General features: G+C 35.1%; 1 protein-coding gene and 1 long non-coding RNA gene across 4 annotated transcripts; one reads left to right on the top strand and one right to left on the bottom strand.

Moving 5' to 3' along the window:
- Window positions 1–13,639: 13,639 nt before the first annotated feature.
- Window positions 13,640–80,858, bottom strand: Ccdc50 (coiled-coil domain containing 50). 3 transcript variants are annotated; one of them, XM_046457811.2, is made up of 12 exons: window positions 80,507–80,858; window positions 51,197–51,259; window positions 50,259–50,385; window positions 49,319–49,409; window positions 41,347–41,464; window positions 36,086–36,613; window positions 29,806–29,924; window positions 29,000–29,044; window positions 28,797–28,901; window positions 26,798–26,880; window positions 22,510–22,616; window positions 13,640–14,006 (listed from the first exon to the last, which is right to left on the bottom strand). In XM_046457811.2, the coding sequence occupies exons 1-12, from the start codon at window positions 80,553–80,555 to the stop codon at window positions 13,648–13,650; spliced, it is 1,794 nt and encodes a 597-aa protein (XP_046313767.1). In that variant the 5' UTR covers window positions 80,556–80,858; the 3' UTR covers window positions 13,640–13,647. The 3 variants fall into 3 exon arrangements, with proteins under 3 accessions (XP_046313767.1, XP_046313769.1, XP_046313768.1); XM_046457812.2 differs by lacking the exon at window positions 13,640–14,006 and adding an exon at window positions 18,588–20,952 and having other exon boundaries at window positions 80,507–80,854; XM_046457813.2 differs by lacking the exon at window positions 36,086–36,613 and having other exon boundaries at window positions 80,507–80,849.
- Window positions 80,859–80,906: 48 nt separating this feature from the next.
- LOC124101703 (uncharacterized) lies at window positions 80,907–107,414 on the top strand. The gene is made up of 3 exons (XR_006854694.1): window positions 80,907–81,074; window positions 83,835–83,954; window positions 107,107–107,414. It is a non-coding gene; the product is annotated as an uncharacterized LOC124101703 (long non-coding RNA).
- Window positions 107,415–126,009: the final 18,595 nt, after the last annotated feature.

Genomic DNA, 126,009 nt, shown 5'->3' on the forward strand with positions numbered 1-126,009 from the left:
GAGAAAAAACTAAAGATATTATAGCTCATTGCTTGCAAAATTTTGCCACTGTGGGCGTTCCAAAACAGTTAAAAACAGATAATGGTCCTGCTTATACTTCTACCTCTTTTAAACAATTTTGCTCATCATTTGGCATTACTCATATAACAGGAATCCCATACAATCCACAGGGACAAGGCATAGTTGAAAGAGCTCATCAAACTATTAAAATGTACTTATTAAAGCAAAAAGAGGGAATTGGAAAGGGGTATATATCCCCCAAAGATAAACTTAAAATAACACTTTTTACTCTAACCTTTTTAAATTTGGATTCATCACGGCTTAGTGCTGCGGAAAGGCATATGTGTCCAAAAAAATGTACATAAGCCTAAGGTGCTTTGGAAGGATATTCTAACAGGACAATGGAAAGGTCCTGACCCAGTGATTGTCTGGAGTCGGGGGTCTGTTTGTGTGTTTCCACAGGGAGAACAACAGCCGATTTGGATTCCAGAGAGACGAGCCAAAGCGATTTCTAAAGACCAAAAATAAGATGATTTGGCTCAAATCCATAACAGCTGATATCCAGAGCTCCATCTTGGCTATTCTTACATCTGCGACAGTGATTAACCAGGATGCTTTTGTCAATATCTATTTTATTATTGCCTTTTCCCACATCATAAGTTCTATTTTATTTCTTAAGCTCATACAGACCTAGGTTAATGTTTTTCTGATCAGTTTTATTTTTTGACTGTGGAGTTTTAAACATTGCAATGGAGATTTCACCTGTGTAAAGCTACAAGGCCTTTACTATTGTCTTATGTGTTGTATGTTATGTGTGCACACTTCTGTTGTGTTGTATATCTGTATGTGCGTATGTCCATATATCATATATGAGGAGCGCTCATGAAAAAATGGATCCGAATTTTTTTTATCACGTGATTTTAATGGTTTAATTTAAATTGGGTAAACAGCTGTTGAGGATTGTTTTAATATGTGAACAAATAAGGAGGTTAACAGATCTGTTTACTTTTACCTTTCCTTTTCATTATATTTAATAATTCTGTTCAGGATAATGTAAATTGTTCAGAAAATTGTTTTCTTAGTACCTGTTGGAATGTTACATAATTTTTTTTAGCATCATTGCCAGAATTCCTATCTTCATCCCAGTGCCGGTGAAGACAAAGATAAAACCAAACTACAGCTTCTTTGATAGTTATCATAACAAACTGTATAAACTGATGCATCAATAATAATAACTCAATAAGTGATGCTCAATCAAGAAGTCAATTTACTATGGGAGGAAATGGACATATTGATGGATTCCTCTGCTTTGAACTGCTTGCAGAACTTGCCTGGACTATGTATCACTTGTATGCATTGTGAACTATCTGTTGATGCAGCGAATTGTGGTAATGCTGGAGTATCTTTGCTGATGGTGTCACCGGTGGTACAATTTTTCAAAGGAGCCCTAATTGGCTTAGTGTCGTGGCATTTTGCATCCTCCTCCCTTCTACTAGTGATGGTCTAAAATTTGGGGGCCAACAGAGGTGAGGCAAAGAACCTCACCCCCCCACACACTGGTGCAAAGGCCTATCCACAAGTATGGCTGTATGCTGGACCGGTAGTCAGTGACGGGTATGATCCAATTGCAGTGGTACCAACCTAAGACAGGAGGCTGACGCCTAGAGGTCAGTTCATCCGATGACGGGTAAGGACCATATGTTGAATTGGACAACCTAACAGGCACGGTCCCTAAGCCACATTGCTTGTTGTTTAATTAAACAGAAGAGAGCCACGGCTGAGTCTGTATGGCCCCTGGCATTTTGCCAACAGTATTGGTTGACAGGCGAGGCATTACTATCCGTCTGGGCCGCTACTTTGGAGTTCTCGTGGGGATTCCCGGGGATTCCCTGAGAGTTCCCATTGGTTGGGGAAGTGCAGGAGGAGGGATTTCCCGAGGAGATATTTCCGGTGGCTGGTTCCTGGACAAGCCGTGTGGCGTTCGGGAGGAGTTGCTGGTGGAGTTCAAAAATAAAGTTTGTTCCTGCTTCAGTGGCTCGTGATTTGTGCCCAGCCAGACTGTGGCAGCCAGATGTGTGGTTTAAGAGGGCCATCTAGGGGAGTGACAGGATGATAGTGGATGGAAACTGAAGGTGGACTGAAGGGAGTGCATATGATTCTGAGAATCCAAGATGAATGATCCCCGGTGATGGGGAGGAGGCAGGAAGAAAGCAGCAGACATGCCAGGTGACACTCATATCCTTAATAAAACTGCCTTCTATTTTTTTTTTTTCCTCATAGTTTTAGGTAAGGGACTATGAGGGAAAAAAATAAACATGAGATATGTGGCATTCATTTGAAATGCTCACTGTGTGAACATCATCTATAAATAGCTAATGGGTTAAAAGCACTAAGCATTTCCAGATGGCTTCCTCCCATCCTTTTGTGACTCCCTTGACACTTCTTATTTATTCATTCCTTCCTCCCATCTTGACTAAGACCTTGCTCAGTAAACGGGGATTCCAAGAATGTTAAACCCGGAGAAACCTTTAGAAGTCCTTTTTTCCTTTTCATCCATACATTTATGCAACACAGAATGAAGCTCCCACTATGTCAGGCACAATGCTAGGCCGAATGGAGTCCAACCAAGGGTGCCCTCAATGATAATCATTATCTCCCACTGCGTCCTACTCTGAGAAAATCCTCATATTTGAAGGATTTTGTTTATAGCCACACACAGAATTATAAAAAAGGCTGTGTGTTTGGAGTCAGTTCAGAGTGGCCGGATCATAGTATGGTGGGGAGTCTGTTAATTCCCGAGCAGCCCGAGCCAGATGGCTTTGACTGTAAGAAAAGTTTGCGTGTCCACTCTGTCAAAATCTTGAAGTTTTTGCCTTTACAAAATGTTCTTTTTCTTCTCTAGTAATATTTTTAAATTTAACATTGCCTTTTCTGATATTTATAAACAGCCATGTTTTGGTTTGTTTCCATGGATTATCTTTTCTTCATCCTTGACTTTTTTAAAATTTATTTTTAGTTGTACACAATACCTTTATTTTGTTTATTTATTTTTATGTGGTGCTGAGGATCAAACCCAGGGCCTCCCATGTGCTAGGCGAGCGCTCTACTGCTGAGCCACAACCCCAGCCCATTCCTTGACTTTTAATATTTCTGTACCACATACTCCAAGTATTTCTTATGAAGAAACAGTCTGACAATCTTGTGTCTTTCAATTGGAGCATGCAGACCATACGTATTTAAAATAATACTTAAACATTTGGGTTTGAATCTACCAACTAAATACTGGCTTTCTGTTTGTTACGTTTCTGTCTCCTTTTGGATTGATTATATGTTATCATCCCATCTTCCAAGCTACTAACTAAGTACAAGACAGTTCGCCAGATGAACTTTGACTGACTCAGTTCTCTTCATGTTCTCACCTGTAGTTCTCAAGAATTACTGTAGACATTGCTGACAATGTAACAACCTGAGACAGGTAGGGACTGGATGAAAAGCCAGGCCTCTGTTCCTGTCTTCCCTTCAAAACATCATCATCAACACTTTAGCACAGTGAACCACAATTCCGTGAGGTAAAAAAAGTTGTATGGGCTGCTTTCAAGGGTCCCTTAGCTGCAATGCAACAGGGGCATGTGCAAGTGAGACTTGTCTACCTTGGAAAATTTCCTGAGCCTTGGGAGACCACTTATAAATGAACCCTAGGTTTCTATTGTCCCTTGATGCCTATCTATAAGTTGTGAATTTGCTTTGTATACTTTGTGGATGGGTGTTCTGTCTCACTGGAAGAAGCTGGCAACCAGTACACAGTGAATCTGCTTTAGCACAGGTAGCTTTACTTCTCATAGTTGTGATGATGACTATAGTAATCATGACTTTCAGAGCCTAATAGTATTTTTCTTATTCCCAGTCAGTGAAGAAACTTTCCCTTTCTACTCAAAATGTGTTCTTAGATAGGCAGCATAAAAATCACCTGAAAGTTTGATAGTAATGTAAAATCTCCAGCCCCACCCCAAGCCTTCTAATCAGAATCTACAACTTGCCAAGATGACTCATGTATGAAAAAAGTTGAGAAATACTACCTTAGTACACTTTAATTTACTTTTTTATAATTTATAAGCCATTTCATGTATTTTATTTACATTTTAAATTCACAAGGTTATCACTTTAAAAAGTCAATATTTATTTTCATGTAGCAACATATATATTTTCATTCATATTTATTACTTTGTGAATTTCTGACATTTTATCCAAAAATTTTCCTTTTGCCTGAGCATATGTGGACATTTACTTTTTTTTGTTTGTTTTTTAAAGAGAGAGTGAGAGGGAGAGAATTTTAATATTTATTTATTTATTTTTTTTAGTTTTTCGGCGGACACATCTTTGTTTGTATGTGGTGCTGAGGATCGAACCCGGGCCGCATGCATGCCAGGCGAGCGCACTACCGCTTGAGCCACATCCCCAGCCCCTGGACATTTACTTTAATGTGGTTTCCTCATTGAGTTTTTGTTCAAAGATTTATTTCCCTGTCATTTAAAAACTTTAGGAAGCTGATTCATAGTGGGGTAGGGAGGGGGAACATGGGACGAATAGACAAACTCTAGATAGGGTAGAGGGGTGGGAGGGGAAGGGAGGGGCCAGGGGATTAGCAATGATGGTGGAATGTGATGGACATCACTATCTAAAGTATATATATGAAGACATGAGTTGGTGTGAATATACTTTGTATACAACCAGAGACAGGAAAAATTTGTGCTATGTGTAATATGAATTGTAATGCATTCCACTGTCATATAAATTTTAAAAATTAATAAAAAACATAAAAAATTTATTATGAATATTTTCAAATCTATGATAAAAGAAAATAGTACAAGAAACCTGATTACCCATCCTTCATGATTCATATATGGCCAGGTTTTTCTATATCTCCTTCACTTCATACTAACATACCTGCTCATCTATAAATATTTCAGAGGCTATCTCTGAAATGCAAGAAGTCTTTTGTCCTTAGATTATAACCTTACTCCAGTATCATTATTGCACCTGAAAGATTAACCTCAAATTCTTATTTTTAAAATAAGAAAAAAAAAAATATATATATATATATATATATATATATATATTTAGTTGTAGATGGAAACAATACCTTTATTTTTTTATGGTGATGAGGATTGAACCCAGTGCCTTACACATTCCAGGCAAGTGCTCTACCACTGAGCCACACCGTAGACCCAACATCAAATTCTTAATATCCTCATATATTAAATGTCCACAATTCCAGAATAATCTTATATATTTTTGTTTTCCATTTGTTTACAATTAAAGCAGCACTTGTATCTCTCCCTCTGCTTTTCCTTATGAACACACATTGTTTTGAAACATTTTTGTCTTTAAAGTTTCCCAGTCTGAATTTTGCAGATTACAACCTTTGTTCCTTCATCTTCTGTACTTCCTATGAATCAGCAGATAAATCTTGAAACTTGGGGAATCTATTGTTAGTATTGTTACTCCTATTTGGAGGTACAGAATATCTAACTCTCCTTCTTTTTATTAAAAAAAAATCTTGTAAAAATGATCCTAATCTTCTATTGCTTTTTATTTAACAATTAAATACTTCTAGCAAGGAAAATTAGCACTCACCAACTATTCATTACTCTGAAATATATTGTTTTGAAGAAAAAAAGCAGGATAAATGTTTGATGTTTCCACTCATTTATCTGTTTTCAAAATAGTATCTGTTATAGGTGATCATACTTTTGAGGGGATAAAGATCATTATAAATTCATGGATTTAAACAGATTTCTATGTAGTTATTTTCTCTAAGCCTGCACAAAATGTCTCCTCTTTGGCTGGGGACAGTTTGACATGACCCTAGTTGTGTTTGACATTTTTTTTGCTAATGGCAGTACAAGATTATCCAGGTTCATCTTGTACATTTAAATCCCAGACCTAAAATGAGCCATTTCTCTATGAAGGTCTGTTGTCTTCTGGTAAGAAATATTATTTTAAGAGCACAGTATGTATACCCAAGTGGGATGTTCATTGCAACTGTGTTACTCATTGTTTCTGGACTTTTTCAATGGATAAAAATGGCTGAAAAAAATTAAATTTTTTTTTAATATGCAAAGAAAATGAGGAGAGAAAGACATAGTTACACAGATAGAGTCATTCATTCAAAAACAGGTCCATTCTATATGATTGAGTCCTAATTGGATTCAGTTATTTCATTTACTTTGACTTAAAATTTGCCATGTAGTTATAAAAATTTTATGTCATAATTATGTAGAATAATACCCAATTCTAATATAAAATCTACAAAATAAGAAATATTCTATACCTAGCTTCTCCATTTTCTATGCACATGTATTTCCTCCCTTTCTATAGCTAATTGAAAATTTCAGTATTCTATTTTTCTTATTGTTCATCTATAAAATCAAATTCTTTGTTTTTAAGTCACCAAGAATGGCATCAGCAAAAAGGCCAAGTAGGCAGCCCAAGCTTCTCTTCTCACAAAAAAATACCCCTAACCAAAAAGAAACTATCAGAACTAACATTGTCATAACTCTGGAAAACCATCAAAGGCTTCTATCTACCTGGTACACACAGAATCAAGGAAAGGTAAATTTTAAAATAAAATAGTAATGGAGAACTTTCTGGCATTTACTTGACCTTGCACACCCCCTCCCTGGCTTGGAAGTAGTCTTAAAGATAGTGGTCCATTTCCCAGGATGGAAATTCTTGTCCATGAAGAAGCATGTATATCTTATTTGCAATATTTTTTGCATGTCTGTTGTAAGCTGGGGGCTATCTGAAGGAATAATGCAAGGTGTTCCTCTTTTTTCTAATTTGAAACTCACTGAAGTCAGAAAAGTGGTAGGCATTAAGTGAAAGTACTGCAAGGTAGATAGAAGATACACAGACATCCAGGGCAAAAGATTATAATTGAGACATACAACACACAATCGAAGGCCTAGGAGAGATAACTGAAAATTTAGAGCAATCAAAAGCACCCCTATTAATGGGAGAATTTAGAAGCCCATGCACATGTCCAGAAAAAGAACTAACCTCAGAAAAGACCTCAGAGGAACCCAAGCTTTCACTTGGGTGGATCTCTGGGCTCAGCAAAATCTGGCTAAGTGATAGAGAAGAAGGTCCCATTACTGAGCTGAAACAATCTGTGAAGACTCAAAGAGGCCCCCAATCTCTGTTATTGAAGGAAATCGTTATCAAACCCAAGAAGAACAAAAGCTAAGAAAAAGACTTTCATGAACCCACATGACAAGGCATGTATTGTCTGTGAAAAATAGTTTGTAAAAGACATTACCAAAATCTTCAGTAATCAAAAATAAAGGAAGTAAAGGAGAAGAAATGATAAAAATGAAAAGGCAAACCCTGTGATTTCCAGGTTACTATATGATAATATGCGAATGTACAGTTTTCAAACATAAAAATAAGTCACAAGATACACAGAGAGACAGGAAATGTGGTCCATTCAAAGGAACAAAATGAATAAACCAACACCGTTCTTGAGGAAATCCAGATGTGGAATTTACTAGACAAAACTCCAAAATATCTGTCTTAACCATAATGGATGATGTGAATCTACACATCTAAAGAGCTCAATAAACTCTAGAGTAGGATAATCCACACTGAGGAACATAATAATCAATTTGTTAAAAATCAAATAATATTGAAGAAGCAAGAGAAAAGCAACTTATCATTTACAAAGGACCTTCAATAAGATTAACAACAAATATCTTATAAGAAACCATGAAAACCAGAAAGATGTAGGAAGACACCTTTAAAGTGCTGCAAGAAAAAAGACAATCAAGATTTATATACAGACGAAAAATCAGAAAAAATTAAGACAGTCCCAAATAAGCACAAGCTGACCTACCCTATCAGAAACACTTCAAGGTTGAAATGAAAGGACATCAAGCAGTAACTCAAAGTTATATGAAGAAATAAAGGGCTATGACACTTGTCACTAAATGAACAATATAAAAGCTAGGATTATTATATTCTTGATTTATGACTTTATTAAAGCCTACATAATGTAAAAGTCAAAATATATAAAATAACTGTGAACCTATGTTATTGGGCATAAAATATATTAAAATGTAATATATAATAATGCAAAAAGAACAAAGTTTATATGCTATGAAAATGGTACCAATTCAAATAAGATTGTTATAATTTTAAGATTATAAATGTAATACATATGGTAGCCATAAAGAAAATACAAAAAGTATGAAAAAAAAAGAAATGAGAATGGAACCAAAATACCTTAAAGAATTAGAGAAAATAGAAAATAAAGCTGAAAACTAGCAGAAATCATAAAATAATAAAGATTAGACTTCATAAAAATAAGGAACAGAAAAACAGAAGCTACAAAATCAAATTTTTTCCTCAAAAAGATTGACAAAACTGACAAATCTTTGATTGATGAAGAAACAAACAAACAAAAAATACCAAAATCAGAAATAAGGTAGGAACATTATACCATCCTTACAGAAATAAAAAGAACAATAAGAGAATACTATAAGGAACCATACATTAATAAATTATATAACCTAAAATAAAAGTGTTACTTCCTGAAACAGACAATTCATCTAAATCAACTCAACAAGAAATATGCAATCTAAAGAGATTTGTAATGAGAGATTGAATCAGTAATTGAAAGACTTTCAACAACAACAGAAAATAAAAATCACAAGTCCAAATGGTTTTACTTGCGAATTCTATAAAATATTTAAAGAATGAATAATAATCCCCTTCAAACTCTTCCAAAAACTAAAAGTAACATTCCTGACTCATTCTATGAGGCAATCATTGCCCTGATAACAAACCTAGATGAAGTTATGACAAAAACAAAATTATAGATCAATATCAATGTGCATACAGATGTAAAAATATTCAACAATATCAGCAAACTGAATCCAACAGCCTGTAAAGATGATTATAACACCATGATCAAGTGCCTATCCAAGTGCCTATCAACTGAAAACTAGAAAACCAGAGTAATAAAACATGATAAAATGTTCAGACATAAAAAGCAACCAATTGCCGATTCATGCTAAATGTATGAACCTTAAAAACCAATATTCTATGTGAAACAAGCCATGCATAAAAGGAAAAATAGTCTTGTTACATTTATATGAAATATCTAAAAGACAGAAGGTAGATTTGAAGTTGCTAGGAGCTGTAGGGAGAGAAGCAATGGAGAGTTATCACTTAACAGGTGAGGAGTTTCTATTTGGAGAGAGAAAAAAGTTTTGGAAATATGATAACTTCCTAATATTATAAAGGGAATTAATTGTAGCAAATTATCCACTTAAAAATAGGAAAATTTTTATCAGTAAGTGTAGAAGAAAAAAAAATAGAAAAGAAGAAAAATATCTTAAGCCCCAAATCTAAGTCCCCACCTCAGGAGTCTAGAAAGGCACAAAATAAACCGAAAGAAAAGTAGTAGGAAATAATAAAAAAAAGCAGGGATCAAGAAAAATAAACAAAAAGCTGCTTCCTTGAAAAGGTTAACAAAATTGAGACATGATCAGGAAGTGAGAGAGAAAATAACAGTAACCACTATCAAGACTGAAACAGTAGATATCACTACAGATCCTGCAAACATTAAGATGAAGGAATACAACAAACACCCCTATGTGAATAAATTCAATACCTTGGCTGAAATGGTCCAACTCTTTGAGAAACACTGACAATATAAAATATATTATTTGAATAATACTGTAACAATTCAAGATATTGAATTTGTAATTTAAAAACTCCCCAAAAAAGAAAATCTCCAGGCACAGATGGCTTCAATGGAAAATTCTGCCAAAACTTTATAAATACCAATTCTATTCAATCTTATCCAAAAAAAGAACAAAAAGAATAATTTTCTATTTTATGACCAATACCAAATCTAATCAAAGATAATTACAAAAAAGAGAAAGAAAACCTAGAGACTAATACCCCTCACAAAAATAAATCCAAAATTATTAACACTAGCAAATAGATTTCAATAATATATAAGAATTATACATCTTCACAAAGTGAGGTTTATGCCAGGGATGCAAAGCTGGTTCCATAAAAATCAAAGTAATTCACTATATTAATAGGCTAAAGAAAAATCATGATCACATCAATCAGAAAACAAATCATTTGATAAAATCCAACACACATTTATGATTAAAAACTCTCAGAAAACAAGAGACAAAGCATCAAAAAATTATTGTTATATTTAATGGCAAAAAGAAATGCTTGCCCCTTGAGAGTGGGAACAAGTTAAGCACTTATTTATTCAGCATAGTGCTAGATGTTGTAGCCAGTGCAAAAAGAAGGTATACAGTTAGGAAAGGAAGAAAAAAAATCGTCCATATCTGATTGTTCTTAGAAAACTAAAGTAAATGTGTTCAGAAAAGTCACATAATAAAAGAGCTCAGAAAAGTCAGAGATGCAAGGTAAATATACAAAAAATCAGTTTTTTAGCAATGAGTTTGTGGACACAATACCATCTACAATCACAAAAAAAAAAAAATGAAAGGAAATAGATCTAATAGAACAAATTCAGCAAATACATGCCAAGAACTGTAAAATGCTTACTTAAGAAATCAGTGAAACTGTAAATAAATGGAGACACATAGCATGATCATGGATTGGAAGGTGTAACAGTAAAGATGTCAGTTTCCCTCAAGTTGATGTAGAGTTTTAAAGCAATTCCTTTCAATTTCCCAGACAGATATTTTATAAATGTATACAAAATTATTCTAAAATTGATGAGCTAAGGCAAAGGAACTAGAATATCTAAAATAATTTTGAAAAATAATAAATTGCAAGGGAGTGAGTTTTTTCAGTTTCAAGACTTCCTAGAGGTTGATTATTCCTTATCTGAAATGCTTGGAATCAAAAGTATTTCTGCTTGCATTTTTTTCAGATTTTGGAATTTATATATGCATAATGAGATATCTTAGGGATAGGACCCAAATCTAAATCTGAAACGTTTATGTTTCATATGTACTTTAAAATACATAAAGGTAATTTTATATAATATTTCAAATAGTTTTGAGCATAAAAAAAGTTTCACAGTGTACAATTTCCCACTTATGGTGCCATGTTGGTGCTCAAAAGCTTTTGTATTTTAGAACATTTCAAATGACAGATTTTTGGTTTAAAGATGCTCAACCTGTAGATAGCTTTAATCATCATGACTAAGTGATATTGGAAGAGGGATAGAAATAGATCAATAGAACAGAATACTCAGAAAATACCACACAAAACACACAACTGATTTCTAATAAAGGTGCAAAGGCAGGCAATTCAATGGAGGAAAGCCTGTTCAAAATATAGAGCAGGAACAACAAATCCTACTATTATGCACAACTAATGCACTAATAACAATTGTAGAGAAAAAAGATATATAAGGCAGGAGTGAATGAATATCCAGGTGAAACAATAAGCTTTACCTAACTCTCAAAAATTAACTGAAAAACATACTAAGGACTTAAATACAAAACTACAAAACTTTCTGAAAAAAAAAAAAATCTTCAGGTTTTAGGCCTCTATAGAGAGTTCCTACATTCAACATCAAAGCATGATCCATAAAAGGAAAAACTAATAAGCACTGCTGTCTTTCTAGGCCAGGAAAGTCAAGTGTCACTTGTATATACCATAAAGCCTTAAGGTCAGTGACAGATTTACCTGCAGATACATACATATCCCAGTTCTGTGTCTGAGGGTCCCTCTGGCCTAGTCAGGGGTTTGAGAGCATAAAGCTGGCAGGTGAGCAGAAAGGCTTCAATCAGGCACTGACAGCACTGGTAGCGATACAAAGATCAGGTAAGTACTGACACTAAGTAATTAAGAATGTATAATTAAGGGCATGCCATGATTGACACAACTGAACTAAAGCTGCATGATTAGTCTAAGGAACTGCTAGGAAAACTAAGTGTGTTTTGAGAAAACAGCAAGAAAAGTCCAGAGTTTCATGAACACTGAAAGACCGTCTGATAAAGAAGGCTCAAATCTGATGCTGAGAGATAAAATAGAAAGATTTTGCCTAAAGGAATACATACAAGTTAATGAAAATCTGCTGGGTCTGAAGCTGGAAGTATAACAGTGCAGTTGAGAACACAAGACCAGGAATGAGGCTTTCCAGGGAAATGCCTAGGAAGTCTCTGCAGCATTCCATCCCATAGAGGGCAAAAGCAGAATGAAGCTGCTCTCTTCCTGGCAACCTTTTAAAGAAAACCAGCCTATCTCTACAACAGGAATCCTAGGACTTATCTGAAGGAGTGCTTATGTAAGTACTGAAAAACAGGAGACAGGATCAATGATATCCCCATTCTTAAAGCACGTTCATGGCAAAACATGGACTAGGACCAGATATCTTTACTTCTTTTCCGTAATAGACTTGTTTTCTCTTTTTGTACTTTATTTTGTGTCTGCTCCTTATAGCATGATACCCAGATACAATGGGGTGGGGAAAAGTGAAATTTCTACCCTTTAAAATGGAAGGAAAATTATCTTGAAATCCCAACCCCAAGGATTTTCAGTAGTACAGGGTCTTCTCTAAAATTTCTCCAAATTTCTAAGGTGTGGGAAGTGGATACTGTTCTGGTGGCTTTTGATTAAAGGAAGGGCTTTCTGGTACCCCACCTCTCCACACATGGTGATAGCCTGACACTCAAACTCAGTCATAATCCGCAAAACCAGCTTATCACACCGAGTACTTCCTACCACGATTAAAGAGGCTGCCTTACTTAACCTACTTTTTTTTTTTTAGAGAGAAATTTTTTAATATTCATTTTTTTTTTTTTTTTTTAGTTTTCGGTGGACACAACATCTTTATTTTTTTAATGTGGTGCTGAGGATCGAACCCAGCGCCCCACGCATGCCAGGTGAGTGCGCTACCGCTTGAGCCACATCCCCAGCCCATAACTTACTTTTTAGTTGGCTTTATTGTGTCCCCTTTCACTAGCAGTTTCATCTAGTAATTGTTTTAGAGAGCAATGTTTCAAGTCAAAAGAACAACATTGTTCAACTACATAAAAATTGCATATCACTGGAGCACCTTAGGATCTGGTAGTGACTACAGAAATCATTTAGGTTCCTCAGCATGTTTGTCAGAGAATAAACTAAAGCCAAGAGGATATGCTCCAGGCAACTTAGTCAATAATAAGTGAAAATAGTATCTAAGATTCCTGCCAAATTTCTGAAGAATCAGTTTCTTCCTTTATGACTATCCTATATAAATAAATAAGATAAAGGAATAGCCTTAATAAAAGCAAACTACTAATATGTAGAAGCTGTTAATGTTCATTTTCTCAAAAGTCCACTTGAGTGTCAACAACGCATCAGAGTGCAGAGTGGTTGTAGTCTTGGGGACTTAGGAGTCATTAGGATTATTGTGTGAAACTCCACTTACCTGCTTTTTCTGGTTTTTTTCTGATACTTAGGAATATCTGTTGAGAATTTCAATGCACTGTGCATCATTATAATGTTATATATGTTCTAAGAGTAGACGGAAGTGGAATAAAAGAAAATTTATTAGTATTAAAATAATATTAGGATTATTTTGTAAAGAAGAAGAAAACAAATTCCATAGCTTCCAGTGCTTGCTTGCAGTAAAGAAAACATGAGACAGAGATTATTGATTTAACAAATGGATGACTTTATTAAGAGAAGGACAAGATTGTTGTTTATCTCAGTCAAACCATCCAGGAAAACAAAGCACACATACTTATACAATACTTTGGTTTGAAAATTAGTCATAACATCAATGTTAAACCTGATGTTGGAAGAAACAAATGGGACATAAGGTGTAAAATACAAATCATGAAAACACAAGCTTGCATAGATGAAGTAATGTAGATATACAAGTGGTATCCCAGGAAGGCCTGAGCACTGGAGTGCCTTGATGATGTTGACCACCTCAACCTTCCAAGACACAGGAAAGGAACCAGCACCATGTTTCTCAACTTCCTCAGTGAGGTTATGAGCAGGAACAATTTGTGCTGTATGAAAGTGAATTGAAATAGACTGTTTCCATCAGCCTAGTTCAGGGGGGCACATACATACCCACCAGTACCCACCACAGGTCACCTTAAGGCATCCACAAAGTGTCCTTCACAGTTTCTCTAGATAGGCATGTGTTTTGAGTTGGTCTTTGTTTTCTGTCCTTAGACAGGTAACTCTATTTTACCAAGGCTCTGTTCAGCTTTGTTAACAGCTATTTCAAACCTGCTTTTGTCTCAGGCTTGCCTATCAACTGATGAGCACTTGAGATAACATTGAATTTGTTTCATAAATATACCCACACTCTGAATATCAAAAGGGCTCTGAAAAAAATCTTAAGTGCCTCATGCTATGTAGTCTCTCTCAAGAAATGACCTTTCCAAATTATAAGACAAATGACAGTATCTCCTCAAATTTCCTGAGCAACCTGATTTATGAGCAGTCTCTTGTTCTTTTTAGTTCAGTACCTTTTCAAAATATATATTGGGCCAGGATGAATTCTTAGGAGAAACCCCATATTACAGAGAATTCTCATTTTGGAACATTATTTTTATATGTTATTTCCCCACCGAACCATCTTATTATTTACAGTGTTTCATGATATGAATACTGGTTGTCTAGATGAGGCAGATGAGAAATATAGCTACTTCTGAGAAAGGGCATTTGGTTTTCAGTTTACTGCAAAGGCTAAAGTTAAAGCCTATGGGAATTTCAGAAACCAATTCAATCAGAAGTACAAAACTTCTGATAACTAAAACTCTCTAACCAAATTTAAGAGTTAGAAAATATTTTAGCAATTATGGTCTGAAATTAACTGCAACAAAAATGTGGCCTATCATAGCATAGTCTCTCAACTATCTTCTCATCACTGTTCTCAATCCCCACCTGCTCTTTTTTTTTTTTTAAAGAAATATTACTCAAACCCTGTCTTTCAATTCTTTTATTCTTTATATTTGAACCTCAGCATGGAATAACAGGCACTTGGTGAAGGTGTTCCACCTCCCACTGTCTTCACAAGGTCACAGTGAGGAGGTCAAGTGTTTGGCAAGGCCACACTTGTGGGAAACCAAAACCATGAGACCCTTTTTTATGTAATTGGGACTGTTTATTTTATATTCAACCTAACAGAAGACATGAGTATACTTTAAATTCTAGATGGTCAAGAATATAGCAGGTGGTTCATGACTTAAAGGTTGTTTTACTATCTCTCAGGACATTGAGGACAAAACAAAAAAATATCAACAATCATTCTGGGAAATGTTACAGGAACTCTAGGCACCACAATTGATTATATCAACTAAGAATCCAAGTTCATGTCTTCCGTCTCTCAAGTCTAAGCAGATAGTTATCATGCCTATCGCACGAAGCCCACCATATGTAGCCTATTTAATTAAAGATAGGTTATAGTATTCATTCAGGGGAGAAAAGGTTAGTAAAAATATATTTTCCTTCTAATAGACCCTCCTTTACTTTACATAAGGATTTATGATAAGCATACAGAGCCTGCCCTTTAGTTAAAGATTAGTAAGGAACTGCTGTACTTTGACTAAGGAAAAAGGAAACTCTCTGAGAAAGCAGCTCAACCAGTTTTATGAGAATAAATGTAGACATTTTTAGATGCTTTTAGAATATATTATAAGATTTTTATAAAGGGACTTTTAGATGGGATCTTATGTACAGGTGTGTTTTAAACTTAAAGATTACTGATTGATTAGGAGACAGAGTCTGGTTACATAGTTTGGCTTCTGTTAAATAAGGAAATGTCAAATCCTGGAAATTGTAAATTGATGATACATTTTATTAATAATTCTGTACCCATAATGATAAGAAAAAAATAGAATAAAAGGAGACAGAGAGAAAGCAGCTGACAGCTCTCTCTCTGGAGATTGCTCCAATGAAACGACTCCTTGTCTCATCCCTTGTGCAGACGCCACTCATCCTTCAGGACCCCCTGGACCCCGCTGGGGCAGGACCCTGGCAGGCACTAAGTTGTACAATTAATCCTGCTCTGATCTGAAAGCTGAAATCACTATGCTATGAAAAGTTATTTAAAGAGAGAAAAATTATTTTCTACTTTGCTGAGAATACACAAAAGCATATTAATCCTATCAGGAATATGTTAGTAGGAAGTATTCATATGGGAAAGAGAATGGCTTTTAGGCTAGAAATTTCCACAAGTTAACATGATTACTTACATGATTGTGTTAGTTTATGGTATCAAGTAGAAACTGTAGAAACCACTCCATTGTCAATTCTCATAATTCTTATCATAGTGAAAGGTCTCCTGGTTAATTTTCTTCAGATCAGAAAATCTCCATTTCTAGTAAATGTCTACTCTGTTTTTTATTTGTTTTTTTGTTTGTTTGTTTGTTTTTTGTTTTGGTTGGTGTTTATGGTAAGCATTTCAGTACACAAAAGTAATGGTAAAATTCTTACAAACAACCTGAATGTTTTCATAGCACAACAGAACTTTTGGAAGTATCTTCTACACAGTTACCACAAAATAGGAGGACAGTAAACTCTCAATTATTCAGAAAGTGATTATCAGGTTTGAAGGATCTGGTCAGGAATCTCTCTCCCTCCTTTTATGTTTTTGGTCATGTCTCTGCTATTTTAGTGGACTGAATTCAGTGTCACATCAGCCACAGCACAGTGGGAAAGAAGGTCCAAAGTCTCAATGACAAGGATGCTTAGAGATCAACTATGAATTTTGTATCTCAATGAACAGTTGACCACTAATCACATACAGAAGTACACTGAGCTCAGTCAGAGTCAAACTAATTTAAGGCAATACTGCTCCTCATAGACATTGCTGACATGAAGTGCAGGATACATCAGAAAAGCAACTCTGTAGTATAAAATTTTACCAATTTACTCCTACCTTCTTAACTTTTCTAGAATAAATTTTAGCCATTTCTGATGACACTTGTTATATGCTAAGAGCAACAACAGCCTCTGGGTTCATCCCTTTAATAGTGTTACATATCATCATGGATAAAAAAAGATTCTTCCACCAAGAATTTGGATGACATTGTACGCCATGCAGCATTAATAGGATAGTCTATAGTTTCCTTCTCTGCCCATATTACCTACCATGGGCTAAGAAGGAAAATGTACTCTATCAACAGTAAGAAAAGCAAGTATGGCTTTAAGACGCACAGGCACCAACAGATATGAGAGAAAATGGAACTGTTTTAGAGTCACTTCTCTGACTATGAGCAGTAAGTAAGGGACGTAGTATGTACTTTAAAAATCTTTTCATTTTTTTCTGAAAGATTTGATTTTTTATGAATACTTCTAAAAATCCTATGCTATCAGAATATGGCACACTATATACAGTGAAATCTATATGAACAGTGTACTCTTTCAATATTAATACTCCTTACACAAATGGTATCCCCCTCAAAAGGGAAAAAGCCTTTGACTTCACTTTATTCTGTTCTCAGTCCTAGCTATTTATAAGAGGAGTCTCACTCCTTTATTAGGCTCTAAATCTTAACCAATAATCATAATTATGTTCTAAAACAATCATCACTGAGTAATCAATCTTCTTGATATTTCCCAAAGTAACTATTATATTAAAGGCAACAAATTAAACAAAAATCAAGGCCCTAAAATGTTAACCACTCATGTGGTAAACTGAATGCACCATATAATAGTAGGTATTCCTGATTTGGCACAAGACAAATTTAGAAAATATTTGATAAAGAAAAATAATTATCAGTTTAAAGATACTTATTTTTATACTAACACATTCTGACTGAGAGAAAGGGATGGAGAGCTGTCAACAAATTTTAATTAATGCATTACCTAGTTCTTTCTCCAGCCACATCAAACAAGAGGGAAACAGGTTGGGTTCAGAATTTTCTAGAATGGTTCAATAGAACATAAGGCCAAGGTCATGAATTTTAGCATATGTTCAACTAGAACCAAGGAGCTCATACCATTCATACCATTCTGAAAAGATTTTACTCCTGAAAGCATTTATACATATCTTTCTTTTCTAATTTAGATGTTTGTCTATAATATATATATATAGCTGTGGGGAGTTGCAGTTCAATTAGTATGCCACCAGGTATTGTGAAGTTATTTAAGAAATAGTAATTCAGCAGTATGTAAAAATCACTTTCTAAAAATTTCAATGTTCTTTTACAGCAGGTAAAACAACTATCTAGCCTCCCAACAAAATAATTATGTCTAACAGTGGCTTGGACACTGGAGTCAATTTTTTTTTTTTTTTTTAAGTCAGAGCATTTAATGTGACCATTATCTAACTCCTCTACCAGGTAACAATTTGCAAAAAGGTAGGGAATGACAGTGAAATATAAGGCTCCATAACATATTGTATTCATTCAGCAATATTGGGGTTAATGGGATCTGGCTTCCAGAGAACAGAAATCTAGAAACAAAGGTTTTCCCAAGATCGGAAGTATTCATTTACATCACAACATTAAATCATAATACATTGGGGCCTAAAAATTAAATTGCATGTGTTCCAGTGGCAAGAACATAAAAAAAAAAAGTGTAAAATGCTTACATATTTATATAAAAATGACAACGTAAAAAGAGAACACAATGAGTAATGTCTGGCAGTTCATTAACAGACAGTTGTTAATTGCCTCTATAATCTCAAAGATAATCATTACATTATTTGAATGAGAAAGAATGAGGATATAATTGGGAGAATTAGATTTCTATCTCCTTATTCACTGGTAAATAATTACAGAAACTCTTAAAAATTGTTTGCTTTACAAAAAAATAAAATAAAGACAAAATATTTCAAAGACTAATCTTTAAAAAACCTAAAAAACAAAGTAACAAATTTTCAATACTGATGAATTGGCTGTCACAAAGGCTATATCGCATTTGCTCACTAAGATAGCTAAAACAAACAGCATTTTGGTTAAGTGTTAAATGGTCTGACATTTTTTTGACTAAAGTACGTTCAGTTAACATTTTACAATAATAAATATGAATGAATGACATACATGAGAAACAGAAGAAATGTAGAATTTTTAAAGCGAAATTGATCATTATATGAGATAGAAAAATAAACATTTATAAAATTAAAATATGGCAAATGATGTTGCCCATTTGCCTAAGTTGATATCAAATAAAAATACAATTGCTGTTTTTCTTTAAAGTTACCATTAAAATATTTTAAACACGAAGCAAAACCACAGGGCAGAAAAAGAAAAAATATAGCATTATTTTAAGTCAACAAGGCTAATCTGGATATTGAAACCACTATGGAATTTGACTTAAGGCTAGACTTCCATTTTCTCTCCCCTTCTCTACATGAAGATTTTTCTATATTCACTTTACTTCACCATATTCAAAATCCTGTTATCTTCCCTTTCCTCCATTTCTCTAAAATGACTACATCCCTTAAGGTTTTTTTTTTCTTCTTTCCAGGTTACCATTTGCCTAAAACTTAAATTTCAGGTATGTTATACTCAAGTTCCTATAATATGAAAACTTTATGAAAGTAATTATCTTTCTCAAAATGAGATATTCAAATGTACTGAGAATCTGCTCTAAATAGCTTCCTGATACTGCCCAACTTTAAAGACCATCTGAAAAGATAAGGCAAAAAGAAGGTAGTTCCCACTAGGGTGATTAACAACTTCTTCTTTAGTCACCTATATATTTCATTCCTAAAGAAACACTATTGAAATGCAAAAATGTCAGATTACATACAATAAAAAAGAAAAGCAAGTCAAGTAATGGAAATTATTGTATATAAATATATAGATTGATTGCCACGTATGTTAACTAAGTATTATGGGCAAATAAACATATTTTATGAATCAGCTACTAGACAAAGACACTGAATATCTTGAAGAGGGGCCTAAAGATCTTCTACAAAGTAATACAAGGCCCACTAATGCTCATTTATAAATATGAAGAGTCAAACTCTTGGATTTAAAAAAACACTATCAAATTCAACATCATGTTGAATTAATGTAATTATTGACAGGTGCACAAAACGTTACTGAGACATTGCCAACAAATACTGCTGTCTTTTAAACAAGAAAGAGAACCTTCGATCTACAGCCAGAGATATTGACATCACTTATGCAATCAACTTCCAATTTAATTTCCCTTGGCTCTACAAGTGAATGTAAAACAAGGACAGGATATAAAGGTTTTCACTTTCAGCTGACTACACAACCCAAGTTAAAGTTTCAGAGAATTAAGTTTTTGTAAATAAAGGGTCCACTGCCCAGGGGCTTCAGAAAGCCTTGCTACTAAGAAAACATCCGCACAGTGTTAAAAAATGGTGTCTAGGCCAGTTTTCCCAAGAGGGCCTAAAAGGGTACAAAAAACCTCTCTGTATGGTCCATGTATTCAGAATAACATTTTTCAAATTCTCCAGATGTCTCTCTTTTAAATACTTTGTAATTATAACTTTTTTATTTTCCCAAAGAAAATAAAAAGCAAAGGCCCTGTCCTTCAAAAACATCACACACTAATGCACCAAAAAGCTGCTTCTTATACTCTTATTTTGCCTTGCATCCAAATGTCACTTTTCACTCTGATTATTTATCTCCATATAATTCTAACTGCTAACTAAAGCTTCATCCCTAGATAACCAATACTCCATACATACCAAACAAAATGGCATCTAATAATTCCCTTAAATACTATATCTCAGGAAGTATATCCAGCACAAAGGTGGCTAATATTCAGAAGCTGCATTTTCTTATACTGCCCAAGTGATGGAAAATAACCAAAACATTTGAAATGAATTGAAATCATTTATAGTCCAAAAAACACTTGAGAAAAAAATCCCAGGAATGCAAACAGGCAGAAAATAATAAATGTGGGATGAATTCTGTATTATCCAGTAATATTTGCTACAGTGAGTCCATTTTCAAGGCAAATTCCTAGGTGTTTTTTTTTTATTTTTTTTTTATTTTTTTTACTGCTTGTAATGGAAACCTGGGGAGGGAAAAAGAAACAAAATTAAGGGAAAAAATCTCTGAAACTCATTTTTTTCTCCTTGCCCAAGCAAGATAATTTATCTTTATTTCAAGAGGATCCTCTTTGCTTTGCTCTTGATTATAAAATATTCATATCCAGAGAGTTATTGTGTTATTTTAACATTATGCACAAAATATATGTCAAAGACAATGAGGCACCCCCCAAGTGATGCATGCATAATTTGAAAAAGAGAAATATGAACAACTTTCAGTTAAATCAAGGATGATAAAAATGCCACCAATTGATGAAAACTGTGATGAGGGTGTTGTTTTGATAAAGACATTTATAATATCCAATATCTTTTAAATGTATTTTGTCTTACTCTCAAAATTGGATGAATATCAGAATGGGGGAAAGGAAGCTTTTAAAAATGCAAATGTCTAGCACTCTTTACCAGGACATTCTGATTTAATTAGTTCAGAAAAAACAAGAAACAAAGTCATCTGTAAAGAGATATTTTTCTTTAATGACAGTTGAAACAGTAACTTAAAAGAAATGTGGGAAGACTACAATTAACTTTGGAAAATGATAACAAAAAATATCATCTAAGAAATCTTAAAAAATTGCAATGACAAATTAATTCTGTCAATTGATAAGATTCAATGTTTAAAAAGTCCACTGAATCTGCAAACTTCTTGCATGTATTTTATTTTATATGACAACTTTGACAACTCTGAATCAAATATTTAGATTGCCTCTATTCTGCAGATAAGGAAGTTAATATATAACAAACTACCTTTTTATTATTTGAAATTACAACTACCAAAAAATTCATGTAAGTGAATGCATACCCTTAAAAGATACAATCAATTACTAAATACAACCATTTTAATGGTTTACTCCAATTTAGATGCTCTTATTTTTCTGCATTTTCTTTACCCCACCTTTTTTTGCATAAAATTTTATATGGTACATATCTATGCTTATTTAAAACCTAATTAAAACAGTCATGGGCAGAAGAGAAATAACAGTCAATACAAGTTGAGCATCTCTTATCAAAAATGCTTGGGACCAGATCTGTTTCAGATTTTAGAGGTTTTCAGATTTTGGAATACCTGTATAGACTTTATTAGCTAAGAAAATCTAGTCTAAAAATATGAAATCTAAAATGCTCCAAAAATTCAAAACTTTTTGAATACCATATCAACACTCAAAAAGTTTCACATTTTAGATTCTGGGATTACAAATGCTCTATCTATGTAGAGAAAGCAGTCCAACAAATCTTAATGTGGTCATGATAACCCTTTAGAAATCTGCTGAATGGATGAGCTTTGGAGGAAAATGCAGAGACACAGAAACATTTACACTCAATTTAAGGTGCTTGTTTTTTATGTTTTGCGTGTGTGTGTGTGTGTGTGTGTGTGTTGTAATAAAGAACAATACAATGATCTACTACAGAAAGAATTTACTTTCCACTCTAGTCATCAGAAGATATAATTTGATTTTCCAATTTAACAAAAGGTTTATTAAAAAAAAAAAAAAAAGATTCAAAACCTGACCATATACACTTCTTACCTTTATGAGAGGAATCCGATTTTGAGAAATGGCGTGTGGAATTATGCTGGTTTGTAAAATGAGTATGATCCAGACCCTCGGCCTCTGTGTTTGTAGGTGGTGGTGGTCTGAAGGAAGCCAAAATTTAAAGACATATCAAAGTAATGGTTACTACAATTCTACCTCTCATTGGATTACATGGCAAACCTTTTTCTGTAGAAATGAAAAGCCAAAATGCTTTAGAAATCTCACTTTAGTTCCTGGATAGTTGCATGGCCTTATTTGACCCTACTTTGTTTTGATGCACACAATGCAGTCAAAACAAATATTTTCTCAACACCTCACCTGATATTTGTGGGGCACTGTGCTAGAAAAACAAAGATAAAAGAGAGATAACTGCTGGTATTAATAAGTGTACTTTGTCTCAATAGATTTTACCAATATAGAGTAAAAAATGAAAAAACAATGGATGATTAGAAAGTAATAAAGTTAAACAAAAAAGAAAAGAAAAGAAGGAGAGGGGAAAGGTGACAGGCAGGTTAAAAAGGGATGGAGGGAAGGAGGGAGGGAGGCAGGAAACTTCAATAAAAGTTAAAATTTCATGAGTAAAGTTCCTTTATCCACTAGGTGGAAAAGCAGATCTTAGTACATTTGCAACTTTCTATGTAATACATTTGCAAATTCTTATATAAAAGAAAACAAAAATACTAAAAAATAATTTTTTGTCATTCTAAACTTTTATTATTTTAATTACTTAATATAGATTTTTGTAAAAACTGGCATTGATGAAGATAGTGAAACAAAACCTTTCATTCATTATTTTTTTGTTTCCCAAAATTATACTCAAATTTTGTGTCAAAACATGGAACCTGATGCAGTTAAGGGTGAAAGGTTGTATTTTGTGTAATTATAAGGCGTAAGTATCCTGAGTTTGTCAAGTTGTAGTCAGTTTAGTACAGTGGGCTCTGTAATATAAAAATAAACACAAATGTGTTCAAATTCCTTACCCTATCCTTAGCATTAAAGTTCTCCCTGGGTATTTAGCATCTGGAATAAGTCAGAAATGGATGTAAACTTGTATATATACAGTTAGGACTGTGCTGTAGGTTCTATATGATTATCTCAACAAACTTTCAGGACAAATCTGCAGAGTAGGAAGCCTGCACATATTTTAGATTTAGATTAGGTTGGATGAGGTAATGATCCAAGTTCACATAGCTGTTAACAATAGCAAAGCCAGGACCTGATCAAATGGACTCTAAATCAATGCTCTGAACAGAAGTACATAGGTGTTTGCTTTTACCAACAGAGCACACAAGAGAGATCCATATCTATACACACATATGCATGTGTGAAAACGTATTTTCATAAGATGTGAATGTTTTATATTTTCATTCATGTCTATGCTTTTTTATCTATGGAGCTTAACATTATAATAACAGTTATTGAAATAACTGTTTAGACAATAAACTTCATAACAGCAAGAAACAATTCATTCTTTTGGACTACTGCTTACCCCTGTTCTGAACAATTATTAAGGTGTCCAATAAATATTTAATAAATGATTAAATGGAGATAAATATAATTCACATACATAAGAATGTACAAGGAACTAAACGAGATTTATAAAATCTTTAGAACTTTCTAAGGTAAACCTGCAAGCAAAATATCAAATAGTATTTCCAGTATAGAGTTATACAGGTAAAACAATTTGGAATTTGGGTTATAACTTTTTCCAATTACAAAGAGTTAGAAGTAATCCAGTCTACTGACTAGTTTTCTTATTTCCTTACAAAGAGAAAAACAACTTATAATGACAAAAGAAACTGGGATTTCAACCATGAATATTATAAGTACTACGTGAGAATTTGTTTCTCCTCTCTTCTATTTCTACTACTAACCCACTGAAGTAATAAACATCTTAACCTAGGAAGCTCCATGTTTTTCAAAACTTGAAATCATTGCTGTCCATATAGATAGCTAAATAAACTTTTCTACCATGACCAAAACAGGAAACTAGACTCTAACCAGAGAGCATATATATATACAAACATACACACACACATCTAAGGTATATAAACTTTCATTTTTAACTACGAAAATAAATGTTTCACAAAACTCTTGTTCATTTTTGTTTTGCCATATATATAATCTTTCAGTAAATGATATTTGAAGGCAGTGTTTCCTCTTAGGTCAAAAAAGATTTAAGTTCTACTAGCAGCCATAAGTCAGTTTTCACTAATAGCCCTTTTTAAAAATTTATTGATTCTTTTTTTAGTTATAAAGACAGTAGAATCCATTTTGATATATTTATACAAGCATGAAATATTCTCTTTCTATTTAGGACCCCATTCTTTTTAATTTTATATTTTTTGAAATTTTTTTTAGTAGTAGATGGACACAATACCTTCATTTTGTTTATTTCTTTATTTTTTTTACATGTGGTGCTAAGGATGAAACCCAGTTCTCGACACATGTGAGGCAAGCGCTCCACCACTGAGCCACAACCCCAGCACTAGGACCCCATTCTTGTGGATGTACATGATAGTGGGATACACTGTGATGCTTTCATATATGTAAACAGAAAAATTATGTCAGATTCATTCTATAATATAGGATCATTTGATTACTCTTTCAATAAGCCTAATATTTTTAGAATATCTATTTATATTTATATTCCAAAAACTTAATTTCAACAGGAGGAAGCTTTTGAAATAGCTGTCCAAGACTATTCTATCAAATCAACTATAAAGGTAGTAGTGTTCTAAAGAGGCCAAGGACTTATTATGAAATCACTCTAAAATTGATTTGAATTCATTTGACTAAAATTGTCATCATCAGCATCGGTATCATTATCATCATCCAGACATATTTACCCATAGCTGCCTTTTATATTATCTAGATATTGTGGAGTGTACTAAACTATATAATTCTAAATTGTGGTTTAAAAGATATTTGGCATGTTTTTAACCAAAAATTATGAGAGCAACAGATTCTATATAATTAAACAGACTATATTACTATTATCCTCAGAGTAATACAAACACAATATTATTTTGTTAAGGGTATTTATCTTTTGAAAACACATGAGTTTAAAAACAGAGGATGGATTTTTAAGGACACTAAATATATTCATTTGAAGAAAGCAAGTCCAGCAACTTAAGTATTGGTAATAAGTGGCAACAACTGTATATATTTTTCAACACAATAAAACTTACATTTATAATTTTAATAAATATTAATAAGCAGGACCAAAATTCAAGGTATTAATGATTCAGAATTAAATATTAGGTTTAGTGTTACTTTTTTCTTTTTTCATTTTAAGAATATTTTAACTGATAAATAAAAAATATAAAATTTGTATATATTAACAGGATGACATATTTATACATGTATATATTGTATAATGTTTAAATCAGATTAAACATATCTGTCTCCTCATTTATCATTATTTTATGGTGACAGCTTTTAATATACTTTTTTCTACCTTTTAAAAGTGTACAGTTCATTACAGTTATTTATATTCATCTTCCTGTACAATAATAGCCCACCAGAACTTCTTGCTCCTGTAACTTAGTTTTCATTGATCACCCTTTTCTCATTCCTCCCTCCCTGCTCCTTTCCCCAGTATCTTTTCATATTTAATGTTTTGTCTTCATATTCTAATTGAAATGTTGTCAAAGAAAGACAACAAAAAACAATAGAGAAAATAAGAGGTTACTTCCTCAGAGAATTAAATATTGATAACTAAAGGTGGAAAGAGTTGTATTTTTCCTATAAGTAGGACTCAAGACTGCTTGAGAGAAGTCAGTCAGGAAGTACATATGCCACAGCCAAAGCTATTTGCTCTGGAGGGATTTAGAGTTTGCAATGACTCAAGTATTTGCCTAAGATATTGAGATTCAATGCAGGAATGAGTTTCAGCATCTTTAAATGTCGTGCATACAGTAGTGTGGATGAAGACATCTAGTAAAAATTTAACACCTGAGATTTTATTTAGGAAAATGGTTAATCTCATCTCTCCATAGCTGAGGGTATAAATTCAGTGAAGACACAGATGGAATTGGTCCTTAAAAAAAGCACACCTTTCCCTATATACCCCAGTTTCTGTAAAATATCACTTATTTGACTTATGCAACCCAATTTAAGACTAGAAATTTTAAAAGTTTGAGAAGAACCCTAAAAGATTTGACAGCACCTCAAACCTGCAGTTTTCGATATCTTCTCCAAAGAATAGTCTTTTCAGGCAACTGACATCTCCTTACTCAAAATTCAATTTCCTCTCTCCCCTCTTCAGGTGTCATCTTACCTTGAAGGCCTGTCATTTTTAGACCGGTGGTGAGCTTCATCATGCTCCTTTGACTTTGGGTGTGTTGATTTAGCTGGTTTTGACTATGAACAGAAAAAGAAACAAACAAAATGTACATACACACACACACACACACAAAAAAAAAAAAAAAAAAGATCAAGCAAAGAAAGAGGTTTAAAAAACATTTAAGTTCTCCTTTAGTAATTTCAGGTTACTTACATTTAGTTGAGCAACACGAACTTATTTTATATACAGTCACTCTGAGGTTTTAAAAAATACATATACATATATATATATAAAATACATATATATGTATTATAATACATACATAACATATATACATATATAAAAATACATATATATGTATTTATATGTATGTATGTCTATGCTCACAGATATATACACACATACACACACAAAGGCAGGTCGAAGATGGTTAATGCAGCTATATAAGTGGGCAATATACAAATAAACAAACAAGGTCACCCACACAGGCATGCTTGGCTATATATTGTTAATTTAACAGCTGAATAACTATTGATATGAACTAAAGATACCCAGAGTCAACAGAATCTACATTTGGGCTCTCAAACTTCCTTCTATATACCTGGCTGATGATTTTCTAGCTAGGCAAGTAAAGCACATGCAAGTTAAGTTGCCCAAAAGAAGAACTATTACAGCACCAGATATAAATCTAGAAATCACAGAAGTCATGGTACTTGCTAGACATATGGCCATTACCCTCTGACTTTCCCAGTTTATAATCTATAATACACCTAACCTTTTCTAGTTAACAAAGAATTTGAATAACTGTGGCTTATATTATATAGCAGAAGCATTTGGGTATTCTTGATTAAAAATAAAATGTTAAAAAAAGTTTGAATTACTAAAAGGATAAGGCGGGGAGTTAACTATACATAATTAATATGGAAATAATCCTTTCATTTGATTTAAGTCTGACTCTTGGATAAGCTAGGAAGAGAAAATGATAGAGCAATATTATCAGTCTTAGTTTCTATGTCTTCTTCTGCCTCACAATCATTACCAAAAATGTGAGGCGAAACCAGAGCTCAAGAGAAAATCTGTTTGAAAGAGAATGGTGCTAAAGATCGACTGTATCATGAACACACATCCTAAGTTGCATGCTTCCAGGACTGGTGCAAACTCCCTCCCTAAAAAGTCTTTATTGTGTGTATTCTTGTACTGCTGCTCTGCTTTTATTCCATCCTACTGGGTCATGTATTTGTTAGCTATCTAATCTTTGTTTTCCTCTTTGCATTACATAAGATCATTCAGGAAAGATCTTCTTTATCTCCATGTGGGTCCAGTGTGGTGCTTTGCAAACAGTCACTGATGAGTAAAGTCTGTAAAACTGAACTTGTAACCACCACATACAATAATCAGATTACAGCAGAAAGAACTGCAGTCACTGCTTGTTTTGTCAACTATTTCCAATTAATGAAGAGAAAGAAAACAGTCCAAGCTAGTGCTAAAGAGTTCTTCCACTGTGACATATGCAATAATTTGCTAGTGATAAGTATGTATCTGTCAGTCTTCCATAGAAGTTGTGTCAATGAAAAGAGAAACAAGTACATGGTAGGGATAAAGAATAACACAAGTATAAAAGGAGAGTAGACAGAGCAGATTACCATGAAAATTCTGAAAGCATGTGAAAATACTCTATTCTCCTATATTGTAAGTATATGCAAACAAAGATCATTCGTAACCAGAAACACATGCATCTTAGGTCTTAAAATGAATAGACTAAGCTTTTTCAATCTTTGCAGTTATCTTTTTACATAATTATTTTCAAGAACTCAATGACCTTTCACAGTGAAACAACTTTTACACATTAGATTCACATATGGTAATATCCTAAATATATTTGCAGAGCCTATTCTAAAAGCGGAGTTCCCTTCCCATTTCTTATCTTATTTCTAATAAAAAAATTAAAACACACACACATACACACACACAACCACACACAACCACACCATACCTTCCACTCAGAGTCATGCTTTCTTTTGTCCAAAGACGACTTCTCCCGCTCTTTGGCTTTCTTATAAGCTTTCTTTTCTTCTGCCATTAGAAGTCGAGCAATTTCCTAAACAAGATCCAGTCAATATCATAAACTACAAAGTTGCAGGTAGATTACTGGGATATTTCCAAAAAATATTGTTAAATTCATTAACACAAGCATACCTCATCCTGGGCTACTTGAGCTGCTCGCAGGTCCACCTGGGTAGCCTTTGATGTAAAAGAAACACGAAAAAAAAAATTAAGACATTCATGTTGCCCACTTAAAAAATCTTATACAAAATACACTGGTATTTGAAACTGGTTGTGATTAACACCTCTGAAGTTGATCAGCAGTTGGTGTGCTTTCACTAGTCAGGCAGCAATTCTTTTGATCAAATCCTCCAGCAGGTTCTTAAGAGAATTGCTAGAAACTTCATAATGCCGAGATAGGGACTTGGAGATCTGTTGTCAATACTTAGTAAATGAACCTGGATGTAACACGCCCCCCTATCCACTTGGGATATGTTCCAAAACCCTCAGTAGATGCTTGAAACAGCAAATAGCACCAAACCCCATATATAGTTGTTGTTTTTTTTTTTCCTGTTCATACATACCTATGATTAAATTTAATTTAAATTTAGTCACAATAAGAAATTAACAATCATGAATATAATTATTATAATAATAATATACTGTGTATATTAAAATATACCAAAGTTGTGAATTGTTTATTTCTGAAATTTTCCATTTAACATTTTGGACTACATTTAACTATATGGGTAACTGAAATTACAGAAAGAGAACTGCAGATAAGGGGAGATATTGTACTCCCATCTTTGTTTTCCACATATCAAAAAGATTTTAAAAAAACAGATTTCAGTTTCTTAACTGATGGAAGACTATAATGCCCATTATATAATAATAATGTTTATTCAATTCACAAAAAAACCTACTGATTCACCTGAACTTTTGCCTTAAAATATGCTCACCAAAAGTTCTTCTTCTTGCAGTTTTCTGGCAATTTCAGCATCATACCATTCCTGATTCCTGTGGGGGACTCGTGGTGCAGGAGGGCAGACAGCATCTTTCACTACCCGTGGCTTTGTTCCTGGAAAAAACTCATTGCAATAAGGCAACTGTGGTTGTTTCCTGAAAAGTTGTGAAATTTAAGAAAAAGAAGTTTTTCTTGATGTATCTAGCATTGAAAATATTGCCTCCATGCCCAAATTCAGTGTGGGGTGCATCTGAAATATATTTTTCCCTAGGTATGCAAGGACAGTGCTGCTGATCATCCATTTTAATAGTTACCCGCCCCCAAACCTGACAAATAAAAACCCCCTTTCACACGGTCCCATTAACAGCAGAATATTGCACAAGAAATTACAAGTGAGGCCTTCACAAAATAGAAAGTAGAAAAAGAAAAAGTTAAGGAAAATCAAAAGAATTTCTTTTAAAAAGGACGTTACAGCATCATTAAAGAGACTAAGCTGACAAGACTAGAGGAGGTGAGAGAGACTCCTAGTTACCTCAGATGGCATATCTTACAGCAATGGGAACAGAAATAGCATCACCTGCAAATTATGTGAAAATACCTGTTAGCCAATCAATGGCCCTGCCATGGCTTCTGCTCTGATGATAAACAAACCCATTCTTCAGATCTTTACCACAGCTTTCATCCATCCTTTAATGTCATTATTAAATTTTAGGAAGACATAAGAGAAAGAACACAGAGCAGTGACCTCAGAGTTCTATTCCTCTGGGGAGAAAGCAACATAGGGGACTGGTGAGGTTTTTTTTGTTTTGTTTTGTTTTTTAACTTTTAAATGTTATCTAAGACAAGTTTTGAGAGCTATTTCAAAATTGTGACTATTTCTCTTCATACCCATTTATAACTGCAATTACTCAACAGTGTAAACTGTAGTATATTCAGAAATAATATAAATTTTGAATGCAGTGAATAAAATCAGTCACTTGGAACAACAACTTTTAGTAACTGAGGCACAGAAGGGGAAAGAAAGTTTACTCCTAATTGCCTCTCTTATACCAGCATTTGGAAACTATGGCTACATATTATAATCTCTTGGGTAGGGGTGATTTAAAGAAAATTTTTAAGGAATATTTGCCCCACTTTAGTGTAGTGTGGCCTTGGATAGGTTTAAGTCTTTCCAAATAATTCATATTTACAACTAACATTGCAACCACTAGTTTAATATATTATCAAAATGCCTTATCACACTAGATTTACTTGCTGAAAATATGGAAAGGAAGGGAGAATTTAATGAAGAGAATTTAGGTTATATTGTGAAGCCCATCTTTGTAGAGTTTTCAGCCTAGTCTTGTGATAAATTGAAAAGCTACAGACCCATATGCTTCTATTTTTACCACAGAGAAAGCAGAGTAAACCTAGTATTTTAGCTCCAGACTTACACAGACCATTTGAAATCATCCCTAGAGCTACTAAATCTTACAGGGGGCTGGAGTAGAGAGGGCTGTTCTGAACCTAAATTTCTGATTGGTTTAGGACAGCAAGAAAACAGTGGCATGCTCCCAAGAAGATAAGTAGAATGTAAACCTCCCTAAATTTAACCCTCCCTGAATTATGGTTAGCTTAGTCATATCTAGAAAAGGAGATTTCAAGTGAAATAAATTAGACAGGGAACTTCGTATTGGGTGAGGTCAGCAGAAAAGATAGGCTGCTATACCACACTCCAGGTCTCTAGAAAAATGATAGTTTAATAATCAGTCCAAAGCCTAATTGAAGGTGATACAATACAAATAGTTTCTCCAGTTTTGCTATATAGTGAAGTGATAAGTGGGATATACTGAGATTTCAAGACAGCAAACTTTCTCCACTATTATGCCTTCTACTCTACACAACAGAATTAGCTGAGAAAATGTAGTCAAATGAAAAGTCTTAATTGGTCTGACAGAATGATAACATTAGTGCTTACAGTTAAAAAGAGAATGATAACTTTAATTATTCATAAGAGTTAGAATTTGAGGTAATAACTCTCAGTCTCAAATATTTAGAGGGGAAACAGTTCATTTAAACTTTTGCCGTACCACTCGTATTTACAAGTCTCATTAGATAGAAAATCCCAGTCTAGTACACTAGATTTCTAGACTGGCAGGACTGCCTAGTCATCATAGGATTTTCTGTTCCTGATGCGATGTGATGTGAGTTTTTCTAAGTACAAGAAGAAATACCAGATACTTTAGTGGAAGGCTGTCATTACAGAAAACAGTAATGCTTAAAAAATTTTTTAAATGTAGTTAATTAAAGGAGATTAAAGGAAGAGTTGCCTTTATTTTAACAGCTTAAATAGAATCAGAAAAACTATTTTCAACTAGGTGAGCCAGATTTCCAACAGTTCCACATATTAATGTAATTGTTCCTTGTATTTCTGTTTATCATTTCTCCAGTTTGAGAACACAAGAACTTCCCAAAATGAAATACATGAAGCATCCTCTTAAATAAATTCTGATAAAATAACATTGCTTAAATTAGCACTGCTATTCAAAATACGTTTATTTCAAGCTTGAGATAAAATTAAATGATGACTGGAAGAGTCTGTGATATCATGCAAGAATATTTTATAAATAAGCCATATGACACCTGGGAAATGCCATAGTATATTTAATTAATAATTTGTAAAAGAAAGTGCAAAATATTCCATGGCCCAGAGAATTTAAAAACTAACTTCAAGGCGAAAAAAAATCAAAGCAATGATAAGCTGAAACAGATACACAGTGCAATAAAGAGGCTACTCTGAAAGGTTAGGTACGGTCATTGTCCTACAAAAAGTAAACTAGTCATATATTTAATTTAGCAATTTTATTTTGCATTCCTTTTTCAACCAAATCTATAAGTGTTGTTTTGAAAATGCTCTTAGAACTAGCTTTGTCATCTTGCTAGTTTCTTCATTATTAAATTAAATAAAACTTTTGCTTATAGTAACAACTTTAAAAATTGAGTTTTCTTCAACAGCCAGTGTAGCCAACAGTACTTAGATATTACATTTTAAAGTAATCCTCTGGCCTACTCCAGGAAGGTTGTAAAAGCAAATGCTGACAGGGCCTGCGAAGGTAAAATTTATAAGGCAAAGTAAATATCAAAGGATAGACACTAAGCAGTTTACATTGTAATCATAACACATACCTCAACACATCATTTTTTTTAAATCCTACACTAGCAATATAAAACCAAACCTTTGCCTCCACAACTGTAATACTGGAGATTGTAATTCAGCGTTTAGTTTCATGCTTTTTAAACCTATTTACAACACCCTAGAACAAAACTTGAAGCCACAAAAGCTAACCATCCCTCAGAGCACATTTATAAGGTCAGATTCATAGAATCAGAAATGAAGAAGGTAATCACCATTCATCCCCCTCACGCACCCACCTTTAGAACTCTTTCTAAATTTCGAGAAATATAACTTCTTTATAAACCTACTCCAAATAGATCCTACTCTCTTCTCTATGCCCCCATAGCTCTTTGTTCATGTTTCCCTGTTATATAATTTGGGAGTGTGTTTATATATCCATATTTTTGGCTTGACTAATAACCTTCCAAGGCTCAGATCCAAGCACAAAGGCCAAGGCAAGAATATTTTTGGTAGATTTTCAGTATGGCTTGCTAAAGTAAATTTTAATTTTTCTTATAACCAAGTCCTTTAATTAGAGACAATATAATAGGAAAAAATCAACTGAATCACCCTGAATCTGTAACCTAGAAACCAGTTCCCCAACCAAGAAGAGTGTGACTGGACAACAGGTTCTTTCTTGGTACCTCTTGCCCAGCAATCCTTCTGTCTCTGTAAAATTTCAATAAGAGCTAAAAGAAACAAAGATGATGAATATGATCAATTAAAATACAAGAGAGTAGAGTGCTATAATAGTCCTGAAGGCACATGGAAAACATCAGAGAGTCATTACTATGTCAATAATGGACTGCAGAGTTAAGCCTGAAGTGTTCTAAAACATTGACACTTACCTCTAACATTAACCTAATTTCTATACAGGCACCAAGAACTTGTGATGGCGCTTTAGAACACCAAGTGAAGAGTTAGAATTGGAGAAAGAGCACAAAATGTAGCTCAACACAATAATTTTTAAACTCTAAATTCATGAGAATTACCTTCAGGTGTAAAACATGCCCAAACTGACTCAGAAATTTGCATTTTTAGGAAACAGTCTAGCTGAATCTGACAATTTGAAAACCCTATATTAAAAGACTGCCAATTTTATATTTGATAAAGGGGCTAAAAGCATGCAATGGAGGAAGGATAGCATCTTCAACAAATGCTGCTGGGAAAACTGGAAATCCATATGCAACAAAATGAAACTGAATCCCCATGCACAAAAGTTAACTCAAAATGGATCAAGGAGCTTGATATCAAATCAAAGACTCTGCACCTGATAGAAGAAAAAGTTGGCTCCGATCTACATATTGTGGGGTCGGGCTCCAAATTTCTTAATAGGACACCCATAGCACAAGAGTTAATAACAAGAATCAACAAATGGGACTTACTTAAACTAAAAAGTTTTTTCTCAGCAAAAGAAACAATAAGAGAGGTAAATAGGGAGCCTACATCCTGGGAACAAATTTTTACTCCTCACACTTCAGATAGAGCCCTAATATCCAGAGTATACAAAGAACTCAAAAAATTAAACAATAAGATAACAAATAACCCAATCAACAAATGGGCCAAGGACCTGAACAGACACTTCTCAGAGGAGGACATACAATCAATCAACAAATACATGAAAAAAACGCTCACCATCTCTAGCAATCAGAAAAATGCAAATCAAAACCACCCTAAGATATCATCTCACTCCAGTAAAATTGGCAGCCATTATGAAGTCAAACAACAACAAGTGCTGGCGAGGATGTGGGGAAAAGGGTACACTTGTACATTGCTGGTGGGACTGCAAATTGGTGCAGCCAATTTGGAAAGCAATATGGAGATTCCTTGGAAAGCTGGGAATGGAACCACCATTTGACCCAGCTATTCCCCTTCTCGGTCTATTCCCTAAAGACCTAAAAAGAGCGTACTATAGGGACACTGCTACAACAATGTTCATAACAGCACAATTCACAATAGCTAGACTGTGGAACCAACCTAGATGCCCTTCAATAGATGAATGGATAAAAAAAAATGTGGCATTTATACACAATGGAGTATTACTCTGCACTAAAAAATGACAAAATCATGGAATTTGCAGGGAAATGGATGGCACTAGAGCAGATTATGCTAAGTGAAGCTAGCCAATTCCTTAAAAATAAATGCCAAATGTCTTCTTTGATATAAGGAGAGCAACTAAGAACAGAATAGAGAGGAAGAGCATGAGAAGAAGATCACCACTAAACAGGGACGAGAGGCAGGAGGGAAAGAGAGAGAGAAGGGAAATTGCATGGTAAACGAAGTAGACCCTCATTGTTATACAAAATTACATATAAGAGGAAGTGAGGGGAAAGGGGAAAAAAAACAAGAGAAAGAAATGTATTACAGTAGATGTGGTAGGGAGAAAAGATGGGAAGGGAGGGGAGGGGAGGGAAGGGGAGCGGAGTGGGGATAGTGGAGGATAGGAAAGGCAGCAAAATATAACATACACTAGTACGGCAGTAGGTAAAAAAGTGGATGTGTAACCGATGTGATTCTGCAATATGTGTATAGAGTAAAAATGGGAGTTCATAATCTGCTTGAATCAAATGTATGAAATATGATATGTCAAGAACTTTGTAATGTTTTGAACAATTAATAATAAAAATAAAATAAAAAATAAAAATACTGCCTACACAACTCTTCATTTTACAGATGAGAAAGGTGAGGTCTAGAAAATAAAGTATTTACAGTCCTATTGGCAGGTAATATTATTAAGGAAATATCACCAGATCTTCTGGGTTCACTAAAGTAAACGAGAAGTTCAGGAGTTTTCACTGAGTATTGAAATTTCTGTTGTATGGTCTTGGTAAATGAAGAAGTACATTTGGGATGGGTACCTCCAATTGTAACCTAGATCTGGAAAAATCTTCCAAGGAATCAGTATATTCTCATAGAAGGGGAAAAGTAACAGATATTTTCCTTCTTCCTACAGACCTAAGATTGAGTAAATACCTTTATGGACATTTGGATCCAGGATTCTTTTTAAGGACATGAGTACGAAGCAGAAAGGAATGAGATTTGCTTAACACGCTTACTAAAGACATTGGTTTGTATGTATATACATGATACCAGGACTTCCAATGGGGTGGTCCTTTATTACCTGGGTCATGGTGATGGTGCTGCTCCTCACTCTCTGAGAAGGGAGGAGTCCTGTGCCTGTGTCTCCTTTCTCTTTGCTCACCTTGCCCATGGTCCCTCCCATATACAGCTTCCTTGCAGTGAAGCCCTGCTTTCTGTGAGGACTTTGGTGAAAGTCGATCTTGGTGTTGGGACTGTTTTCCCCAATTATGAGTTCCATGGCTACCATTAGCCTTCCAGTCATCACAATGAGTGCTCAGAAACACATCACCATTGATCTTAGGAAGTGGAGGTCTTCGGAGCTTCTCCTGACTAGGCTTTTTTCTTTCATGCTGCTCCCTGGTAATTTGGGCATCATCTCTCACTTTGCCCCAGCTGGAGGAAGACAGGGATCTCTCTGGTGAACAATGTTTTTCCAACTCTTTTAAGTTCTCCAGTGGATGTCTTGGTTTCTCTTTCTTCTGCTTCACAGTCTTTCCATCATTCTGTAGTCTACAAGACCTTGAGTATCCAGAACCCAATTCCCTGGCCCTCCTTGACCTTGGCTGGTCTGAGTGGAGGTATAGGGATATGAAAAATAAAAATGCAAATTAACTTAATGAGAGTATGAACTAACTACATAGAGGAATTCAGGGCCCAAGTTTAATATTTTCAAAATGGAGAAAACTGCTTAACAAACTGAGAAGAGAGAATGAGTATTTACTAAAATGTTCCATGTATACAAAAAGGATTCTGGGTATATAATCAGAAAGGTGAAAAACTAAAATTAAGTGAAATCTGAAAGAAGAATTTGATCTTGATTAGGCAGAATTTATGGAGTACTTTCATATTTGCCAATAACAAAAAATATAGCTGTTGAACATTAAAGTGTATTGTATAAAACTGTTTTGGTACTAGTATGGGGAGAAAAGTAGGGACTCAAAAGTCTTATAAAATAGAAAAAAAATTAAGATTTGTGATTTCAGTCATAGGCTTTCAACTATTCTTAGGGGAAATGGCAATAAAATTATATCAGAATGTTGCTAGTTTCTGCTTAGTTTTGAGAAAGATCTTGATATTCCTATACCCACTTCCCTTTTGTGGCCAAAGCAAACATTCCCAGATACTTCAAAAAACAGCCCTTTATCACAGTTCAGTGTGGAAAAGGTTAAGAGGAGAATTTCAGGTGAATAAATAACCATATTTTATCTTTTAATAATTCTGTTCTCAATTTTAGTGAATCTTGGCAGAGAAAAAAAATCTTAAAAGGGGATGCCAAAATGGAATACATAAAAGTGGGTCACTTCCTAAATATATTTCCAAAAATTTTTATACAATTTATAAATAAATATATAAATCTCAAAATTTAATACAAACTTCAGAAGAGCACATGATGGGTGCTTTTGTCTCATTCAAGCACACTGAAAAAAAAAAGCAAATTAATATGCACTTTCCAAGGAATGTACTGATTTTAGTGTTTTTAAAATTTTAAATTCATTTGGGGAATAAAATAAAGAAATCCTAATTCCAAAGAAAATTGCTAATTTAGTTAAGATACATTCCCTTTTGGAATTAATCATTTGCTGAACTGCATGTAACAAAGCTATCACCATTTGATGGGGTGTAGAGAAAATAAAGAACTATGTTTTCTTAGTTTTTAGTGTGTTTTTACTGTTCGGTTGCTTTGATACTGTTAATCTGATAAAGGAATAGTGTAAAGGGGTGTCACAGCTTCCACCCAAAAATCTCAGTTTCATCTTAACATTTTCCAGAAGAAAAGGAAATCTTAAAGATAAATCTGTATTAAAACCTATAATCAAAACAATCTATACAAGTATTTAACTCTATAATTTACAGTTAAATTTATATGACATAAAAATAAAAAGTGAAATTAAATAACTACTCTATGATAAATAAAAATTCTATTCCTTTAATCAAAATATTATTTTAAGTCTATTTTATAACTGAGCAAGAATCATTTGGCTTGTGCAATAATGTGATATAACCAGCTATTAAATGACAACCACATTCAAGAAACAATGGTTTATAGTGTTGATACCAATATGCACACAAGTAACATGAATGAGTCTACTTTTAAGACCAAAGGAAACAGAAAAGGTTTGGTTTTGATATGAATTTGTGAGGCTGTGTTTTTTAAAAATTCCTGTTGAACAGTAAACCCAATAGCAGATTTATTCTAAGAACATGTGTTGAAATAATTATTACTGAGTCGTCACTATATTTTCAGAAATGACTGGAAAAAAATTTCTCTAGTTTACCTATTGTGATATCTATAAATTTGAGGGGAAAAGAGACAGAGGTGGAATATCTGTGTCAGTCCTTCAAAACCCCCCCCAGCTGAGGACTGAGAATTAGACACTTTTTGAGACTAGGTTATTTGGCAAATATAAATAACCTCCTTATTGCATACACACGCACACCCACACTTCCATGTTTATCATTCAAAATAAAATATTTTAGGTAAATGCTATATTATATACACATAACAACATATACACATAACAACATTCATGAATGTATAGAAATAGTACTTTAGAGTTCACAAGTTCTTCACCAAAATTACATTACTTGATTTTTTCAATATGCATGTGAAGGACATGTTTTTAAAATCTTATTTTACAGATCAGAAAACAAGGCTTAAAGATATTGCTGTAGAGATCTTTTTTTAAAATTACAGTTGCTCTAAAGAAGGGACAAGACTTGAATCATAGTCTTATGACTTTAAAAATAATCATACATATGAGTGTAATACAGGGTATGTAGCTTTGAAAGAAAAACATGGACTCACAAGTGAATAAAATAAACCATTTCACAAGTGACATAATTTGAAAACATTTTGGATAATTTCAAAATTTTTAGAAAATCTATATATAATCATTTTTAAAAGATTAAATTGTTAAATTTTATGTAAAACAAAAGCTGAAAGGACAACCATTTCTGTAATGTTATACTGTGATTATGCAAGTAAGGCAAAACTCAAACTAAAATCAAAAGAAGTACAATTAAGGACTATCCCAGATGTGTTGGGAAAGGATCACACTGCAAACAACAAAAAACTGCTTTATAAATATAAGCCAAATTATAATATGGTCTCTGTGGAATTCAACTTGGCCTAACTAAAGGCATATAAATGAGGATCACATGTTTACCAACATGTAATCTCTCATCACCACCACAGCTGAGGCAAGAGAAATTCTAGTATCTACACACACTTGCTCAGGTCACCACTTCCTATTCTTCAATACACACTCAACTCCCTCAAAACAGCATATATTGTGCTCCATATGTGTACAATGAGTCAAAATATATTTTGCTATCATGTATAACTAACTAGAACAAATTTTTAAAAAACAAGCAAATATGCCAATCTCTACAAATTTACAAAAATAATTAAATATATAGATTGTTTTTATAAGGTGTATTTCACGTGTCTGAGAAACCATTCAATTCTTAACACAGTCTCCTACCTAGAGAGGAATCAGAATAAGAGTAGTCTAGCCAAAACAAATAGGTCTGAATTTCAACTCAAGTTAGCATAGATGTTAAAATTACTACTTTAGACCAGTCGGGCATGTTGGCACATGCCTGTAATTCCAGCTACCTGGGAAGTGGATCCTGAGTTCCAAGCTATCCTGGGCAACATAAGTACCCTTCTCAAAAACAAAACAAACAAAAATATTTTAGTATTCTTAATTATTTGCCATCCTAATGTGTTTGGATTTAAATTTTAAAATAGTTTTATTTATAGTGAGCATGCCTCCAGAGCAGAATTAAAAATTAAAAACAAAAAAAAATACAAGATAATATTTCTGAGATTTGAATTACAGCTGAAGAATAACTTTACCTTCTGGTCTCCAGTATAGCAAATGTAGTAATAACTTTTCTTTCTTTTTAAATGATGTAATATATCATTTCATCAGAAAAAAAACTAGCATAAAAAAGATGGTTATCAAAAAAAGATCTGAGCATTTCACTTATGAAAAAGAATCAAGCAACAAACAGAATCAACCTGCTTATAAAAATAGGCCACAGAGCTGATCCTACTGATCATAGTAAACTGAGTACAAAACATGTGACTGCTTGCCCGGTGTGCAAACCTGTAATCCCAGCAGCCGGAGAGGCCGAGAAAGGAGGATCAAGAGTTCAAAACCAGCCTCAGCAATGGAAAGACACTAAACAACTCAATATATCCTTTCTCTAAATAAAATACAAAATAGGGCTAGAGATATGGCCCAGTGGTTAAGTGCCCCTGAGTTTAATCCTTGTTACCCGCACCCCCCCAAAAAAATGACTGCTCAAGATTATACTCAAACTATAATAATCATATCATCTACATATATGTTGCTTCCATTCTACTCATCAAAGACAAACACATCAAAGTTGATAACTGGTTTTGCAAGGTCCTTTTGGATCACTGACCTTAAAATTTTTACTATCTAGAAGTTGTCTTTAGGTTTTTTTTACTCATGACCCAAGGTATGGTCTTCAAGCTTATGTTCAATAGTGACTCTTGAAACCATGTGAGATGTCATTCCTTAGACAAATCTTTGAAAAGGGCTGAACTTACTTGCAAATACTCATTTCCCAACACATATTTAAGATAAAGAGTCACCACCACCACAACTACCACCACCACACCATCACCACCACCACACTGCAAAGCAAACACCAGAGAAGCAAGACTGTAATAGAACTCTATTCCCTTATACATATATTGTAATTAAAGAGCAAAGAAAGCAAAAAATATATAAATAAAAATAAACAATGCATCTCAAAATTTAGTATTGTCTGTCATCAGCAGGATAAATCACTGGCCTAGGTTTAAAAGGCGAGAAAGCATGGAGAAAAAAAAGTTTTGTTTCCCAGAAACTGATGCATGGTGTGCCTTCTTTATTCACACCATTTTGCAAATTAAAACAGCAATGTCCAGACTTCTTTGAGAAAATTTAAGTGCAAAGACTCATCCATCATTTTCAAACTCTATTTTATGTACTTAGAAGATAATACATCACTCCAAGAGACTGCAGCACGGGAGAATACATGCCAAATCTTACAAAGCCATATTCAAGTTTTAAAAGTCATAAAATGGCTCTGATTATCCAACTATGGAACAGATGAATTCATTACCTTATAAATAGAATCCCACCACAAATCTAAATGTACTCAATATCTGGGATAAGAGAAATATCCCCAGGTCCCTAAGGTCACTTTATATATAGAATCCAAAGAGTGTCTTGCAGTTATGTCTAAGAATAGAGTAGGTCATAATACAGGGATGGTTACCTCCATCTTCATAAAAGTAACTATCTCCATAAGCACTGGCTCCAGAAAACTCTGGAATGTGTTTCTTTCGCTTTTTCTCCTCTTGCAACTCCTTTTCTTGCAAAAGGCGAGCTATATCCTGCAAAGACAAGAGGGAATGAAAATAAACACTACCAGGGAATGAACTATCTCTATATAATGAAGTTCAATATCCTGCTACCAAGCTTTTATGGTCTTTGTCCATGGCTCCCACACTTCCTGGCATTAGTCTCATGCTAGCCAAATACCATAGACGATTGGATTGCTCAATGGCAGTGGCATATAATACAGATGAGTAAAACAGGATTTTATTTTCTAATTGAAAGTTAAGTCTAACCTAATTTCAAGATATTCAAACAGTACTACCTACAGCTGGTTGTACAACAGAATTTTAAAAATACACATTTGTGGGCCCTTCATCTAAGCTGACAATTCATTAAGTCTGTATGGGGAAGGTCACAGTAATCTATAAAACTTTATAAATTATAAAGGCACTGTGAGAAAGAGAGTGATGAGTAACATTCCAACTCTGCTTCTCAAAACATTACCACCCCTACATGAAAACAAAAGAACATGCAAATAACTTTAATAAAATTATAAACTATAAATGCCTCAAAAAAGTTAAATATCTATGGGAATACAAAAGATGGAATATTATTTAGAAATTAGTACAAAACTCTGCATTGTGTTAGGCTTTGAATGAAGATCTGAATTTCAACATAGAAAGGAGAGACAGAGCGAGAACATCAGCAAAGTTGTAAATGTTAAAATGGGCATCAATCTAGAAGATGACCAGCAGTCTAATCAGAACACAGGCCATGAGATATTGAAGAAAAAAGGTGAGAAAGATAGTCAAAGGCTGAATCACAAGCACTCCTCACAGAGAATTATAGGAAGTCTGAAGCCCAAAATATAGGAGATAAAGGGCTAAAGGTTGTGGGGTGGAGAATGACAATGTTCTAAATCTGATGGCTATTTCTATGAAAGTCCTATAAAATAGCATATAAATTTTTATGCTCACATACACTTTCCTCATTAGACACATAAAGGTTCACAACAAATATGGCAGCAATATTCAAGCATGCAAATGGTAATAACCAGAGATAATTCTCTATATTTATAATAAATAAGGAACACAAGAACTGCTTAGATGTCAGTGATGAAAACTGGAAGCAAAAATTACTATTCTTTTGAAATCTTCTGAATCTGTCCAGAGGAATACACTAAGACTATAAAGCAATTTAAAAAAACATCCATATGCGTGAACTAGACTTTTTTTACATCTCTGCCAAAATGCTGGATGCTAAGGCTAGGTAAAATAAAACTGATTTGGGGCTGGGGTTGTGGCTCAGTGATCCTCAGCACCACATAAACCTAAATAAAGATATTGGGAACACCTACAACTAACAGAAATTTTTTTAAAAAGGGGGGGTGTATGTGAAGGATCCATTTCTATTTATAAATAAATAAATAAACAAAGATGTTCACTATACCTTCAGCTTTTTTTTTCTTTACTATTTATCAAACTAGCCTTACAAATTGACTTTATGTTAAGTAAATGCCTAAATGCAAACTTAAAATATATTAACACATTGCTCTTAAGTGAAAAAATATACATGTATGTATATGTATACATATATATGTATAGATGTGTGCATGTATTTTTGGGGGGGTAAATAATCTATTTTTAAAAGTCTATACTACACAGTGTCAGACACTTGAGTGGGCATTCATAAAATATTCCAACTCAGAATGAGAGATAAAGGATACAATCCTACTTAACACAAGTATACTTCTCATGCCTAAAACTTGAATTTCTAACGCTTTAACGGAAAAAGTATGCTGTAAGTCTGAAAGTTAAGATGCTTTTCTTTCCCTTCTAATTCAAGCAGAGATGCTTTAACAAGATATTGGGTGAGAAATAATAACTACTAATATAAATTTCTTTGAAGCTTCTACTATTTATGTGTGTAATGAAGACTGAATTATTCAATTCACATGCGTTTGACTACTTAATGCATCATTTTAATACATCTGTGCATGTTTACCAGGCACCAATGCCTAAGTCAGTTTCGTTACTTTGATGTCTAAGAAAGTAATATATCAATCAGTTAGGAAGGGAAAGAGGGGTGGGAGAAACAGTTTGCTTCTCCAAACTATAATCTGTTAAATTAGATGTTCTCACATTCTTACACAGTTGACCAAGGGCAAAAAAAAATACAAACACCTCCCTGAGTTGTCAATTTTACTAAGCATCCAACAATTTTCTCTAAGTGATGTGTTCTATACAAAACCAAAATTTCCTGTTATAACTGAGGGAAAAAAATACAAATAAAAATTATCAGGCCTAACTGCCAGCAGAAATTAATAAACTACACTTCAGGGACCTTATAATTGCTTTCCTGATATTGAATTTAGTACTAATGAATACACAATAATGAACACTCTCCCAGTGTGAAGAACTAGGACAAGAATCATGTCCCTTCTTTACAATGTATTATTAGCTAGTCAAGGGCATGGTTTTGATCAAGTAGAAAAACAATAATAATATGCACTTATTACCTAAGCTTTTTTGTCTATAGCTTTTTTGAGTAAGTTTCTCCTGGGTGTGAAGAAATGGTTTGCTAGACTTGAAGAAGGGAAAAGATTCAATGGAAAATTGCCACTATATTATAGGTGAGGCTTAGCATAAGTACCCCACTTCCCTGCTTTCCAACATTACTGTGCAATGAATTCTGCTGGGAGATTTCATAATGAAGTAATTTCCTTTGAAACAAGCTAAAGATGACAATTATTAGTCACCATGCATCAATGTAGCTAACCAGTTTAGTCACCTTTGATACAATCTACGTAATCCTTAGCTTCCTTCCTGTTAAAGGATAGTGTAGTCTAGAATATCATTCCCTAAACTATTCTGAAGAACACAGAACTCAAAAGTCTAATAAAAAAAAGCATTCAAATGAGAGCATATACCATATCTCTTCAAAATGCCTATTAATATGCTTCAATCTTTGATTAAAGAAACTATTATGTTTCCTTAACCTAGAATTTTCCAAACTCATTTTATGAGAGAGCCCCTTATTATATATTGAGTGATATATATTTATTAATATGAACCTTGTGGAATTTATGTTCTACACAACATAACTTGGGGAAACACATCTACAGAAATGTTTAAACCATTTCAAAGTCATTTTTAATTTTTTTTAACTTATTAGGTAAACTTATTTGGGGCCAATAAGTGGAAATATCCCTGTTCTACAGAAAACTCTCCAGGAAGTACACTAACTAGAATGGGAACTTACATCTCACCTCTCCCTTTTCTGTTATCTAAGCTTACTCAACTCTGAAAATTTGAATATATAATCATAAGAAAGGGCACAATTAAGAATCTCTAGAATGATACTAGAGAGTCATTTTAATGAAAACATAGATTTACTGATATTCTTCAAGGAAACAAACATGATGCTGTGGACCAGTAGGGAATCAGAATATAGAGTTAATATCCCTAAAGTTTTCATCTATTTATGAAGGGTCAAAAGCAAATCTATTAGTATAACATAAGACATGCAAGGTAGAGCCCAGGGGAGTTGGGTACATCTTTCCCAAGTAGATAACAGATTATCAAATCATGGTGTTGAGTTTCTTAGAGTATTATCATGGTTTATATGATTTATATCAGGGTTACTTCTACCTTAAAGTTTTCTTCTCTATCCACAATTGTAGTGAGTTTCAAAAGGAGGAGATATATTTTAAAACAATCAAAAGGAGATCCAAAAATGTGATTATCAATTGACTGAAAGGAAAAAAAAAAACCTATTAACTGGCAATTAACATATTATCATCCAACTCAGTATAGATCTCAAAACAGATATAATAATATATGATAAAGCAGATAACTCAAGGAGTTATCTAGGAAAACAGAATACTGTCAATTCTATGGGTGTAAAAACATCAACATAACTAGGATAAGAAGAAAGAACTTTCTCAACTAAAAGCTACTCTCTCATCTCCCTTTCTGCTCATGTAAATATAAATTCATCTTTAAGATTTCAAAATAAAGAAGTTTTTTTAATAACTAAAATGTGTTGCTATTTGAGCTCGTTTCTAAATATTACTAACTTATATAAATATTCTTTCAGATTCTTTTGAAATTTCTAGTCACTTAAGAGTGTTATGAATAAGTACCAGGACTACCACTAGATTAATTTTTTATATATGTACATTGGTTACTAAGTTTATCCCTGAACAGTTCACATTATAAATGGTTTCAAACTCTTGAACCAGTGCCACAATGTTTCATGACATGTTTGGCCATGCTAATGTTTACTTAAGCCAAAAAAAAAAGCTGTTCCTAAAATAGTTGCACATTCACGTATATTTGGAGTAAAGTCCAAATCTCACACACACATAAGAGCTTTATTTAAGAATACATTTAAGAATAGCTAAGTCAAATCAACCAAAAATGCATTCCTTGGCTTTACTAAAAACTGGCAAATGCTTATGGTGTAACTGAAGAGAGATCTCAGTGGCAGTAATCTATTTTTATTAATCACAAACTCATAGTACTGCACATCCAAAGGCTGCAAGTCCCTTCAACAGGGCACCTAGAGAGAAATTTAACTACCATATTTAAGGCATAACATTAAAAAAGATTAAAAAAAAAAGAAAGAAGAAAGAAAAAGAAGAGAAAGAGAGAGAGAAGAGGAAGAGGGGGAAAAAAGGAAAGGAAAGTATCCATAAAGTATAAAGACAGAAAAAAAAAGTCCCAACTTTTCTACATCTGTCTCCTTGAATGGAAATGCTACTTTCTTTAAATCTGTGCTGAGTTAACAAATGCAATTAAATTATATCATAACAAAGTTGGAAATGCTAATTTACCCACACAAAGCCAGAAAACTCCATTACATCTCATGACCAATGCTGTTCAGAAATAAATCTCTGCCCTACACAGAAAGGGGCTTGGGTTTTTACATCTATTTATTTTGGGGAGTTATAAACTAGCTAAGAGAGTTAACCTCAAAAATCTCTAACAGATTTAGGCAAAAATCCAGAGAGGAATTTTCCATAGCCCTACTGCTGATTCAGTTATTAATTAAATAGACTCTACCAGGAAGCAATATATATATATGTGTGTGTGTGTGTGTGTGTGTGTGTGTGTGTGTGTGTGTATAAAAATAATATTTAGGACTGCTCATAAGTAGCAGGCAATACTTTCCCAAAAACTGGCCAGAAGAATTAGCACTACTGTTTTAATCTCCTCTGCCTTTGAGGCATCCTATTTCCAATGGATTAAAATAAAAAGCACTATTATATATCCTTCAATGACAAACTTCATTAATGTACATTTTGATCATTTAATATTGATAATGTACTAGTCAACTAAGACAAAAGGACATTCTGACAGTAGCCATCTTCTAAAGCATGAGGTGAAAGGTCAAAAAGTGAATGCAGTTTCTTAGGGGCTAATCTCTTCCAGCTACTAAATCTCAACAACTGTATTCCTCATTTAACTTTTCCACTCTACTGGGGAAGGGGGAACATTTCAGTAGGTCAAACTAGTGATGGAAGGAAAGCTAGTGGGAGGTCTATAAAGGCAAGTAAATGCTTGAAGACCCCATAAACCACACCATATTGGGACACACTAAAACCTGTTTAATTTTCCTCTACTTTTGCACATATATCTCTGTATGAGAAATCCAGATAGTCATAAGGGGCAGAATTATGAAGAATTACCTCGCAGGAAAGCAAAGAGGAAAGAACAATTATTAACTTCATATGTACCAGAGGCATGATATACATAATCTCACTGAAACCTCATAATAGCCCTTTAAGATGCAACTAAAAACTCTTACTCATTTTAGAACCTGAGGTTCTCCACAGTTAGATGCTGCAAGTCACCCAGCTAAAGTTAAGAATTAAAATTCACATCCAAGTCAGCCTAAATTCCAAAGTCCACAGACTTTCTGTTGTAACACAGTATACCCAAGTCAGAAGCAGTCAGTCAGGAAACCTTAATCATAGAAACAGTTCTCTGGCATCTTATTATAACCTGGGATTAGAAACTTCTTTAAGACTTAATTTCTTAATCTGAAAAATAGAGTAAAATCACTACATTTGTTTATTTTACATAATATTTCATGAGACCACTTAATTTGCTTACTATTTAAATTCTACATGCCTAAAATAAACTGTTTTAGTTTCTCTTTTTATCTTGTTTTTCTCTGAAAGGAGAGAGAAAAACTCACAGACACCAGTAGCATTTATTAGAAGTCAATTAGTTCCTCTGTTATTTTTTAAATAGAAGCTTTACTGTCTATAAAATATAATCACTCATTTCATTCCCCAGTTTCATTCTCAAAGCAGTCTTTACTATAGAGAAGAACACATGCTGTAGTAAAAAAGAGCCTCCTGTGTTGATAACAAGGACCCCAAATAAGCTCTCTTACTTTAGTTTTTATTATCACATAATCATAGTTTGTTTCTAGAACAACTAAATATATTCAAACCAAGTATATCATAGTAATCTAATCTTGAATAAGAGGGGGTAGAGGAACAAGAGTGGCTCAGTGAAAATAGCAGTACATATAGGCTAGTTTACTGAAGACCATGATCATATTTATTTAATAGGGTAAAATGTGCCAGTTTGCCCATAGTCCAAGGGTATGTTATTTATTAATAGCACCCCCTAAACCCTCAAAGTTATTTCTGGCTACATAACAAATCATACCTACTATTAAAAATGATAAATCAAGACAGTAGCCAAGAACAGCATAATAGATGTAAAAAAAGGGAGACACAGAATTGATTTAATTGAAGTGCATTGTTTGTATGTAGTGGTGCAAGTATATAACACCAGAGCAAATAACAGTTAACTAAAAGTTCAAGTCTTTTCACAAACCAAGCACTATTGCTCATTTCAGTCATTTGAAGACTTTTTTAAAATGCAACTAAAAACATACATAAAATCAAACAGATTAGTTATTTAAGTCAACAAATCAAAGGAAAGTAAAAACATCAAGAAAAGAAAAAGAGTGAAAATAACTGATAGTTCCTGGCCTCTTACAAAAACTAATAAACCCTGACTCTATTTCAGGCTCCAAAATCTGCTTTTTCTAAACCTGCATGAATAACCCAGGCAGAGAAACCTTTAGTGAGCTGAAGAGTATTCCCAATACTTTCTCTCTACCCAGAACTTCCGAATGCAGCCATAATTAGAAACAGGGTGTTTGTGGACATAAATTAGTTAAGCTGAGGTTATACCAGGTTGGTCCTCAATCCATAAGAAGAGAGGACAAGATGGGTGCAGTGGCACACACCTGTAAACCCAGAAGCTTGGAAGGCTGAGACAAGAGGATCACAAGTTCAAAGGCAGCCTTAGCAATAGCGAGGTTGCAAGCAACTCAGTGAGACCCTGTCTCTAAATGAAATACAAAATAGGGGATGTGGCTCAGTGCTCGAGTGCCCCTGAGTTCAATCACCGGTACCAAAAATAAAAGAAAAAAGAGAAAGAGAAGGCAGCATGCCATATGATAATGAAGGCAGAGGCTGATGAAATGATGCAGCTATAAGCCAAAAACAGGAGTCAACAGGAGCTGGGAATAGACAAGGAATGATCCTTCTCAAAAGGAAACATAACCCTGCCAACATCTTGATTTTAGATTTCTAACCAAAACTATGAAGGAATAAACTTCTGTTGTGTTAAGTCATTAATGTTGGGGTACTTTGTTTCAGTACTTCCAGGATATTAATTTACACCTTAGGACAAATTATCCATTAACATGTCTAAAAACTATATAAAATAAATAAATAAATAAGGTTAGAGCATAGCTGCTCAGTAGTAGGGCACCCCTGGATTCAATCCCCACTATTAAAAATAAGAATATAAAAACATTTGCTCCTGATCTGAGCACTCCTTCCTGCATGGGATGGAAGGGTATTAACAAAGTTATACCTCATCCTTCTTCTCCTGAATGCGCCGTCTCTCTGCCTCAATAGCCAGCTTCTCCTGAATTTCCTGAGCAATTTCACAGTCTTGTTGTTCACTAAAAAAAAAAAAAGGTGAAAATAATATGAATACAAAAAATAAGGACTACATTTTCCTACAAAATAATAAACACAATTTATTGAATACTATGAGCCACTTCATATTTTTACTTCATTTATCCTCATGATAATGACACAAAGAGGTTGACACTGTCACATTTTAAAGATGAAACGACTGAGGTCCAAAGAAATAACATCATTTCCTTAAGAACACACAAAAAAATGTGTGGCACATAGGGAATCTGATCCACAGACCCAACAATGGAAAGCTGCATGCTTCTTCTACACCACCATATTACATACCCTACTGGGGCCACTCTACAGGAAGATAGGCTTTTTTCCTCAAGATTCTGCAAATGCTATATAGACTAGGACATTAGTGTCTACAAATAATCAAACACAGATGTACAGAAAAAGTCTGACAGCAAGCTCACTAAAATGTCAATTATACTGTGGTTATAGAGAATTGATGGTATGGCTTTGAAATGATGTTTTTTAACTATTTAATTATCTGGATTTTTTTTCCCCAGTTTCAACAGCAAAGACTAAAAAAATTATGCTTACCCAAAAAAGAAAGAAAAGAAAAAATTTAGTGTATATATCTCAGCAAGGTCAACCAACTGGCCCAATGTCTTAATAGCTTAAGTGTCAGAGTTCACCATGATCCACATGTTGCTAGTCAAATGTTTCAATAACAAAAAAAATTGTCAAAAAAGCTATTGGAAAGTCACCGTAGGACTTGTAATCTAACAGTAGAAGGAATCAGAGGGGCAGGAGCAGTCTTCTCTGCCACCCAAGTTGCTGCACAGACAGTCCTGACCATTTTTTCCCACTCCCCAAATCCTCACAGATCTTTGTAGCGCTTTTGGAGCTGAGCCTGGGCTTTCAGATCTTCCTCTTGGAGCTGTTTAGCAATCTGGAGATCATGCTGGACCAAACGGTTCCGCTGAATGTTCGATGCCAAATGATGCTCAACTTGAGACAGAACAATTGGAGAAAGAAATTATAATGCTTTCACTTGTTAGTAATAAATATTCTACTAAATTTAAAAAGAGCTTTATCATTAGAAATAGCTTCACATCTACTAATTCATTTTGTTCTCAATAATATTGTGCAATACGCAGCAGAGGAATTGTTATTCCCAGCTTTTCCCTGAATGAAAAGAAGATCAAAAAGACTTAATTTGCCTTTGGTCACATGGCAAAGTGGCAGTGCCAGGATTTCTACACAAATACTCTAAGGCAGGGCTAATGCTCTTTCTATTACTACATGTTGATACTCTATTCTTAGCTGCATTTTAAAATTCTTTTTATATAGGTATAAGAATTAATAATTCACAAATCATGAGCCCACAAATACATACATAACTTTGACTTACTTTCCCATCAGAACACTACATAAATATTCAGAAAAATCTACACTATGATCTAATCTAGATGCCATTATTGCCTGGAAAAGATGTTCAGGCTAAGGGGCAAGAATTGATTCTTATGCCAACCTCTGACATAGCTCAGATGTGGTTACTACCACTGCTCCCTTTTACAAGGGAGGGAATTTCAAGTTCTTCCTATATGCTCAGTAATCTTCTAATCCTTGAAAGAAGACTCACTTCAAAACACTCAAAAATTTAATCTTTATCCAGGTGACATTTGCCAAGACAAATCCTTCAGAATGAATGTACAGGGTAGCCCAGTGACTGTGTTCTATCCCTACCACACCTTAACCAGCCTCAAGCTACTACATAAAATGGTAATCTGAAGGCACAGGAATGAGGGCTATTACTCACTCTCTTGTTCCTGCAAGCTGTGAGCCAGGGTGTGGTCCTCCAGGACAGCAAAATCCCGGCACACTGCGGAGCATGAGGGAGGAAGAGCAGACAGGAAGGCTCATTAATAGTACTTAAACATAAAAACAACTTTGTTTACTTAAAACAATTCTAAGGTTTTGAGATGACCAATTTTTTAACTTACAAAGCATAAAATAGTGTTAATAAAGTAGAAAGTCTTCATTCACAAAAATCCATATAGTGTCTGCTCAGTGCCAAGAACAAGGTGTCACAGAATACTTAGCCCTGGTCCCTTGTCTGAAGTGATAATATTAATCACAGCCATCAGAGCTCTAGGTCTAGACATTCTAATTTACCTCCATAGGGAAGGATAAATATTGCTGAAATAAGAGAAGATTCAATAATGCTTTATAAATTGCTACTGAGAAAAATCTGAGTTCTTGCACGGTCAAAAGAGTCACAAGAAAGCCTTTGCTTTAGTCATCTGCAGTTCAAGCGATTCTCTACTAGAAAAGTTATGTCTATTCCAATGTCTGTAAGGAAAAATACAATATTCATAGTCCTACATGTAGAAACAGATTTATACTTCAAGAATAATCACATTCTTTAATGGGAATTAGAGTTTGGTCTTGAGATCTCTCTACACATAAAACTGCCTTATATAATCTACAAACCCAAAGAAAACGAGAACCCTAGAGGAATAAGGAATGTATGCCTAAATTTGCCTCTATCTGAAGATACAGGCAAAAGCATCTGTTGGCCTGTTTTCTTAAAAAAATATGGAACGTGATGGTCTCTAAGGTCCAGTTTACACCTGCTTCTTTAAATAAACATACAAACAAAACATGAAGTCATGAAAAATTCTATTTCAAGGACATGAGGTTAGGTGGTAAGTTTTCATTCTATTCCAAACATCATGTAACACACATTTTTGTTTGTTTGTTTGTTTAAAAAGGAAAATTCCCTAAAGTCTCAAATTATTGCAATGGAGACTCAAGAACCCATCCCTGAGAGTCTCTCAGAAGTTTTAGGATCTCTTTCTGCATCTCTGGACTTGCTATTCAGAACACTTAGATGAAACAGAATGAATATTCCCCTGCCATCTAGGTACTGAAGTATGTTTACATGTACATCACAATAGTTCTGTTCCTCACTGAGAAATAATGCAACAAAGAGTAGGGAGAGCTTGGTGATGTGGCAATTAATTTGAAATTTTTATAGTGAAGGAATCATTCTTGCTCAAGAACCATACTAAACTGAATAGGGCCTGCTTACCACTTGCTCAAATGTAACTGCAAAACCAGTAATTCCAATAGAAAGCTCTATTTTTTCATCAGATATATTCTCAGAAAAATCTAGTACTTGAGGCCCTGGTCCAAATCATTCTACATTTCACAAAATGAACGTGCTTTCAAGATGAGATAGTGAACACCCTCATTTGATAGGTGAGGAATCCAAGGGCCAGAAGGAAGAAGAGTCTTATCAAGGTGACCCATATATAGTGCACTGTGACAGGGCAACGGACAATGTCTAAGCCAACCAAGATCCCTTTCCTTTCCTGACAGCTCTCCTTGATTCTAGGTAAATCATGGTCAGAACAGACTTTAGAGAAGAAATTCTATATTAACTAACATTCACTCTCTAAAACACTTAAATCAATATCCAATTTTTAAATTGGATATTGTTCTTATGATATAATAATAGTGTGGCATACATGATTTGGAAAACATTACTCTGTCAGGAATAGTGGGTAGACACCTGTAATCCTGGCTATTTGGGAGGCTGACACAGGATAAGTCAGACATGGATTTAATTTATAGACAATAAATATTTGAAATAGATTAACCCAAATGAAGATAACCAAATCATGTGTTAAAAAATGCTATTTTAACATATTATCTTATTTTGAAGCACCTTTATTATAATAGAAAAGCTAATACTTTTATAGTTCATCAATTTTCTCATGTTAATCTTAGAGTAACATTCCTTTTTTTCTTCTTTTCCTTCCCCTCTCCCCACTGTGTTGGGGATCAAATCCAGGGCCTCATGTATGCTCAGCAAGCACTCTCACACCAAGCTCCATCCCCAACCCTTTTCACTTATTAAGATAGGGCTTCACTAAATTGCCCAGGCTGGCCTTAAACTTGCAAATTCTTCTGTCTCAGCCTCCCAAATAGCCAGGATTACAGGTGTCTACCCACTCTTCCAGACAGAGTAATGTTTTCCAAATCATGTATGCCACACTATTATTAGATCATAAGAACAATTTACTAAGTCTGAGACAAGTACTTTAAAAATAAATAGGCTTGGGGCTGGGGTTGTGGCTCAGTGGCAGCCCTTGCCTAGCATACTTGAGGCACTCAGTTTGATCCCAGCACCACATAAAAATAGAAACAAATAAAATAAAGATATTATGTATTTCAAGAAAATAAATAAGTAGGCTAGAAAATGACAAAGTATACCACATACACAAGAGACTATGGTTTGGAGAAACTATATTTCAGTTTTATATACATGCTATCCACATAAATATATACAAATGTAAGTGATATGTACTAGGTCACAATGTAAAACATGTATCATTCTGCAGATTATAGACAAAAAAGTTTAGAAGCTACTTCATTTATGTTTTTAGGTAAGCAAGTTATGCCAAAAGTACAACTGATGTGTTTTTAATGTCACGCTAAAATAAAAATTATAAAACTTTTATAATATAAATACATAACTTACATGTATTTTAGTCCATTAAGCATACATATATTTATTTTATGGATAGCTACACCTATAGTAAAATAAATTAATATATAATAGTGGCACAAACTGAATTCAAAATAGTGGTTATTGCTAGAAAGAGAAGAAAGGAGGTACTAGTGCCTTAGCTATATATGCTGTTCCTCTGCTTTAAAAAATAAAGGAAACAGGAATTAATAAAAAAAAAATACTAACATCTACTTAATTTAATTTGGATGGTAGGTTCTTGGGGATTTTTGCTATTATAGTTGTGTTCTTTTTATTTTTTGAAATGCTAGGGATCAACTCAGGGCCTCGTGCATTGTAGCCTGAACTATACACCACCCCAGCCTCCACCCCTGCCAACACAGCTTAGGTTCCTGGGTTTTTGTATTTCCTGTGCTTTTTGTAATGTCTGATATACTACATTTTAAATTCCATAATTAAATTTTATTTTTTAAATCTACTTCTTTATTTCATGTACAGCATATATTGTAAACCACAAACATGAAGTCATGGTTTGGCACGTCATAACAGTTGAAGAGTAACTGATTACCTTACCATTACTCTTCTTAATGACTTTTTAATGTCCAAACAGGAGGACTGAAGTATATTCAGTTATTTTGATTTGACCCTAAATCTTGAGAACATATTTTGAAGCAGCTGATCTTGTACTCACAAGATATGAATAGGGCTTGTGTTAGAAAAGGATCTAGAAGATCTTCAATAACTGTTATGAACTGTTATGAATGTATCCCCATACATTCGAGAGAGCTGTATCATGAGAAACACTGACTTATATAGCACTTCAGAGTTCACTAGGAGTTTCCAATAATTTCTTTTACACCAAACTATTATTTGCCATTTTTGCAATCTACCATTTCCTCCCCTCTGCTTCAAGATCTTCCTTTGTACTCCTTGCATTACTACTCTAATACACGCTGGAAAACAGTCACACATCCAGTCAACTTTGTAAATCAGTAACCAGAACAACATTACAAAAAACTCATCACAACCAGGTCAGGTTTAGACCAGGATGGAACTTTGCTCCTTTTCTCACCTATAGCACTTGGATGTAAACAGTATAAATAGTTTATGAAGATAAACAGCATAAACTTACTTCACCACCTTTCCTTGCAAGTACATTTAAGATAAAGTACTGGAACTGGGGCTTTCTTGCTCCCATGTCTCAAACTTTTTCCCTCCTTCCCAGGTTCATTATTCTTACCCAGAACTCAGGCTGATCTTTCTACAAGCCAACCCCATCATTGTATTCCTCCAACATGCTGCTAAAATGAGTTTCCTCAACATAGTAAATCTCACAATATTCTCCTTTTTCCCACTAAGGCCTCAATGGTCCTGGAACCTCTTTCCTGTGTCCCAAACATTTTTCTAAAGTTAGGGTGTTATGCCTGAATCTCTTTTGAATACTAAAATCTATGCAACTCTGCATCCTTGCTAAGGAAAACACAACAGAAGGAAACATATTTTGTCCTTCAACGGGAGTTCACAGGTGCTTCCCCATCCAGTTGCAATTTCTTACAAGGTAGGAACTTTGTGGGGGTGATCTCTGCACCTCCTACACAATTAGTAATGGTACAGTATGACTTCAGGAAATGCTCATAAATTTTAAAAGAACAAAGAAGACCTGGTCAATAAAGTCAAAGAATGAGCTCCAGAGACACAAAAATTAAAAATGTTACAAACAAAATAAATCTCTGCCATTATGAGAGCATCACAAACTTGTAAATTTTGTCAAATATCATTTAAATAAAATAATTCATAATAAATTACATAAAACTAAAACTCTCCCATTTTCATTAAAAGTTTAGTGATTTTTTAAAATCCAATACATACGTGCAACTATACAGCAAATTTGTTTATGTTAAGCCAAGTAAATATCAAAAATGCAAAGGGGAGCTTGACTGCCACAAATACATTCATATGTACATCCCCTATCCATTTTTCTTGAAGAGAAAGATAATTCTCAATCATTTATAGATTCTCCCAAAATACATAAATAGTACAGTATGCACTTAATAACTACTCACTCAATAAACATGTGCTGAGCTCTTTTCAAGATGAATAACTCATTCCAAATCATCAGAGGTGGAGATGACAGAAAGGTAAAATAGTATAATATAATGTGACAGATGATACAATAAAGACCTGAATGAAGTAAATTATTTGAAGGCATAAACATTGGAACAGTTATACTACTTATGAATTGAGAGTGGGTATAAGGAGAGAGGATGACTGAGAGTCACTTGGGTACAGTGTATCAGGAAACCTTAATTAATGTGCAAAATGGATCTCAAAGGGAGGTTAAATTTTTATGAACAAAAGTGTTAACCATTTATGGAAGAAGAATCAATTATGGAAAAAAGACAAGAGTACAAAAACACAACAGATGCCCTGAAGTTACTTGTGTTGAAACATACAAAAGATTCCTTAAAGGGAATCACATCAAGAGATAAGACAGAAAGGCCCTGTGCACTGCACTGAGAAAATTGATTCTTTACACCACAGGAATTTCTGGTACACAGTTTATATAACATGAAAAAAAAAAATCTGGTATTTACCACCACATTTCACCTAAAGCAAACCAAAAATCTGCCTTTTATACTTGAATTCCTACTGTGTCCAAAGCATCTGATTGTCAACTTTATCTCTTTAGGGGAGACACAGCCACTCCAAAATTCTCCCTACAAGTATTTATGGTGCTTCCTATTTACATAGGTACAGACTGCTATTACTCCTACAGATTAACACCCTTTGCCTGCCCTTTCTTTGGAAATTACCTGGAAAATGGAAATGTTTTCTATACTCTAATAACCAATATGTTAAAGGAAAACAGAAAAGTAAACATCACTGATTTGTATGTCTCCTAAAATTCTGGTCCAATGAAAACAAGTTTAAAATCCTAAAATAGTATTTCAAAAAAAAATGTTTTCTTAGTCATTAACAGTACCAGATTATGATCTCCTCAGCTTTCTATACACCAAGGAAGAAGTACATGACTAGATTTTATATGAAATATACTTAAGACTATTATTTTATAAACTTCACTTTAAAAAAGTTTCTCTCCTCCTTAGAAACAAAACATTCTCTTTAAAACCTATTCCAGAGAGGTGATCTAGATTTAAAAGTTATATAGTAAAACAGTCTTTGAATCCCCTTATCTCTTGTATGAACAAATAAAAACATTCCTTTCTACCCCTATCACAACTGCATATATACACATGCATACATAAACACACACACACACACACTCTCTCTCTCTCTCTCTCTCTCTCTCTCTCTCTCTCTCTCTCTCTCTCTCTCTCAAGCAGGAATTCGGTTTACTCTTCCACTAAATACACATATTCTTAAATTTTAGCCAAGAATCAGCACTTAACCTAACAACACTAACGGGAAAAAATTTTAGTGGGGATAATTTGCTAAACTAATTCAGCTTGAAAGTTTAAAAGTTCTAAATAAGAATTGAATTATACTCCTATTAACAACAATGTTCAACTTAGGTCAAGCACACAGAATGAGTATACATAAATTAATCATTCCATTCAAACCAAAACAAACCCAAAATTTTTCTGCCCTAAGAAATGACTACATGATACTCTCCACATTACCCAAGTAATATTCACATCCCAAACTCTCAGTTAACTCCATACAAATAAGAAAAGTGAAAAAGTCATTTCCTTTCTGTCATTCTTCTATCCATACCTCAACACTTTCTGAAACTATAATCCATATGACTCAATCTTTACTACCTTCCACTACCCATCATAAACATGCCTAGATTAATAAGACATTCACTTGAAACTTTCAACTGTATCTGTTTTCCCTTATATGGAAGGGTAGAATTTTATGAATTGTCTTTATTTTTATGTAAATGCTATTAGTAGCAGATGAACTATACACTCATTGTTTTGAGAGCAGGGATTATGCTCTCTACTGTTAATTCTGTAGATCTGAAATACCAAGAATGAGGAAGATATTCCAGAAACATTTTTTGTCTTAAGAAAGTATGATAGGCAGCCACAAATGAAATATAGCACTGTGTGGTTTACAACACAGGGTACTTTCACACTTATTCCTCCTAACCAACTTAAAAAAAAAAAATGCTATGAACATCTTCATTTTATTTATGAAGAAACTAAAGCAAAATGTTATTGACTGGAGCAAGATCATCCAGCCAATAAACAAATTATTGTAAATTAAATTCACCTTTGTGGTAAGACAAGTGTGCCTTAGGTCTTTGAAGTTGACAATGGAATTAAATTGCAGTAAAGATGGTTACACATATTCAAAAAATGGGTTCTAGACCCCAAAGAAAAGTTGACTTTCCTCACTGTCTCAAAAAAAAGACCTCTAGCAATAATAGTCCATCCTCACCCCTGGAAAAACTTCAGTTGCACAGTGTTTCATAGGTGACCAACAGGGAAAACCTTATAACCTTAATAGTGTCTGCAGTGGAAAATTTCAAAAAAAAAATCTCCCTTTGGAACCTAACAACCTGCTTCCATCACTCTGGTCCTCCACAGAACACTGAGTTTCCTAACCTTTGGGAAAAGAGAATAGTAATAAATTTAAACTAATATATCTAAGAGATATTTTTAAAAATATAACTGAGAAATAATAGTGTGTAAGTTCTTATGCCTTTGTTTGCTGCTCTACAAAGAAAATGTCTCCTTAATCTATCAAAGAGTCTAGACCCTTACTAATAAAATTGCCTGAGTACAAGAGAAATGGGACTTAGGAAAACTAAGAATAAATCCATCCATGACAAATTCTCTACCTTCTCAACTCCAGCGAAGTTTACATACTTAGGGACCAAATGATATCAAAAGCACAATCAACAATATCAGCATCAAAAGCAAGCTCCCCCTGTTACCTAAAGCTAGGGTCCTTGTCCCTGATGCCAATTCATGCCAATTTAATAATGAGGACATGGTATTGAGAAAAAGAAAAAAAGGTTTATTGCTTTGCTATCAAAGGAGAAACACAGGGGACTCCTGTCCCAGAGGCTGTGGTTCTGGCCATCAGGGAAAACAGGACTTTTAAAGAAGCTACTCAAAGGCTACATCCCCAAGTGTGTCCTGGCATGTGGGTCCAGTACACCCTGATGGTGTGTTGAAATTCACTTGTTAATTTGAGAGATATCACACTTCCCAGTTCTTCTGGTGACATCCCTTCCAGTGAAGAACAGGTAACTCAAGATAATCTTATTCCCTGCCTCTAAGTTATGAAGGGGGAGATGGAGAAGAAGAAAAGAAAAATATGTCCCTTTTAAAATAAGCAGCAAGGGCTATGTTCACAATATAAAGTGGACCACCGTTATGTGCCCACAACCACCAGTGGCTAAAAGAACTGATAGGGAGCTGCTTTGTTTGGGTTTCTCCCATCTATGCCCTCTATACTGGGAATTGATCCCAGGGCCTATAGCATGTTAGGCAAGAGCTCTACCATTGAGCTACTCCTCCAGCCCAATAGGGAGTTTCTTAAAGTGGCTGAGCAATAAAATTATAGATACTCTCCTAACCATCTGCTCCAATTATGAGTCAAAATAATAAACAGCCCCAAGCTGCTGATCACTTTAACAAAAAATTTCCCACTTTCAGGCAGAAGGTTGAGAACAAAAAATAATATCTAAGTAATGTTTGAACAATTAATTTACTATAGACAAAGAGCAACTGAAATTTTGATCCTTCTCTTGTATCTAAAATTTCCAGCTCACTGAAATTAACAAAATCGAAGTACATTATGACAGAGATAGGGAGTGGCACATAATATTGGCAGATGCTAAGCAAATAAACTGCACAGGTGTTTCATTATTTTGTTCCTAGTCAAAGTAGGCAACAGCAGTGCTACTTTTCTGATCAAGCGTTCAAATCCCCTGTTATTTCCAATATGCCATGGTTACTCCATCTGTCTGAGAGACAGATGATCTTTTCAAGCAGAGATCCATTTATAATTAAATCAGATCCACCTTTCTGTATTTATGATCCTTAGTATAATTATCCCCCTATTAAATTACCCACAAAGTACCCAGAGATTTCCACAATTCCTTTGTAAAAGAAAAAAAAAAAAAAACAGACTTTCATGCTACTCATTGTATATTCGATTAAAGGATCAAGTAACATTAATTGATATTTCAACTGTTTGGGGATATTTATGATTACTGGTTTGGGGTTCTATTTTGAGTTGTTTGGTTGTTGTGGGTGTAGAACATGGACAATGGCAGGGCCTTACAAATCAACAAAAACCTTAGACACCATTACACAGGTGTTAGCAAAGTGATCCCTTATCCTGTATGCCTAAGGCACCCATCCACCCCCTCTGCTACCTAGATAATTCATAATCATCCTTCAATATCTCAATTCACCTTTATATTAACCCAAACTTGCTACATACAACCAAAACCAATGCAACTGATTTACTCACAAACTGATTCATTCTCCACCTTACTCAAAACAATTCTAAAGAGCTACGTGTCCAACAATACTTCAAACAATGAATTCTATCACCCTAAATTTCAGATGTGTTATAACAGAAGAATACATCACCTGGTAGAATTTTAGAATATCTAGAAACATGGTATACCCAGGCAGGTGGTACTGAAAACCATTTGTTCTGAAGAACCTATTATTCCCTTAGACGACAATTAAACATACCACTCAATTTATAAAGAAATAATGGCTCTGGGATTTGGAGTAGTATATCCAAGCAAAAAAATGGTATTGCCCAGATTACAGAATGGTATTCTGAAAAATGTGTATATATCTGTATACATAAGCAACAAATATGCTTAGGATTTATGTGAAATTTTAAAAAAGAATGCAATATGTGCTGAGATGCTGGCAAGAATCTGAAGGGTGTGAGGTCAGTTTCATGAGTCACTGGTTTGAGAAAACTGCCTCAGGTCCTAAGAAGTCCTCTAAGGTTACATACACGCTGTAAATAGTGCTGAAAATTAGAAAATGTTAACAAATTAAATAGAAGGTGAATATTAAAAACAAGTTAAAAAGAAGGAAGGAAAGAAAGAAGGAAGGATCTTGAGAAATCCTCATAATGAAGAGACATTTTCAGGGTTTATTATTCTGCAATAAACATTACAGACAGATAGAAAGGTACCTGTTTTCTTATTGGTGCATTATGATTATGCACAAGGATGGGATTCATAGTGAAATATACATATATACAAATATTTTGATCAATTTAATTCCCTAGTACATTCCCTTTCTCTCTCTTGTTCCCTTCTCCTTGATCCCCTTCCTCAACTCTACTGGTCTCCCTTCTGTTTTCATTCAATTAGAGGTCTCTTTTAATTTTTTCTGGGAAAACTCTTTTTTATTAAAAGATCTGCAAATACCAGAATAGAATAATTCAGGTTCCTCTGCAAAGTTCTTCCAAATATCTAATCAGCTAAAGTCACCATCTTGGTTAGAGCACCAACCTGTCAGAATATTAAAAATCTTTAACCCCAAAGAAATATCTTCAAGAATAATATATTAAATGATAGACTGGGTTTCCAAATTTCCTCAAATATTTCTGAATTTCAGTCACTGTTCATAAAAGACATATTCATCATTTCCTTAAAATTATAAAAGATGCTAACATTGTCTATTATCAGAAAGGGTTTTATTTGCTGTCAAATACAGCCTCACCTTGTCCATTCAATCATCCCAATTCCTCTTAAATATCCAGCAACAAAAAACCCACTTCCTTTCAATGCAGACCTTTTTGGAAATTAGGTAAAATGGTCTTTAGAACAAAACCTATAATGCCAACCCATAGTGGTTAGCCACTGGTCCTGATTTTAGCATTGGGACACACACATTCCCTAGAGGGCATGTGGCTGCTCTGTACAAACCACTAGCACTCTGAAGCCTGTTGTTTTATACACCCTGTAGATGACCATCCATAAAGCACATCATTATTATCTAAAGCACAGGTAAAATAGCTTAAAAATACATTCTATGTTATAAGCAGAGTCCAGGGCCACCTTGAGCTATAGTACACTTTGACTATATTTGAAATATCTGACTTTTCAACTTTAATTTAGAAATTTCAAAAAAAGGTAAATATGAAAATCCTAATATTAAATGTATACTATGGGATTATAATGTAGCTTATTTTCCTATTTAAACATTTCCCTGTTTTCCAATTTATTTTCCATGATGAGGAATCTTATAATCCTTTTCAAAATATTTTATAATAAAAAGAGGTGTATCTTTATCCTAATTTAAGCATCTAAACAGTGAAATAAGAAATATTTAGAAGGCAAAAAATCAGTGGCAGTAGCAATGTTTTATTGATTCATGTATACTCCTCCCTTTGGGCTTGAGAATGCAAATTATTAAAGGAAAAAATTATGCAAATAAAAACAAAGCCTACATAAGGCCCTAAATTTCCCTATGATCTTTCTACCTACCCAAGCAAGAAGGGAAAAGTTATTCAGTTCTAATCATCAGAAAGGAAAACTAATGTTAATTATTTGATGAAAAATGTTTATTACTATCCATCCAATATGATAGTAAATTCAGAGGTCATGTTGGAACTTAGGAAACAATAATATAATGGAAAAGGAAATAAACTTGAGTTTTGAATGTGTGACTAGGTACACATACAAATTTTCAATGAACACGCAAGGCTAAACACAGTAAAGATTCATTATAAAAGCAAAACAATTAATTTATCCCAACATTTCATCTGATACAATTTATCAAAGTAGGTTTCTGAGTTGTTTTTTGGTGTTTTCCCCCCCAATCTCCTAAATTCAAAGTTAAGTGAAAACCTCAGTAACCTAAACCATTTGTTTGGCAAGTAGATACATTATAGCTAACCACAGACACACCAGATTGCAGGCAAGTGGGTTTTGAAAATGCTGAGAGAATATAAGTCATCAAATCAGATGTACTACTTTAATATCACAGACCATCTACATCATTATCAAAGCCACAGACTAACTGGGTAACTTATTGGGAAAGAGAAAACAGCTGAATCAGTAATTTCCATCTGACAGGGTAAATGGGGAATGAGAAAAGCAGTGAAAAAAAAAGGAGGTGGGTAGCAGGATGAAAACAGAGCAATTTTACTCATACTGGTAGCACTGCTGGAAAAAGAAGTTTCCATAAGGAACTATCTGACTCAATTTACCTCGGGTCCTAAGGTCCTAAGAAGTGATTTTTATAAAAAATACAAACGACCTCACAAGCTTCTTGTGTTGCAAGCATGAACTTCATGGATTAGTGTTGTAAAGCCAAAATCTTTTTGGCAATGGTAACAAAACAAAAGCTACTTGAAAAAGTTATGGCTAGGTCCTAATCTATTCTAAGAAAATGCAAATGCAGATATTAACACAAAACACTCAAGATGAACTTCCTTTCTTCTCAAGAAACAACCTGTAATCTCAAAATGAGCTCAATCAGGAAATCATTTAGCCTGAGAGTTCATCAAATTGAGTATTAGGTTCTTTTCATTCCCACTGAGTGGTCACTAAGGCTCTCTTTAAAACCTTAGGTGATGTTCATTCCATTTGGCCTAATGTTGACTAGAACAGATATTAGAAAAGATTTCCTTAAACTAAACTAAATCTTTATGTTCTATCAATGCATCATTGTACTCTTAGTGTCACAATATTTTGTTTTAACAGCACACTGTCACATGTAGCATTTCAATTTAAGTTAATTAAAATTAAATTTTAAAAATTCAGTTCAGGCTGAGCATGGTGGTACACACCTATGATACCAGCAGCTCTGCTCTTGAGGCTGAGGCAGGAGGATCACAAATTCAAAACTAGCCTCAGCAACTCAGCAAGGCTGTAAGCAACCTCGTGAGAACCTATCTCAAAATAAAAATTAAAACGGTCTGTGGATGTGGCTCAGTTGTTAAGTGCCTTTGGGTTCAATACCTTTTATTTTTTAAAAAAATCAGTTCTACTCAGTTTTATTAACCACACTATCTTGGATAGTATAAAATACAAAATATCTCCATCATCATGTAAGTTCTATTGGAACCACCATGCTAGATCATAGTCGAGTGTGACAGATATGATAGTGCCAATTTAGATAACTGGACCATTCAGTAAACCTGTGAGACTCCACAGCATTTAAAACCATACCACTGGTCTGTGTGTGTGTGTGTGTGTGTGTGCACACGTTTTAACATACATACATGTTTTAACCAAAAGTTTTAATTCCCTTTATCATTATGGACAACCGAGAGTCTTGAGTATATTATTGTTCATGTTAACAACTACCAATTTATCTTTAAAGTGCTTGTATACTGAAATTTCGCCATGCTTTAAAAAAAAAAAAAAAAAAAAAAACAGCCCTAAAATAGATTTGGTAGATTTGGTAGATTTGCTATCCTCACCAGGGTGAAAAGGTCAGGAATCATTCTACATTTATCAGATAACCACTGTGCAGATATGACCACATAAACAAAGTGATCAAATCTCTACTTGGAAAGGAAAGGGACCCAGTTATTCAACATGGTTCAAGGAGTTCAGTTCTTGAACATGTTCAAGAAGTTCAGTTCTTGAAATACAACTGCTACTGACATACCCACCAAATCTGTAACACTTTACTAATCAAATACTTACTGAAGGATCTTGAAGTCAGATTAGCAAATATGTATATTTGTGAATTTCAATTGGCCTTGAAAATTAAACTGATCCCAATTAAAGACGCATTCTCCTAAATTTATTATCTTCTTTGCCTTCTTTAAATAACAATTACATTTTCCTTGGGTGATCTACTTTAGAACAATTCAGAAATATTGAAACTCAACAACTAAAGTAATTAAGCATAATATAAAAATGAGTAAAAAGGAAGCATGCACTTCCATTTTAAAATGATGTAATTTTTAAACATTTATACATTTTTTGTAATTAAAGTGATAATTATCAAAGCTATACTTAGAAAAAAATTAAACTGTCATATAGTGTATTCTGTAGTAACAATCAAAGCTATACTTAGAAAAAGATTAAACTGTCATATAGTGTATTCTGTAATAACAAGGCACAGAATATGGGTTCTACAAGCTATTCAGGAAAGACATATTGCTCAGGAAGCTGGACAGTGTAACCATCCAACACTCACTTAATAAACTCTTACCACTATATTTACTTACCTATAACACAAGAGAAATAAAAACCATCATAAATATTTGAGCACTATAGGATATTTCATTTTTTTAAAGATACCCACAAATTATTCTAATGAAGACAGTCACATATGTAGTAAACAAAGACCACTGAGAACCATCAAGTCCCCTCAAAACAGTAAACTGCATTTATATAAGCAGTAGCAAATGGAATTGTTTCAAGGCAATTTTTAAGAATATAGAGATAATAATTTTTTTTATTCTATCTTGATTCTATGCATCTGTAAAGAAACTCCAACCTTCTGTTGTTTCACTTTTTAGATGGCACTTTTCCTGGCACTTAAACAAGTCCTCAAGTGGTTTGGCAGCCAATTCTTTGTTTGCCTTAGCCTAGAAAGAAAAGCCACCCATCTCCCTAAACCTCTGCAGAATAAACTCAGTGATGCCCATTAAAACCCAAAAGATCACACCCAACCCAACTAAAGTACAAGTTTACACCAGAGAAAGAAAAATCATGTTGGTTTTTTGGCTTCATATGACAAGAGTTTCCTTAAGTACTAGCTATAGTAAATTCTATTTATCCTTGAGTCAGATATTTCTACTTTCAGCTTCTCTTCCGCAAGAAGATACTTTGGCTAGCTTTTTCTTACCTATTAGATTAGTAAATTCATTCAGTTTTAATCAAGAGTAACACTCAAAATTCTCAAACTTTATCAATAAAGGCCATGAGATAAGTAGGCAAAGTGAAATATTCTTAGAATCTTGCTCCCGTAAAGCAAACTACAACACTCATAATTCCATTCTGGTAATCATTTGTCAGAGCTCAATACACATTTCCAGTTACCCTGAATTGCATAAATCAAAAATTAGGAAAACAAATTAGTAAACCTTGAGATTTCTGAAATTCCACTCTGGCATGTCACCATGTACTCAGTAAAGAGTCATGTTCACTGAGTAGAAATATGTTTGTCTAAAAGGTATCTTGATATTCCAGGCTTTTTCCTAAAATAAATTCAGTTTTAATACTAATCTAAGGTGATAAGTACACAAAAGATCAGAGACTTCCTAAATATCTATAAACAGGCTCATATTAAAGTCAGATTTCCTCCTCTAAAAATACAGCCTATAAAGAATAAGAAGGGAACCCCCACTGAAGCTGCTAGTTCAAGTTTCAAAGTAAACCCATTAACACAGATACACATAGATCTCAAGAAAGGATTCTTTGGCTCTCTATAAAGATTCATCAAAGGGGATTTATTTCATTTTTTTCTTTTTTTAGGAGGAAATGCAAATTTCCTCACTGGTACTTAAATTATGTGTGAAGTTCCAATAGTTCTCTAATCTCAATAAAGTCTTTTAACTCAGCTAGTACTAAGAGAGCAGAGAAGCAAAAATCATAGTGATAGACTCCATTAAGGTTGCTGAGATTCAAAATAAACAATACAAAAGAGTGGCAATATGGATCTCTACAAATTTTGTTTAATGTTTAAGAAGTATTTCAGAGAAAAAGAAACATCAATATTACAGCTGTACAGACCAGGATTCCAATATTGTGAACTTGTAAGTTAAATGACCTTGAGGAAGTTATTTAATCTCTTTGAGCCTCAGGTTTCTCATCTGTAAAATAAGGATAAACAGGGGGAGGATGGGATGGGGAAAGGTTGATCAAGGAGTACAAAGTTATAGCAAGACAGGAAGGAGTAAGAACTTCTGGTGGGCTATTGTATAATAGGGCAATTATAGATAATGATAATGTACTGTATATTTCAAAAGGCCAGAAAGGATTCAGGGTCTTTTGACTTTGAAGAAATGATAAATACTTGAAGAGGTAATGTTTAGCCTGCTTTAAATGTCATACATGTATACATGTATCAAAACATCATGATATCATATAAATATATACATTTGTGTTTTTATGTTGTTAGGTATCAGCTAAAAATACATTAAAATTCAGGATAAATTTTGTAAAGACAAGGTTATGAAGGGTCAAAGAAAGCATCTGGCTGGACACAGTGGCATATGCCTGTAATCCCAGTGGCTGGGGAGGTTGAGACAGGAGGATCCCAAGTTCAAAGCCATCCTCAGCAAAAGCAAGGTTCCAAGCAACTCAGTGAGACCCTGTATCTAAATAAAAATACAAAAGATAGGGCTGAGGATGTGGCTCAGTGGTCGGGTGCCCCTGAGTTCAATACCTGGTACCGCCCCACCAAAAAAAAAAAAAAAAAGAAAAAGAAAAGAAAGCATCTGTCACTCTATAAGATTTTGAAATAAATGAAGCCCATTATTGTTGTTGGCATCATCAAAGTTAATAAATTCTTAATTATTTTCTCTTAAATGTTTCTTCTACTCAGATCTCATTAAGTCAATGATTAACATAGATCTAGAACAATATCTATACTAGAATATGTAATCACTACCTGCTATTATAATTTGTAGAAATGTTTTTTGGCAAGGATGAGTTTTATAAAGCATAGTCTTACTTCATATGTCCAGAGAACACATTTCCATATGTACTTTGTGGGACTGAGGTAAGAGGAAATCAGAATGTCTAGAATGTTTAATAAGCTCCATCACCCCAAATATTTTTCAGTTGAATGCTCAAAATAAGAAAGCAAATTAGAATTCCATATGAAAATTAAGTAATTAGTATTTACTAAAATAGAAGAATCATCAAAGTATCACAATCACGAATGTTCTAAGAATAGAACTGTATGTTGAGAAGTGTGGCCAGTCAAAATATAGTGAACACATTAACATGTAAATTTAAAAATTCTGGCATAGGTAAAACTAGATGGATTTTCCTAATTTTTATAATCTGAGTTACTCCAATAAAAGCTTTTGAGCAAATCTACTCGACATTTTGATATTTTTAATTAAGAAATGTGGGTATGTATTGCCAAATTGAAGAAATATAATGGCTTCACTGTAACATAAGATACAAACAAACTGAAATACAAGAACCCTCTTCTTAATTCTAGATACCTATTATAATTTTAGTCCTGGGTCTGTCAGCAGCCCACCAAGTGATATTTTATAAGTCACTTTGCAAATCAGAGCCTCATGTCCTGACCTATGAGGAGACAATCTAAATTATCCTAATAAACTCACTAAATTTGGATATAGGGTTGTAAGTTTCAGTATTAATTGATATACATCTGTCTCTTAGATACCACAACATCATCTAAAAATCTGATTAATTGCAATCTATACGAAGCCTATCCATAAAGGATGGCTGATATGCCCACCTACTAGACAAAAGATTTCTTTGTTGCTGATGTTGATTTCACTATTTCTAGCAAACAAAATGAGAAAATCAGCTTTTATTCATCTATCTAGTAGCTTTAACCATCAGTAATGTTAAAAAAGGAAAAAAAAAAAAACCTTTTAGTCAACCTGGTGCCTTTTAAAAAGGTAAGTTTTTCCTATTTCAATTAACACTTCTCACAAAACCTTCTTTGTCAGGGTGAAAGGAGACTATGTTATCAGTCACTAACTACCCAATATGTACAAATGAGGACTGTGCTATTTATAAAAAGGTTTTCCTGGGACTAAGCTTGGGAAAGTTAACACCTTCCTCCTTGAGGATCACCAACTCTTTAAGTTCATTTATAATGTAGAATAAATGCCCTGGATTCTCTATATAATGCTTAGTACACTATACAGTATACTTGGTTATCCTGTTATATCTTGCAGAGCAAGTCAAAGATTAGGGGCAACCTGCATCTATGAACCAAAGCTATCCAAATGCCTCTCTGCTACAGAGAATCTACTTGCCTCACTTGCTTTTTAATGGGTCAAAATCTTTTAGATGATTCAGAAAACTTCTATAATATTTCCCTAGATGTAGAAATTTGGTTTTTTTATAGTTTTGCATGTTCTTAAAGCAGTGTTAACTTTTCATATACCATATAAAGCTGAAAGAGATCATTCTAAAATAAGTACAAATTAAATACTCATACCCAAAGCAAAAATCTCAGAGCTTCTTTTACTCATGCTTTCTCCCTCTTTTCATCATAAATCATTCCAAATTTGCAATCTGTACCTCATTTAGTTTCCATCCCAAAACTTTCAGACTTTTCACTATTATTTCCCTTTATAGTCAAGAATTTTAAAAAATGCATGTTATGTTTGGCTTGTTTAGGTAAAAGTTTATAAGAATATTGTCCCCTTTATCTAAAAATAAATCTAAAGGAGAAAATAAAATTTCTGAACTGAACCCATCACCAATTAAGAAGCTAACTGGATCTTCCAATTAACAGCAACAAAATAGTATAGCACTTTATTGGATAATGAGCACACATTACCAGGATCTTATATAACTAAAATCAATCCTTAAATAGGACTATGGGTTCAGGCCTTGAGTTAACCACAACACCAATCAAAATCCTGGAAAAATTTAAGAGATGAGAAAACTCATACAACAACAACAACAAAAAAAATGACTTATCCAGAGTACCCTACTCTTACTATACTGAATTCATGCAAATAATCATAGCTCTTACTCTGCCGTGATTAGCACAGTTGCATCAGGTCAGTCTACTCACTGAACACAAATTGTCTCATATTTTGACGAGTTTTCTAGAGTATCTTCTAGGTGTAAGGAATCCTAAAAAATATTGAGATCAGTCAGCTCAGCTACTAGCCTTGTCCTCTGAGAACTAGCAGACCAATACACAGAACCAAGCTGCTTAAAGCAGTATATACTTCAAGGTGAGTTCATGAGATAACCCAGAAAAGAAGCAGGATAGACATATGGAAAATCAGTATTTGAAGTAGGCCTAGGAGTTTGGATAGAAATAGGCTACATTTGAATTGTGAAGAAGGAAACTGCAGGTTGTAGGTTAGGGTTCCAGCTCACAGGACCCATCATAAGGAAGGGAGAAAAGTGGGAAGGTTTACAGGGAGACCTGAGTAGGAACACCAAAAAAGTTTCCATATCCATTTCTTCAATTAACTATCAAAGCAGGTCAATGTATTTGGCATAGTAAACTGATTAAGAAACTGGAACTAGAAAGATACTGTTTTCTCTGAGATGTTATAGCTTAAAAAGTGGTAAAAGGGAGATATGAAAACAGTCTTAAAAATCTAGACGCAAAGTACTTCATTTTACAAAGTAAGTTAATTGAACTTAAATTTATCCTACAAGTTAGATATCAATTTGAATAAAATACTTAATATATTAATAAGGTAAAGCAAATATTGCAAAATCATTCTAGGAGGAGATCAATTACTGAAAAGAAGCATGGCAGAAATGTGTAAGAGTAAAAGGAGTAGCCTCCTACAGTTCTATTTAAAATGTAAATGAAAATGGTAGTTATATTACATACTGCCAAATAAAAATCAAAAATGTATTTATTACCTCTCTTCAATTGCATGAATCAATTCAACATCTGTTCCCCACATTTTTGGAAATTCATAAGGAAACCCATAAATTAAGAACAGAAAGAAAGCTAACTAAATAAAAACAATTTTGGTAAACTCTATAATTAAGCAAACACAGAAAATAAAACCCCAATGATTTCTACTATTTTCTATGTAGCATATTTTACCATTCATTTCATAATCAGTTATAAAGCAGAAAACAAATTAATAACTTCAAGATAGTCTACAGGAGACAGATACCCTTCAGATTTTAAAGCCAATGAAAACTTTATATTTGCATAGCCAGAAAGGGTTTTTTAAGAAGGATCTCACTTAATCATCATATCCTACTTCTTATGGTGTTTCAGCAATGTCCGCTTCCATTAATAATTTTTCAAAGATCAACTCTATGGAGCTTTAATGGGGAACCAATAAAAACAACAAAAAAGAAAAAATGATTTGTGAATACACTAAAGGCCAAATTAAAATAATGAGGTCTGACAATGGAAGCCTGGGAAAACAACAGAAGTAGACATAATAATTTAGAATTCAGCAATCACTGACTAAAAGGGAACATTTTGTAGACAAAGACAGAAAGTGATTTGTAAATGGCTGAAAACTGTGACTAAACAGCCCTTTCTCGAGGAGCTACTGTCCCTGATGTTAAGGCAAATAAAATACACATATGGAAAAAAGGACCTTAATTGCATCCCTCCCTCTTTTTGTACTTCAAGTTTCCCACTACTCAAAAATCAGTAAATCTAATATTTAAAGTAAATCATGGGATTCTCTACTGTTAATAGACAAACAATGGTTGATGGGGAGGGAATGTCTACCCAAACTTTTATTTTATGCACTTGAAAGTCCTAGAGTAAAATTAATGGAAATTGACTCAGCCTTTATGACTCATTAGAAAAGGAAGAGCCAAAAATGTCCAAAGGAGACTCCCCTGGCATTTGATCACTGAGGAATTGTATCAGAAATGGAAATATTCATGAGACACAAAGTCTTCGAAGTTTGGTGGTAAATCAATCTATGTATACCTCTGATGGAAGTTTCTAAGAAGAATCAATACTTCATTTATATAAATATCCACAACAAGTTTTGAACAGAGCCAATTATTAAGTAATAAGCTAAATAACATAAGCAATTTTTTTTCAAAGTTGAATGTGTTGGCATTAGGGATATATCTCTATGGTAATGCACTTATCTAACTTGCCTAGCATTTAAGGTTCTGGGGTTGCTCCCCAGCCAATACCACCAATGGGAAAAAAAAAAAAAAAAACTTTTAAAGTTAGATCTGTTGGATACTCATGCACTCATAAAAGACCCCCACACACACCACCAGCCACAGACCTGTACTCATTGCTGACCTAAAGCAGACTCTTATTTTACACAAGATTTCTATTTTGACTCAATCTTGAAGTTCTTAGAAATTTATAATTTTTTGTTCTTAAAGCAAAGATAAAAAGATATAAGTATATTTTTAAAAGTCACTACAAAAATTAAATATGCTGTCATAAGAGTTCAATCAACAATTATTCCCAAGAGTAAAGCAAATAGTAAAGCAAAGTTATGATAATTAGTGTTCATACTGATAACAAAAATCTCAAAAAAAAAATGTTAAGAAAGTTTTCCAAAAGTTTCATTGAAAGTAGTTTCAAAGGATACTTTTTTTTCTGTAAAGTACCAGTGAAAACTTTTGCAAGTCATGTGGTCTCTGTCACAACTACTCATCTTTGCCTCTGTAGCACAAAAGCAACCATACACAAGATGCAAATAAATGAGCGTTGCTGTGTTCCAACAAAACTTTACTTTCAGACACTGAAATTTGAAATTCATACAACTTTCACAGTCACGAAACATTCTTTTTAAAAATTAAAAAAATACAAAAACCTTTTTCAACTCACTTGCTATATAGAAGCAAGCAGCAGGTAAACCCAATTGTGCAAGAGCTGTAGTTTTCAGGTCCCTGTAAACAATTTCAGGTACTGGGGTGAATTACTGCTCAGTCTTTAATACTGTCAGATAAGTGAACATTCACTGCAAAAACTTAAGAAATTATAATAGGGAAGGATCCTGGTATTGGGGCAGCCACAATATTTTCTAAATGCCCATTGTGTCTGTACATAAAAATTATAATTTACTGGAACCATCTCCAAGAGATCCAGCTAAAATAAAGTAATATTAGGAATGGGTTTTTAATAAAGATTCCCACATTATTCTGATAGTTAACCAATATTTAAAGCCCATTGACATTTGTGAACTACATACATATTTGACAAGAATTGTATCCAGAATATATAGAGAACTCTCCAAATTCAATAATAACAGTCTAATTACACCAGGCACAGTGGTACATGCCTGTAATCCCAGCAATTTAGAAGGCTGAGGTAGGAGGATTGCACTTCAAGGCCTACTTGGGCAACTTAGTAAGACCCTGTCTAAAAATAAAAATAAAAAGCACTGGGGATGTAGCTCGGTGGTAAAACACCCATGGATTCAATCCCATGTACTGCCGAAAAAAATAGTAAAATTATAATTTTATAATAATTATATATAATTAACATATTATATGTATAAATTTATATTACATACAATTAATAATTATAAACTATAAAATTATAAACAAGGGCAAAATTTACAAGACACTATAAGCACAAGAAAAGATGGTTCAACAAAATCTATCAAACTATGTACGTCCATATACAAATATACCACAATGAATTCCACTTGTATATAATTATAATGAACTAATTAAAGTGATATTAACAACAGAGGGGAGATCAGGAGAGTAGACCAAGCAGATCAGAAGGAGGAAAGGAACAGGGAGGGTACTAGGGAATGAGACTGATCAAATTATGTGCACCTACAAATACAGCATAATGAATCCCACCAATATGTATAATTATAATGCGCCAATAAAAAATAATTAAAATATTAAAAATGGCTCATCAGTATTGGTCATTAAGGAAATACAAATTAAAGGTAAAATGAAATGTTATTACAAACCTATTTAAATAGTTAAACAAACAAACAAAAAGACCCTGTTTATATCAAGTGCCAGCAAGGATGTAAAACAACTGCTGCTCACATACATTGCTGGTAGGAAAGCAAAATGGTACAGCCACTTTGAAAAAGAGTTTGGCAATTTGAACATATACTTGCCATATGACCTAGCAATCCACCCCTAGGTGCTTATCCAAGAGAAACAAAAACTTAAGTACACACACACACACACACACACACACTCACAAATAGGCACAGCAACTCTAATTGAAGCAGTGAATGAACAAACTGAGGAACAGCCACAGGAAGGACTACTGCTAATCAATAAAAGTAATACAAGTATTAACATATATATTTTTTTTTTTCGGGAGGAGGGTGGGGGGACCGGGGATTGAACTCAGGGGCACTCAACCACTGAGCCACATCCCAGCTCTATTTTGTATTTTATTTAGAGACAGGGTCTCACTGAGTTGCTTAGCACCTCACTTCTGCTGAGGCTGGCTTTGAACTTCCAATCCTCCAGTCTCAGCCTCCAGAGCCACTGGGATTACAGGCATGCACCACTGTGCCTGAATACATCTTATTTTAAATACATTATGTTGGGGCGGGGGGGGGGGGGCAGACTCAAAAAGCTACTTACAATGTGATTCTACCTATATAACATTTTTTGACAAGGCAAAACTAGGGAGGCAGAAAACAGGGATTTGGTGGGTGAGAAAAAGAGGTTAAGAGGTATGGAGGTTATAAACTGTTCTACATCTTGATTAATGTCATGGTTATAAGACTATTCATTTTGTCAAAACTCAAGAATTCTATATTAACAAGAATTTTTACTGTATGACTAAAAATCAAAAAAGGAAAAGAATCACTAATATAAAACAAGACCAATTGTACAACTGATTTTATTATAAAAATGTTCACTGTTCTTAGGACAGCATATGGTTACCAAATATCCTAGGCATACACACTTATTTTGTGTGTGTATGTATGAGCACATGTGTTCTTTTAAGTAAAATGGTGGCAAAAGGAAAGAGCTCTTGGTTTTTGTCACATCTTTTCAAAAGTAGTATCAGAGAACTCTTTTGCACTGGTTTCTAAATTAAACAAGTGGAACATTCTAGATTCAAACATCTAAATAATCCCCAAAGTTCTTCTGAATATAAAAACCAATTATCTTTCGGAGGTCTTATCTAGGGTATCCTAATTTTACATTTCTGAAGGACAGACATCTTTAAATGGGCCATCAGTTAAAAATGTAAATCCAGTGTCACTTCCAGTGGCTAAGCTGCTTTTCTGTCACTGAGAAAAAATTCATTAATCTAAAAATCTTTATTAGAACCCTGACAAGAAGTGAGGAAAGACCATGGTCTATGGCTTTATGTTGACTTTCTTAATCAATTAAATTTTAGGAATATCAGAGAAGATATGCACTGTTTATATGACTTTTCAAGTAGAAAAACACTTAAGGCAGGAGTGTGACTTCCTATTGTTCATACAATAATTTGCTCAATCAAAAATAAGTTTTTATATTTATATAAATATTCAAATTAAAATATTAATTTAAAAATATTTAATTAAAAAATAAAATGTTAACTCATTATCATCTACTTGAAACATTATCCCTAAAAGAACTGGAGAAAATTTTGAAATAGTCTTGACACTAATAATTTTCATTTTGCTATGATAACCCTGTGACTATGACAGTATTCAACAAAGCATTTCAGAAATTATTCTTATGCATCTGCAGAACTATTTAAAAAAGAAAAGGAAAAAAGGAAAGGAGAGAAGAAAAAAGGCAAGGAGGGAAGCAGGAAACTAAACTGTAAATATTAACAGTTCTAAACTTTTTAAATTCTAAAGCCAATGTGCCAATCCCTAGCTACTTAACCTCAGTGATTTAGTACAGTTCACTTCCCCTTTTTTGGCTCACAGATTTTCATCTGAAAAACGAGGATGTTGGCCTGGATCAGTAATTTTTAATGCTAATATCTCTTTTTAAAATATTAACTCTACACACTCTACACACTCTCCTGTATAAGAACTGTCCTTTTAATACCTGTCAGTTAAAGAAAGGAAAAAAAAGATTTTACAAATAACATCACAGCCATTTGAAAAAATGCAGTTATTCATTTAAGAAACCACTGCCTGACTACCTATAGCAATAAAGTGGAAGATTTTTCCTCACTTAGACAAAAGGCATTTTTGGTACACATACGAATTTAGAGAATTTTTCTAAAAACAACTCTATGTATTCCAAAACACAGCATGATACTATGGGGTATATTATTATTATTATTATTATTATTAATCTCACTACTTTCACATAGTATGTACCACCCAGTGGATAATTATTTTTTAAAATCTGTATCTAAGATTCCTCTGTCTCCCAAATTATGTGAAATTGCTTTGCATTTAAGAAAAACACAGAAGTTTTTTAACAAAATTCTATTCCATTATAATAATTATTAATTTCAAGGCCAGAAAAGCAGGGAATTACTTATTTTTTCTATGTTTACATATCTGTGTTGGATTAATTCTATTTACAATGCATATCTTTAAAAATAAATATTCATTAAAAAATAAAATTATGCTGGCATTAATTATAGGTGATATGCATGATTAAAAGGCATTCTCTCTATTCCTTAAGAGCTTATAAGAAAGAGTATGGAATCAATATATTAAGAATAGGAATTCTAGGGCTGGGGATGTGGCTCAAGCGGTAGCGCGCTCGCCTGGCATGCGTGCGGCCCGGGTTAGATCCTCAGCACCACATACAAAGATGTTGCTTCCGCCGAAAACTAAAAAATAAATATTAAAAAATTCTCTCTCTCTCTCTCCTCTCTCTCTCTTTCTCTTTAAAAAAAATAGGAATTCTAAACCAACAAGGAACATCTAACAATATATTCATTTATTCACTCATTCATTCATCCATGCATTCAAATATTTACTGAATATTTGCCAGCTACATGAAAGATAAGAAGCCAGATGAGGAGAGTAAAGCAAGGTAAGTATGACACAGATCAAAGAGATCTAGCCAGGGTTTCACTAAAAACAACAAAAAGTACTATGGAATTTCAAAGAAAGAGGAAAGCAAATTTACCCTCAAGCCAGACCAGGCATCTCACAAATAATCCCAATGCATTAGATGCCTAAATTGCTGGTAATGTTTTCAATCTCTAGAACTATTGGGTTAGTTTATTGAACCAGACATAATTTCATATCTTTCCCCTTGAAATTCTAGATTTATGTTATTAATTTAATTTACCCCATTATGGCACTGTGTGTCCTTGACTTAAAATGAAAGAGGGCACTGTGGGTATGTTTCCTTTTATAGACATTTCTAAAAATACATTCAATTTTCTTTCTCTAAATAAAAATAATTGGCTTGCAGAAAAGCTGGCTACCTGTACATCAAGGAATAATTCACTCCCAGGTGCACTGATTTTAGATATGAAACATCTTTCACACACACAGAATTTACCAACTTTGGGAACAGCGAAATTTTCCATTTGTAGAACAATACCAAGGGCTGGGGGGAGGACTTTGGGAAACTGCTGAAGAGAAAGAAAACAGAAGGTTGACACTGGGAATGAAATTGCCAAGTGAATAAAGTAAAAAACTAACACTCAAGAAATTTCAAAGAAGGTGATAAAACATGGAAGGATTTAGAAAAGCTTTTGATGGACAAGCTATTGCTATCACCAAAATTTTGAGATAATGTAATATCTTGGATAGATAGAGGAAATGGCAAAATTACAATGTAAGTGGGCAATTCAAATTAAGTAAAGTTAGGAGATTCTAGAAAGAATAAAAAGGAAAGCAGAACATCTTGATTCTATTTCAGAAGGAAAATTCAGCAAAGGAGTTAAAAATACCAAAAAAATTCTAAGTTTGTCAACTGACTAAAAATGATTATATTTGGAAAAATATACTTTTAGCTCTGAACTCTAAACTGAGAAGTTTTCCTAACATTTGTAAAATGCATATTGCATTTTAGTTGTAGATCTAATTATTAAAAAGTGGCTGGGAATTATTTCAAATCTTTTTGTCCGGAACCTGAAATGTTTCAGAAGAAAGACAACATCATTCCTAAACATCAGCAGCAGTATTTTCCACTACAAAAAGTATGCAGATGTTCCAAATGTTTTAGCCAGAAAAAAAAAAAAAAAAAAGACATGTTGACATTTAGTTGACTTAATTCTTTTTACTATGTAAGAACTCAAACACTTCTTTGTGTCATAGTTTAAAAGAGATATGCCACGGTATAAATATTGCAAGAGTTGTTCGTGAGAAACTGTTGGGGAAAGGGTTAAAAAGTTCTGACCAAATGATGAATATCTTTGACCTCTTTAAAAACTAAGGGGGCAAACAATGGATTTTAATCGGGGAAAGAAGATTCTTCAATATCCCATTACCCTGATGCTTGTGGCTGCTACCCATGACCTCTGCTGAGATGTTCACAACAAAGGTCTCAGGGTGCCCCAAGCCCTACTAAAAAAGTGGCAGTGGGAAAGGTCATGTATTCATTATATTAGTATTCTAAATCTCTATTGGAATCTGCCCCATGATGCCAAATTTAATTGTTTATCAACCAACTTAAAGTTTAAATTAAAATAGAAAAGTGAAGGAGATGGATTTTTTTAAATGGGGTTCAAAAATCTGAGCCAGAATATTAAACATATAAGCATATAAGCCAAATATTAAGTACTACTAAACTTCCTCAAACTTGGTTGGAGTTTTGGTATTACAACAGTCTCAATGTTTGTGCATATTTTACTCCATCATAAGCAACAGCTCTAGTCTAATTATGGTAAAGACACTGTGAGGGAGTAACAGCCATAATTAAAAGGTAAATTAGAGAAAGATACAATTTATTAGACTTGAATACTTCCCAGATCAAAAATTTTACCACCATTAAGATGTTCCTAGTATGACACATTATTTCTTTTGATGATCTTAAAACCAGTAAAATCAGATGCTTATAAAAACAATGATCTTCTCAACAATTTCTGATCTTCAAAAAAATTAATAAACATTAAATCCTAACTTAACAAATACACACAAAAGAGCCACAGTTTCCTTATCACTTTATCTGAATTACCAAATGCGACATTATGCCAAATGAAATCCAGTTAGAAATGTTCTAAAGTCTTAAAAGAGTTTGGAAATAGAAAAATCCAGCATTTTTAGATGAAAAGTGTTTGTGAAACTCCTTGGAAAATAATACACCAGCATAAATCATTCATGTCTTTGTAAGAAATTAGAAGATATAACCATAATACAAATGCATACACAGAAAGTGAGTCTTAAATTTTTTTCCAGGTCACTGACATAGATAATGGACTGAGTAAAAATCACAGCACTATATTTTAATACTTTAAATGTCAGGCTTTGGAGTGTGTGGTTTTTTTGTTTTGGACTGTATGTGATTTTATTGTTTTGTTTTGTTTTGGGTACTAGGTATTAAAGACAGGGGCATTTTACCTTAGAGCTATATCCCCAGTCCCTTTTTCTTTGAGACAGGGCCTTGCTAAATCGCCAAGACTGGCCTTGAACTTGCCATACTTCTGCCTCAGTCTCTTGAGTAGCTCAATTACAGGGGTGTACAATCATGCCCTTCTACCTATCATATTTTGTTTGAACTGTAATTCTCATCTACTCATCACTCACCCCTAAAGAAGCACAACCTCAGGGTCACTTTTCTTTAAAGTACCTCCCCCCGACACACACACACACAAACTCATATCCAATAGCAATGGGCAACCAGATAATCTCTAAGACTAGGACTCTCAGAGTAAAGTACTAATCTGCCTTTCCTATTAATCAAGCTCCTTAGTCTTAACAGGGAAGTGAAAACTACATGTGAGTGTCTTCACCAAAACCAGGCTAGGAACAGAAAAGTGAAAAGGCACTAATGATAAGACCCTAAATCTGGGTATGTTAGAACACCCTTCAAGAACAATAGGACAGACCCAGCCCCACTAAAAAATTATACATAAAATCAGTGACTACTAAGTAACCACCAGTCTCTCCTAGTGTTTGGAACTCTGGGAAAGAAAGCAGCTAAGCAGTCACTAGTTTTCTTGGGATTTCTGAACTGATCTGAGCAAGAACATGTGAATCAAACTAAGCTGGCAACGAAACACGCAGTTCCAAGAAAGCAAAATTCTTATTTTCAATTCCACATTCTCAAAACATTTCAGGCCACAGTACTCAACATTCACAACAAAGGCAGTCTTTGCAAGCTCTTGGAATTTCTGACCTCACAACAGCACTCTGGAACTTTAGTACCAAAGAATCGCCAAAGATAACTGAAGGCTAGGATGATCCAAGATCCAAAATAGCAATAAAAACGCTAGGTCCTACGGTATCTGATGTACAGCAGGGGAAGAGAAGTGGAAGGACTAACTGCGGGAAACTAAAGCCAAGTCAGTACTACTCAATCCTTATTTTCCTGAACATCAGCATAGGGAGACATTCAAAAAGGTCACCAGGCCTCTGGTTCCCCTAGCTCACTGATTTTTGTAAAAAGAAAAAAAAAAATGCTTATAGCTTCCGGTCCGCCCACTCATGGCAAAGCCCAGCCTAAACTTTTAAACCTTAAAGAAGGTGGGAAAGTCAGGCAGCCAGTACCTAGGGCTGGGAAAAGTAGGAGAGAAGGAGGGAAAGAGTCATGTTTCAAAACAAAGGCTCCACAAGGGAACTGAATGTCAACCCCTCCCCAATTCTCAGCCTACAAGTCAGCTAGGATTTGATTTTTAAGTCTTTGATTTTTAAGAAGTAATCAGATATACCCAACTTTTCGGGGTTCGCTAAGGCTTTGCCATTCTTGAGAACATTGGCACAACCACTTGCTGAGGGTGGTGCTATCCTCCCCCATCCCCTTTTAAAGGAAAAACTAGGCTTGGAATCTTGAGTGACTTGCCCAAGATCCCACTTTAGAGCCTAAATCCAAGTTCCTTCATGTTCAGGCCAGGCCAGCCAAGGCGGACGACCTGTGAGGACCTCGGGGGCCGCAATGCCGATGCCCCCGGCCTGAGAGGACCCGCCGCGAGAGGGGAGGGGCCCGCGCGCGCCTCCAGCCCCAGCCCCAGCCCCTACCTTCCTTCACTCCTGGCAGCTTGGACTGGTCAATGCTGACCTCGGCCATGTCGGGCCAGGGTCCTGGCTGCCCCTGGCCGCCCACTTCCCAGCCGCGCGGGCACCGAGCTGGCCCGGAGCTCACCAGCAGCGCCTAACGCGGCGCAAAGTCTGGCGGGCACAGTGCGCCGGCCGGGAGCCCGAGCCGGCCGGCAGACAGGGGTTGACGACAAAGACTGCGACGGCGGCCCAGCTGCCCCGCCGCAGCCACCTGCTCCGCGCCCCGCGGCCCTGATCGATACCAAATACCAGGAGCCCGGAAATGGACCCGGGAGGTCCAGTACGGAGGGAGAGAGGAGACAGAAAGGCGGGCAGGCGGGCGAGCGGACGGGCGGGCCTGGGTGGGGAAGGGGGAGGGGATCTGCAGGTCTGTAACCGCAATAGCGAGTAGCTGGCGAGAGAAGATCGGCTCCCGCCGCCGCCTCCAGTTGTCTCCTTTGTGCTCAGCTAAGCGCCTGAGGCTGGGGCCCTGCTGTGTCCTGGTCCCAGAGCCCTGCCCCGCCTCCTGCGGGAAGGTCGTGTCTTTAAGGTGGGGGCTTGATATTCTGAAGGCCTAAACCAAAAGGCCACAAGGGTCATCCGGTAATCAATCCTGTCAGCTGTGTAGTTAGCATTCTGTGCTATGGTTCAGAGATAAAGATTTCCACAGGGTGTTTACTGCGTGCTTGGCTGTGTTTCAGGCACTTTTTTGCACCTGGGATTAAAAGGGAGTTTATATGTGGGCATAAAAACCTCAAATACAACAAACAGAATGAAGAGCAGCTGATAAAATTCTGGGCCAGTGTAAGGAAGAAAGTAGAGTGTTCACAACCAGCTGGGGGAACTGAGTCATTCATTCATCAAAAACGCATGGAAGTCTACCAAGTTTGCTGGTAGGGACTGGGGGTGGTAAAGACATATGTCATATTTATCGCTGTTGTAGCATGCTACACATTGAACTATAATTATAACATTTCTATCACCTTATTTCTCCTGGTAACAAGAGTTCTCCTTCCTTTTGGAAAACTGCCCCGGCCATCCCCCTACCACACACACACACACACACTAACACATCCTTGAGTTCACTCCTATATTAAATTTGTGCAATGGTAAACCTGAACACCACCTCCAATCTTACCCACTTTCATCAGAGGGTGTGTGTGTGTGTGTGTGTGTAACCAAGACAGGTTCTGTAGAATACTTCCTTGGGTTTTTTATATAAAGAGAGGGGAGTATTTTCTGTGGGGGAGGTCTGCCTTCACTATAGATAGACAATGAAGCCAAATGGTAAACAGAAGCAAAGATAAGAAAAAGGAAAATGAAGAGGACATGTCCTGATGGTAACACAGAAGCAAACCAGGATATCCCCAAGAGCTGCTGTAGCTTCTGCTGCTCCTGGATTCTGGGATCTGCTCTCAACATTGGTTCCATTGAGCCTCCGTTTCTTTTTTTTTTTTTTTTTTAATTTTTTATTGTTGGTTGTTCAAAACATTACATAGTTCTTGATATATCATATTTCACACTTTGATTCAAGTGGGTTATGAACTCCCATTTTTACCCCATATACAGATTGCAGAATCACATCAGTTACACATCCATTGATTTACATATTGCCATACTAGTGTCTGTTGTGTTCTGCTGCCTTTCCTATCCTCTACTATCCCCCCTCCCCTCCCCTCCCCTCTTCTCTCTCTGCCCCCTCTACTGACATTCATTTGTCCCCCTTGTATTATTTTTCCCTTTCCCCTCACTCTTAAGTGAGTAAAGGCCTGTTCTGTCACTCACAACTTAAGGTCCAGGTCCCAGTATGAGAGACCAGGAGAAGGAGGTTTTATTTTAACTTAACATTAAAAAACAGACCTTAGGTTAGCAAAAATTTAGGAGAAGACTTTCTAGGCCAAAAAGTGGCAAAGTAAGATCCACAGGCCAAATTTGAATGACTACATGAGTTAAATGACTATATTTTAAATGATTATATAAACATGACGTCTTTTTAATTTTGCCTCTTGAGCCCAAAGTCTATCAGACCCTTTACAGAAAAAAAAAAAAAAATTTGCTCCTCCTGTGCTAGACAGAGAGGATACTCAGTAAGTTAAATATTAAACAAGTTAAATATAAATATACTCAGTAAGTTAAATATGAGAACAAGAAGGAGATAATATTAGAAAGGTAGGTTTATGGGGATTTTTTAAATTGTCCTGCCATCTATTTTAACCTTCTGTAATTTTAGATAATATTTAAAATAGCTGTATTTTCTGTTTTCCTCCCAAAATCTATTGTTTCCACTTCCCTACCAAGCTCTGTCCTGAGAAGCTGACTTGTATGGATAAATCACCAGGATCCTCTTGCTGTGTGACTTCCTGTTGAGTCTGACCAATGATAATCACTGGCAGAAAAATCACAAGAAGGGAAGTAGAAATAGCAGATTATGTACTGCACTCTTCTTCCTCTATGCTAAAGCAAAATTTGCCTTGGCTCTATCCTTGTATGACCACAATGCCCATCTAGAGGGCTCTCTTCCATGGTTTCAGTCTCTATGGTTCTCTAATAATGACATTTCCTTTCAGGCCTCTTTAGGCCTGGTCATAGTGGCTTCCACTGTTGCTGATTCCCTTAGCCTTGGCAACCTCAGTAAATGTCCTTTCTTATATTCTTTCAGTTAAACTATTTCAATTATTACTTATTTCCTGCTTAGACTTTGAATGGTAAGATATGCCAAAAGGTCACTGCTTTGCTTTCCTTAAAAATACTCGCATTTCTGGCCTAGATAAAAAAATGAAAACATATAAAACTCAGGCCTATTGTTTAGCAAATCAGCTGACTTTAACAGAAAAAGTAATGAAAAGGAACCAGAATCCCCAACCAGTTTCTAGAAGAGAAGATCTGGAAATCCCCATATAGTTGGACTTTCCTTCTCCAACCCCACATTCACACTGTATCAGCCCCCAACCTGGACAAACAGTTAGAACTCAGGATTATGGGCGTGGACACCTTCTAGCAGAAGACTAAGCAACATGGGTAATAACTAAATTTTTTTGAGTATTTATTTCATAGGAAATGAATATATGGTGAATTCTTTAGTATGTGTCTTTTAATGTCCAGAAATATCACTTGTGCAATAAAAAAATAAATAAATCAAAGGACAGGCTTCCCAGAAGGAGTACAAATCCCTAATTTGGTGTGGGTCACAAACAAGTAATTTAGAGCCAAATCAGAACTTGAATGCCGTAGTGGTAAATAAGGTTTTTATCTACAAAGCAACATGGAGCCACTAATTGGTTTTTAATTCTATGTGTTTGACATTAATAAGGTAAATTTGGGAATAATGAAAAATAAGTGATTGGAATATGGACAATTTGATCAGAGGAATTCCAACTGGAAAAAATAAAATTCTACAGAGACAACTCCCAAGTTAGAACCTCTCTATAAGGTAAGCTCTATGAGGAAGGGGATTTTATCTGTTTCATTCACTACTATCCCTAATACCTCGAATAGTGCTTAGCATATAATAAGCACTCAATAAATATCTGTTAAATATATAATATAGTTATCAAACTATTATCAATAAAAATCACAAATTAAAGGAAGACTAAAGGGTAAAGAAATACCCCAGTAGTAGAACACTGGCCTACCATATAAGAAGTCCTGTGTTTAACCCCCAGTACCACCACCAAAAAAGAAAAGAAAAGAATATAGGCAAATGAATAAATGACACTGGACCTTGAAAACATAGGAAAGAGGATCCAAGGAGTTTCACACACTTGCAGGAAAGAATCCTCCCTACCTCATCAATAAGTTCCAGAAAAGAGACTGTAATCAGAACTGTTATCCACTTACACAGAAAAGTGATAGTCTGCTAAGGCTGTCATTTAAAAAAAAAAAAAAAAAAAAAACAGACTAGGTGGTTTAAACACACAAATTTATTTTTGCACAACTCTGGAATCTGAAAGTCCCAAGATCTGGGTGTCAGCAGATTTGGTTGCTTCTGAAGCCTTTGTTTCCTTGGCTTGCAAATGTCTGCCTTCTTGCTGGGTCTTCCCATGGTTTTTTAAATATGTGTGTATGCACCAGATTTCTTCTTCTTGTAAGGATGTCAGTCAAATTTGAATTATAGCCTACTCCAATGTCCTCATTTTAACTTTAATCTTCTCTTGAAAGGCCCTGTCTTCAAATGAAGACACGTTCAGAAGTACTTAGGGTTAGGATTTCAGCATATCTCCTTTGGGGAAACATAATTCAGCTCATAAAAGAGACTAGCAGTACAATTGCACCATCCTGTTTATCTTTGTACTATGTCCCATGTGGACCCTCCTACTATGTGGAATGTCAGTAATGTTAGGCAGGATCCCGAAATTCCCCAGTTGCCCAGGCTCTTTCACTCTGTCCAATGGAATTCATGGTCCATTATCCACAAAATCCCCTGTATCTCAACTATGAATGTTCTCTTTTCTTCTTTCCCTATGGAAACCTGATTTTTCTTTTTGGGGGGGTTTGAGTGGTGGAGGGTGGGTACTGGGGACTGAGCTCAGGGGCACTTAACCACTGAGTCACATCCCCAGCCCTATTTTGTATTGTATTTAGAGACAGGATCTCACTGAATTGCTTAGCACCTTGCTTTTACTGAGGCTGGCTTTGAACTTGCAATCCTTCTGCCTCATCCTCTGGAGCCACTGGGATTATAGGCGTGTGCCACCGCACCCGGCTGAAACTTGGTTTTCACCTGAAGATACTGCTTCTCCAACAGCCATCTAAATTAGTGGCTATTTCTTCTTGTATACCCGATATCCTACTGGACATGGAGGTGTCTTGATTTTCTTCTTTGTATCTTTTTGACTCTTCTAGAACATATATACACACACACAAACACACACACACACGTGTGTGTGTGTGTGTTTGTGTGTGTATTACCTTCAGAACTTTCTTTTTTGTTTTTTAAATTTGTTCTAATTAGTTATAAATGATAGTAGAATGCATTTTTACACATTGTACACAAATGGAGCACAACTTCTCCTTCCTCTGGCTGAACATGATGTAGAGTCACACCAGAAGTATAATCATATAAGTAATAGGGTAATAATGTCCATCTCATTCCATTGTCCTTCCCATCCTCACACCCTCTCCCCTCCCCTCACTTCCCTCTGCACAATTCAAAGTTCTTTCATTCTTCCTCACACTCTCAAACCCCATTATGGATTAGCATCTGCTTATCAGAGAAAACATATGGCCTTTGGTTTTTTGGGTTAGGCTTATTTCTCTTAGCATGATATTCTCCAGCTCCATCCATTTACCTGCAAATTACATAATTTCATTCTTATTTTAGGCTCAGTAATATTCCATTGTGAATATAACACATTTTCTTTATCCATTCATCTGTTGAAGAGCATCTAGTTTGGTCCCATAGTTTAGGTATTATGGATTGAGCTGCTATAAACATTGATGTGGCTGCATCCCTGTAGTATGCTGATTTTAAGTATTTTGGGTATTAACCAAGGAGTGGGATAACTTGGTCACGTGGTGGTTCCAGTCCAAGTTTTCTGAAGAAACTCCATACTGCTTTCCATAGTGGTTACACCAATTTGCAGTCCCACCAGCAATGTATGAGTGTACTTTTTTCTCCACATCCTTGCAAACACTTATGATGCCTGTATTCTTGATAATTGACATTCTGACTGACGTGAGATGAAATCTTAAAGTTGTTTTTGATTTGCATTTCTCTAATTGCTAAGGATGATGAACATTTTTTCGTGTTGTTGATTGATTGTATTTCTTCTTCTGTGAAGTGTCCATTCAGTTCCTTTACCCATTTATTGATTGGTTTTTTTTTTTTTTTTTTGGTGTTAAGTTTTTGTGTTCTTTATATTTCTGTGAGATTAGTGCATATGGTAAAGATTTTCTCTCATTCTGTAGCCTCTCTTTTCATGTTATTGTTTCCTTTACTAAGAAGAAGCTTTTTAGTTTGAATGCATCCCATTTATTGATTCTTGATTTTACTTCTTGTGCTTGAGGACTCTCATTAAGAAAGTCAGTTCCTAAACTGACATGGTGGAAATTTGGGCCTACTTTTTCTTCTGTTAGGCACAGGGTCTCTGTTTTAGTGCCTAAGTCTTTGATCCACTTTGAGTTGATTTTTGTGTGGGGTGAGAGTTAAAGGTTTCATTTCATTTTGCTACTCATGGATTTCTAGTTTTCCCAGCACCATTTGTTGAAGAGGCTATCTTTTCTCCAATGTATATTTTTGGTGCCTTTGTCCAGTATGAGATAACCATATTTATGTGAGTTGATCTCTGTGTCTTCTATTCTATACCATTGTTCTACATGTCTATTTTGATGCCAATACCATACAGTTTTTGTTACTGTTGCTCTGTAGTATAGTTTAAGGTCTGGTGCTATGATATCTCCTGATTCACGCTTCTTGCTAAGGATTTCTTTGGCTATTCTGGGTCTCTTATTTTTCCAAATGAATTTTAGGATTGCCTTTTCTAGTCCTATGAAGAATGTCATTGGGATTTTAATAGGAATTTCATTAAATCTGCATAACACTTTTGGTAGTATGGCCATTTTGACAACATTAATTCTGCCTATTCAGGAATATGGGAGATCTTTCCATCTTCTAAGATCTTCTTCAATTTTTTTCTTTAGTGTTCTGTACTTTTCATCATAGAGTTATTTTTACCTCATTTGTTATATTGATTTCCAAGTATTTTACTTTTTTTTTTTGAGGCTATTGCAAATACAACAGTTTTCCTAATTTCTCTTTCAGAGAATTCATCACTGAAGATGAGAAATGAATTTGATTTATGGGTGCTGATTTTATATTCTGCTACTTTGCTGAATTCATTTATTAACTCTAGGAGTTTTCTGGTGGCTGCAAGCTTGGTTCCTCATACAGAAATCAGTAAACATAATTTATCACATCAATAGACTTAAATACAGGAATCATATGATTATCTCATTAGATGCAGAAAAAGCATTTGACAAAATATAGCGCTTCATGTTCAAAACACTAGAAAAAACTAGGGATAATAGGAATATACCTCAATATTGTAAGAACTATCTGTTAAGACCAAACACCCAAAGAAATCTCTCAAGACAGAGTCTCTTGCTTAGAAAGCAAAGCCTATTGACAGGTGAAGCCTGCCAGGCTGCCCAGTAGAGTGATGCAGCATCCAGAGTTATTTGAATAGGGTTTTTATATCTTTTTTACCAGAGAACTAGAGCAAGCTGGAAATGGCCTGGAGTGTAGTGTAGTAAGCTAGAATTGTCCTTGGGGGCAGGTGTTTGGGTAACAACAGATTTGGGTATTTAGGGACCTTGGAGGTGGGGGGACATGGAAACAGGGCATCCCAAGTTTCTATTTCTTGGAAGCTCATAAGCCCTGGCCCTGGGCCAAGAAGCAGTTCCAGAACCAAAATGGAGTCATTGATGTCCAGGATATCCCATTATTCTCCCTATTTTTTTTTTTTAATTATTGCAAAGGACTGGAGGTCAATCTTCTGTAGTTACTTCCTGCTGGGAAGGGTGGTCTCTAGGCAGGGAAGCTGGGGTCATAAGGTTTAAGGTTTTTTTATAGTTTCCAGGTATGGTCGTTCTGTGATTCTTCAGGTTTCCTTCAGGTTGGAGTCTCATATAGCTACTCGGGACCATCTGGTTGACTGTCTGGTGAAGATCTTTATCCAGTTCATTGGGAAATTTTGGAGGCCATTAAAAATTCAGGGACCTTTAAGAAGTACTAAGAGAATCATTAGTAAAGGCCCAATGAGTGTGGTTATCTACAGCCAGAAGTGCCCCAGTAGCCCTATATGCCAGGGGGAGTGAGTGGTCTCTTTTAGATATTTTTTTATAGCTGGTTTCTTTAGTTTATCTGCTGCATCTCTAACTATGCCAGACATGTTGACCTAGAAACAGCCTTCTTCCTGGAGGAAGGCACATAGGCCTCCCTCTTTTGCCAGTATATGGTAGAGGGCCCATCGATTTTAGAGGGCCACAGCCATCAAGGAGTGTACCTGAATTTGTAAAGTCAGCACCAAATCAATGACCTGTTGGATATCTGCAATAACCTGTGCTGTTTTTATAGTGAATAGAGGTTCTTAATCCTGCTGCTCCTATATTAATCCCAGGAGATGTTTTTAGCCCTATGAGTAAGGAAATAATTTGGGGTCTCCCCTGTGTCTGGTGTGTGTTGCTATTGGAATGGGTAGACATTGGTTGTGGGATTAAATGTCAGTTTGGGAAGTAAGAAAAATTAAGGTCTAGAGGCCAGTTTATGAGCCTTGCAAAAGATAAAAACCTCAGAAGTTAGGGGATATTAGGACTGTGGGACTGACATGAGTGTACATCTTAAGTTCTATTTTAAAAAATTATTAATATTATTATTTTGACTAAAATGTCCATGTGTGGCTGTGTTTTGGTTATATTCTCTTGCCAGGTGTTTAAGACCAAGTTGGTCAAAAATTGAATTTGTTTTTATCTGCTATTAAGAGTCACCTGAGTTCCCACAGGGGTTACCTTTGGGGAACTTGAGAGCAGCTTCTTAGCTCTTTTAGTGTCATCTGCTAGTTAGGTCTCCTTGATGAGGTGGCTTCCTTTGAAAACATTAGGGATATCTCCATTTTTCAATGACCCTCCTTTTTTGCAGCAAGTGAATGGATTGGCTTTCTGTTCTCCAGTGGTCTCATTAACCTCCCTGATCAGAAGGTAATGTGGCTCAGAGCTGTAGAGGTCCTTGGAGAAGTTTTCTCATTCTCTGGGTTCAGGCTGACTCAGAGAAGAGCCAAATATTGTTTGTTTGTTTGTTTGTTTTTGTCCTTTTATTTTAACCTTAATCTATCTTTCTTTCTTTTTTATTGAAAGAGGCTTTTTTTTGTATCTTTATTTTATTTAACTATTAGTAAATATGTGGTGCTGAGGATCGCACCCAGCACCTTGCATATGCTAGGCAAGCACTCTACCGCTCCTTAAAATTAATCTTTAAGCCTTGGTGTTAAACATTCAGCAAGCTAGTCTCACTAGTCTTAAAGTAAGAGTACTGGGCTTTAATTTCAATGTATATAAACTTACGGTCATTTATCCCTTATAATTGGAGTATGTATTAGTACTAAAAGTTAGCCTTATATCTTATTTGTCTTGTAGGTGATGGCTTATTATCTAAAATTAACCCAGTTTGTGTGGTTTTGAAGCAGTACATCTGCAAAACATTAATAGGCAAAAGTTATAAAGTTTATAAGAAAAATACAAAATGAAATTAACAATAGTAAAAGCATGTTCAGTCTGTGTGATAGCTAGCTTGAATTTTGGCTGCCTATTATATTATAACCTGTTTGAGATCAAAGTAATCTTTACAGCAAACATCAATCTTTGAATATAACTTTAAATTAGCTGATAAAGTGTTTTAGTTCTGATGGTGATTTTATTTTTGTCTCTTTCTTAAATGTCATTTTATAATGTTTGGATAGATAGTTTCCTGAATCTATATGAATGTTAATTAACACAATATATCATTACATTTAAAACATAAATCAGAGAAAAACTGAGAGAGATTTTAGGGGTTTGTTGTGTAAATAAATGGCAAAATGTTTTTATGTTTTACAAAATTACCTTTAAATCAATTAGATTCTCCTCATTATCTTTTAAAATTTTTTATTTAAATTTCTATTTCAGTGTGAAAAGTAACACAAATTGTCCATGTAACTTATTGACAACAGGTTACTTTATCCAGCTATGAAACATTAAATCCATGAATAAATATTAACCAAATTTATTACTTCTACATAAATCTGAGAATTAAAATTTAGAATTTAGGGTATATGGTAACAATAATTACAGGTCTGTATAGGTTAACAAAAAATACAGAATAGCCCTTAATCTCTTTTATATTTAGGTAACAGTGTTAATGATCAGAAATTGACTTAGTCAAAGTGAACAGATATAAGACAGTGGCCCTTATATGATCCTATACAAAAAAAAAAAGAGCACTTATTGGTTATCTTGTAGTAAAGTTACCTAAACTTTCAGTTTATAACTTTTTATATAAGATTTAGATTAGGCTTAGCTAGACATAGTAATCATATATATACAGTTATGTATGTTTTGGTGTGAACTATTTTATTATAATTTTAGTGACAACTATTTGTTTAACCAGTTACAAAATAATCATTTTAAGACTTTCAAACTCTAATTTGATCTATATTAAGCCCAAGGCCCATATCATTCAAAATGTAGAAAAAAAAATTGAAAGCATTCCCTCTAAAACCTGGAACAAGTCAGGGATGCCCTCGTTTACCACTTCTATTCAACATAATCTTGGAAACTCTAGCCAGAGCTATTAGATGAAAGAAATTAAAGGGATACAAATAGGAAAAGAACTCAAATTATCACTATTTGCCCACAACATGATTCTATATTTAGAAGATCTTCTAGAATATATTTCTTCTCTATTCTTAAATATTTTCAGCTTTTTAAAAACTCTTACCCTCACATCCTATCACTCACTGCATCTCCTTATGACAGTCATCTATATTTTTGCATAAATTCTCATTCCTTAAAGATAACAGCTTCTTTCTTACTGTTCCAACATCATGTAACTCTTTCATTTTTTTGGTGGGGGAAGTACTGAAGAGTAAACTCAGGGGCATTCAACCACTGACCCATGTCCCCAGCCCTATTTTGTATTTTATTTAGAAAAAGGGTCTCACTGAGTTGCTTAGCACCTCACTTTTGCTAAGGCTGGCTTTGAATTTGCCATCCTCCTGTCTAGCCTCCCAAGCCTCTCATTACAGGCGTGTGCCACTGAGCCCAGCCATCATCAAGGAACTCTTAAAAGTCTTCACAGACTTTCCTCCTGGTAATCAGATTTCTCTTTCCCTGATTTCCTGTTTTAGTTCATTTTCTGTTGCTAATAACACAATGTCACACAAACTGCATAAATTATAAATAAAAGAATTATTCTGGTTCATAGATATTATCCAAAGTTGAGGGGTCACTTCTAGTGATGGCCCAAAGATGGTGCAGGTCATGACATGGCAAGAGATAAGGAATGTGTATCTGTGTGTGTGTGTGTGTGTGTATGTATGTGTGAATGTGTTTTGTGTATATCTTTTGATCTCTTTTTTGTTTTTATAAAGTCACCAGTTTTAGTCATGGGAGTTGCATCCTGATGATCTTCTCTAATTTAACCAACTCCCAAAGGTCCCTCCTCTAAACATGGGAGCCTGGTAGTTAGATTAAGTTTCTACCTCTTGATACCTCACAATGGGCATTAAATTCCAGCTCTGAGTTTCAGAGGAATCAAACCATATTCAAACCATAGTTAATTCAATGATTTTATACACCACCTATCTTAGACACTACCAGAGGTTATTCACTAGAATTTACCATCATTAAATTGTCATTTTTCATGAACCACAAACACTTCATTCTTCAACTACCGCTTCTATCTCCCAAATTCCCTCCTACTACTAACTACCCCAACTTTAATGATTCTACAACTACGTCAGAACCAAGAATCTATTGGCCCTCCTTACTACTGATTCTCAACTGCTTCTATACCCCATTTTATTCTGAACTGATCTGAATTGAACCCAGGGGAGTTTAACCACTGAACAACAACCTCATCCCTTTTAAGATATTTTATTTAGAGACAGGGTTTCTCTGAGTTGCATGTTTTCCCCATTTCTACGTGCATGGAAATATCAACACCATAATCAATCTGCTATAAATTTCATGTATTGCCCTTATCAATTAATTTCCTAATCCAAGGGTTACTAATTGCACATCTTTCTCTGTTAAGCCTATAAAGTACCTTGGCCCTCTTTACTCTTAGTCTCTTAGGTTCCTGTAAAAACAAAAGCATTGAAAAGAGGACTTTCACATCTTACCCTTTGCAAATCTATTAACCTATTTCTTCTCAGACTAACACCTTTACTTATGTACTGCAATATTTAAAATATTTAACAACCATAATGGCAACAGCACAAACATGTCATCAGGGCAAATTGTAGAGTTTTCTACTGTTCCAGTTTGTACTCTTTAATTTCTGGATGATGGGCAGGTCCAGGGAGTCTCAGAGGACTGGAAATATAGTCTAGGTGGATTTAGGAGCATTCAATGGACTCAGAATTGTAGTTATTTATAAGCTATTCTGAAAGTATGTGTTATGGCTTGAATGTTTGCTCTTTTGAAATTTTACATTGAAATTTAATTGCCAGTCTCAGATTGTTGGAGATGGAATCTTTAAGAAGGCTGATAGAATAGGCCGATATCTTACACACACACACACACACACACACACACACACACAAACAAACATAAAATCTTTTTACATACAGAGACATATATTAATATATAGTTTTTTGTGGTATAGTGACTGGACTCAGGACCTGTGCCTGCTATGCAAATGCTCTATACCCTCAGCCCTTTTGTTTTATTTTAAAATGGAGTACTGCTAAGTTGCCAAGGTTTTTCTCAAACTTGCCATCCTTTTACCTCAACTTCCTGAGTAACTGGAATTACAGGTATGAGCTACAATGCTGGGCATTAAGTATATTAATGTATTAATGATCATTATGGCTGTGGTTATACTAATCTAGTGAATATCATTCCAGATCAAACCCAATCCACTTACTTTCTCAAAGATATTGCTTCATAAATTTTCTTCTCTTTACCACATCATTATTTATTTCTTCCTTCTACACACTCTATATATTCATACATACTATAATTCTGCCACCTTAACAAAAATTCCCCTTAACCTCAAATTCCCCTGAGCTATTACCACATATTTTTGTTTCTGTTTCATCAGTCTCCCTTGAAATATTTGGTTATTTTTATGATCTTCATTTCTTACTCTTTCCCCTTTTTCTTGAAGCCTTCCTATACTTTTTGCCCCTGCCACTCCAAAGAGTCTCTAATTAACATTAGCTTCCATGTTGCCAAATCCAGACATCAATCAGCTCTCTTCCTTTTATTGGCTAGTGGTAGTCACCATTTAACCTAGATGAGCCTATTTCCATTCTTGAAACATTGTTTTGATTCCTGCTTATAATTTTTATTTTATTTGGTTTCATTCATTGTGTGTTTCTTTAATCCCAAAACAGTTCTACATCACTGGCAGTATTGTTGAGAAGTTACTAAACCAATGAATGTTCAACTCCTGGCTTATTTTGAAGAGTGATTTTTGCCAATTATTGAAGAGAGTTATAAGCTAGATTACCTCGTATCCTTAGCAGGTTACAAATAAAGTAAGTCTGAAATCAAATTACTGTATACACATTCACACACACATGTGTATTATAATGAATGTGAATGTATGTGAATATATGTGCACACACACAATATATATATATATATATATATATATATATATATATATATATGTGTGTGTTATTTATAGGTTCTTTTTTTTTTTTGTATCAGAAATAGAACTCAGGAGCGCTTAACCACTGAGCCACATCCCCAACCATTTTTATATTTTATTTTGAAACAGGATCTCACTAAGTTGCTAAGGCTCTTTTTGAATTCATGGTACTCCTGTGTCAGCCTCTTGAGCTGTTGGGATTTCAGGCCTGTGCCACCTCACCCATCTTTTTATAGTCTTTCAATATTACATTATGTGTTGACCAACTTTGCATTGCGGTAATCAAAATACCCAATGACAACAACTTACAAGAAGAAAAGTTTATTTTGGGCTCAAGGGTTCAGAGGTTTAGTCCATGACCCAACTGCCTCCATTCCTCTGTGCCTTTGGGGCCTGTGAAGGGGCAGAACATCATGGCAGAGGGGGGTGGTGGATGAAAGCTGCTCAGCTCATGGCCTCTGGGAAGCAGAACAAGAGAGGGAGAGGTAGCCAAGATCAAGCTAATCTCTAAGGGCATACCTCCAGAGAACTACTTCCTCCAGCTATGCCCAATTTGCCTGCAATTACCACCCAGTAGTTTATTCAAATTTTTAATCCACCAAATGGATTAATCCACTGATGAGTTTATAGTTTCATCATCACCTAGAAGGCCTTTCTGAACCTTTCTGTCTTCAGAACTTGTGTTTTCAAAACACAAGTTATTGGAGGACATTTCTAGATCAAAACCATAATATTACATATGCATAATATTGCATATAATGTGTATATATATTATATATGTATATAATGTGTTTATTTATATATGTATACACACACACACACACACACACACACACACATATATATATATATATATATATATATATATATACTCACACATATATAAACACACATTTATTACCAACAAAGTACAAATAAGTCATAAAACCTCTGAAAACTTGATAAAAATCTCAATTCCTTATTCTTTTATGGCCTCTGACTACACAGTCCATAAAAGATTTGTACAAAGACATTATTTTGGAATCATGCCTTGGGCACCATTGCAAAAATTTGAAAGGCTCTCTGTTTAAACAAGAATGTGGAAAAATCCTCATGTCTGCACACATTTCAAATACTCCCAATTTTTTTCTCCCAAGGGTAAAACCTATTACTAACTGAAAACCTATTACTAACATTCATTTAGTGATGCTGTAAAATTTTTCTTGTTAATCTGAGATTTTTAAAAGTAGCTTAAGCTCTTATAACAGATGTCTAACCTTCTTAAGGAATTCTGTCTTTCAGCACCTGGAGTTTGCATTCCTAGTTAGGCAAATGACCACCCCTAGAATGGATGCCTAAACACACACACACACACACACACACACACACCCCTCATCTACCACACACACATTTTTATGTCACATTTGTGTGTGTGTGTGTGTGTGTGTGTGTGTATGTGTGTGTGGTGCTGGGGATTGAACCCAGGGCCTTGGGGATGTGAGGCCTTGTGCATTACTCTACCAACTGAGCTATATCCCCAGCCTATATGTCACATTCTTTAGGCATTTCTCTCACATTTCCTAGAATTTTAAATTTTAGAATGTTTGAGACAGTATTCTAGTTCTCTCAGTTCTACTTCCAAACAGTTCTTACTCTGGAGAATTCATTCAATCTGTTTATTATTTGTCAGCTATTAGGAATGAAACTGTCAGTATAGAATCATTTTGACTAAACAAAACAAAAAACACCAGCAATTCATATAATTCAACCTAATCCAAACATTTTTTTTTCAACCTGAACTCTTTCTGAGTTTCATGTTATATACTCAATTGATGACTTGTTCATATTCGTTTTAACTGGTATTTATGCACCAGTGACCAAAACTGATCTCTTGATTTCTTCAATATCTCCTTCTCCTCTATGCACTTCATCTCTATAGAGAATACCTACACTCTAAATAAACCCTAAATAAACATATCTCTTTCACACCCCACATCTGTCTGTCAGTATGTTCAGTCAACTTAAGTCTCAAAATATAACTAAAATTAACTGAATTTCTTCCCTGACTGCTACCATCATGATGCAAAACCCCATCATTTCTCACCTGGATTTTTGTTATAATCTCCTTTCTAGATCTCTTGTTCCTGCCCTAGTCCTCCTTGAGTTTGTTATCTACCCAACAGAGTAACTTAAAAGATGGCAGAATATGTCATTTATTTGTATATCAACCTCTAGGGGTACCTTACCTTTCTCAGAATACAATTCAAAGTCTCTATCATAGTCTGCTATGGTCATTCCCTTTTTCTGACCTCTTATCTTTGCTTCCTTTCATTCCTTTTTCCACTAAATTATTGCACTTACACTTTATATTCTTTGAATAAGTTATGCATATTCTTGCCTCAGGGCCTTTTCATTTAATAGAACCTTCCTCCTGGTAAGACTGCTGCTTGTCACATGTCAATAACTGCATGATGTACTCCCCAGATTTCATTCCGAAATTTTCTCAAATCACCTTCTCTGAGAGACCTTCCCTATCCTTATACAAAATAGCAACTCAATTTCTCCCTCTTTCCTTCCCTCCCTCTCTTTCTTCCCCAAATATTTTTTAAATTATTTATTTTGTGACACAGTCTTGCTAAATTTCTTAAGGCCTCACTAAGTTGCTCAGGATGGCCTCAAACTTACAATTCTCCTGCCTTAGCCTACCATGTCACTGGGATTATAGGTGTGCCATAACATGTCCAGGGTCTAATCTCTTTCACTCTGTATATTGCCCATTCTTTTCTATACAAGTTAGCAATTCCTGCAGATGTTTATATGTTTATTTATCTGTCCAGTCTATATGAGGAATGGATCTTTCCCTATGTGGATTACTTCTGTATCTTTAGTACATACAATAGTACATACAATTGGCATGTAATACCTGTTCTTAAAGTATGTATCAGATAGTGACTGGAGGTATAGCTCAGTGTTATAGTACTTTGTAGCATGCGTGAGGTCTTTGGTTTGATCTTCAGCACCAAAAAAAAAAGAAAAAAAAATATATATACACATATATATCAATGTATGTATATGTATGCATATGTGTGTATACATATATATCCAACAAATTATTGGATAAAACATTTGATAAAGAATTATTAAAGGAAACCAGGCATAGTGGCACACACCTGTAATCCCAGCTACTTGGAAGCTGAGGCAGAAGGATTAAAGTTCAAAACCAGTCTGGGCAATTGACTCTATCTTAACACCAAAAAATAATTTTTTAAAATTATTAAACTAATCATGATAATGCTGATAAAATAATTTTTAAAGTAAATTTTTAAGAAAAATGAATTTTGAAAAAATAAATTAAAAAAAAAAACAAACAAAACTATCTGGTCATAGTGGTACACACCTGTAATCCCAGCAGCTCCAGAGACTGGGGCAGGATGATCTCAAATTCAAAGCCAGCCTCAGGGACTTAGCAAGGCCCTATGCAACTCAATGAGACCCTTTCTCTAAATACTATAAAATAGGCCTGGGGATGTGGTTCAGTGGCCGAGTGCCCCTGAGTTCAATCCCTGGTACCAAAAAAAAAAAAAAAAAAAAAGTACCTAGACCTTAATAGATAGCAGGCATAATTTTTAAAATTTAGAGAAACAAGTTAAACAACAAGCTTTGCCATGAGGACACTTTAGCTTTTACAAAAGATATAGAATAAACTCAATAATACAAGGAAAAACAAGCTCAGTTTCTCCTACTATACTCTCCTAATACAAAGCACTTCTGTGACCCTGAATACATGTGCCCCTCCATGGCCCCCAAGCAATTCTGAAGCAGATTTTCCATTGGACAAGCTGAGTGTCTTCTAATTTAAATTAATTCTGAAATTATCTCCTTGGAAATAGTGTCAGAGACTATAGTTTGAGGTATCAGCCCCACAAGATTCCCACCCCACTACCCCAATTTAGATACCAGTTACTTCATAGGTTATGGTCTTGTTTCTAAACAACTGGCTATAAATTGAGGTTCCCATAATCTCCTCCTTGGGTTCAACTAATTTACTGAAGTGGAAACAACAATTTATTATAAAATATATTAAAAATGATACAGACAAACAGATGGAAGAGATGCACTAGGTGAGATATGGAAGAAGGGCATAGAGCTTCTGTATCTTCTATAGGCATGCTATCATCCAGGAACCTCAACTTGTTCAGCTAGTTGGAACACAAGTTTTGTTTTGTTTTGTTTTGTTTTTACTTTTTTTTAATGGAAACTTCATTACTTAGGCATGATTAATTGCATCACCCATTGGCCATTGGTGATAAACCTCCAGAACCTCTCCCCTCTATGAAAGTAGAATATGAGACCAAAAAGTCCCAAAGTTCTTATCTTGCCTTTATCTTTCTACAACCAGCCCTCATTCCAAGGAGAAACCAACTGATTAACATGCAAACAGACACATCATTTTGGAGATTCCAAGTATTTTGTGAGTTTTGTGCCAAGAAACAGGGATGAAAACCAAATACGAATTTCATACTATCACAAGCACAATATCTGAAGTCTAGTTTTTGTTTAAATGACATTTATTTATTACAAATAAATACATTTCTGCTTTGGAAAAGGAGAAGAGAAAAAAGACTTATTGACTCCTACTGTCATTTGAAAGATTTTCCATGGCTGCCCCAGTAGTGTAGGTAAGAAAAAATATAAAGTGAGTCAATATCGAGAGAGGTAAAGGGAATCTTAGCAAAGAGAATTCACAGGAAATCTGGTAGGAGGTCAACAGTTATTGTTACCAGATTCCTTGGTCAGAGGTCTGACAAATGGGATACTAAAAGAATATGGCCACTCACCTCAATAACAAAATGGAAAAGTAATTGTGAAAATCAGGAAAAGAAATTTAAACAGTATAGTTATACCATAAAGACAAAGGGGACCAGGATTTCCATCCTTGTCTTCAGGGGTACTGGCATGAACTCCCAGAATATATGGTCAAGAGAGACCAGAAATATGCATAGTTAAGCAGTCTTGATGGGTCTGGCTGACCATTATCTCAGAATTGGTCAGAATTTGGGGAGATAAGAATGTATCTGTTGCCTGGAAGGTTGTTTCACCTTATCACAGATGTTTATTGATTAGACTTGGAATTCATGATGATTCTGAGCAGAGTGTGAGCTATGATAAAAGGTTCCTGATCTCTGGGCTACGAACATCTGACAGGCCAGGTACTGTCAAAAGTCCCACAAATTCATATGTACATCAAGAATTATCTATAGACTACATAAATAATAGAGCTGTCATAAAGCATATTTCAAACGTTTAAATGAACACAAGTGCAGTTTAATAAATTTAAATTTAGTTATAAGTATTAGTAAAATCATAAGATTTATGACTATGTATTTTTCCTTTGAAAATAAAACAATTATTTATGAAAGGAGATATTAATTAGACCTTTTATGTTAAAAAATATTGAAACGATTATAAGAGGATGAAACACACAGCATTTTTTGCAGGAAGCCTATTTTACGGGCTCTATAGGAAAGGCTGTAATCAAGTAAGAGTTTCAAGTAAAATTAACTGCTAATTGGAACAAACTTCAACAGTTTTTTCCAAAAGAAAATTCTAATCCATATTTCTTACACCACAGTATCCAACATTCAGACAACTATTGCTAGACATGCAACTGGGAAAATATAATGTGGTTCTCATGATCATGCTATATCATTAACACAGACAAGATATGGTTGTGTCTTTTTCTTTTGTTGTGTACCGGGGATTGAACTCAGTGGCACTTGGCCACGGAGCCACATCCCCACCCTGCTTTGTATTTTATTTAGAGACAGGGTCTCACTGAGTTGCTTAGCACTTGGCTTTTGCTGAGGCTGATATTGAACTCAGGATCCTCCTATCTCAGCCTCCCGAGCCTCTGGGATTACAGATGTGTGCCATTGTGTCCGGCATGTTTGTGTCTTTTCACAGGCTACAATATTTTCATCAGTGGCAGTTCACTGAATACGTGTGGGGCACCTTGTAGTGGTAGTGGGCAATCAGAAGATCAGGTTCTTTTATTCCAATCTTAATATTCCAATGCCTGTAACACTCAAGTCACACATCACACATTACATATACATATAAATATAAATAAATATATAAATGTGTGTGTGTATATATATATATATATATATACATATATATATAACAGAAAGATTAAGAAAGGGTTAAGGGGCAGTCACAGGGGTTTAGGAAACTGAATTGAGAGCAAAGGCAGAGAGCAAATATGAATGCAAAGAGTCACTCTAGGAGATCAGATAAAATTACTTGTTTATAAGAAGAACTTGTTCAGGGCTCAGAGCTGTCAAAGCTCAGGAACTTATTCCTAGAGTAAGCAGGCAAGGACATAAAGAAGTTATTATAAGCAGCAATTAAACATGTTTTTAAGAATCTAGAATGAAATATAATGTGTTATCAGCTAGTGAATATCAGTAGAGAAATAAAAACAATACAAAAATCAATAATCAGATACAGAAACTCAGCAGATGAAAACCAAAAAATAAATGGAAATAATGCAACCAACAACAAACTCTAGAGTGAAAAAAAAATCACTGGATGAGTTTAGTAGTAGATTGGAGATTATAAAATGAAAACTGAGGAAAGATCAATAGAAAATACTTAATCTGACAAAACGGACAACAGATTAAAGATAAATAAATACAAAATGGACAACAGATTAAAAATAAATAAATCTTGTTAGAAAAGTTGGCACATGTCTGTAATCTTGGCCAGCCTTGGCAACTTAATGAGATCCTATCTCAAAATATAAAATAAAAAGTGTAAGCTCAGTGGTAGCTTCCCCAACATGTGCAACACCTTGAGTTCTATCCCTAGTATGGAAAAAAAAAGGAACAAAATTGTCCTTAAAAAATAATCTAAAAAAATTGATAAGCAAAAGTTCAGAAAATTTGTAACCAAAGACCTATTCTATAAAAAAAGAAATTCAAGAGGACCTAGGCACTTGTAGTTCCAGCTATTCTGAAGACTAGGTAGGAGAATGCCTTAAACCCAGGAGTTTGAGGCCAACTTGGCCAACATAGAGAAACTTCCATTGAAGGAGAAGGAAAAGGAGAAGAAAAAGATGTCCAAGAGGTTCAAGAAAAGACTACCAAATAAAACTTCAAGTTTAAAGGAAAGAATGAATACCTAAATATGAGAATAATTTTTCAAAATATTAATTTTTTTCTTTTCTCTTTATTTCGCTAAGTGACAATTTATTCTTTAAAGCAAAAGATAATAATAACAACTGTTAGTGTTTATAAAGAATGAGAAGTAAAATTCATGATAACTACAACACAGAGTAATAAGTGAATGAATCAATGAAATTAAATTTTCATGAGGTTGAAGTGTGAAAGACTTTCAAAACTTTGGAGAAAACATGATCCAATTTATTTATGTGTACAGTATTGTACTGAATATAAAACCTAACAGAGATATTTTATAAAAATAAACACATGAAAATATAGATGCAAAAAAATCTCCAACAAAATATTAGCAAATTAAATCTAGCAATAAACAAAAGGAATAATAGATAAATACCAAGTAAGGATTACTCCCAGTAATGCAAAATTGATTTAACATTAAAAAATCAAGTCAGTGTAGTTCAACATAATGATTAACTCAGTAGATTTGATAAAAATGCAACATGAATTTATAATTTCTAAAACATCTATCAGTTGAGAATAGAAGAAAACTTCCATAATATCATAAAAAGCATTTATGATATCATATTAGATGGGGAAATATTTCATGGCTTCCTTCTAAGATTGGGTACAAAGGAAGTATATATGTAAATATATATGATATAATATAAAATATATATACATATATATGAGATATAATTATTTAAGTAGAAAATCCTAAGAAATCCAAAAAGTTACCACTAGAAAAGAGAAAGCACAGAGTACAAAAATTAGTTGTACTTCCAGTTAGCAGCAACAAATAATTAGAAAATAATTTGGGGGTGGGTACCTGGCATTGAACCCCAGAGTGCTTTACCACTGAGCCACATCCCCAGTCCCTTTTTAATTTTTTTTTTATTTTGAGACAATCTCACTAAGTTGATTAGGGTCTGGCTAAATTACTGAGGCTGGCCTCAAACTTGGAATTCTCCTGTCTCAACTTCCTATGTTTCTAGGATTATAGGCATGTACCACCACACCTGATAGAAAATAAGTTTTAAGGCCAGAAGTGCAACTCAGGGGTAGAGAACTTTCCCAGCATGTATGAGGTTTTGTCCCAAGCAGTGCCAAAAAATAATAACTAAAAGTTTATTTACTGTACTACTATAGTGCATACTATTTTTAGAATTAAGTTTAATAAATGTATATAAGACTTCAGATCTGAACATTACAAAATATTGTTCATAGAAATTGAAAAACATCTACAATGGAGAAACATTCTGTGTTCATGGTTTAGAAGAACAATTTGTTTAAGAGACTGATTCTCTCAAAAATTGATCTGTACATGAAGTATAATTCTATTTCATATCCCAATAAGCTTTTGGGTAGAAATTGACAAGTTGATTTGAGAATTGTGTGTTTGTGTGTACTGGGGATTGAACCCAGGGTATTTTACCACTGAGCTACATCCCGTCTTTTTTTTTTTTTTTTTTAATTTGAGAAAAATTCTTGCTAAGTTGCTGAGGCTGTCTTGGAACTTGCCATATTCCTGTATCAGCCTTCTGAATTATGGGGATTATTGTGCATGGCACTGATTTGATATCTAATATAAAATGAAATTACTAGAATGGTCAAAACCATTTTAGAAATGGTGAACTTAACTATTGGTTTTCATATCTTAACTATAAAATTAGCAATGAAGACTGCAATATTGCCATAAGGAAATAATTCCGTGGAATAAAATAGAGAATCTGGAAGTTCTGTATATATGTTTAATTGATTTTTGCTTAAAGATGCCAAGGCAATTTAATGAGAAAAGGACTGTCTTTTCAAAAGCTGAAAGAACTACCACTTTAGAAAACTATTTATCACTAATATTAAATATACTCATTCTGTGGTCCTCACCTTCCTGTAAAAATGTGGCCAGCAAAGAAAATTGTGTTTGTTTTCTCTTCTTTCTGCCTCATTTTCCTTTCCTTTTTACTCCTACTTCATTTAGGCTTTCCATTCAAGTTTTAGCATGCAGCAAGTTTTTCCAGTTTCTCTTTTCTAATGGTTCCTGGCAGAAGATAACTGATATGAGTGACTCACAAGAGCTAGTCCTCACAAAGTGTTTTGATTTGGGATCACACATGTTCTTGAAGCCATAAGGACTCATTCCATCTCTAGTGCTATGAGGAATGTCAAAATAAATAAATAAACAAACAAACAAACAAACAAATAAATAAATAAAGGAAGAAGAAGGGCAGTAATAATCATAAAGCTTTCACTTTTGGCTAAGTAAAATGAAGTGCAGGTTAAAAAAATCTTTAGGAGGTGAAGTATTTGTTGCATCGGATTAATGTAGATACATTTGCAATTATCAAGTTGTAGGAGCTGCCAAAAAAGAAGTAAATTCAGATTTGATGGGTTTTCCATAGCAAAGGAATTATAGTCAAACAAATATATAATCAAGGTCCACACATTTAGCAGTTGGTGGAACTCATTTTGATTTGATTTTCTGACTTTGGAATATGAGCCAATTCATGGTGATATCTGAAAGCATCTGAAACTGCATCCCCCAAAATAATAAATAATATAATATTCCAAAGCAATTGAAGAAATTCAAATCTCATGAAAGGCTTAAAAAGTGTAGAAATGCTATTCTCTAGAGGTTTCCTAATCAATTCATCTGTTTGATGTTTGTAGAAAACAATTGGATCAGGGTAGATTGGGGAGAAATCTAAAACTTTAACCAGTTTAACTCTAATCATTTCTTCTGTGTCTGATTTTAAGAACTGTAAGTTCTGAGATTTTATTCCATTTGCAAATAAATGTTACCCTGCCAATTTCAAGGATCTTGGCAGGAAATGTGAGATTCTTGGTTTAGACAAAAATAACAGTACCTAGAATATCAACATTGCACCAGATCCCCAAGCTAAGGTCACAAATGCTTATAGGAAGAGGGTCAGGTAATTTCTGCATACTAAATGGGATGTGTTACAAGAGAGGACACTCAAGCTTAGGTACACTGAATCTTTTATAATAGTTGGTAAGCTTGCTTGGCCTTTGCCTCAATGGAAGATATTATCTTTTTAATCTGTACTAGAAAGAAAATTACTCTTTATTCTGAAGGGAGAGATGCTACCTCTATTTTCCAAGGCTGTTTGCTATACAAACATGCTGAAAAACTGTCTTGATGGAACAAAGAAAGTTAGAGACTGCTTACAAGACATGAAGAAATTTGGGGCATCCATTGAAGAATGACTCCAAATAGCAGATCTATTATTTTTGCTTATGCACATTAACCTAGTCACTGTCATTGGTCTGCTTGTCATCAAATTAATGATCTCTTTAGTGTGGCAGATCAAATACTGTTTGCCTTTACATGGCGATGTTACTTTTCCTATTCTCTTATAAACAGTCTTCAGTTATCTTGACTATGCTGATCACTTTCATATTCTGCAGAATGTCATGACTGTCTATTCTATAGATAGAATTGTGATTTGTGTCTTTATCAGTTTTGTGTTGCTTTAACAGAATATCCAGAACTTGGTAATGTGCAAAGGAAAGATGTTTATTTGACTTATAATTCTGTTGTAAACACATGAGGTCTCTGTCTAAAGACAACCTTCTTTGCTGGCAATATGGTGGAGAAGGACAAAGGAAAATGGCCTCATGCAGAAGGTGCATATATATAAGGAAGGAAGGAAGAGACTACATAGAGCCAGGCTTTTAACAACTCACTCTTATAGGAACAAAACCAGTCCTGTGAGATCTGACTCACTTCTGAGATGAGATATCATTACTGCATTCATGAAGGTGGATCCCCTACTACCTAATTATCCTCTACTAGGTCCCATATCTTAAAGCTTCTACCCCCTCAATATTGCCACAATGGAGACCAAGCTTCCAGCACATTAACCTTTGGGAAATAAATTGTGTTCAAATCATAGTACCTTGTAATCAAGGGGTGACAAGTACCTTCAGTGTTCTAGTAAGACGTAAATATGTCCTATAATATTTCCAGAGTAATGATCTGGGGAATATTGAGTTATTTCTTATAAATCAATGGCTCTTGATTAGGGATGATCTTATCTCAAAGAGACATTTGGTAACTTCTAGAGATGTTTTCAGGTGTTAAAAACAGCCAGAAGGGTGATGGCATCAAGTGGTAGAGGCTAGAGAAGCAATTAAACATCCTACAATGCATGAGGCAGTCCCTCCAAGAATTATCCAACCCAAAATCTTAGAAAAGATTTAGAAAACTCACTTTTAAGCAGTATATATGTTATCCCTTGAAAGTTCTACACAATGTAAAGTACAGTACACTTGGGCCTGTTTGCATTTTGTACATCATGTTCACAGCAACTGATAATACTGCTTTGATCCTTCAATTGAGTGACTTAAAGGCTGCATGATTTGAATGTGGCCTTGCACAAAAGAGGGTTTTATGTAGATTTATGTTGTAGTGAAGGCTACTCTGCCACTTGGGACATTCATATGGCTCCAGTTTACCCTTGTTCCTGGCCCTGGTACTTGTCTTCTTTCCAAGGCACAGAGGTTTTAGCCATAGTTCTTGCCATGCCCATGGTGATAAAGGCCTCACCATTTCTGCTTGTCCCACCAACACAGATGAAGGAGCCCCTATGTAAGATACTGACTAACATAAGGAGACCACTTTGAAATGGCTTTTAAATAAAATAGAGTTGAAAAGATTCCAGCTTCCCTCCTGGACACTTTAAAGGCAAGGAGGGTGATAACACAGCCTGAAAGTGAAGGGGAGTAAAGTGCCATGGGGCAGACCAGTGAGAAACAAGAGATGAGAAGAATGCAGTGGAGAATGTTATGCTTCCTACCACAGGTTGAGCTGAGGTACAGTCTAGATTAGCACTGCAGGACTCAGCATTTGACTGTTTTCCTACGAATGTGGAATATTCCAGCACAAGAGCATATCACATTGCAATTGCTTTCCCTTATTCATACCTCACTCTTTTTCTTCCTGTGCTCTTTTGTCCTCCTCAATGGAGCATTGGTACGTAGTTTTGCCTCAGGTACCAGAAAATGAGAGAACAATGAAATATAGTTTGTGAGGAGATTATATGGATGAGTTGAAGTTACATTATGGAGAATCTTCAATGTCAAACTAAAGATTAAAACTATGCTTAGGTTCCAAGACTGTAGGATTCTGTATTCACACAGAGTGGCAGGAATTGAACTCTACATCAATAAAGTGACTCAGTACCTGTCCAGTCATTCATTAGCTAATTAACCTGGGGAACAAATATTGCTGATTCTTTCTCTTCACATAATCCCTATGAATCTTTCACTTAATTGCAGGGGCTGTACTCTCTCCTACCCATAACTCTTCTGTTAGGAGTTGGGGAGAAAAGGTCTGCCAGAGATAAACCAAGGCTTCTGTGGGAAATTGGTTAACAAGAAAATCTGTAGTAACCACACCAAGAAATTTTCACTTCCTTACCTTTCCCTTCCTTAACAGAGGGTCTATTTGATACTCAGGAAATTTAAGAACCTCCAAACAGAACTTCTGTTCTATGACCATTATCAATGTCTCTATACTTGAGGCAGTTTTTGAAACCACCATGGAGTCTTGTGAGTATTGTGTTTCTGACTTACATATTTTTGAGGAGAAATAAAGACATAACTTATAAAATAGATGATCAATCAATCAATGTGAAAATTGCAAAATGTGTTTGGATTCAACCATCACCATATCTAATAGAAATGATCAAATCTGCAAGTTGGTTAAATATATCTTTCAATTTCACTTGTGATTTTTATGGTTTTAAGAAATGTAGTCTTTATGACTTAGGATGAGGGAAAAGAGAAATAATATAAAAAAAGTTAGTGTTGGATGAATTTCTGTACAATGAGTTTTGAGGTTAAAAAAAAGAGATGCAAGTATTGTTTGAAGGGAGAATAGTATTTTGATTGTACAAAGAAAATGCAAATCTCTGCAAGTACAGGCATGGTTCAGGCTGCCCTTTTTTATAAAAGAAGTTTACATCTATAAAGGAAATCTACCTTAGTAAAATAAATATCTAGAGGATGTAAACAGGCTTTAAAAAAATCTTACATGTCCCTTTCTGCCTAAGATCTTTTCACAGAAAGAAGAGATTGGGGTTTGATACCTGACTGAGAGATTACCAAGAGATTGCAGCAAGTGGCTGTTTCCTGGAAGACTTTGTCTGCAAAACAAGGCAAGCTTTGCTGGCTGCACTCACTCATCTCAACCTTCCATCGTCTGCACCACCTCCTTTACTCCTAGAAGTCCAAGGCCCTATCCTTTTGTTTAGCTCTATGTAAGCTTCCACTGTCTAAGCATCCTTTGAGTCTCATGTTGTTCGTGTGTAGTTTCTGTATTTAGTACATCAATAAATTTGTCTGGTTTCTTCACTATTAATCCACATATTGTGTTCCTTTATATACTAAAACTATTGAACCTTTAACGAAAAAGAACAAATTTAAAGCTTTGCTGCAACATTCACGTGGTATAGAGGTGTCTAATGGCTTCCTGCAGAAGCACACCCTCAGACAAAGATTCAAGAAGCAGTTTATTCAGGACAAAGTACCAGGAAAGAATGGGGAGAGTAGAAGAAGTGCAAACACAAAAGAAAGGAAGCCAAGAGAACCATTATCAAACTATTTACCACTATGGGCAACTGGAGACAGCTCAAGGTAACAGTGAACAACATACTTCAGAGTTGTCCCAATCAAGGTGGAGGTAGCCAGTATATTTATTTTCCAAGTCCTTATCTTTTATTGGATGAAGTCTACTCTCCTAAATTTGCTTTTAAAGTCATTAGCAAAGTTTGTCTTCTGTAATACATCTTTCCCAGGTGAAGGACTGGTACAAAACTGGAACTAAACAAATGTGTCTCCTCATCCAATTCTATGTGTGGCCAAACAGAAAACTACATCCCCAAATAGCAGGAGCAAGGCTCAAAATCATATGGTACTCCATGGACATTTGTTCATTGTGCTGTCAACCTGAAACATGAGAAAGAACACTGGTAAAGGAAGCACAAGATAAGGAAATTGGTACTCCAAAAATGCCATAACATCCATGAGTAGTGCGCCACACATGGAATGAAGGCATTCTGAATTCCAGTGATGGGCTCTGTTAGGTGCCTGGTCAGCCATGAATGACTGCACAGGGAAGGGACAATGAAGGATGACTGAAAACCACAGGGAGTCTTTTCTGACAAGCAAACATCTGGAAGATGGGGCTTGGTGTGTTAAAATATTTCCCAACCATAATTACATTCCCTTAAGGAAAATGTCAAAATCATGTCATGCCCTACCAGGTAGCCTGGACCCTGCCTTATCACGGCAGTTATGTCACTACTCCCAAACACTTGGTCAACCAAAGCATCAAGACCCTCACACAGAAAGCTTGCTGAAGGCTATACAAAGGTTAATAAACTGCTTAATGGGACAGGAAATTGAGGAAAAATGAGGGGGATTCAATTTCATTAAAATCTTCAACTCTGTGAGCAACATACCATCCTCTCTTGGAGGTAGTCCATGCAATTTCTATTCTCAATCAAAAGTCAAAATTTGTATCTAGGTGGGACTCTCTGGAAACTTCCCTGGAACCCCCAATAAAACTGGAGGGCAGGAGAGGCATACTGTCCTTCCCTTCTCTGAGAAGATCTACTCTCTCCCTTGACAGTGTCCCCTTTTCCCTTTTCCTATCCCTTTAATAAACTCATACCTGCTTTTCTGAGTGACATAGATGAAATCTTTCTGACACGATTGCAAGAACAAGTGAAAAGGAGACTTTGGCAGCTGCCTCAGCTTTGTGGCAGGCTTTTGCCCTGTAACACCCTCCTTCTAACATGGAACACAGCTTTTTTAATAACTTTACAACACCGCACAATACTTAGCTCACTGATCAGTAAGTGGTTGGAGATAAAAAGTTACTTAAGAATTGACTACGAATCAAAAAAAATTTTTGTACTTGTAGATGTACCCAATACCTTTATTTATTTATTTATCTTTATGTGGTGCTGAGGATCAAACCCAGGGCCTCACATATACTAGGCAAGTGCACTACCACTGGCCCACAACCCCAGCCTCTGACCATGAAATTTTTTGGAAAGGTAATATGTTCCTCAACACTACTCCCCAAATTCCTTATCTTAAATTCTCCCTTGCCAAAGCTCTCTCTTCATCTGTCTGATGGAGATGTCTCATTGCAAAGCCATGAGTGGAGCTAAACCTCAGAAGCCAACAACATTGATTCTTTCTAAATCTTCCACCTTCCAGGGATCTTTTCCTCTCAAACCCTACCTCTTAGCAAAGCTTTCAGTAGTGCCAATAAATCTGAGTCTATCCTATTATAGTAGTTAATGGACTAACAAACAGCTGAGCTTAAAAGTCATACCCAGTCAGGAGTAACAAATTATACAACTCAGGGTAAAAGCTCTATAAATATTGACTCCATCTAATTGTTTCTGTCAGAGAAAGAAATCTCATTGTGATAATGGCAATTTCTCCCTCCAGCACTGCCTTTGAACAGGGGTTCTTCAGATGTATTAGTATTACCAGAATTTAATTAATAATACTCATCTGAATTGTTCAATAAATAACTTCACCTATTGCTCAATGTAGTGATGACAAAATTGCAGGTTTTTCATAGTGAAACCTTGAAAAACATTGTGGTGAGAAGCAAAATGAAATCTGTGGAAAAACATGGATGTGCACCTGAGGAACTTCTGGATCTGGTGGCCTGAACAGGGACATGCACCTGTCAAACTTCCAGATCCTGGGGCTTAAACATGGACGTGTGCCTGAGGAACTTCCGGATCTGGGGGCCTAAACATGGAAGCCTGAGGAACTTCGGAATCCTAGAGTCTCAACATGGACATGCACCAAAGGAACTTCCGGATCCTAGAGCCTAAACATGGATGTGCAACTGAGGAACTTCCGGATCCAGGGGCCCAATCATGGAGGACTGAGGCATTTCTGCATCCCAGCGCCTAAACATGGATGCCTGAGGAACTTCCGAACCCCCGGGCTTAAACATGGACATGCACCCTAGGAACTTCCGAATCTGGGGGCTTAAACATGGACGTGCACCTGAGGAACCTCCGGATCCATGGGCCTAAATATGGACGCCTGAGGAACTTCCGGATCCGGGGGCCTAAACATGGACGTGCGTCTGAGGCACTTCTGATGCTAAGGCCTAAATATAGACGTGCGCCCAAGGAACTTCCAGATTCTAAAGCCTAAACATGGATGTGCGCCCGAGGAACTGCTGGATCCGGGGGCCTAAACATGGACGTTCCCTGGAACTTCTGGTTCCTTGTGCCTATAAAGGGCAGCGGGTGACTCTCAGAAGGGAAGTGGCCCATGAAGGGGAGCGGAGTATGGGGCCTGTTGGGAGACAGACTGAGCTGTCACACCCTGAACTTGAATGTGACGGTGGCCTCACTTCCCGGCCTTCTGTTATGCTCGAATTCGGGACCCCCAAAAGACCACCAGAGACCAAGATCGATGTAAACAGCAAAGAGGTGTTTATTGCGAGTTAGCTAGGTCCTCCACACGCACACAGCAACTGGTGATGCTGAGAGGCCCCATGCCCAGGGTTTGCAGCAGTTTTATACATTCTTTGGAGAAGGCAGGGACCCCCACATACATCATAGCATCTCTTAGCAAATCATCACACACCACGGGAAAATCATATAACAACTCTAAAACATGATTATCACATTCACTGGCGGGAACAAGTTGGGTAGGGGTGATTGGTTACTACAAGAGGGGGATTCATTGGAACTGATTGGTTTAATCCAAGAGGAGTGTTCGTGCTTAACTACATGGTTTCCCAACACGTTATCAACCACCATAAACTACTGGAAGGGTCATCTGGCATCCCAGGTATTTCCCTGTCTCATGCTGATTGGTGGCTGCTAGGGGGTTGCTATGGATCCTCACCTAGCCTGACTGAGTCAGGGACACCTGGCACAGCAAATCTCTCCTGTTATTTGTAGATAAACAACTTAGCAGGGTGGGAATGTGTCTAGGAGTGCTCTGTGGGTCTTTCCAAGGACAAAGGTGATGTCTCTTCCTTGGACAGGCTTTGCTCTGAGGTAGAGGCTGGTTTTTCACTTCCAGGTGGTGTGTCACTTCCTCCCCTTCCTGGGGAGGAAGTGAGACCAGGCACAGGGGCCAGGCCCTGAGGAGGGACACCGTCTTTCTCCTCGCTTAGCCAGGCGCCTGGCCTGGCTGGGGACGGGGACATCTTGTGACACTGGCTGCCTCCTGCATCCCTGCCCCAGGACCTCAAGGACCACAGGCGGGGACAATCGTTGATTCTCCCCTGGCCGCTGACCCTCAGCCCCGGGATCTGCCCAAGGAGAGTTCTGTCTCCCAGAGGGACAGGGGGTCCCTGTGACCTGCTGCTCCTTACCCACCGTCATCCTGGGCAAACACAGGTCAGGACACCAGACACTACTGAGAGTGACATCTCCTGGATGGGTGGCTGGGGACTTTGCCTCTGTCCCCAGGCCTCGGACACCAGATGATCCCCCCAAGAGACAGAAAATAACCCCACACTGCCAAAGACTTATTTCTAAGCTTTGGATTCTGAAATTTTCCTGCTGCCACCTTCTTTGTGAAGCCAGTTTTTCAACAGAGTCAATATTCTTGGGGCGGGGTGGGGAGGAACCTTGGAATCAATCAAACCAAGCTGACATATCTGGTCCTCCAAGAGAAATCTGGATTGGAAGGAGAACAGCCATTCTCAACTGGCAAAATAATGAAATTCCCTTGTCCTTATTTTGTGTAAGCAAAATAAATACTCTGATGTTAATCATCAAATTATTTTTGATGAGTGCTTGGCTCATAGGAAAACTGATTCTGTTTTGTGGAATGAAGTGTTACCTGATTTTAAAATTTAAAATGAAGCCAATTAGGATTGTTAAATTACACTGTCATAATTCTGTTCTTTGATAGCAGAAATAAATAAACCTTTTTTTTAAAAAAAAAAAGAAATTTGTGGAGGGCAAGGTAGCATTGTGAATCAACCAAGACTGAGAAAAATTGCATTCTGTGGAGCCAAATTTGCTTGAACAGCTGTATTGTTTTTCACTTCATTCTTTAGGCCACCAGTCAGACAAAGACAAAAAAAATTCTTCTTTTCCTTTGTTAAGGCTTATATGAACTCTTGAATCTATTTGTCCATCTAGAAAGATAACTAGAACCCACCTAGAGAAGAGGAAATGACTGTTAGTCAAGGAGACCAAGGTGATTTATCATGGTTAGGGCAGGAAGTCACTCCTATAAATGAAAGAAAAGAAAGTAACAGAATGAAATGTACACCAAAATAGATTTGCAGAGAAAAATGAATAATCATACAAAGTTAAACAAAGAAGTGACTTTTTAAGTAATTCAATTCACGAACTTTTCACAATGTTACTGTGGATCTAATATTGTGGTAGGTACTTTGGTGAGTGTTAAAATTTATTATAAGGGACTTGAATTATTTTTTTTCCTAAAAAATAAGTATACATGCTATAACCAGACAATAGTAGGTGATAAAGTGTTTATTAGAATATTGCCAAGGAATATTTGAAGGGAAAAGATCTTATATATATTTAACCTCAACATTAACAAGGGAGAGACCAAATCCCAAGGCTTTTAAGTGCCAATGTTATATGATAGAGGTAGAAAGTGTTTTCTTCTAAAGAAATGAGCAAAAATCACTTAATGGGCTGGATGAAAAGAATTATCACAATGAATAAAGTTTTCTTAACATTGATTTGCTTAGTAAATATAGATTATTTAAATAATAATAATCAATGTATATTATTTATATGAAACATTTGCCAATCTCATAATAATGTGCCAGTTGCCATGTTAAATATTTTATATCTATTTCTTCTTTTAACCCTCATCATAGGCTAGAAGGAATGTGCTGTAAGAAAAATAAGAAATTATTATCCTTGTTCTCAAGCAACTCAGAATTTAGAGAAAGGACCAGATATTGACTTAATTATTAACAGAATGCAAAGAATAAAATGACACAAAAATAGGAAAGATAAAGCAATTAGCTCTACACTAAGGAAAAGATTAGGAAATATAACCTTGACTTGTTTTTTAAAAATAATATAATTTTCAGGTAGAATGAATGAAGGATAAGGATTTTCTAGATAAGTTATAAATAAGGGAAATTGTGTGAACAAAGGAATGGACTCTTGAAAGCATTCTCTTATCTTCATTGCACCATGAGGCAAGTTCTAAGCCAACTCTCAGGGTAAGAGAAAAGGAGAAGTCAAAACCAAGGGAACAAATTTTTACTCCTCACACTCCAGATAGAGCCCTAATATCCAGAGTATACAAAGAACTCAAAAAATTAGACAATAAGATAACAACCCAATCAACAAATGGGCCAAGGACCTGAACAGACACTTCTCAGAGGAGGACATACAATCAATCAACAAGTACATGAAAAAATGCTCAACATCTCTAGCAGTCAGAGAAATGCAAATCAAAACCACCCTAAGATACCATCTCACTCCAGTAAGATTGGCAGCCATTATGAAGTCAAACAACAACAAGTGCTGGCGAGGATGTGGGGAAAAGGGTACTCTTGTACATTGCTGGTGGGACTGCAAACTGGTGCGGCCAATTTGGAAAGCAGTATGGTGATTCCTGGGAAAGCTGGGAATGGAACCACCATTTGACCCAGCTATTCCCCTTCTCGGACTATTCCCTGAAGACCTTAAAAGAGCGTACTACAGGGATACTGCCACATCGATGTTCATAGCAGCACAAGTCACAATTGCTAGACTGTGGAACCAACTCAGATGCCTTTCAATAGATGAATGGATAAAAAAATGTGGCATTTATACACCATGGAGTATTACGCAGCACTAAAAAATGACAAAATCATGGAATTTGCAGGGAAATGGATGGCACTAGAGCAGATTATGCTAAGTGAAGCTAGCCAATCCCTAAAAAACAAATACCAAATGTCTTCTTTGATATAATGAGAGCAACTAAGAACAGAGCAGGGAGGAAGAGCAGGAAGAAAAGATTAACATTAAACAGATACATGAGGTGGGAGGGAAAGGGAGAGAAAAGGGAAATTGCATGGTAATGGAGGGAGACAAAATTACATATAAGAGGTTGTGAGGGGAATGGGAAAATAAACAAGGAGAGAAATGAATTACAGTAGATGGGGTAGAGAGAGAAGATGGGAGGGGAGGGGAGGGGGGATAGTAGAGGATAGGAAAGGTAGCAGAATACAACAGTTACTAATAGGGCATTATGTAAAAATGTGGATGTGTAACCGATGTGATTCTGCAATCTGTATTTGGGGTAAAATTGGGAGTTCATAACCAACTTGAATCTAATGTATGAAATATGATATGTCAAGAGCTTTGTAATGTTTTGAACAACCAATAAAAAACAATAAAAATTAAAAAAAAATCAAATTCAGAGAAGAGTAAATGAGAACTCAGAGAATAAGTAATAACAGTGAGGAAAGTAGTGAGACCAGGGCAAAGGACAAGTACCTGATTATCAAAGAAAAGGAAATGGGTAGATAGCACTTTCCCATCAACTGGTTGCTAACAGCTTCTGGGGGAGAAGAAGGATCACACATTTCAATACAAGTAATAACCCCTGTATGGCTGGCTCTCTTTCTGCCTTTTGGTCATGTAGGCACGAGAAGAAAGGAAACCTAAAATCTATAAAGAGGCAAGACACCCCCACTCTCCACTCCCACGGGTACCAGCTCTGGGTCCTGGCACCTCCCCAAGGAGTGTGTGCGCGCGCGCGTGTGTGTGTGTGTGTGTGTGTGTGGGGGGGGTGTTCTTTTAAATAAGAATTGCTGTTTGCTCTGGCTTCTGCATTTCTCAGGTGTTTAACCTTCAACATCAAGGGAATGAGGACCGGATCTGGATTTTCAAGAGAGGTATCAGTAGCAAAGGAGACATGTGTATTCTATGGTTCATATGCTCTTAAAAACATTTCAACTCATCCTTGGTCCAAATTCAAAAGGCACACAGAAGCAGAAAAGACACAAAAGTTACAGGGAGGCCCATCATTTGAAGATACGCTCTTAGAAAAACAGGCACTGAAGCTCCTCTGGGAATATCCTTGACTTCAGAGCCCAAGTGAATTTGCAGGACACCTGCTACTTTCCTTTTGACATCTCTCAGCTTCAACAGTGTTCTTCCTTACAGATATGGACAATATTTCCCAAGCGCACTGTCAAAAGAAAGCAGGAGCTGAAACTCCAAACCCTGATTCTTGTGTTCTGATGAAAGAAAAGAGCGAAAAGTCAGGCAAGAGATCTCTATTATAAGTGAAAGTGAAGTGAAAGTAAAGTAAAAGCAAAGTGAGGCTTAAGGTGAGAGCATTCCTGCTCTCTCTCTCTCTCTCTCTCTCTCTCTCTCTCTCTCTCTCTCTCTCTCTCTCTCTCTTAGAAAGAGCCTTCTCTGAGCAGAGAACGACAAAGGAGACAATGCTGTCTCCAAATTTATTATGGTTTGATGTTTACCAAGAGAACTGGGGACCACCTTTGGTACTCTTTGCCAATCAGGTGTTCAACTCCTTCTTCACATTGGGTGATGGAGTTTTTGACCTTAGTTGGTCTTCTCTGGAACTATCATGGTGGCCATCCTATTTAGGGGGGCTTCACTTATATGTCAATCCCATGTTAATGTGGGCTCTGGGGTCAATAGCTGGTCAGAAGTTACATTAGTGCACCTGTGCTGCTAAAGGAATCTTCCTTCCCAGACCAAAGGAGACACCTCTGGCCATAATTCCTAGCTTCACACCAACCTCAGTGGACTCTGTCAAGATTTAGTCCTATTAATCATTTTCTTGTATTTCCCATTGCTTCTGTTTGTTTGTTTGTTTTTTTACAAATTAACCACCACCTTTTGCTTTCTCATCTACTTTGGAAGTAGTTTAAAGATGACCCTAAAGTAATTTGAAGTATACTTGTGTGACCTTGCCTGCATTTCACTGCTCATTGTTAGCCACTACCTAACAACACAAGTGTGTCATTACAGTGTTCTCAAAGTTGAGTTTGGATCCTTTCCACCTCACTCATAAAATGCCAGCTATTTCCTACACTTAGAAGAATAACAAACACACCCAACAGCCTTTTATTCTCTTGTCCTGTTTTCCTCCATGCATGTGACTCTGAATTTGACTATCTCAGTCCTGGCTGGTTTTGAAGACATTTGTCCTTCTACTTTCCTTGTAATAATTCTCAACAATCAAAGACACTTCTTCCCTCCAGCAAGTGGGACTTCAATTAGTCAAGCTAATGGGAGGCTGGGAATCTCTGTATGTGCTGTGAGAATCACAAACAGAGCCATAAATGAGCTCTTGCTTTTTGTTAATGTGTTTAATTGTTAGATATTTTGGGGGACATATATAGACCAGAAATTCCGGTTGCTGGAGATAAATTATTATAAACAAGTTATATATCACGTCATATTGAATCTTATACTGCAATGGAGACAGACACAGCACAAAGAGAAACAAGTAATTGATTTAGAGTGGGAACAGGACATGTACACAGCTCAGTGAAAAGCTATGACAAGATTACCTACTCTCACTTTGTCTGGAGGAATGAACAAAGATTTTTTTTGAAGAAGCAACAACTTTAACTGAAGCTTAAAATGGAATCTGTGAGGTGGTGAGGTGGATTATGCCACCCCACAGGTGCAAAGTTTCTTTGGCAGAAAACAGCTGGAATTTTTTAAAAATTATTTATTTATTTATGGTTTGAGGAATTGAACTTGGTTTCACTCATTTCTAGGCAGGTTATTTTTGATAAGGGTGGAGGAAGGGCTCTGAAGGAATTAACATTTCAATTGCTCCATTCTCTGGATCTGACCCTTGCCTATTTGCTTGTTTAATTCTGGCTTCACAGTGACCAGCAAAATAGGAGAAAACTAGGGACTTTTCCAAGGAGAAGGAGAGGGTCAACTACAGGGATTATGAATGCGTACAAGAGAACAAGGACAGTAAATTATGTGTTGGATTTTCCGCAGCGTGATTTTTGGTAAAGGCCATTGAAGTGAAGCTGTGAAGAAAAGTGAAAGCAAGATTGAAATGGTGAGCAAATATGTGGGAGAGAACTGGAGACAGGAAATCATTTGACAATTTTGGCCTTGGCGGCATAGAGAGGGGAAGGAAGGAGGAAGACTTTGTGAATTTGTTTTGTTGTTTTGCTTTGTTTTAAGATGGGAGAGAACAAGTTTTGCTTACATGGTTGTTGGGAAAATTTGGAAGTGGGGAGAGGGAAAGAAATTAAAGATACAGCTATAAAAGGAATAATTGATAACATAAAACTCCCGAGAAGATTGGAGAAGCACATACAGAGATCTTGACCCTGGATAGCACAGATCATCCCTACAAGTACTGTCACACTGGTAACTGAAAGAAGGCAAGAATAGGGACTTTTATTATATCCTAGAGCCCCTTTGGCCAAGGAGTCTACCCTTTAAATTGATTCCAATCCTTTTATTCTCTGCAGTTTCTTCTTCTTTGAGTCTGGTTTTCTGATGCTTATAACATCCTGGGCTTAGAGAATCTTTAATCTTATACAGACATGGCTAATTTCATTTTACATCATCTAACCGACTTGGGATTTTTGAATCAAGTTTCTGCTCCTGGGGATTGATTCTGGACTTTAAGTTCCCAGATTAGATCAGAATCTAGGTGTTTTCTTTCTTTCTTTCTTTCTTTCTTTTGGGGGGGGGGGCAGGGTTATGAGGGTTTGAGCACTGAGCCCTTCTGAACATCACCAGCCCTTCTTATTTTTTATTCAGAGACAAGTTCTTGCTAAATTGCTGAGGTTGGCCTTGAACTTGCAATCCTCCTGCCTCAGCCTCCTGAGCCACAGGCATTATTGGTGTGCACTACCACACCCAGGTCTGTATTCACTTCTACTTAGGCATCTTCCATGTTCTGAACCATAGTGAGAGATGATGCTTGAAAACTAACTAAACTTCCACATACAGTATGTCTGTGCTTGGTAATTCCTGACACCAAGCCCACCCATTGGAGCAAAGCCTCTTCTAAGAGTTATTACTGGTTGGTCATAAATAATCAGTGTATATTTTATTACTACTATCACTCTCTCCTATACTCTACTAGACAGGTCTTTAGATTTCACGGCTCCTTTTAATAAAATTGTGACAACCTCACAATGTCTTATTTCCACATTTAAAAAATATAATTAAATTCCAAGGGTTGGCGATATTACCAATAATCTTACAAAGTCAAAAAAGAATTATAGAGGAATATTATGAGTAATTATATGCTAGCAATTAGAAAACCTATATGAAATGGATAAATTTCAAAAAAGACAAACTATCAAAAGCAAATCAAGAAAAAATAGACTAGACCTATAAGAAGTAAAAAAAATTAAATTAGTATTTTTAAATAACTTCCCTCAAAGAAAATCCAGATTTGGATTTTACCAAATGTTTAAAGAGGAATGAAAACTAATTATTCACAAACTCTTCAAAAACCCAAGAGAAGCAAACCATTCTCAATTCATTCAGTTAGACTGGTTACTTACAGATATTATAACCGGGCAGGGACGTAACAAGAAAACTATAAAATAAAATCCCCTGTAAACATGGATACAAAAATCCACAATAAAATGTTAGTAAACTGAGTCCAGCAATATATGAAAAGGATCATAAGCCACGACCAAATGGAATTTAGCCCAAGAATACAAGGTCTGTTTAGGAAACACAAGCAAAAGCTGTGCATGGAGGCGCACACTGTAAATCCAGCTGAGGCAGGAAGATTACAAATTTGAGCTGAATCTGAACAACTCTGTCTCAAAATAAAATAAAAAGGGCTAGAAATATAGTTCAGTGGCAGAATGCTAGTACCATATATGCCATATCCTGGGTTCAATCCCCAGTACTGGGGGGGAAAAACAATGTAATACACATGTTAATAGAATAAAGGAAAAGAATGCTGTTTTAAGATCATCTCAGTACCCAGAGGAAGAAAATTTAACAAAATCCAAAACCCTTTCACAATGAAAGCACTCAGCAAGCTAGGAATTGATGGGAACTTTCTCAATCTGATAATGGGCATCTACAAAATTTCCAGAACTATTATCACACTTAAAGTGAAAAGTTGAAAGTTTTCCCCCTCTAAGATCAGGAACAAAATAAGGAGTCTATTCTTATCACTTCTGTTCAACATTGTACTGGATCTCACCAGGGCAATTAGGTAGGCAAAACAAAACAAACAAAAAACAAATGAAAGGCACCCATATTGAACAGGAACGAGTAAAACTATCTTTATTTGTTCATGACATCATTTTCTATGTAGAAAATTGTAAGGAATATACAAACAAATCAGCAATACATTAATTTAATAAAAGAGGTTAGTAACTTTGCAAGATATAAGATCAATATACAAAAATCAATCATAGTTCCATATTTTAGCAATGAATCATGCAAAAATGAAATTAAAAAGATAATTCCACTTATAATAACGTCAAAAAGGTAAATGATGAGATATAAATTGAACATATGAGGTGTGAAATTAACTGGTTTGCCCCCCAAAACAAAGTAGCATTGAAATAAATTAAATATCTAAATAATTAGAAAGACAATCCAAGATCATGATTGAAAGGCTTAAAATTATTAAGAATGCAATATTTCCCAAATTGATCTTCAAATTCAACGCCATCCCCATCCCCACAAAAATATCAGATTTCTTTCTTTTTTCTTTCTTCCTTCCTTCATTTGTTTTTCAGAAATTGACAAACTGATTTTAATATTTGTAAGGAAATGCGAGGGATCTAGAAAAATCAAAACACTTTTGCAAAAGAAAGACAAAGTTGAAAGTCTCAAACTTCTCAATTTCAAAGTTTTCTACAAAACTGTATTAATGAAGACAGACATAAAGATAAACAAATTGATCAATTGAATAGAATTGAGAATCCAGAAAAAAACAATACATATATCTATACTAGTTGATTTTAATAAGATGCTGAGACCATTTATTTGGGAAAAGAATAAATAAAAGGGGTTAAGACAACTAGATATCCACATGCAAAATAAAAAGTTGGAACCCTACTATATTCAAAATTTAAATTAAAATAGATCAAGATCTGCATTTTAGAGTTTTAACTATAAAACTCTTATAAAAATAAATATTCATGGCTTTGAACTTGACAATGTGTTTTTTAGAAATGTTACTAAGAAGCAAAGAAAAATAGACTTTATTCACATACATAATTTTGTTCGACCAGGCACTGTAGCGGAAGCCTGTAATCCCAGTGGCTCGGGAGGCTGAGACAGGAAGATTACAAGTTCAAAGCCAGCATCAGCAATGGAGAAGTGCTAAACAACTCAGTGTGATCCTATCTCTAAATAAAATACAAAATATGGCTGGGGGTGTGGCTCAATGATTGAGTTCCCCTGAGTTCAATCCCCAGTTACTATCCCGCCCCCAAAAAATTGTTTCAAAAATACTTTAAGAAAGTGAAACAATAGCCCACAGACTAAAAGAATGTTTGCAAATCATGTATGTTATAGGGACTAGTATCTAGTATTTAACCTACTCTTATAGCTTAAAAAGACAAGTTTTTAAAATAGTCAAAAGTATTTGAATAGATATCTCTATTTTGTTTTGACAAATATAAGTCATTCTGAACTCTTTTAAAGAAAAACATACAAGTGCTATCTTGACAGAGAGTAGAACCTTCATTTTGGTTTATCTTGTTCTTCCCATTGTTTTTATTTATTCATTTAAATATATGTTAGGAATTCTATAAATGAATAACAGAGATGTCAAAATGAACTTGTTCATTTTTGTGGCTTATCTTCTGTTGCTTAATAGAGTCTGAAATTGTTTAAATTAGCTTGAGTCACCTCATGGACACTCATTCTCTCTGCTTTCCTTGTCATTCATTATGAGTAATCCTTAAGATCTAAGTGAAATTAGAGCTATCCTCTGTAAATTTTTTTTTAAATTATGTATGAACAACATGCCTTTATTTTGTTTATTTTTATGCTGTGCTAAGGATTGAACCCAGTGTCTCACACATGCTAGGCAAGAGCTCTGCCCCTGAGCTATGGCACCAGCCCTATTCTTTGCAAAGTATAATATAACTTTACAGTGTTTCATGAAAATATTATTTGTCATATCTAATATGTAGACTAAGATCAAAGAATTGAAAATACAAAGCAGAAATGCTTGTAAGTTTTCTTTAAAGTGGGGGACTCTACTCTTGAAATGATGAATTGCTTTCCAATTCTGTGTTTTCCCAATTTTGGAAAAGAGACCACTTGGGGTTAGACATGTGTCTCTGAAGCTGAGTAGATATGGGTTTCACTTTGGCACCACAACTTTCTTAATTTGTTGTACAAGGTGAAAAATTAGAATAATTTTATAATTATTTAGAGCCTTCTATAGAAATTAAAGGAGGTTCTGTGATTACTTGAAACTGGATCTGGAATGAATAATTGCTCAATAAATGGCAACAATAATATTGCTGTGTATTATTATGGTGTATACTTAGAACCCCAGAAACCAGCATTCTAACTGCATTTATCCATTAAATATAATCAATAAAATTTTTTTAAATGTTTATTTTCTAATTGTAGTTGTACACAATACCTTTATTTAATTTATTTATATGTGGTGCTGTGGATTGAACCCAGGGCCTCACACATGCTAGGTGAATGCTCTACCACTGAGCCACAACCCCAGCCTCCACGCCCCCTGAAATTTTGTTTTTATTTGAATAATTGGATTATGCAATCATGACAGGAGTTAAGTAAAATATTTAGGAGATTTTTCAATAATACAATACATTGTTATTAAGTCACCATGTTGTACAATAGATCTCTTAAAGCCTTTGCTTTTGAGGAAATATCCTAGAAACTGTTGCCCAGATCAATGTCATGGAGCTTTTTTACTGTATTTTCTTCTGGTAGTTTTATAGTTGCAGGTCTTGTGTTTAAGTCTTTAATTTATTTTAAGTAGATCTAGTTTCATTGTTTTGCATGTGAATATCCAGTTCTCCAGTGTCTCTTACTGCCTCTTATTGAAGAATCTGTTCTTTCCCCCACTATGTATTCTTGGCATCTTTGTTGAAAATCAGTTGATCTTATACCTTAATTTATTTCTGGACTCTCTATCCTGTTTCATTGGTCTATGTGTATTTTTTTTTCCTGGTACCAGGGATTGAACTCAGGGGCACTTGACCACTGAGCCACATCCTCAGCCCTATTTTGTATGTTAGAGACAGGGTCACACTGAGTTGCTTAGCACCTCTCTGCTGCTAAGGCTGGCTTTGAACTCTGCTTCAGCCTACAGAGATGCTGGGATTATAGGCGTGCACCACACACACGGATTGTCTTGAATCTGCTGGTTGCTTTGGTAGTGTTGAGAAAATTTTAACAGTACTAACTGCCAAACTATGACCATACATGTCTTTTTCAATAGCTTTCATCAGTGTTTTATAGTTTTCAGTGCACAGGTCTTTCACCGCCTTCATTAAATCTAAGTATTTTATTTGGGGGGGGTGCTATTTTAAATGACACTGTGTTCTTAATTTTTTTTTTCCTTCAGATAGTTCATTGGTGTATAGAAAGGCTATTGATTTTTGCTATTTTGATCTTCTATCCTGCAAATTTACTGAATTCCTGTGTTTGTTCTAAGATTTTCTGGGTGGAATCTTTAGGGTTTTCTATATACATGACAATATAGTTTGCAGACAGGGAAAATTAAACTTGTTCTTTTACAAAATGGATGTCCTTTATTTCGTTTTCTCATGACCATATTTGTTTCATTTTACAGTTTTGAATTAAATTTCATTTTATCTTCTGTAGATTCAGCCAACAATTGTTCTCTTTTGGTTACCATTGCATGGAAAATCTTTTTCCAACCTTTCATGTTCAAAGTAAGTCCTTTATATTAGGCAGCTTTTTCTTACTGTGACATAATACCTGGGGAAATCAACATAAAGAAAGGAAGATTTATTTTGGCTCATGGTTTCAGAGCTTTCAGTCCATGGTTACTTGATTCCATTGATTCTGGGCCTGTGGTGATGCATAATATCATGGCAAGAAAGTTGTGGCAGAGCGAATCTATTCACCTCATGACAGCTAAGAAGCAGAGAAAGAGGGTGGGGGGGGGAGAAGTGTCTAGAAACAAAAAATGTACCCTTCTAGAGCATATTCCCAGCAATATACTTTTTCCAACTAGGCCCTACCTTCCTTAGTTCCACGACATTCCAACAGTCCATTCAATGATGGACACATCAATAGAGAATCCATTGCTGAGGTCAAAGCCCTCATGATCAAATCACTTTCCCAAAGCCCCACCTCTGAACACTGCTGCATTGAGACCAAACTTTCAGCACATGAGCCTTTGTGGGACATTTCATATCCAAACCATAACATCTCTAAATGTGGATTAGGCAGCACGTTGTATAGTCTTATTTTTTTAAATGAATTCATCTATATGTTTTGATTAATGGATTTAATCCCTTTAAATTCATATTATTGGTAAGTCAGAATCTACCACTGCCATTTTGTTAATTGCTTTCTGGTTGCTTTGTAGATTCTTTCGTTCTTCCTTGTTTTCTTCCTTGATGATTAGAAGTCTCTCTAGTGATATGCTTTATATTGTTATATTTTTTTGTCTTTTGTGGATCTACTGTAGGTCTTTGTTTTGTGGTTATGATGTTTACACGAAATATATCTAAGATGATACAACTTAATTTTGATTGCATAAAACAAAGCTACATTTCCATCCCACTCCCTGTGTGAGTGGGGAAGAAGGGTCCAGAAAAAAAATGTACCCTCTAAAGTATGTTTCCAGCATGCTTCTGATGTCCTAATGTATATCTATTTATATTGTCTATCCTCTAACAAAGTATTGTAGCTACTATTGTTTTTAATAGTTTCAATTTTTAGCCTTTTTGTTAAAAATAGACCTGATATAAGGGATTTACACACTGTCACTATCGTAGTAGAATATTCTGAATTTGACTGTGTGCTTACTTTTACCTGTGAGTTTCACACTTTCACCTATTACACAGAAGCCTTCATTTCTTTCAGCATGAAGAACTCCCTCTAGGGTTTCTTGTCAAACAAGTCTGATGGTGATGACTTTTGACAGATTTTGTCTGGGAAATCTTTTTCTCTCCTTCATTTCTGAAGGACAACTAGAGATATATTTTTCATTGCTTTGTCAAGATCCCCTAAAATATAACAGAAAAGACTTGTGAGATGCATCAGATCTCCTAAAACAAAAATTTGTGGAACAAAATTTGTGGAAAATGTAAGTATCACTTTGTTCAGGAAAGAATCGTCAGCATTCAACCTTATCAGAGGATGCTTAAGTTATTTTTCTACTTTCATAAAAACACTCATAGGCCAGGGTGTGGTGCAGTGGTAAAGGCACTTGCCCAGCATGTAAAAGGCTCTAAATTCAATTCCATCACTCAAAAAACAAAAAACAAAAAAACAACAACGAAACATGATCCATGAAAATTGTTCATATTGAAGTTTATATCAAAACTTAAAATAATTTTATGTGTAGATATAAATATGTAAACCTTATTTATATTTTAAAATTATTCATATTTCAGAAAATATTACTTGTATTTAAAAATTTCTTTTCAATAAGGAAACATAAATTAAATATCTTCAAGAATGACTCAAATTTAACTTTCTCATTTCATTAAAAAACTTATTCACAAGTATTAATTTGGGATTATTGATTTGACTCATTGTGAGTTTATTTGTATCTTATTTTTTGCTTCTTTAACATTCAGCTTGTATTGGTATTGTTTTTTTCATCACATTTATATATTCTGTCTACATTAAGGAATATTGATTTCTTATTTTCTGTCTTTATATATATTAAAATGTAGTTTCAAAATTTAACTTCTATAGCTTATTAAATAAATATTGACTGATATCATCAAGATATATTTGAATGACATAAGTTTTTGAAACACCGTGGTGTGATAAGCTTCTAGGATCAAGGTTTAAAGCTATTGTTCATTGTTCAATTTTGAGGCTTGAAAAAAAAAAGACATTTAAAGAATAACAATTATTCTTTAAACTCATATAGCTTTGTAACTAGAGAGAAAATGAAGGCACTTATCATATTTTTTACCTTTTTATTACCAGAGATTTTAATGACTTATTCACACATTATTTGTTTTTCAATTATTTTTTCTTCAAATCGCTATGATACTTACAACTCAGGGCTGAAATGACTATGAAAATTATTGAAAATATGATCAATTTAATAGTGGAAACAGACACACAAACACATAAATATAATGAAAAAAGGGATGGATTTTGAGATATGATATATAACAAAATGTTATGGTGTCTGAAAAGAAAGTTCTGACTGAAAGTAACAAACAAATAAATGAATAAAGAGAGATCCAAAAGTCAAAACAGAGCTGGTGGCTTCAGGAATGGGTAAGTAAATGTCATAGAATAAAGGATTCCAGGAAGATAGAAACATGTCAGCAAAGTTCTGGAGTGAAGAAAGCACAGGATATGTTCAGGAATTATGAGTGGAAAGTGAACATAAAAAAAAATCCACCAAAAAAAATCCATCCTAAATATCAAACTAAGTAGTATAAATTTTATTCAGGAAAATATTAAAGCAGTGGTTACGAGAAAAGTTTGGTTACTGCCCCTAATTAATATCATCATGTGCTGCAGTGTGTGCACTTGGAACTGAATCAGTTTTAGAACTGATGCATCTTAATCCCTTGGGAGTCATAAATGCCAAGACCAGAGGTCATTATAGCATCTATGGAGCCATAAAATTGGAATTGGAGATATAAAGAAAGACTTTAACTTAAAAAAGAATACCATCACAATTAAGGGGTGTATTAAAGAGAGTAATTGATGGGACATTTGCCAGCTTTGAATTAACTAAATTGAGCCTGAATTTATAAAAGTGCTGGTTGCAGCAAAATGAAACCATCCTTCTCCAGTGCAGTGAGACAG

This window comes from Marmota monax, unplaced genomic scaffold (genome assembly GCF_021218885.2).
Source record: "Marmota monax isolate L192 unplaced genomic scaffold, Marmota_monax_Labrador192_F-V1.1 WCK01_AAM20220418_F8-fsc00052, whole genome shotgun sequence".
NCBI classification, from domain to species: domain Eukaryota; kingdom Metazoa; phylum Chordata; class Mammalia; order Rodentia; family Sciuridae; genus Marmota; species Marmota monax.

Coding starts and splice junctions, on each gene's coding strand:
- Ccdc50 (XM_046457811.2), bottom strand. CDS start 80,555: ATGGCCGAGGTCAGCATTGACCAGTCCAAGCTGCCAGGAGTGAAGGAA. Junction 49,410..50,258: donor CAAAAGCGCTACAAAGATCT/GTGAGGATTTGG, acceptor TTTTTTTTTTAG/TGAACAACAAGACTGTGAAA. Junction 14,007..22,509: donor ATCGGATTCCTCTCATAAAG/GTAAGAAGTGTA, acceptor ACTTTCATACAG/CACAAATTGTTCCTGCTCAT.